Here is a 132,803-nt window from a genome sequence, read left to right as displayed (position 1 = left end):
GCCGCGTTGGGTCCGGACGCTTGGTGTGCGAGAGGTGCGATTTGAAACTCGGTGGCGAGAGGGGAGGAGGCGCTGAACGCTCCCGGCGGTGTTGATTTACTGCGCACGGCCCCTCGTTCAATTTCCGTGAGAGAAGTGGTGGTGGTAGCGGCAACACCCATTCGGTGGTTTCACTTTTTGTTGTCATTCTCCATTGCATGCGAAAGCATTTCGCCATTGACCCGCCGTGTCGGAGAACAAACCCCAGGGAAGAGGATATCGCAGAACTACCGCTAAGACACCTTCTCGAAGTGACCTCCGGTCCACACGCAGTGGGCTGCGGCGCTCTCCCCGCTCGCTCTGCGTTCAAGAGTAGCAGTGGTCGCAGCCGATATTTAAATTCTCAGACCTGGAATTTAGCCAAATAAAAGTGCAGACGCCGATGACCGAGACTGACGCCGCCGACTCCGCTGTACTTGAGGACCCGGTCTAATCACAGGCAGCGCCTTGAAACCCGGATTCGAACCCAGGAACCTCAGCGGTGCCGGCTCAGCGCTCTGACCTCTAAGCCACCGGCCACCTCGCTCCCTATCGGTAACGATTGTTGTATGCATGTGTGTGGCGTGTGTGAGGCTTGCTGGATGTGTGTGTGATGCGTGTGGAGCCGTAGTGTAGTGGTCGTTGCACTGCACGGCGACCGGAGTTGGATTCCCGTTCACGACCAATAGCAGTGACGACTCTCTGACCCAGTCCTGGGCCTCCCCGAGGTCGACTGCTCCTCAAAATGAGTACCTGGTGCCGTGGTGTGTAGTAAACATCAGAACTCGGGAGACAAAGGCAGCCGGGCGTGTGCTGGTCACTCACCCCCTTGTGTGCCATGCTGGCTTTCATCGGTGTACTACTCGCTAACAGCATAACCTTGGTTATTTTGGTAAAGTCACGTAGATAGAAAATAAAATTAAAATAATAGCGAAAACCCCACGACGTTTCGATCGCAACACAAACGTCGTGGGTTTTTAGCTTTTATTTTTAATTTTTTCTTATTTTATTTTCTATGTGACTTTACCGAAAGAACGAAGAATATGAATTCCTGCAATCACGAAAGTTTTAAGTCGCTAACAGCACTTTGCCCAACAGTCTGATAAAGGCTACACGGCGGATCTGTGTACACAAGTGAGAGTGTGTCTACACATGTGAGTGTGTGTCTACACATGTGAGTGTGTGTCTACACATGTGAGTGTACGTGATATTCCAATGATATAGCAGGACCCTCCTGAAAAGCACTCTACAGACTGTCCCGCGTGGCTCTCTTGGATGGACGATGGCTGCTCGATCGCAGGAGTGGAAATTCTGTTGATGTTGATGCTCGTGTGAATCTGTTAGTGCTGGCCCAAGGACTCTCTCGGGTTCCCTGGACCAAGAGAGGCCAGGAGGAGGGGTAGTGGGGGGCTGTGACGCACGGGGCCCCACCTGTTCCCTGTCGGCCACGCGCCTTTCCTAATTCAGCCCGAGCCTCGTGGCCCAATCACAGCCCCCCTCGAGCATCCCAGCCCCAACCCCCTTCTTGTCCTGCTCATGTTGCCCCAGCACCAGCCCGGGGAGCTGGCTGACCCCTGAAATCTCCCCCCTCTCTCCCTGCGTCAATCACCTCTCTCGCTACACCCATCACTACCCATCGCCTCTCTCGCTACACCCATCACTACCCAGCACCATCACCTCTCTCGCTACACCCATCACTCCCCAGCACCATCACCTCTCTCGCTACACCCATCACTACCCATCGCCTCTCTCGCTACACCCATCACTACCCAGCACCATCACCTCTCGCTACACCCATCACTCCCCAGCACCATCACCTCTCTCGCTACACCCATCACTCCCCAGTACCATCACCTCTCTCGCTACACCATCACTACCCATCGCCTCTCTCGCTACACCCATCACTACCCAGCACCATCACCTCTCTCGCTACACCCATCACTCCCCAGCACCATCACCTCTCTCGCTACACCCATCACTCCCCAGCACCATCACCTCTCTCGCTACACCCATCACTACCCAGCACCATCACCTCTCTCGCTACACCCATCACTCCCCAGCACCATCACCTCTCTCGCTACACCCATCACTCCCCAGCACCATCACCTCTCTCGCTACACCCATCACTACCCATCGCCTCTCTCGCTACACCCATCACTACCCAGCACCATCACCTCTCGCTACACCCATCACTCCCCAGCACCATCACCTCTCTCGCTACACCCATCACTCCCCAGCACCATCACCTCTCTCGCTACACCCATCACTACCCAGCACCATCACCTCTCTCGCTACACCCATCACTACCCAGCACCATCACCTCTCTCGCTACACCCATCACTACCCATCGCCTCTCTCGCTACACCCATCACTCCCCAGCACCATCACCTCTCTCGCTACACCCATCACTACCCAGCACCATCATCTCTCTCGCTACATCCATCACTACCCATCGCCTCTCTCGCTACACCCATCACTCCCCAGCACCATCATCCGCATAGCTACAGGCTGCGCGATTCGTCTTCCGCAACAGCCACACACCACACAGAAAACTTACACACTCACACCACCAACACGCGTAACCCAATCATCCCGCATCTCCTCCACTTGGAGTTGATTCCAGGCGTAGCCATTACGCAATCATCGCCATCACCATCGTCAACAGTGACGACCACCATCACGTGGATAGCCAACATCACGACCAGCACCATCACCACCGTTTATTAACATCACTACACTTACCACCATCACTACTGTTACTGTTGTAACTTATTACCATCCAGTCATCGCAACCACTCTCCCACTTATCAATCACGACTATTATCACCCCATCCACTATTTGACCATCATCGTTAACATCATCATCAGCACCCCTGCCTCCCAATTCACCCGCCTGTCAAGTCCACCACCATCCACGACGTTTAAACTGACCATCACCACCATCACCGAACCCGACTATCACCATCTCCTACAACCCATCATCCACGACCCCAAGTCTACGACCACCACCCAAACCACATCGCCGCCACTGCACCACCTAGCACCACTCACCACTATCACCCAGCACCACCAAACACCACCACCCAGTTCCCAGCACCACTCTACACCACCATTACCTCCCACTACCACCCACCGCCACCTGCTGGCACCACCACCCACGACCACCGCCGCTGCCCGCGTCGCCTCGGCGCGCACAGAGGCCGCGCTGCTGTCGCCGGGCGGGGCTCCTCGCGATGCCGCAGCTCGAGCCGCTGGGAGCAGCAGCAGCAGCAGGAGGATGGTGGTGGTGGTGGTTGTTGGCAGCTGGCGGTGTCGTGGCGCTGGGGGCCGCCCGCTGGCGCTGGGGGCAACAGCGCGGTCTGCGGGGGGGTCGGGAACCCGGGACTCGGCGTTCCGCGGGGGGCCGCGGACACGGGGCCACCGCGCACGCGTGCGTCGAGGTGAGTCGGGGATGGGGGTGGGTGTGGAGCGTGCGTCGAGGTGAGTCGGGGATGGGGGTGGGTGTGGAGCGTGCGTCGAGGTGAGTCGGGGATGGGGGTGGGTGTGGAGCGTGCGTCGAGGGGAGTCGGGGATGGGGGTGGGTGTGGAGCGTGCGTCGAGGTGAGTCGGGGATGGGGGTGGGTGTGGAGCGTGCGTCGAGGTGAGTCGGGGATGGGGGTGGGTGTGGAGCGTGCGTCGAGGTGAGTCGGGGATGGGGGTGGGGGTGGGTGGGGCCGTGGCCGTGCGATGACGACAGTCGCCTAGGGCAGGCCCAGTGCTGACAATTGACGCGAGTCGTGAGCGAGAGGATTGATTGCTGCACGAGCTTGAGAGCGAGAGACGATTGCAACGTGGAGCACAACGAGACGTGTCGAGTGACCTGCAGTATCCTGAGGGAGGGAGTGGGTGAGTGCATGGGTGAGTGGGTGAGTGAGAATTTCAGCTGTTTGTGTTTTACACAAAAACGCAACTTTACCCCTTCCTGGCCAGACTCCCCCCCCCATCTCAACGTGAGCGCTGGCGAGGCACCGTCACAGCCCCCCCCCCCCCGCGGGCTCGAGTTGCGAAGTTGTAAAACGCACGGAAAGACGACGGCTGTTGCCAAGGCGTGTGTAAATGTGTCCGGAATGCGCAAATGAAAAGTTTCACCTCTCCAATTTCGCCAGCGCCGGTGAAAATGTGCCGACGGAATCTCCCGAGGTACACGGAGTGACCGCGTGAGGCTGGGCCCCTGTAAGGGGACCCCGTGAAAACAAACCCCCGGGGAGCAAGAGGGGACTGAGAGCGCCGTGCGACTCCACGCGCTCGCGAAGCGCCAGAGGCGGCGCTCTGCAACCTCCTCCCGCTATCGTCGCCCGTGAGACCCTCTGCGGTTTGGTTTCGGAACCCGCGAATTGAAGTCCACGAGGGACCTGTGGCACCGCACCGCCGGAAGGCAGAACCCAAAAGATACCGCCCGTTGCAGAGAGATGGGTGTGGGAAGAAGGCGAATCGATTATTCGTATTGTCACGTGGGCAGAATAACCATCAGCAGCAGCAGTAGGATCATCTTCATCAGCAGCAGCCATGGTCTATCCACGTCTGGATGAGCGTCTCCCACGCCGTCGTCTTGTAGAGAAGTGACAGCCGCGTCAATGCCACGCGTTGCCGTGCGTGCCAGCTAAGGCGCTTCTCCTGTAAACAACTCCACGATGCCTTCCTTGGGAGTCGGAGGACCCGCGCGAGTTTGAAACTTCTTACGAACCGCTGCGGGCTTGGGCAGCACGCGTGGCTACTGGGCGCCGGATGTCATGGCTTCGCCAGGCGAGAGCTCGAGAGGCCACTGTGGCACACCAGTGGCAGGCAAAGGTGGCACGAGAGGGAGGGCAGTGGCACACCGGTGGCAGGGAAAGGTGGCACGAAGTCGAGAGGGCGACTACCGCAGGGAGGGAGCGGTGGGATGAGGCGGATTGGTATCACCACGTGACGGTGAGCCGTGGCGGCGACTTGGGAAGGACTTCATCGAGCAGTAGATCGTCTACGACTGACGTGTGGCACCACCAGCTCAGTGCACACTTTCACCTGCGTCACCACCGCCGTCTAGACGAAGAGTCTATGCCGAGCTACGCCAGCGGTTCGTTCCTCCCATCGTCTCGCTTGTCACTGTGGCACGACAGCATGGCAGGGGGGGGGTTATGGTGGCGGTTGTCATCATATATTTTAATGGTTACTGATGATGCTTCGTGACGGCGCATATGAGTTTTCATGCATTGTAGCATACCAAAAAGATAGGTGAGTATGGTGGGTGGGTGAGCAGATGGGTGGATAGGTGAGTTGGTGGGTTTGTGGATGGGTGAGCAGGTGGGTCGGTCAGTGGGGTGAATATCGCACCTCCAATTACCACGGTTGGCAACGTACGGTGCGAAAGAAGTTCAACATACATGCATACGAATAGGTGCGTTGGTAGGCAGGTAGGTGGATGGGTGAGCGAGCGAGTGAGTGAATGGGTGAGCGCAGTGAATGGACGAGCGAGTGGGTGATCGGGCGAATGTGTGGGTGGATGGATGAGTGGGCGAGCGGGTGGATGGGTGGGGAGGAGAGTGGGCGGGGTGGGCGAGGGGGGGGGGCTCGTAGTGCCGCGGCGCGGCTAAGTGCGGCGTGACGTTGAGTGCCTGCTGGCACAAACATTCTCGCATTGTTCCGATGCCACTTCCCGTGACGCGGCTCTCGGGGACGCGGGCACGGCGGCATTAAGATGCCTCCCGGCGTCTAAATTTGTCCACTGGCCAAGGACGGCGGCACCGGACTCCCTCTGCCTCCCCCCCTCCTCTCCGCGGTGTCACGACCGCTCGTGGCGCCCGACGTCCTGAGAGGAGCGGAGACGCTCGCGGCTCCGCTGGGCTCCGAGCCGCGCGACTTTCCGCAGCTCCGCTCAGCCGCCTCGCGCCTCGCCCGGCTGCCGGGAGTTGGCGCGGTGCAATTCGCGCGGCAAGGCTAGCCCCAGCGTCTCGAGGGGTTCCATCAGCGGTATCCGTTTAATAACTGCAAGGTAATAATTATAACAATCAAAGTTATTTTAATGTAGAACTGCCTATTTGCGTTGAGTTTTATTGACCTCCACCCACCACCCGAACCTCCGACTATCACTTTTGGCTGCGTACCGTGCGAAAGAAGTCCAACCGGCAGGCGGCATGGCGCGCAGGGACAGCCTGGTGAACTCCCTGGCGCGGGTGTTCGAGGTGAACGCGCAACTCGCGCGGCCGACGCCCGTTGGGAACGGCCCTCGCAAGGTCTTCTCCATGAGCCGCCAGAACTCTGTGGAGAACATCGACACGGTGAACGTGAAGCTGGAGGGCCTCTGTCGCCGCGTGGACAAGCTCGTGAGCGGCCAGGACAGGGTGCTGCTCAAGCTGGAGGAGGTCGCCCGCGACCTGAGCGACCTCGAGCGGGAGGTGGAGGGGCTCAAGGTGGACAAGGAGGAAATTAAATTGCCCACGCCCGACGTCGCCCAGGACGCCGCTAGGGAGACGAAGAAGTTTCAAGAGCAGATGATCAGCGCGGTGGAGAAACTCGTCTCGAGCGCCGAGTCTCAGAGCAAGAAGATCGAGGCCCTCGACAGAGCCATGGTGGGCTTCCAGCAGATCATTGGCTTCTTGGGCGACACCTTCAAGAACTCAAAGGTGGTGGAGTTCATCACGCAGGGTTTCCTTCCCGGCGGAGGGGACGCGGATGGGGGCGGCGCTTTTAATCGGGTAAAAGCGACGTCGCGATTTTTCTTTATGTTAAGATGAAAAGTGTACATGGTGAGGTGCGTGCCGAAAGGAGGAGTGGGTGCACACTCGTCCATGCTATAAGGGGGCTGGCTGAGTGTAGACGTGTATTGTTTTGACCGAGGAGTCAATTTGGCGGACCGAGTCTTTAGCATGATGGGTGTGAGAAATAACGAGTGAAGTTCACGGGAACAGCAACCACGGGCAGCGGTAGTGATAGAGAGCTATAAGGTGGCGACTGACCGCTGGGTCACCAGTCACCCTCACTGACCGCTGGGTCACCAGTCACCCTCACTGACCGCTGGGTCACCAGTCACCCTCACTGACCACTGGGTTAACGGTCACCCTCACTGACCACTGGGTCACCAGTCACCCTCACTGACCGCTGGGTCACCAGTCACCCTCACTGACCGCTGGGTCACCGGTCACCCTCACTGACCGCTGGGTCACCGGTCACCCTCACTGACCGCTGGGTCACCAGTCACCCTCACTGACCGCTGGGTTAACGGTCACCCTCACTGACCACTGGGTTAACGGTCACCCTCACTGACCACTGGGTCACCAGTCACCCTCACTGACCGCTGGGTCACCAGTCACCCTCACTGACCGCTGGGTCACTGGTCACCCTCACTGACCACTGGGTTAATGGTCACCCTCACTGACCACTGGGTTAATGGTCACCCTCACTGACCACTGGGTCACCGGTCACCCTCACTGACCACTGGGTTAACGGTCACCCTCACTGACCACTGGGTTAACGGTCACCCTCACTGACCACTGGGTTAATGGTCACCCTCACTGACCACTGGGTTAACGGTCACCCTCACTGACCACTGGGTCACCGGTCACCCTCACTGACCGCTGGGCTAATGGTCACCCTCACTGACCGCTGGGTCACTGGTCACCCTCACTGACCACTGGGTTAACGGTCACCCTCACTGACCACTGGGTCACCGGTCACCCTCACTGACCACTGGGTCACCGGTCACCCTCACTGACCGCTGGGTTAATGGTCACCCTCACTGACCGCTGGGTCACTGGTCACCCTCACTGACCACTGGGTTAACGGTCACCCTCACTGACCACTGGGTCACCGGTCACCCTCACTGACCACTGGGTTAACGGTCACCCTCACTGACCACTGGGTCACCGGTCACCCTCACTGACCGCTGGGTTAACGGTCACCCTCACTGACCACTGGGTCACCGGTCACCCTCACTGACCACTGGGTTAATGGTCACCCTCACTGACCACTGGGTTAATGGTCACCCTCACTGACCACTGGGTTAATGGTCACCCTCACTGACCACTGGGTCACCGGTCACCCTCACTGACCACTGGGTTAATGGTCACCCTCACTGACCACTGGGTTAACGGTCACCCTCACTGACCACTGAGTCACCAGTCACCTGCTATCTTCAATTCGTGCTTTGCGGTAAGACGTTGGTGGTGGCCCCGCCCACTCGTCCGCTTGCCCCGCCCACCCCGCTTCGAGCGCGGCGCGGTGGAAGTTGACGGCTGGCAATTTCTTTCAAAAGGTTGAAAGAGAAAAGAAGAACGTTGGCAAGATGGCCCTTTCCCTTTCCTTGTACGGTGGCAACGATTCAGAATCAGAATCTTCATCTACACTGGAGGAATCCGATGAGCTATAAAGCTCTTTTTCACAGATGTACGGTATGGGCGGGTCAACAGAGCCCCACTGAGTCTCCAGGCTCGGTTTCACGAGGGCCCTGCTACGTTGGGATGTTTGGTGATGAATGCTGTCCGGAGAAAACCCAGCACCGCGCTGTATATGAGCAGGTGACACTCAAAGCTCTGTACAGATGGATTCAGTGATCAATTTGTGATCTGCCATCTCGTGGCCATCTCGCAGCCCAAGCCTGTGGCGCCTGATATTCGCAGGAGGCCTCCCATATGAGTACTAACCTGGCTTTATCTGCTTAGCTTCGGATATTTAATTCCATGTTTTTCATGCACAGTGATTCGGTCATCGTGTGGTGATGACCATGGTGCTGGTGATAGTCGAACACGTGAGTGGCTCGAATGGTAAGTGACCAAGATGAACGGGGGTTGTTAGATCACACAAAGAGGGCGCTCACGTGCTTGTAGAATGGTACACCAAGTAGGACTCCATATATGGGCAAGTAGGTTGCTGACCTGTATGTACGATTTTGTTGGAGTTATTTCACGATGTGCGCGGGTGTTCTCCTGCAAATCCAGTCTCCTGTTACAGCCCTGAGCCACTGGGTGAGAGTTCCACATTCCTATGACAGGGGGCGAGTCTATCCACAGAACAACCACTGTTAACTTCCTCACAAAGTGGTGCTCATTTTATCGAACCCAGAGAGATGATGGGCTGAGTCAATCTCTCCCCGACCACGATGTGAACTCGTAACCTTTCCATTGCGAGCCGCTCGCCTTGCCGACAAGCCGCCTGACCAGTGTCAGAGGGCAGCGATAAATCATCACCGTGGTCGTCGTCAAATCATCGCGACCATCATCAACGACTCATGATCGTCATGGTCCTCAACGATTCACCACCACGACGACCGTCGTGCAGACGAGATTCCGCGACACCGGCGAGCGCGTCCCTGCCTGCCTCGTGTTCGCGACTCTGTTCGACAACCCTCCCGCCACGCCAAGGTCCCGCGAAGGGCGGAGGAGACGGCGCTCAGAGGAGCCGCGGGGGGTTCCGGCCCCTGGAGCTCCGTTTGGACATTGCGTGCCGTGATCCCAGGGAGACACCGGACACGCGTCGCTGTCTGTCACACTCGCGCACACACATACACAGACAAAGATCCCCCACGTCGCTTGGAATAGACTGTTGGGGCAAGTGCTGTTAGCGAGTACGAAGGCCGGCAGGGCACACGAGGGGAGGGTTACCAGCATCGCACCAGGTACTCAACTGAGGCGGAGTCTATATAGGGGAGGCCCAGGACCGGTTCAGATAATCGTCACGAATGGTGATGGAGTCGGTAAACGGGAATTAAGTTTGGCCTGCCAGGTTCGTAGCGCAGCGCGCGAACCGTCACCACACTACCGCTCCCCACCGGGCGCACACACACACACACATATACACACACACATACACACACATATACACAACAACCGCCATTCGCCACTAAGTGGCGGTGACGTCACCACGACGCTTGTGCCAGGCCATGTGCACCTTGAGGCCACTTGAAGTGTCGAACGCCCGCTGGCAGGAGGTCACGGGGCAGACCCAGGAGCCACGGGTCGACTAACTGAGATGACTGAGATGACTGGCTGATGCACCACCCGTGCTAACTTGCTGTGCTTTAGCCACCCGGCGCTCCGCTCGTTGTTGTGAGCGTCGCTCCTCCGCCCTCTGTTGTTGTTGGAGGGCGACTGCCTCCAACTGCTCAGCAGCGTCCTTCACGAGCCTCCTCCACAGAGGCCGATCTTGACACCGCTGGTACCAGTCATCGGCAAGTCCACTCAGCTCCACATCCTCCTGTACCACATCACTCCATCTCCTCTCTGGCCCGTGCCACGCCCGCTTAGCCCCCTCGATCCGGCGAACAGAAGCTGCTTGGGCATGCGGTGGCTGGGCTTGCGGGCTACATGACCCAGCCAACGCAGCTCACTGATAACGGGACTGTGTCCGCATCTTTTCAAGGATCTGTGAGCTCCTCGCACTGTAATCCAGTCTGGTTAAACCCAGGATGAAGCGTCACGCATACCAAGATTGAAATCACAATGCTATCGAGATCCCAATGATCTCGTCAAATCTATTTTCTTGCCGCTAATTCTAGAGGGCAGACACGGATCAAACGCTCAAGTCGATCCAGTGGCAGGAAACTGCAACGGCTTCGTCGAAATCGACTGAACTTCGCAGCCAAGGAGCAGCACCCCCCACGCATAGCGCAGCCAGCCCAGCCCCTGGTGGCCACCGGCGATGCAGCCGAGTTCTCGGGACTCCGCTGCACTCCGCCCCGCACAGAGAGGAGCAGCAGGAGGAGGAGGACGGTGTGGGGTGGCCTCGCAACTCGAGCCGCACAGCTCGCACGCCAACTCCGCCACAGCGGGGGCCCTAACCTTGCCGCACACAGGACACCGGTGTGCAGTCCCAGACAAGGTGGTAAGTTCCGTGTTTTTGTTTTCGAAGCAATCGAGTTGAACCGACCCTCGCATCGAGTCCGTGAGACGCAAGCAGACCCTGTGCCCCATGGCTTATTGGCAAGCGGATGATGACGGATTGTCCACGATGAGACTGCGGAGATTGGCAACCAAACGATGTTGCAGTGTCGTCATCGTCTCTGTATCGATGGCACCAGCACCCCAAGCAGCCATGTGACTCAAAATCCATCCGGACGCGAGCAGAAGGAGAAGGAGACTGCTCCATCGTGGACTCCCTCCCATCGTCTCATTCCCCAAGTTCTTAGAATAATAGCCACGCTCTCTTTAGGAAACGTGTTGACACTTATCTCTTACAACTTTTTAGATTGCTGAATTGTTGCGGACCGCTTGACGTTTTGGGCTAGTGCTCAGAAACTCTTTACGAACATGGAATCATTATTGGTGGTGGTCTGAGACCATCAACTCTCCAGGCTTGAACCCGGTTCACTCACGGGCACGAGCATGTGGGTGTGAGTGGTGGATGGTTGGGTGCGTTGTTGTGGCCTATAGTGTGGTGGTTGAACACCGCATGATGGATGAAACGACTCGGTCAACGTCCGTACGGACCGAGTCCTCAACACGGGAGGAGGAACCAGCGGAGTGAAGTTCACGTGAACGGTGACCACGGCAGTAGTAGCGATAGAAGAGTGACAGGGAGGCGACTGAGTAGCGGTGAGGCTGGGTGAGCATTCACCCCGCCTGCTGCTGCTCCACTTGGAGTGCAGCAGCAGCGGTGAGTGGTGGTGGTTGTTGTTGTTGCTGGGAGTTGGAGAACGCGGCTCTGGCGCGGTCGTGGTGGCTGCTCTCAGAGTTTGCAGGAAAAAAAAACTTTAAATCCTTTAATTCTAGATATGAAGCTTTCGTGATTGCAATCCTTTGACCTCAATTCCGCGTCGCGTTTCCAACGGAGGAATGTTCCCCACTGCTCCCCTCGTGTATCCGTCTTGTATATCTCCCCTCGTCTCTCTGCCTTCGTGTCTCCTCGCGTCTCTCTCCTTTACACATCGCCACCCGTCTCTCCCCTCACGTCTCTCTCCTCACGTCTCTCCCCTCACGTCTCTCCCCTCACGTCTCTCCCCTCACGTCTCTCCCCTCACGTCTCTCCCCTCACGTCTCTCCCCTCACGTCTCTCCCCTCACGTCTCTCTCTTCACGTCTCTGCCCTCACGTCTCTCCCCTCACGTCTCTCCCCTCACGTCTCTCCCCTCACGTCTCTCTCCTCACGTCTCTCTCCTCACGTCTCTCCCCTCACGTCTCTCCCCTCACGTCTCTCCCCTCACGTCTCTCCCCTCACGTCTCTCTCCTCACGTCTCTCCCCTCACGTCTCTCCCCTCACGTCTCTCCCCCCACGTCTCTCCCCTCACGTCTCTCTCCTCACGTCTCTCCCCTCACGTCTCTCCCCTCACGTCTCTCCCCTCACGTCTCTCTCCTCACGTCTCTCTCCTCACGTCTCTCCCCTCACGTCTCTCCCCTCACGTCTCTCCCCTCACGTCTCTCCCCTCACGTCTCTCCCCCCACGTCTCTCCCCTCACGTCTCTCCCCTCACGTCTCTCCCCTCACGTCTCTCCCCTCACGTCTCTCCCCTCACGTCTCTCCCCTCACGTCTCTCTCCTCACGTCTCTCCCCCCACGTCTCTCCCCTCACGTCTCTCCCCTCACGTCTCTCCCCTCACGTCTCTCCCCTCACGTCTCTCCCCTCACGTCTCTCTCCTCACGTCTCTCCCCCCACGTCTCTCCCCTCACGTCTCTCTCCTCACGTCTCTCCCCTCACGTCTCTCCCCTCACGTCTCTCTCCTCGCCGTTTGACCAGAGCTGCATTTGTATCTGCGCGATTAATGATTCGGCTCGTGGATCAGTCTTGGATCCGTTCAGCAAGTCTTGTTGTGTATTTGTGTTGTTGTGTGGTGTCGTCTCTTTTGTAATTGCTCTCTCGTTTGTGTCGTCCGTTCTGCCTGTCTTGTTGATATTCTTTTTCTGGTTTGTCCCATTGCACTCAATGTACTATTATTATTTGATGGTCGTGGTGATTGTGATGGCGGTGGTGGCGCTACTGCTAGCGATGTTGATCACCATCACCACCATTATCACCGCGCCGCAAGTCATTTGCGCCCCCCCCCCCCCACCTATTGCAAACCCCACGCGGCACTCGCCCCCCCCCGCCACGAGGTGCTGGCAGCCAGTCCACGGCAGGATCTCTGTTTCTCGTCTCAGGACACCTCGGGAATATCGCGGTGGGAGGGAGGGGGTGGGGGATGTTTCACATTCTGTGGGTGACCCTCCACCCAGACTCCACCGCTCAGTGTTCAGGGCCTCGTCCTGCCACCTGAGCAGGCCCCTCCGCGGGGCTTCGTGAGATCCAAGGCGTCCTTTACGAGTCTCCAGCGCGAAGCAAATATCACGAACGAAGCGATGTCCACGGGGTTCCGTGAGGCGTCGATCCACAAGCTGGCCTGGCTCTGTTGAAGAGACCGGGAGAACAACGTCTGCTTAGATTGAGCCATTGCCACTCCCAGATGGCCAGCGTGTCCCATGATGGGATGGGTAAAACATGTTTTGACTTTGTATGTGGACGGACGGACGTAGGAAGGAGGCGAATCGCCTTCTTGTTGCATAGACATTGGGGGAGTTGTTATTCGGTAACGCTTTTCAGAATCGATTTATTGGACCCGAAAAATCACGAACCGCCCAATCGACTCCGATGGAATGTGAGTGCGGATGTCATGCTTGGCCTCGCACGAACGAACGTAAGTACAAACGGCACGGCGGCAGGCCGAAGGGTAAATGATGTAGGGAAGATGGCATCGATCAGGCGATCTCTGGATTGCAGGTCCGTGCCACGTCTCTTGCTCGGGATATTTGTGCACGTGCGGCAAAGCGGTGAACGACATCTCACGCTGGTCACGCTGGTCTAGACATGCGGGTGGCATGGGGTCCGTGGTGGCGGTGTTGTAGCGGTTCGCGCGCTGCACTACGAACCCAGCGACCGCAGTTTGATACCCCTCACGGCCAACACCGATGACGATTATCTGTACCAGTCATGGGCCTCCGCTAGGTCGACTCAGCCTCAAATGAGTACCTGGTGCGGTGTGTAAATATCGCCACTGGGGAGACAAAGGCGGCCGGGCGTGATGTTGGCCACCCACTTTGTGCCGGCCGTGACAGGTGCTACTCGCTAACAACACATGCCACAACAGTCTGTTAAGGCTACACGGGAGAGCTTTGCCTTTGTGGTGGCCTCCACTGTGACCTCTGCCCATCTGTTTATGGCTTCAGACTTCACGTTTTCTTGATTGAATCGCCGGGCAGGTCGCAGCCTGCGGGGCCTCGCGGTGCGGGCAGCGGCCACCGTCCACACGTGCCGCGCCGCTCGATCGCTCGGCCGTCTCCCGTGGCGGCGGCGGCGGCACACGGAGCGGGCACCCGAGAAGGTCGGGTTGGGTGGCAGCCTCCTGCCACGGCTGCCGTCGTCCGTGCCAGCCGCGTCTGTGCCCTCGGGGCTCGGGGAGAAGCGAGAGACACGCGGGGGCTGCCCGCCGCTTGGCCTCGCATTGCGTCACCAAAATCCCGCGGCGCTTTCGTCGCCGCCACGCGTCAGGGAGAGTGGCTGGCTTCAAACTAAACCTGGACAATTTTTTTTTGAGAAGCGACTCGGCCACCACAAATGAAAGCTCAACGAAGTAGCTTCTTGCGTGGACATTTATAGCAGCCACATAGCTCTAAACTCGTGATGTTCATTCTAAACGTGGAGGGAAAACCCGGTGGACCCTGGGGAAAATCCGCGCGACCACGGGGAGAGAGAGAAACACAAAGTCCAATTATACAGCAGCAGGCGTCAGTGTCGGGATCGAACCCACGACCTCCTGTATATCAGGCGAGATCGTTAACATCTAGCCACCGTGGAAAAATAGGTTGCGAGGTCGACTCCTGGGTGGGGGTTGTGTTCCGGATATACTCATCCGTGTCATAGCAATGTGGAATTTCCACCATTGGCTTGGGGCTGTAAACAGGAGATGAGCACTCCCACTACCTCGGGCTTAATTTGAGCTGTCAGCCGGGCACAATACAAACAAGTAAATAATACAAAGAAGATTTCGTATTTGCTGAGGTAAATTATATTTAAAAGGAACATGGTAATTAATTAATTAAAGTGTGTGTGTACGTGTAGTGACATCCCAGATGTCACTGTGTGGTGCCGGCCCTAGAAAGGCACGGAGTGCGATGTACTCACATCGCTGACATCACCTATGTAGCAGGGACGTGCGGTCAGGTGAGGCAGGGGAGGCAGAGCCTCACCTGTCATACTCCAATGAAAATAGCTGTTATGTAAAGTAAAAAAAAGAATAATCATATAAAATAAATATTAAGATTTTCCACTGATCTGTGTTATAAATGTCATTTCTGTACGATTCCAATTATTTTTATAGTCAAAATCGCCAAATTTGTGGAGCTCCGCTGCAAATACATGAAGAGACTAGAGGTGAAGCAGCTACGAGCTCAGCCTCCCCTCTGATTGCGCAACCCCTCAGTAACTGGATGGAGCACGGGCAATAAGCGCGTGCCTGTTACTATATCAGTATGTTTCCAAAGTAATATTTGTAGACCCCTTCATTTCATGTCCTCGCCTTCCATATTCCAGGTAACTTATTTCACGTATGTGCATAAAATATTTGGGCTCGCTGGTCTCGTCATGAAACTGCAATAAAAAAGCACCAGGGGAGGCAGCTATCACATCTGCCTCACTGAGGGGGATGTGTCTAACACGCCCCCCTCAGTGAGGCCACGCCCCTTTAGTGTGTGAATCTGGCTCTGACACTAGCCAGTGCCTCCCCAGCCATTGACCTCACCGCACGTCACTGGCATGTATGAATGTCGCTGAATAATGCCGGCTCTAGCGAGGCACGGCGTGCGATGCATTGTCATCGCAGACACCCCGTAGGTGGGTGCAGTACCAGCCCTAGAGGGGGCTCGGTGTGCGCTGGGATAGCACTCAGTGGCACCACACGTGGCGTGCAGTGCTGACTCCTACAGGAGGGAGTGTGAGAGTGTCAGCCATGGGATGAGGTTACCCTGGGCCATGGCACTGGTTGACCCTGGAAGGCACGTGACAAGTAAGATCTACACAAGGGCCCCCGGCGGGGGCTAGGGGGTGGTCACGTGTCAGGGTGAGATCCTACGGGAAGGGTCGAGAAACTCCATGAGGTTTCTCGAAGGTGGTTGTGGCCAAGGGCGGGGCCAGCCATGTCCCAGGAGCGTATACACCGGGTCCCCACAGGGACTGGGGCACTGCGTTGCTGTTGTCATCTGAAGATCTATCTACATTCTATGTCCAAGAGAAGAGAAGAAGTCACCAACACGTGGACAAGGACCCAATCCAGGGTCCTGTCCGTTGTAGCTACTCCCTGTAACTAGCGTAGTTAGCCTGGTAGTCCACCACCCTAGGTTATCTGGTAAAGGGGCAGTAACCCCTTTGTGTTAATGTGTTGGTGTAAATAAATGTGTTGCCTCCAAGAAGTACGTCTGCGACTCAGTTGAATCCATACCAAAGAATATGGATCCACTACACTTGTATACGGGTGAGCAGTGTACACGCGTATTTGCTCTGTATGTGAGTGTCTTTGTACACGTGTCGGTACGTTACAACGAATAATACAACTTTATTTTTATTGACCAGGTAAAGGCCCACTGAGCTACGATACAACTCTTATTCAGAAGCGACCTGGCTATCACAAATGATAGCTCAACGAAGTGGCCTATCACCACATAGACATTTATAGCAGCCAAACACTCTACGTGTAAGAATAGGTTTGACCCTTTCTGGTAATAAAAGAGGCGTTAAGAGGTTAAAACACCAAACAGAAATACTCGACGTGTTTGCTACGTTTGTCACTTGACACCTGGAACACCCTGCACACGAGACGCCTCTACCTCAGGGATCTTCCAGCAGAGACATTCTACTAAGATGCGTCTTTCAGGTGGTGCAGTAAAGACGAGCGCAACGCATCTGGGGTGCCCACCACCGCCACATGCGTCCCGCTGATCCGGCCTTAAGGCGGCGCTCGCTTAACGCCCCGTACCCTCGTCTGCGCTCCCTTGCAGACGAACCGCACTGGAGACATCGGGAACGACGCGTACCGACCGGGTGACGGGACCGACCTTAAGAGACGCAGCACCCTCAGCCCCGATGGTGAGCCCCCCCCCCCCCACCGCTCTGACCCCCCGCCGGCATGACAGAGCGACGCTCGGCCGGCACGAACCACAATCGCGCCGCCGCCGCGTCTCAAACTCGGCCACATAATTTCAACCTGAACCCCCCCCCCTCGACACCCCCCCCCCTCCACCTGTGGTGCCGTGCAGGCTGCAGGAAACCCCCAGAGAGGTTTTCCCTCGCCAGGCAAGCCCCGGAGAGATGCAGCGAGGCCGCTCACCCGGCCACCGCGGGCCACATCGCGGGGCCTAGACGCGACGCTGGACCACTGACTGCCGTGGTCTCAACAGCCGGCACCGGTGGCATTAACGGTGGTAGTGCTGCCAGTAGCATCAGCAAAGTTCCCAGTAGCACTACCAGTAGCACCAACATCACTAGCAAAGTTCCTGGTAGCGCTTCCAGTAGCACCAGCAGCACCGGCAAAGTTCCCAATAGCGCTACCAGTAGCACCAGCAGCACCAGCAGCACCAGCAAAGTTCCCGGTAGCGCTTCCAGTAGCACCAGCAGCACCAGTAGCACCAGCAACGTTCCCAGTAGCGATGCCAGCAGCACCAGCAGCACCACCAAAGTTCCCAGTAGCGCTTCTAGTAGCACCAGCAACACCAGCAAAGTTCCCAATAGTACTGCCATTACTACTAATAGCACCAGCAGCACCAGCAAGGTTCCCAATAGCGCTGCCAGTAGCGCCAGCAGCACCAGCAAGGTTCTCAGTAGTGCTGCCAGTACTACTACCAGTACTACTGCCAGCACCAGCAAAGTTCCTAATAGCGCTGCCAGTAGTGCCAGCAGCACCAGCAAAGTTCCTAATAGCGCTGCCAGTAGTGCCAGCAGCACCAGCAAGATTCTCAGTAGCGCTGCCAGTACTACTGCCAGCACCAGCAAAGTTCCTAATAGCGCTGCCAGTAGTGCCAGTAGCACCAGCAAAGTTCCCAATAGTACTGCCATTACTACTAACAGCACCAGCAAAATTCCTAACAGCGCTGCAAGTAGCGCCAGCAGCACCAGCAAGATTCTCAGTAGCGCTACCAGTACTACTACCAGTACTACTGCCAGCACCAGCAAAGTTCCCAATAGCGCTGCAAGTAGCACCAACGGCACCAGCAAAGTTCCCAATAGCACTGCCATTAGCGCCAGCAGCACCAGAAAAGTTCCCAGTAGCGCTACCAGTAGCACCAGCAGCACCAGCAATGGTCTCACTAGTGCTGCCAGTACTACTACCAGCACCAGCAGCACCAGCAAAGTTCCCAGTAGCGCTGGCAGTAGCACCAGCAGCACCAGCAAAGTTCTTAGTAGCACTGCCAGCAGTACCAGAAAAGTTATCAGTAGTGCTGCCAATAGTTCTACCAGCATCAGCAGTAGTAGCAGGGTCAGCAGCGGCAGGATTGAGGAGGTGGTGTTGGCAGAAGGCAGCTTTAATGTATCCGAGGCTTCTTTGTGGAAGCCTGCTCCTGCACAAGGCATGGGGAGGAAAACGACGGACAAGAGTGTCACCATGGAGCGAGGGCAGGTGAGTGGTCGACACACTGCCAATATAACCACTCGGCCTGCCAATAACCCTGTAGGGGCTGCATGCGGCAATGCACCACCACATGTACCTTTCTCACGAGCCCTCTTCTGAATATTCTCTCGAATTAGTCTTTTCTTTGAGGCCTTCGCTCGTCTTGCACTGCAAGAGGACCCCTTGACTAGACTGAGATGGGTGAGCCGAGATACAGGATGCTCAGAGTCGCTGCAGTGGGGTGCTCGTGTGACTTTATTCTGCAGGATGAAGAGTCGACAGCAGGGGAGGAAGAGACCGGGAGGAAAGGAAGCAGTGATGAGGAGGAGAAGAAGGAGGAGGCGGGACAGAGAAGACAAGCAAAGAGCGTGTCTGGTGAGGCAGTGTCAGAAGACATGGGGAAGAGAGGCAGCAATGGTGACGACGATGGTGGTGGTGGTGACCATAGTGGTTGGGTAAAGCATGACCAGGAGATGGGAGTGACCATTGCCAGCTCGGAGAGTGAGGAGCAAGAGGAGGGGGAAGAAGAGGAGGCGGATGAAGATGTAGTGACAGAAGAGGAGGACGATGGTGAAGAGGCGGTGACAGAAGAAGATGATGAGGAAGAGGCAGTGACTGAAGAGGAGGATGAGGAGGGAGAAGGGTCTGTGGATGATGAGTCTGGGACAGAGAAAGGCGACGACTCTGACGATGAGCGTGAGAATTCCTCCAGTGACAGCGCCAGGGTGGATGCCTCATCTGACAGCGCCAGGCCGGAGGGGGTAACCGTGACAGATGTGGTTGCTCGGAAGGGTAATGTCGCCAAGGCAAGCGAGGCATGTGGCGTAACTTTGGAAACAAAGGTCATCAAGGTGATAGAGGTAACTGAGGCAACTGAGGTTATCGTGAAAACTGAGGCGAAGGATAATGCAGCTCTGGTCTCCAAGGTAACTAAGCAAATAGCCGTCAATGTGGCAGTGAAGGTAACTAAAGTGAAAAAAGGCGAGGTGACCCATGTTATAGAAGTAAATAAGGTAACCAAGGCACCGGGCATAACCATGGCTAAGCTGGTGACCAAGGTTACCGAGGTTACTGAAGCAAAGATAATGCCAGAAGTAACCGAGGAAACGGAGGTGACCGAGGCGACAGAGGTAACCAAGGTAACTAGGTCATCGGAGGATGGCAAGACGGCCGAGGAGAGCAATGCGGAGATGGATGTAAACACGGAAACTGAGGAAACAGAAGATATTGGGGTTGCCGTGGCAGCTGAAGATGAAGAGGGTGCTGGAGGAGAGAGCGCTTTGAACGAAGAGGACATGGAGGAGGAGGAGAGTGGAGGAGAGATCCAGGGATCTGCCAGCAAGAAACACGGTGCCGTGGGGGGGAGGGAGGTGGAGGCGAAGAAAGCGAGGGTGGAGAAGGAGGAGGAGGGAGCAGAGGGACCGGCGGGGGGTGAAGAGGAGGATGAGGAGGAGGTTCCAGCAGAGCCGCCTGTACCAGCCATCATCGGTAAGTTTGTGATGTCCTCTTTGCGGTGAGTGGTTACGGTAATTGATGTGAACATTATTCGCAATAGATGTTTGGGTTTGGCTACTTAATGATTTGCTAAAATTGGTGTCATGAGACAGTCCACCACCTGACACAACCAAGATAATTAAATAGCCAAGCGGTGTACAGGTGTTTAACAAGGTGCCAATCGATGTTGTTTACCTCACAGTTAGGATTCTCACAGCGAGATTCAGCAGCGGTCATATTGGCGACGTTTTGCTTGAAACTGCACCAAGCATCATCAGGACGAGATGCAGGAAGTCGGAATCACAATCCACGAAGTTAGTTTGGCTGTGTCGGGGGGTGGAGGAGGGTCTTATGACACAAACGTGGCCAGGTCGACGTGTGGCCGAACCTGAGATTCAATGACGAATAATATTACCCCCGAGTTCCTGCGCGTGAAATCGAATAGCAGTGGTGAAAATGGCCATGTGAATCGGGCAGCTCGTAAAATGGCCGTGTCAGCAATGCCCATGGAACCAGCGTCGATGAGTTTCCCAGGTTCTGCATCCAGGCTATAGATGCCCGGAATCAAACCGGGTTCTCCACTGGTAGCGAGTTGGTCTCGTTCCGGTCACTGGTGACTTCACGACGCTCAGTGCGGGGTATTGGGGTTCAATCTGAAGGGATTTCAAAACTAGTTCCGGAGCATCATACTGTGGGCCCATTCCTTGACACCTGCTGTTGCGCTGTTTGCTGTGAGAGTTTTGAATAAAAAATGTCCATTTGGACAGTCTTGGAACGAGTATCTGTGTTCACGTGACAGGGATGGATTTGTGCCGATATCTGATACCTATTCTGCATTACACTGTGCAGGCTTTACAGACCTAGGCTGACTGACAATATGACCAGGTTTGCTCTGTGGGAAAGGTGAAGACCATTGATTGAAAGATAATTGCTAAATATTCTAAGGTTCATATCATTGGCTGATTTGCCAACATGTTGTGACTTCCACAGAAGACTCTCCACCCCCCCCTGCTCCCTTCCATCACCGCATCGTGTCTCCCCGTTCCATCACCGTGGGAACCTACTTCTCCCTCAGCCACTCGGACGTCCTGGGAGGGTGAGTTGGCTTCTTTATTTGACGAGATAACATTATCTAGCTTATTCCTAACTCCATTCCTCACAATGCACCAAAGCAGTTTCCTGCACAAATGAGCATTGTAATGGCGCTGATCTCTCATTTACAGCTCTGAGCCAGTGGTGGAAATCCACATTCCTATGGCGAGGGCGGGTCTATCCATAGAACTACTGCCGTGTGTGTGCGCAGAGGCCGCTTTGGCCGGGTGATGAGGTGCCAGGAGAAGTCGTCGGGACTGACGCTGGCAGCCAAGGTCATCCGCGTGAAAAGCCCCAAGGAGAAGGTACCACTCGCAGCCTCGCGGGGAACGTGAATTACGCCCATCCTCGTGCTCGCCGCCCGACCGTTGGGGCGAGTGCTGTTAGCGAGAACCCGTTATCGCACCGCGCACGCTCACACGTGGATTTGATGTTGCACCTCCAATCAGTACAGCCGTCTGCTTGCGGAGCAAAATAAGTTCAACATACATACACGTTGTCTCCGCGTGTTTCCGCAGGAGGAGGTAAAGAATGAGATTAACATCATGAACCAACTGAACCACGTCAACCTCGTGCAGCTCTTCGATGCCTACGAGTCTCGCTCGGACATCACCCTCATCATGGAGTAGTGAGTACCAGGAGTGAGCGGAACTCCCGAGCCATTGTGGGCGACACTGTCGGCGTGTAGCTACATGAGACTGCAAGAGGGTAGAGTTACAACAGGGTATACAGTATATATGAAATGTGTGTGTGTGCATGTTATTACGTGTTTGTGATGTATGGAGAGCGGTAGTGTAGTGGTTAGTGCACTGTGCTACAAACCCGGCGACCCGAATTCGATTCGCGCTCACGGCCACCACCAGTGACGATTATCTAAACCGGTTCTGTGTCCTCCCCGAGGTCGACTCAGCCTAAAATGAATACCTGGTATGGTGTGTAAATATCGCCATTGTGGAGACAAAGGCAGCCCGGCGTGGTGACGGCCACCAACCCCCTCGTGTGCCTTGCCGGCCTTCATAGGTGCTCGCGAGCAGCACTTGCCCCAATCGTATGTTCACCTTATACGGGGGGATCTTTGTCTTTGTTTTCCTGTGTGTCATTCAAACTCTGCACTCCTTGGTCCCATCTCAAGGGATCGTCCAGGTGAAATACTCTGATGAAATAAAAGGTCAGGCGTCCATTGCGCGACGTCTGCGGATTCTGGCAAAGGGAAGGAGGTGATGGGCAGGATCGGTGACATCATTGGCAGTGGCCAAGATGGCTACCTACTAACTCTAACTGAATTGAGCACCCGGTGCAGTGTGTTCAACGTTAGCACTGGGGAAACAAAGGTGGCCAGGCGTGCATGGTGCTGGGGTCGGAAACCAAAATAGCAAGATAATATTTTTTCAAGTTCGGTAAAAAAAAACTAAATATTTCAAGAGCTGCAATGCATGTGAATACCAGATAGCGGTCCTTAAAAAATAACGTCACGAAGCAGTCCTTAAAGAGCTACACGTGGCTCCGGAGCCACAGGTTGCCGACCCTTGCTATAAGGGGGATCTTTGTCTTTGTTACGCCTTATCAGAAAATGTCGATTGATGTTAAAACGTAAGCAGTCGACCATAACCACACAGCTACCGCCGAGCCAGGGTATCGCTGACCAGTCGTACTCATGACGGCGCTCGCTCTCGTGCAGTGTGGAGGGCGGAGAGCTCTTCAACCGCATCATCGACCAGAGCGGGCTCTCCGAGCTCGACACCGTGCTGTTCGTGCGGCAGATCTGCGAGGGAGTGCACTACATGCACCAGCAGTATATCCTGCACCTCGACCTCAAGGTGCCGGGCCTCCCGTGGCCTCCTCTGGACGACACTCACCTTGTTTGGTTTTTGTTTTCGTGTCGCATTTGACCTGGACGGTCCTGCGAAGTGGCATGATCTGTGTCCGGGTGGCAGAAGATGTTTTTGTATCGAAATTTGGCACAGTACGGTCTTGAATTATTTGACCTACACTGTACTTTCCTTGCATTCCCTGACCTTTTTGTTGTCTCGCAGGCCATCTTGAGGTCTGTTTTAACCTTCCATGAGTTTTCCTGGTTCTTCCCTGGCATTCATGGGCATCTTTTAGGCCTCTCTGTGACTTCCTGACCTTTTGCAATTTCCCTGACCTTCCCTTGCCAACTGTAAACTTACTTGCGATTTTTGTATGTATCTAGCTTCTAAGATCATCTTGGGGCATGTTCCCTGCCATTCCCTGCACCTTGTTTGCAATTCTTAAACATCTCTCACCTCTTTTTGGCTTTCCCAGGCCTTCACTGATGTTCATTGAATCTTGCCAGACATGTTTGTCCAACTCCAAAATACTGGTATTTTCTGTGGCTTTCCTGGGTTTTTCTGGCTTTCCCAAGGCTTTTTTTGACATCCCTGGCCATCCCTAATCTTTCAGGCCTTCCTGAGGCTCATATGACTTACCTTGCCTCTCCATTACCTTCCCAGCACGTTCAGAGTGCTTAAGTAGCCCCCTCATACAAGTGATACCCCCTCATTCCCACGCGTTTATCCTGAATGCTTCAAGTGCGTAGGAACAAAGGCAAGGTAGCCAAGGTTGGAACTGTGGCTGGAGTAACCAAGGGGACCTTGAGAGCTTTGGAGCCCAGGAGAGACATTGTGTGGGGGGGGGGGGGCAGTAGGGTGTGCAGCTTCCCCCCTTGCCACCCCACACACTCTCACACCCATTACCCATCTTCTCTGTCTTTTGCAGCCAGAAAACATCTTGTGCTTGAGTAGATGGGGCTACCAGATTAAGATAATTGACTTTGGACTTGCACGCAGGTACGTCAGCCCATCCCCCCCCCCACCCTTGATTGCTTGCTGACAATCGCTTGTGATCACTAAATCACGATTACTTATCCACGATTATGTGAAACCTCTTGACACGTGAACCCTCTTGGTCGCTAACTCGCATTCTCTCGCTCACAGTGGCTTCGAAGTTGTGTTGCATGCGTATATGTGCAGTGCCAGTGTTTGCCCCATCAGACTGTAAGACTACGTGTGTGCGTACATTTGCGTACATGCGCGTGTGTAAAGGTACAAGCCACGGGAGAAGCTGAAGGTCAGCTTTGGGACGTCTGAATTCCTGGCACCTGAAGTCGTCAACTATGAGTTTGTGTCTTTCCCGACCGACATGTGGAGCGTGGGAGTCATCACCTACATGCTGTGAGCACACACGAGCATCGCGTGGGGCGCTTTGAAGAATGATTGCCATGTCATGCAGAGCTCGAGGAACAAAGGTGGCACAAGCGAGAGCGTGAGAGCAGAAATTGGCATTAAAACCCCTGGCAGTGCAGGTCCTTGGCCACCACTGCCCCATTATTATTCAGTGTCGGCCATAATACCTTGTAGCCCATGGCGTGTTCCGCCCAAGCCGGCTCACTTTTCTCGGACGTTTCGATGACGTCATGAGCCTACGTGTGTTCTATAATCCGTGTGCTCCTCTTGCTAGCTCGCGATGTCGTTCTGAGCACACACACATCCCTCCCCCAATTGTGCACTCTTCAGTTTTTATGAATTCTTTCTTGTCAACGATCGTGTTTCTAAACAGTGATGTTAAAGCCGTTTTCTTGACAATTTGCTTCCTGCTAAGCGTCCGACCCTCAGCGAGGGTAACATCGCCAAAGGCAAGCCATTCTATATGCATCTCTTCTGGGAAGGCATCATTTCAGCAGCATTGGCTCAACACAAACAAACAGTGGATTGGTTTATGATTTATGATGATTTGTGCTTGTCTGTGGAAGTCTTTTATCTGCTTAGAGAGACTGTGGAATCCCCTTCTTTGGTCCATTCGGGATTTAGTGTCGTTACATTTTTACGTACAGCACTTTGAGGTACTTTTATCAAATAGAGGCTATTATTATATTATACTTTATACAAGTGTAGTGGGTCCAAGAAGACTGGAGACGGATCAGTTGAGGCAACACGTGTATTTAATACAACTGTGTGAGACACGGGTCCCTGACACAGAGGGGTAGTGGCCCCTCTACCCGATACCTGGGGAGGTAGAGCCTCCGGGCTAGCGTGTCCTATCACTGGGGCTAGTACTCTCAACCCTCAGGGCCAGCGTGTCCTATCACTGGGGCTAGTACTCTCAACCCTCAGGGCCAGCGTGTCCTATCACTGGGGCTAGTACTGTCAACCATCAGGGCTAGTGTGTCCTATCACTGGGGCTAGTACTCTCAACCATCAGGGCTAGTGTGTCCTATCACTGGGGCTAGTACTCTCAACCCTCAGGGCCAGCGTGTCCTACCACTGGGGCTAGTACTCTCAACCCTCAGGGCCAGTGTGTCCTACCACTGAGGCTAGTACTCTCAACCCTCAGGGCCAGCGTGTCCTACCACTGGGGCTAGTACTCTCAACCCTCAGGGCCAGCGTGTCCTATCACTGGGGCTAGTACTCTCAACCCTCAGGGCCAGCGTGTCCTATCACTGGGGCTAGTACTCTCAACCCTCAGGGCCAGCGTGTCCTACCACTGGGGCTAGTACTCTCAACCCTCAGGGCTAGCGTGTCCTATCACTGGGGCTAGTACTCTCAACCCTCAGGGCTAGCGTGTCCTATCACTGGGGCTAGTACTGTCAACCATCAGGGCTAGCGTGTCCTATCACTGGGGCTAGTACTGTCAACCCTTAGGGCCAGCGTGTCCTATCACTGGGGCTAGTACTCTCAACCCTCAGGGCTAGCGTGTCCTATCACTGGGGCTAGTACTGTCAACCATCAGGGCCAGCGTGTCCTATCACTGGGGCTAGTACTCTCAACCCTCAGGGCTAGCGTGTCCTATCACTGGGGCTAGTACTCTCAACCCTCAGGGCTAGCGTGTCCTATCACTGGGGCTAGTACTGTCAACCATCAGGGCCAGCGTGTCCTATCACTGGGGCTAGTACTCTCAACCCTCAGGGCCAGCGTGTCCTATCACTGGGGCTAGTACTCTCAACCCTCAGGGCTAGCGTGTCCTATCACTGGGGCTAGTACTCTCAACCCTCAGGGCCAGCGTGTCCTATCACTGGGGCTAGTACTGTCAACCATCAGGGCTAGTGTGTCCTATCACTGGGGCTAGTACTCTCAACCCTCAGGGCTAGCGTGTCCTATCACTGGGGCTAGTACTCTCAACCCTCAGGGCCAGCGTGTCCTATCACTGGGGCTAGTACTGTCAACCCTCCGGCTAAGGGGACCTAAGGGGAGGCTATCTGACCCGACCCAGCCAAGGTCCATGGGTCCCGACCACTGGTCCACTACAGCCCCGGCCCTTAGAAGGACGTCGGGTCTGGGGGTTTCCAGGGTCCTAGCCTAGCTGGTCTTCTTTCTTCAGCTTGACGAAGACTGCCGGACTCGTCCAGAGGTCCGGCTTTTATACTTGTGTAGTGGTGATACGCGCTGGGGTAGGGATCGTGTGCCAGCGCGTAGTGATTGGCTGTGTGTGTTGGTGACGCGCGCTGACGGTGAAGGATCAGGGGTCAGCGCGGGGTCGGGGGTTATGAGGCAGTGATTGGTTGGGTATGAGTGACGCGCGCTGACAGCGATGGGATCCTGGGGCAAGCGCGCGGGGATTGGTCAACTAAGGGGGATGCTCACGTCGAGGTCCGTATACGCTCCGTCTCCCGTGAGCGGGGGCTATATAAGGTGGTGCGCACAGGCGCACGGGGAGCGAGTGACCAGCGAAGACTGAAGACGGAGGAGGAAGAGATAGGGCCCTGGGGTACCTAGTCCCGCTGTCCTGTAGGGGCCGGGGCTCTGTGTGACCCAGAGGCGGAACCCTGGGACCCGGGGCCGAGCGTCCGTGAGAGGGCCGGCCCTTGGGACTCAGAGGTTGTGGGCCACGCCCAAGCTGGGGTGGGCCTGTAGGCTCCACGGACGTTACGGGGCGGAATGCAGTGTGAGCCATAGTAACTACACGTGTCAAGTGAAGTGTGTGTAGTCAGCAGAGGTGTGGACTCGAGTCATGTGACTTGGACTCGAGTCAGACTCGAGTCATGAATTTGATGACTTGCGACTCGACTTGGACTTGCATAACAATGACTTTGTCCCACCTATGAGATGTGGACTCGAGTCATGTGACTTGGACTCGAGTCAGACTCGAGTCATGAATTTGATGACTTGCGACTCGACTTGGACTTGCATAACAATGACTTTGTCCCACCTCTGGTAGTCAGAGGCATAGTAACTACACGTGTCAAGTGAAGTGTGTGTAGTCAGAGGCATAGTAACTACACGTGTCAAGTGAAGTGTGTGTAGTCAGAGGAATAGTGACCACACGTGTCAAGTGAAGTGTGTGTAGTCAGAGGAATAGTGACCACACGTTGTATCGTGACAAGTCAAGGTTTAATAAAAAGTGTGCTACCCGTCAAGTGGTTTCCTGCCGTCATTCCAATACTTCAACTGGCGTCAGAAGTGAAACAGTCTTCCAGGCATGGATACAAGGAAGACCCGTCGGACTCACGGGATTGACCGCGAGGATAACCTTGACGACTCGGGCCAGCTGGCATCCGGGGGAGAGGACGAAGAAATGCCGACGCCGCAGGATCCGCCGAGGGCGCCGGACGAGCGCCTGGGGACCGATGCCGTACTCCGCGAGGCGCACTCCCGTCTGGCAGAGCTGCTGCTCGCCGCCGCGTCCATCCTGGCGGAAATCAGCACGTCGGGAGGAGCGGGGACGTCGGCGGACATTCAACAGGGTCGCCCCGCAGATTCCCGCCAAAATGACTGCGCGATTCCCGCCATTTCAACTGCGCGGACATATTTTGGCGGGAACGGCGAGCACCACGTGGCGGCGGTTCTCCAAGCGCGCCCGCTTACGTCATCAATGCGCGCTGCGGACCGCCATCAGCCACCCGCCATTGGGGCCGCCATCTCGCACACCGACAGGGCGGCGGAGAGGAACCACGAGGCAGAGGACGACTTCATCTTTCAACAGCGCCTTCCCACATTGTCAGCCTTCAAGGCGGAAGGCGGGGACTGGGGCGCATTCCAGCGCAGGTTTCTGGCGCATCAGGAAATGTCCGCCTGGTCCGACGCTACGGCGCTGCGGGCACTGCCTGCCATGTTGGACGACAACGCGCTCGCGGCCTTCACGTCCGCACAGAGGTCGGACCGCTCCACGCTTAAGGCTGCGCTGGGTCTCATGGCCAAGGTCTACGGACCTCCCTCGGCGTGTCGCCATCACTTTTACGCCCGGCGGAAGGCGGACACGGAGACCGCGCTCGCCTACCGCACGGCGTTGTTGGCTCTCGCCGACGCCGCGTTCCCTCGTATGGACGAGGAGGGCCAGGACGCGATGGTCTTGGAGCAACTGCTCAAGTTGGCGCAGGACCTGGGGGTCTCCATCAACACGGCCGACGAGGTCGATATTTCTTCTTTGCGGGTCGCAACAAGTATACAGGCGCACGAGGTCCTCCAGCGTAAACAGGGGGTCGTCTGCAATGCTGCCGTGGCCTCAGCTCCGGGCACGGTGGTCACCGAGCCCCAAGTCGTCAGCCCACGAGAGGAGGCGTTCACCGCGGAACGACCGGGGGACTGGAGGTCGGGGGGTCGTTCGCCTCTGCGATCGGCCCGCAAGCTGGAGCAACCGAGATCTCCGACGACCCTCATCACATGTTACAACTGCGGCCTCCGGGGCTACGTGGCGTCCGGTTGCCGCGCTCCACGTCAGCGCGCCATGGGACCTCGGCTGGACGACGACCAAGGCCCCAAGTCATCCCTACTAACCCCGGCAAGTCGCGGCGCTTCACATGCTCGGCCTACATACACGACACACATGGGCCGTCGCGTTGCAGCGGAGGAGAGCCGGTTAGGGATCGGGGATTCGGTTCGGCGAGGGGGGTTCGTGCGGGACCGAGGGGGCATTAAATGGTCGGAGTTGGGGCACAGGATAGTGGCTGCGTCGGCGGGATCATCGGTCGTTACGGGATTCATTGACGGGGTCGAGGTCAGGGTGTTAGTGGACACGGGGGCGTCGGCGACTATTATATTGGACCTCATTTACAACATTCTCCCCGTCCAATGTCGACCTCTGCTCCCGGTGGACGTGCCATTTTACGCGGCTAATGGGGGCTCGTTGGGCATTGTCGGTCAGATTAGGGCGTCCATTTGCATTGGAGATATCAAATTGTCGGGACCCGTTTTCGTTTCTTCTTCCTTGGCGGTTCCTTGTCTGTTGGGCACAGATTTTTTGGCTAAAATGCCCATTAAAATTCTCATCGATCAGCGTTGCATTGAACTACCATCGGGTCGCCGTATTTCATTTTTGACGAACCCTACCGAAATTCGGATGGCGTGCGCTACGATACAAGCGCTGGCGACACAGACCGTGCACGTGCCCCCGGGTTCACAGATGTTAATTCCCCTCCGGTTGAGGAAACCATGGGTGGGGGAGACCTCGGAACAGAGCATGCTTTTGGGTCCTTCAAATAGGGCTGTCGGAGGTCTCGATTTGTCGGTGGCTCACACTTTGGTTCGGGCTGACAAGGACCCGTTCGTGATGGTTTTAAATGCTGGGTCACGGCCGGCCGTTATTCAGCAGGGCACTGTCCTAGCTCACGCGGCACGGGTCCCTGCGGAAGAGCGGCTGGTTGCGCATGTTGATCCAAGCCCGACGCAGAACAATCCAGTGAGGGAGGACCTTGAATGGGTCGATTCGCTGTGCGCGGACTCGAACGATTTGTCAACGGTACAGTTGGGTGCGCTGCGTGCGTTGCTGATAGAATTTTCTGATGTGTTCAGTAAGCATAAATATGACATTGGGTGCACGGACCTGTTGTGCCACCATATTGAAACAGGCGATGCGGCACCGGTCAGGCTAAATCCCTTCCGGCTGAGTCCTGCTGAGAAGGAACACGTTCAGTCGGCCGTCAACGATATGCTGGCGGCCGACATTATTTCGCCTTCTTCCAGTCCTTGGGGAGCACCTATTGTGCTGGTTAAAAAGCAAGATGGGTCTTTGCGATTTTGCGTAGATTTCCGTCGCCTGAATAAAATCTCCGTGGCTGACGCGTATCCGCTCCCCAGAATGGACGAGTCCCTCGATGCATTGTCTGGTGCGCGATATTTTTCTACTCTTGATTTATTATCGGGATTCTGGCAGCTGCCACTCGACGACGAGTCTAAACCTAAGACAGCATTTCGGACTCCAGGGGGCCTATTCCAGTTTAACCGGTTACCCATGGGACTTCACTCCGCTCCCGCGACGTTTCAGCGCCTTATGGAATTGGTTTTGTCGGGCTTGCAATGGGATACTTGCTTGATTTACCTTGACGATGTCATTGTTTTCAGTAAAACGTTTGAGGAACACCTCCAGCGATTGAGAGGGGTGTTCTTGCGAATGCGATCGGCTAAATTAAAGTTTAAACCGGCCAAATGCCACCTTCTTCGTAAGTCCATGAGATACTTGGGCCACATTGTCGATTCTTCGGGGATCTCTACCGATCCCGCGAAGACGGACTGTGTCAGTTCATGGCCAACGCCCACGTCGGTTTCGGACGTGCGCAGTTTCATCGGTTTTGCTTCTTACTACCGCCGATTCGTTGAGCATTTCGCCACCATTGCAAAACCCTTGCACGCTCTAATGGCAAAAGGAGTCAAGTTCCGATGGGGACCAGAGGAGGAGGCCGCGTTCTGCTCCCTCCGGGACGCCTTGGTGGGTGCCCGCCCTTGCGTTATCCTGACTTTACAAGTCCCTTCTTGCTAGACACGGATGCTAGCAACACGGGCATTGGGGGGGTGCTCTCACAGGTCGTTGGGGGAGTCGAAAGGGTGGTCGCTTATGGTAGCAGGGTCTTGTCGCCGGCGGAGCAGCGCTATTGCGTCACCCGTCGCGAGTTGCTTGCTATTGTTTTTTTTGTACAGCAATTTAGACCGTATCTCTATGGCCGTCACTTTATGGTCCGGACGGACCACGCGGCGCTTCAGTATTCATTGAGGGTCGCCCAACCCTCGGGCCAATTGTCACGGTGGTTGGAAGTCCTCCAGGACTATCAGTTCACGACCACATACCGTAAGGGGTTGCGCCACACTAACGCCGATGCCCTGTCGCGATTGTCGCCTTGTCACAAATGTGCGTGCTTAATGAGATCGGCGCGCTGTAAACCGCCAGCTGCGGAAAGTATGGGGGCGTTGGCTGCGACCGCGGATGCACCAATCGGGGATGTTCCCGCTACCCCTGAGGGAGAGGACTCGCTGCTCTCACTGTCGCTGATTGAGTGGGGCCGTCTCCAAATGGCTGACAGTTCCCTGCTAGCGTTGCGCCGCAGGGTGGGGGGTCCCGAGGAGGGCCGGGAGCGAACTGGCTCCTGGGTACTTAAGCAGGGCCTGTTAATGAGATGGGACAATTTGTCCCGGCGGCACGCACTCGTGGTGCCTTCCGCTGTGCGGGGGAAAGTTGTCCTGGCCGCACATGAACGCCTCTTGCATTTGGGAGTAAACAAAACGCTTGCTCTGCTTCAGCGTGACTATTATTGGCCGGGGATGGGGAGTGATGTGGTGAATATTCTAAAGGGGTGTGTTGATTGCGCCAGACGGAAACCGCCGCCCATGGCATCAAATCCACCGCTGCAATCTATTCAGGTCTCGCGCACTAACGAGCTCGTTGCGCTCGATATTTTGGGGCCTTTTCCAGTCACGCCTAGGGGTAATAAGTACCTGTTGGTTGGTGTCGAATACTTTACCCGGTGGCCTATGGCGTGGCCACTCGCCAACCAGTCGGCGGCGGCTGTGACGGATGCCTTTGTCCAGGGCTACGTTCTGGACAAGGGGGCTCCCGAACGCTTGCTGACCGACCAAGGGAAAAAATTTTCAAGTAAATTGCTGCAAGAGGTGTGCGACCTATTGGGTACTAAGAAGGTGCGTACCTCCTCGTACCACCCACAGACAGACGGGATGGTGGAGCGACTCCACAGGACTTTGACTTTTATGCTGTGCCAGCAGGTGTGTGAGGCACATGTTGATTGGGACCTGCAGGTCCCGGGGGTCCTCACCGCGTATAGAATGGCCCCCCATGCAGCAACGGGATTTTCCCCATTCTATCTGATGTATGGTCGGGAAGCCGACCCGCCCATGGAAACGCAGCTGGGACTGTCCGCACCACGAACAAATTCGAAATTGGCAGAACATATTAAATTTAACATTCATAAGCTGACCGAGGCACGGGAGGCCGCACGGCTTAATTCGCGGGCTCGCCAAATTGCCAACGAGCGGTTGCGTGCACGGAAGGTGTCCGTGCACGACTGTAAACCAGGCGATAGGGCCTGGCTGCACTGCCCTCAGGCACCTTTGGCTACGTCGCCTAAATTGTTGAAGCCATGGCGGGGACCCGTGGAGGTCGTGCGGGTTGCACGCCCCCAGTGTGTTCAAATAAAATGGGGAAAGCGCCGTTGGTACGTCCACCCCTCCCGACTGAAACCGTTCTCGCCTCCATATGGCCTCCCTTTGTGTCGTGAGGGCCGAGCATGTGACGTGACCGACAACCCAAGGGGGGAAATGTCTCCGCCTGATCCTCACATGTCTCCGCCTGATCCGCTCCCAGGTGTCTCGGAACTGACAGCTGCCGACCACCGGCGGTCGGATCCTCGCGGCGCGGCCGGCCCTTCCAGGCCCGATCCGCGCCGTCCAGGGCTGCCGGAGCCACCGGACGGTCGTCAGCGTCCCGTCCCATACGATGGACCGGCCAGGCGGACTCGCGCTAAGTCGCGCTACTTTTCATGACCAACCGAATGAGGAGCCGATGCGGCCGGAGCGCCTCGTCACTGCGTTCCTCATCCGCTCGACCGCTCTATCACCCTGGTGGAGGAGCGAGCGGAGGGGGGAGGGATCAATAGTCACAGAGACACTGGACACGTTCATTTTCTGGGATTTGCTTTTAGTGTGTTGTTCGTCGGGCTGTACATAGCTTGTTGTCTAGGTGTTGTGTGTTGTTGTTGACTTTTATTGTGTTGGTTGTCGGTTTGTACATAGGTTGTTGTCAGGTGTTGTGTCGTTGTGTTGTTGTTGTTGCATTACGGGGCACACTGGGGGGTGGGGTTTTTGTTGTGTTGACGTTGTGTTGTGTTGTTTAGCAGCCGGGCCGGCTGCGAGCTATGTGGGAGGGGGTGATGTAGTGGTGATACGCGCTGGGGTAGGGATCGTGTGCCAGCGCGTAGTGATTGGCTGTGTGTGTTGGTGACGCGCGCTGATGGTGAAGGATCAGGGGTCAGCGCGGGGTCGGGGGTTATGAGGCAGTGATTGGTTGGGTATGAGTGACGCGCGCTGACAGCGATGGGATCCTGGGGCAAGCGCGCGGGGATTGGTCAACTAAGGGGGATGCTCACGTCGAGGTCCGCATACGCTCCGTCTCCCGTGAGCGGGGGCTATATAAGGTGGTGCGCACAGGCGCACGGGGAGCGAGTGACCAGCGAAGACTGAAGACGGAGGAGGAAGAGATAGGGCCCTGGGGTACCTAGTCCCGCTGTCCTGTAGGGGCCGGGGCTCTGTGTGACCCAGAGGCGGAACCCTGGGACCCGGGGCCGAGCGTCCGTGAGAGGGCCGGCCCTTGGAACTCAGAGGTTGTGGCCCACGCCCAAGCTGGGGTGGGCCTGTAGGCTCCACGGACGTTACGGGGCGGAATGCAGTGTGAGCCATAGTAACTACACGTGTCAAGTGAAGTGTGTGTAGTCAGAGGCATAGTAACTACACGTGTCAAGTGAAGTGTGTGTAGTCAGAGGCATAGTAACTACACGTGTCAAGTGAAGTGTGTGTAGTCAGAGGAATAGTGACCACACGTGTCAAGTGAAGTGTGTGTAGTCAGAGGAATAGTGACCACACGTTGTATCGTGACAAGTCAAGGTTTAATAAAAAGTGTGCTACCCGTCAAGTGGTTTCCTGCCGTCATTCCAATACTTAACTTGTGCCAGGGTCTCTCCGCCCCTGGCCATGCCCTCCTTCTGGAACTCTTTAGGGGGCTCTGGAATATCCCCCAACTCCTCTCTTGGGGCTGGGAGAACCTAGTGTCCCAACGGCCCGACTCATCCTACCCATCCTGAGTTACCACCCCCTATGGACGCATGTCTGCTACTACAGGTGAGTATATACAATGCCTAACGATGACGCTATATATAATGCTTGTCAATGACGCTACACAAGCATTCGCTTCAAACTAGAAAAAACATCTCCGTTTGTCGAAATAACCAAGCGCAAGTGGCCAGCAAGCACACAGCACTATCGGAGCTGTAATGGATAAGTGAATGCGTTTCCTGGGTTGAGCAAGGTTATTGAAGCATAAGAGCTCATTCTTGTGTGCGACCACTGTGCGGCGTTTCCACAATGTTCCCACAACGTTCTCGAGCACGCTCTCATCTCACCCCCGGTGCTGGATCCACTGCATTCCCACCAGCCCATCTTGTGGTTCTTGGCTGTGGCCATTCCTTCCACGGTGGCTTTCTTGAGGTAGTTTGCTCATCTCTCACATTAACATAGCCACCTATGTGCCGTCTTGGACGGCGTCCTCCGATCTTACATGAACATGCTAATCTCTCACATTAACATCACTAGCCCTGCCCACTTTGTTTATGACCCTTGAGCTACACCCATTCTAAGCCTCTAAAATAGTCTGCCTCAGCAGCTTTACTCTTTTTTCCTCCTGATGATGATCGCTTGTGTTGTGATCGAACGTCATAGTTTTTTCTTTCAACCTATCTACGTGACTTTACCGAAAGAGCCAAAGAATATGAATTCCTGCAGTCACAAAAGCTCTTCCCGCTCTCTCGTTTGCCAATGGCTTTGCTCATTTCAAGAAACCTCTTCCACCACTCTTTATCCATTACAACTTTGTGAGTCTCTTTGATGCTGGCCGCTTAACGTTTTACTCCTTAAGGCCCATTTTGCTCCGGCGACTGTGTAACAAAACTCGAGCAGGACGCTTTTTAAACGTGCAGTGGTGACACCACGGCCCTGGTTGATGCAGCACGAGCAGTCACCCCGCTCACTGCTCGTTACAGAGGGTTGCACTTTAAACCTGGCCGGCCACCACGGTCAATACCGGGGTGCATATCAGCCGCAAAATGCTCCTCGATGTCCACTTCACAGTGGACGTTAAACATCCCGTAACCTCATTTGAAGACCGTTCAATAACCTAGGCCATTGTTTGCCGGAATCACCGTCAGAATTTAAAGATTATTATTCTTTGGGTCTTTCGATACAGTCACGTAGATGGTTCAAAGAAAAAACTAAACTAGAACATTTCGATCACAACACAGGTGATTATCATCAGAGGAAGGAAAGCTCCTGACTGTTTTATAGGGTGTAGTCCTCGGGTCATAAACAAAGTGGGCGGGGCTAGTGATGTTAATGTGAGAAATGGCATGTAAATGTAAGATCGGAGAGCGGCGTCCGCGACGAGAGCGCGGGTAGCGATGTTAATGTGAGAGATTAGCATGTTAATGTGAGAGATTAGCATGTTAATGTGAGATCGCAGAGCCACCACGACATAGAGGTCAGCGTCCGTAGGTGGCCACGTTGGCGCAAGAAATTCAACCTGTTAATGTGAAATTGGAGAGCCGAAGCCACGGGGAATATCACAGCCAGTTATGACTTAGACTGGCTGATAACGTCCTTCCAATTATTGCCACGTTTGAACCCACCTTCTAAGTTTCAATTGTGTCTGTGTCTGTATTTATGTGTAATGGGCCCAACTGAGTCGCAGACGTACGTCTTAGAGTCAACACATTTATTACACCAACACGAATACACAAAGGGGTAGCTGCCCCTTTACCAGATAACAGCCTAGGGTGGTGGACCACCTGGCTAACTACACTAACACACTGGGAGTTAGCTACAACGGACCGGACCCCGGCTCGGGTTCCGGGCCAAGTGTTAGAGACTCTTCTGGATGTGGAACGTAGATCTTCAGATGACGGCAGCAGCAACCAACCCCGCTCCCTGCGGGGACCCGGCTTACATGCTCCCGGGTCAGGGCCGGCTCCGCCCTTGGCCCCGCCCACCTTCGAGAGAGCTCTGGCTCTCTCTCGACTCTTCTCGAGACAACTTTCCCCGGACACGTGACCACCCCTTAGTCCCCACTTGGGGGCCCGCTGTAGACTTTACCGGTCACGTGCCTTTGGGGTCAACCAGATTGCCATGGCCCAGTGTAACCCTGTCCCTGGGCTGACACTCTCCCACTCCCTCCGGTGGGAGACGGCACTGCACGCCATGCGTGGTGTTGTATGTGTCGGGTTATGAAATTTTGATGAAAATAATAAAAATTAATAATTTTCCGAAAAATGCACAAATCGCATTAATTATGTTAATGTGTGTATTGACATGCATAAATTATGATAATGTGTGTAATTATATGCATAAATTATGATAATCGCGGAGATAATCGTAGTAATTTATGCGGATGCTTGCGATTATGTTACTGTGAGCAGTTATGATAATTAGGCTTAGCTTCGTTTATCCATTGTTATATCAATCAGGATAATACGATTATCATCGATTAAACGTTTACCGATTATCTTAGTGTGTGTTATGATATTTTAGGTCTCCATTTTCATATCTCATCGCAGGATACAGTTATCAAGAATAAGATAGTTTTGCATGGACTTGGAAAGAAGCACTCGAACAGTTGGTGTTAAGCAATTTTATTCTAACAAGCATGTGACATTCTATCATGCAGGTCAAACATGCGTCAATAATTCATGAATAACCAAACTCTTATGCATTTGCGATACTATGCATTCGATTAATATTAATAACTAAAATCCTTATGCAATTACGAGGTTATGCAATTACCTAATATGAATGACTAAAACATTTCTTATTCATGTAACTCGACGGCAGCAACTGCTTTGCACGATCAGTTGATATTGAACGCACCACCTCGAAATGGCAACCCTTTCTGAAACGCAAAGATAATTTTTCTTATTAAGTCTTATTCGTGTGCGTGCTGTGTGTGCGTTGTCCCCTCGTAATATTAATTGTGTCGTTAGCTTGTGTGGTGTAGGAGGATACAAACAGCGGCCAGAAGTTTTCTCTGGGTTGGGCGTGGCCACCGCGAGCCCCTGCGTGTCTCTGCTTGTGCGCTCTCTCTCCCTCCACTGCTGGATGACGAGTTGGCACGACGCTCGGTGACGCCCGGTGACGTCCGAGTCGTGCTGCTCTTGCGCTCTCTCTCCCTCTACTGCTAGATGACGAGTTGGCACGACGCTCGGTGACGCCCGGTGACGTCCGAGTCGTGCTGCTCTTGCGCTCTCTCTCCCTCTACTGCTAGATGACGAGTTGGCACGACGCTCGGTGACGCCCGGTGACGTCCGAGTCGTGCTGCTCTTGCGCTCTCTCTCTCTCCACTGCTGGATGACGAGTTGGCACGACGCTCGGTGACGCCCGGTGACGTCCGAGTCGTGCTGCTCTTGCGCTCTCTCTCTCTCCACTGCTGGATGACGAGTTGGCACGATGCTGTCCTTGAAGATGCTCGGCGCTCGGTGGCGCTCGGTGGCGCTCGGTGGTGCTCGGTGGCGCAGCTCTGCTGACGCTCGGTGGCGCTCGGTGGCGCTCGGTGGCGCTCGGTGGCACTCGGTGGTGCTCGGTGGCGCAGCTCTGCTGACGCTCGGCGGCGCTCGGTGGCGCTCGGTGGCGCTCGGTGGCGCAGCTCTGCTGGCGCTCTCCTTCTCTTTCTCCCGGCTGATTGTTCGTTAGCGCAACTCCAGTTGCAGCTGTTGGCATTCGCTCTCAAAATTTATAATTGTATTTGCACCTCTTAGCCGACTGTGAAAACTTAGTACAATCAACTTATCGCAATCCTTGACTTTGCGAGCAACTCAACACATCAGGATAACTGTAGAAGAGAACTTTCAGCGATACTCTCTCGGCTCGTGCCGACACCTCGTCCCTCCTCTCTGCGAGACAAGACACCCATGGTTGGTGTCGGTGCCTGCTGGCAAGCTTCTGCCCCAACTCCCTCACGAGCCTCCCTCGCAAAACTGCGTCGCAAGCCGAGTCCCAAGACTGAGCACGACTCGACCCAGACTGCTCTCAGACTGTCACTTTAACGACGTCTCGTCGTCCCATCTCTCCTTGAGGCACGACTGCCACACCTCTCTTGCGAGCCCCGTCGCAACACCGCGTCGCAAGCCGAGTTGCGAGACTGAACACGACTCAACCCAGACTGCCTGTTCGCTGTGTGCGCCCGTGCCTAACTCAAAACGTGACTCCCTTCTGTGCATTCCTTGCGAGCGGGCAACAAAACACAAACAGAGCGAGAAAAAGCAGACATCCCCGCGTCTCTTGCGAGAGAAAACAAACCATGTCAGCACAAACCCCCCCCCGCCCCTTGTGACCTTTTTACTCCCTCTTTGCTTGTCAGGCCCTGCTGGAAGACAAAGGTGGCTGAGGAGATGTTTGCAATACATTTATGTGGTGCTGTGTGTTACATTTATTCTTGAATTATATTTTATGAGTTCCTTCGGTCTTGGTATCGGGGTTATCATTCGTCTATGTTTAATGAATATTCGTCATGATCCTCGTCACATTATTATTGTGGGCTTCGCCAAGTTTAGTTCTCCAGAGATTGGTGTTTTTATTCTGAGTTAATTTTTTTTATGTCCTGAGGTTAAGTGTACTATGCACTTAAGCTTTCTGGAATTCGTACTCTTTAGTTTTTCGGAAGGTCGTGTAGATAGGAAACATATACTTCTAAATAATATGTATGCGGTGAATATAAGGGAATTACTAATAATAAAATTATTGTTTGTTGGTTAATTATCTATGTTAAGTTTCTACTTTTCGGTAAGGAAAACGTTAAGAAAACGCGAGTTTCAACCGTTGTTTGCTCTGCACCTTATCTGTACATCTCCAGATGTCTTTGGGAGGTTAGTCCATACATCTTTTGTCCATCTGGATGTCTATGACCTCTCTGTCACCGACTTCTTACCAGTTTAATGGCCGTTTCACAGATTCCTGGTGTGTTTGTAGTGGGTTGTTTTCATTATTTAATTAAAAGGTATATATAGATATAATAAAAAGAGAAATAGTTTTTTTTTTCTTAATTATTCTTAATATTAATAACGGAAAACAGGGCATAGATCCAACAGTGGTGCCACCAAGCCCTCACTAGGGCTGGTACTACACCCACCTATGGGGTGTCCGCGATGACGGTGCATCCACGCCGTGCCTTGCTAGAGCTGGCATTACTTGGTGACATGCGCGATGCTGCTACATATGTGGTATCTGCGATGTGAGTACATAGCACGGCCTGCACCATAGTGACATCCGCGATGTCACTACATATGGATGGCTTCATGAACGAATCTTTGTTGATAGCCAGTGGGTTTGCAAAGTACCTTCGTCTTAGAGAAATCAATTTTGTGTGAGCCCACCGCATTAAAACAATGATCAGCCACGGCTAAGGTATTGGTCCTACAGTGTTTCAGATCTGCCTTATGTTCACGAACACGGTCTGATACATGTCGCTTAGTTTCCCCAATGTAACTACTGCCACAGACACAGCTTATTTGTAGACGCCGGGGTATTGCATATCAGGGATCACATCCTTCACAGATGGGATCAGATCACGAATTTTACGTGCTGTGTTAAATTGAACCTGGATCTTGTGTTTGTTCATGATATTGGAAATCTTTTTGGTGACCCCTGATATGTATGGCAAGGTGATGGTTTTGATGTGGTCCTCAGATGGTTATTTCCCAATAAGTTGGGGTGATAGCTTTACGGATTGTGTAGTCTGAATATCCATTCATCTTGAGAGCTTGGTGTCCGTGTTCCAGCTCACTGGCTAGGACCGCTAGGTGATGATGGTCGGACATGCATCGAGCTCTATGGTGTAGAGATTTCATGAGGGATCTTCTGAGATGGATGGTGGTGGGAGTGCGGTTTTATGTAGGCATCCATATGGGTGGCTTTCCTGTCGACAGAGTGTCCCATTGAGCCATCTGGTCTCTTTTCGATTAAAACATCCAAGAATGGTAGCTTGCCATCCTTTTCCACTTCCATGGTGAATTTGATGTCTGGGTGTATGGAATTGATGTGGTTGAGGAATTGGTTCAGAGCTGGTCGGCCATGTGGCTAGATGACGAACGTGTCATCTATGTACCTCTTCCACAACGACGGACGTAGAGTGGATGCCTGGATGGCATCTGTCTCAAACTTTTCCATGAAAACATTGGCTACAACTGGATATAAGGGAGAACCCATTGGGGTACCTTCAACTTGTTTGTAGAATGTTACATTCCAGGTGAAGTAAGTGTTGGTGAGGCAGTGTCTCACCCGGGTCGGTACATCAGCATTCAGTCCTTGTTGGACCACATCTTCAATGATTGCAATGGTGTCAGGCACATGAACTTTGGTAAACAAAGAGACCACATCGAAACTCACGAGCAAATTACCTGGAGATAGTGATATGTCCTTAATTAACGATACCAAGTGAGCTGAGGTAAGTACAGCTGAGGTGGTCTTACCAGTGAATGGTTGTAAGGTTTCAGACAGAAATCAGGCCAGTTTGTAGGTGGGGTGAGTCAATGGTGAAGACGATAGGACGAAGGGGTGTACCTTCTTTATGGATTTTTGGTAAGCCATACAATCTGGGTGGTCTAGCAGCAGAAGCTTTTAAGAAAAACCGCGTGGTTGGTTCGATTAAATGTCGAATCGGTGATGATATTGTTGGTATTCGTAACGAGGCTATTGGTGGGATATCTTTTAATTTTTGTATAGCTACCATCATTAAGTAGGTCCTGAATGCTGTTATATTGTATGTGGTTTTGTCCATGATAACTGTGGCATTGCTCTTTTCGGCTGAGAGGATGACGATGTCATCTCTCTTTTTTTAATTGAGACAGCTCAAAGCGTTCTTCGTTACTGATGTTGCTGATAGGTGTCTTAGCGTTGTTGAGGATTGCTGCGATTTCCGATCTGGCCACGTCTGCAGTAATGTGTCCCAAACCCTTAAGGGCTACATCGACCTGGGCAATGATATCAACCACTGGGATGACTGCGAAATTCAACCCTTTAGATAGAACCGATTTTAGGCTGCCAGAAATTAGACTGTTACTCTGATTGATATCAATCTTGTCAATGTCTATTTTCTTTACGTGTGAATCTGGTTGAACTTGGAAATCAGGTTATCTTTGCATTTAGCTGACATTGAGGCATGTTCCCATTCAGATGTAGACATTTTTTCTGTCAATGTTAAGTGTGATTTCAAGAGAGTCTTGTCTAAAATATCTAGTTCAAATCGGAGCAATCTTATTCTCTCTGAGATCAGGGCTAAGCCGGCCCTGAACAAGATCCGTTTAGCATTAGGAGATGTGATAGCAGCAGATGTGAGTGTAAAGGCGATCGGTATTACCTTTGTGTCGCGGCATCTCTTCAGAAATGTGAGCGACTCGATCAGATAAGCCTTCTTGTCTCGAAGTTTGTTAAAAGGTCTAATAGTTTTGTGAAAATCCTCTACGTTGAGGCGGTTAAATCTTTAGTTAAATATTCATATTCTTATGTTTTTTCGGTAAAGTCGCGTAGGTAAAAAAATGTAATTAATAAAAGTAAAATAAAACAAATTAAAAAATTCACGACGTTTCGGAAGCAACACAAGTCTCCGTCTTCAGGTGGAACCGTCACAGCCACGACAGCTGTATCAAGTAAATGAGAGATCACAAGAAATACTACCCCGTATATATAATGGTTGAGGGGGGAAGGGCCAGGAACGGCACACTTTTTTTTATTAATATGGTAAGGTGAGGCTTAAGACCAAGAGTAGACTGCATAACAAAGGACTGAGCCTTTGTTATGGAGAGGTGCGGTTTGTAACTAACACCTAGCATACATAACAAAAGTGTGAAAAAAGAAAGCAAGTAAAAACTAAAACTGGTAAAACAACAAACTGGCTGTCTATCAATAACCTGTAATAGTTGTCTGTCAAACTAATTTTTTAATTTGTTTTATTTTACTTTTATTCATTTAATATTTTTACCTACGTGACTTTACCGAAAAAACCTAAGAATATGAATCTTTAGTTAAAGCTGTCGTGACTGCAGGAATTGATATTCTTTAGGTCTTTCGGTAGAGTCACATAGATGGTTCAAAGAAAATAACAAAAAGCTACGACGTTTCGATCACAACAGAACCGAAAGACCCAAAGAGTATGAATTCCTGCAGTCACGAAAGCTTTAAGTCAAGATTTAATTTAAAGATTATTTGAAAATTACATATCACTGTTTCTGTGTCGCCACGTCCCCGTGTTGCCCATGACTCCCATGTCCTGCGTTGCTGTCTCCACTTCCCCCTTGTCTCCATGTGTCCCAGCCTCAGTGGCCTCTCTCCATTCCTGGGCGAAGATGAGAGTGAGACACTGAACAACATCGTTACCTCCAACTGGGAGTTTGATGGGGAGGTGTTTAGCGAGGTGTCTGAAGACGCAAAGGACTTCATTACGAACCTCCTCGTCAAGGGGAAGGGGTGAGTGTGCACGTGCTCGTGTGCACGTGTGTGCGTGCATGTGCGCGTTTGAGTGTGTGCATGTATGCGTGTCCTTGTGTGTGTCCATGTGTCCGTGTGTGCGCGTGCAGGCGTGTGGGCGTATGCGTGCATGCATGTGTGCGTTTCAGTGTGTCTGTGCACGTGTAATAATCCTTCCAGAGACGGCTTCGGAATCGGTCCTTTTATTTCCACTCCACAATACACTTTGCTCACTCACTCTCCGTTGCTGGCAGACAACGGAGAGAGGACAGACCACGCACTAAGTCCCCACCGTGCACGTGGCAACCCCAGCCCCCGTCCGCGCGTGACCCTGCTCTCGTCAGTTCCAGTCTGCTCACGATCGTTCCCCTCCACTCACTCTTAATCCCTTCGTCACGTGGTTCCCCCAGCCAATCGTACATGGACAGCTCCGACCATTCTCGATGGTTCCCTGTCAATCTTGGGACCACGCCCCTCATCCGGCTCCCCATTGGCTGGGGCCCCGAATGGCTAGGCCAATCACTCCTGATGACCTGTCGTGATGACGCATGGGCCATGGTCCCTATCTCAACCCTTATTGGCTACAAGCAGGACCGGCAAGCCAATCCCCACGTGAACCCTCTATGGCTGTTATTACACACGTATTCGCGTGCATATGTGCGTTTTGATGGTGTGCGTGTATGCATGTCCGTGCGTTTACGCGTGTCCGTATGTGCACATTGTATGCGTGTCCATGTGTGCGTATGCACGCTTGTGCGCTTATATGCGCATGAGCGTGTGCAATCGAGTGTGCCTGTGCACGTGTGCGTGGGTGTGCGTGCTCGTCTGCATGGTCGTGGGCATGTGTGTGTGCGTGTGTTTGAGTTGAGGCAGTGTTGTCCGGCCGGGTGGCTCAGTGCTTGAGCGAGGGGGTTGACTCAGGCCATTATACTTTGGGGTCAATACTCTAAATGGGGAACCGCTTTGTGGATAAGTCACCAGTGATTGTTCTATGGATAGACTCGTGCCTGCCATAGGAATTCAAGAGGTGAACGCTGACAGCTGGTGTGTGGTGCAATACATGCCCATATAACCTCGTGGTTTAACCCACCACATTACATGTGTAGTGAGTTCAACTGAGTCGCAGACGTAGACTTGGAGGCAACACATTTATTTAACTCCAACACACAGGGTAACTTCCCCTTAACAAAATAACAACCTATGGTGGTGACCACCAGGCTAACTACACTAATTACAACATCACTAGCTACTACGGACCGAGACCGCAGCTCGGGTCCGGGTCCACGTGTTGGAGACTCGTTGAGCGGAGAACGTAGACGAAGGTTTTTTCAGGATGAACAACAATGCCTGTCCCTCTGGGGACCCGACATCTATTCTCTGCGGTGTGTCTGGCTCCGCCCTTTGCCACGACCACCTTCCAGAATCCTCGGGAAGGATCTGGGTCCCAACCACGTGACCACCCCTAGCCCCCACTTGGGCTCCTTTGTAGACTTAACTGGTCACGTGTCCTCTCGGGTCAACCAGAGTGCCATGGCCTTTAGTAACCTCATTCTTACGGCCGGCACTCCCACACCCTGTCCTGTAGGGCTGGCACTGCATGCCAAGCGTGGTGCCATCCAGCGCTATCAATCAGCGCTCACCAGGTTCCTCTAGGGCTGGTACTAAACCCACACCCTTGTGGTGTCCACGATGTCCTTACACCGCACGCCGTGCCTCTCCAGGGCCGGCACTGCACAGTGACATCCCGCGATGTCACTACACATGTATCTGGATTTTTCATAAATTCACAAAACCATGCCAGCTCTCAGCTTAAAAATCGAGAGAGGTAGGAAGAGTTTAGACATCCTAATCACCATAAGATAACAATCGGCACTGATGATGGAAGTGATGAGGAATTGAACTATTTGCGCTAACTGCTGCACTACCACTCTCTTTATTAGGTGGCGGCTGAGTGCCAAGGGGGCCTTGCAACACCAATGGCTTCTGAAGAGCAACCTGCACAGCCGCCTCACCAAACAGGTGTGCCTGCTCAGAGACACCCGGGTAACACCCGGACACACCCGGGTAATGCCCGGACACACCTGAGTAACACCCGGGTACACATGGGTATACCTGGGCACACCCAGGTTATGCCTGGGCACACCCGGACACACTTGGGTACATCTGAGCACACGTGGACACACCTAGATACACTTTGGTAACACCCTGACACACCTGTATAACACCAAGAGACACCCAGGTAACACCTGGATCCACTTGGGTAATGCCTGGAGACAACTGGGTACACCTGGGTACACCTGGGTACACCTGGGTACACTTGGGTAACACCTGGGTACACCTGGGTACACCTGGGTACACCTTGGTACACCTGGGTACACTTGGGTACACTTGGGTACACTTGGGTAACACCTGGGTACACCTGGGTACACTTGGGTAACACCTGGGTACACCTGGGTACACCTGGGTACACCTGGGTACACCTGGGTACACTTGGGTACACTTGGGTACACCTTGGTACACCTGGGTACACTTGGGTACACTTGGGTACACCTGGGTACACCTGGGTACACTTGGGTACACCTGGGTACACCTGAGTACACCTGGGTACACTTGGGTAACACCTGGGTACACCTGAGTACACTTGGGTACACTTGGGTACACCTGGGTACACCTTGGTACACCTTGGTACACCTGGGTACACTTGGGTACACCTGGGTACACTTGGGTACACTTGGGTACACCTGGGTAAACCTGGGTACACTTGGGTACACCTGGGTACACTTGGGTACACTTGGGTAACACCTGGGTACACCTGAGTACACTTGGGTACACCTTGGTACACCTGGGTACACTTGGGTACACTTGGGTAACACCTGGGTACACCTGAGTACACTTGGGTACACCTGGGTACACCTGGGTACACTTGGGTACACTTGGGTAACACCTGGGTACACCTGAGTACACTTGGGTACACTTGGGTAACACCTGAGTACACTTGGGTACACTTGGGTACACCTGGGTACACCTGGGTACACTTGGGTACACTTGGGTAACACCTGGGTACACCTGAGTACACTTGGGTACACCTGGGTACACCTGGGTACACTTGGGTACACCTTGGTACACCTGGGTACACTTGGGTACACTTGGGTACACCTGGGTACACTTGGGTACACCTTGGTACACCTGGGTACACCTGGGTACACTTGGGTACACCTGGGTACACTTGGGTACACCTGGGTACACGTGGGTACACTTGGGTACACCTGGGTACACCTGGGTACACTTTGGTACACCTGGGTACACCTGGGTACACCTGGGTACACCTGGGTACACTTGGGTACACCTGGGTACACCTGGGTACACTTGGGTACACCTGGGTACACCTGGGTACACTTGGGTACACCTGGGTACACCTGGGTACACCTGGGTACACTTGGGTACACCTGGGTACACTTGGGTACACCTGGGTAACACCTGGGTACACCTGGGTACACTTGGGTACACCTGGGTACACTTGGGTAACACCTGGGTACACCTGGGTACACCTGGGTACACTTGGGTACACTTGGGTACACCTGAGTGTACCCGGATACACCTGGGTACACCAGAATACACTCGGACACACCCAGAAATTACCTCAGCCATGGTCAATCCACTGTTGGATGAAGTCCTCCCCTAACCGCTACAAACCTTTCACGACACTTCGATGTAACGACCCATTCCAACACCGGCACATGAACTGATTTCATAGCACCATCTCCTCGGCAAGTGTCCTCTCGGGCGCGCTCAGCTCCTGGCGGCCCCTATGTTACTATTCCGGATTGTTCGGCCATCGTACCTTCTAGCCATGACCGGTCTCCTAGGTGGGATGATGTCTCTAACCTGCCTGCGTTCTCTAATCCACGTGCTCCTCTTTCTATCTCTCGGTGTAATTTCCAAGCATGAATCTCCCCATTTTGATTCTTTGCACACTTTTACATTTTCGTTCGATGTTTTTTGTTGTTTTTTATTTTTTAAACTTAAAAGTACGTTGATGCTCTCCTATACACTGTCTTCGTTCACGTTTGTCATTTCAGCTGCAAGGGAAGAGGGGGTCTCTGACTCAAGCCACATTGCCGGTGTTTCCCAGAAGCCTGACCCCTTAACACAACCATCTGCTCAGGTCCTTGCTCTCATCAGCAACACAAGCACATCTTCTTGGTTCTTTCGGTAAAGTCACGTAGAAGAGAAATAATAAAATAATAAAAATAAAACTAAATAAAATCATTCTCACGACGTTTTGGCCACAACGCAAGCAGCCGTCCTCAGGTGAAGAACAGGTCTGTCGGAAAGACAGCGTTTGAATGGGCACCACCAGGCTTGGCAGCGTATATTTAAGCTGGGTTGGAGGGGGGAAGGGGCGCTTTGACATAGGAATTTGCATATCAAGAGGAATTTAGCATATTTATGGGAAATGCAGATATGGGATTAGTCACTACTTGTGGAATGTGTAGGAGGTGGGTGGGGGGGGGTTTCAAAGTCATATTATGATCGTGCATTATGCAGTATGCAGGATTACAATTCAGTGGGCTCACATGACATTGACTTCTCCAAGACAGAGGTTCTCTGAAAGAACCAAGAATATGAATCCCTTGCAGTCACGAAAGCTTTAAATCGAAACAAGCACATCTTTCGCGTGGATCTTGCAATTTCCCTCTAGACTATATAATTAACAGTGAACGGGAGGGGTCTGTCTCTCCGGAGCCGAGGTGCGTACGTGTCCATGTGGCTCTCTCATGCGGCTTCTCCGTTCCTTGTGCCTTCCAGCCAAAGAGTCGTGTGGAGGACGGCCTGTGTGGCATCACGCAAGCCTCGGATTCACCGAGACCCGAGGACTTGCATCGCGACCCGGAAACTTGCATAAATTTACACGGACCCATAGATTGGAATATAGACCCATAGATTTATATAGAGACCCATAAAACTTACATAGATAACCATAGATGGATTGGTGGCAGAGTGATTAGCTCACTGCACTATGGACTTAGCAAATTCAGTTCGATTTACAACTATGACTAACATCAGCGGTAACATAATATAAACACATTATTGATTAATTCAAATTACAATACATGAGAGGGATGAAAATCTGATATTACCGATATTAAAAAGACAGACATACAGAGATACCGATAGACTTCATAGATATCCACAGACTCAGAAGAAACCTGTAGACTGGCGAGACCTCATAGACTTACACAGAGACCCATGGGCCTGCCTTCACGTCTCTTCAGCATCCAATGTCTGGGTCAGAATGTGTTTTGTAATGTAAAACAAATGCAATATAATTCCATGTGAGAGGAGCAAGGTGGTACAGCCAGTAGGCTGTCGATGATTTGCGTGTGTTTGAATGTTGTACACCGGTGGCAGCAAAGCGCTGTATGGGTCAGGATCCCCGTACGTCACCATTGTCGTTACATCCCTGGACAGCCTTGGTCAAAGTGGCCTTCAAGCCCTCTCCACTCAAACCACTTGCGGTGTGCGGTGACCGCGTGCGCGACGCGGTGTTGGTGACTGCACACTCCCCTGTTCACGAGAACACGTCCGCAAGTGTTGCCGTGTTCGAGGCGAATCGTAAGATGTGTGGGTTGCGGCTGCTGGCTCGTTCAGACCGGTTTCGTGTTATTTTCTGTATCTGCACCATCGTACCGTAGTTCGTCGTCGTGTAACAATGGCAGCTCAGCGGTCGACCGAGCGGCTCGGGTCAGAAGGTTGCGAGTTGAAAATGTTTGGGCTGTGACCATCTAGTCCAGTGTTTTTGACTAGTTTTCAGAGGGGGGGCCACTTTTGCCAATAAGACATCATCAGTGAGAGGGCCGCCACATTTGAAACCATTGGGGGTTTGCCAGCAGCACGATGACGGGGGGTATTGTCACGTGTTGTGTCTTGTTGGGGGCCGCACTAAACGCCACCAGGGATCGCCAGTGGCCCACGGGCCTTGCAATGGAATGTGTAGGAGGTGTTTGTCAATAATAATACTGATAATACTGATGACTTGTATTGTACTTGAATAGGCTCCATGGCTGACACCATGGGGAGGGCTTCATGCAGCAGTGGATTGAAATAGCAGTAGACAGTACTGTTATTCAAGTGGTCTTGACTCAAACGAACAAATAGGAGAGCTAGGTAATATAAACCCTGTTCCGAAGCATCTCAAGATCAGGTCATGATGTGTTCATAATAAGCCCACTCATGCAGCACTCGTGTCAGTAGACTACAGCTGCAGCCCTTTTGCCAGTCCACCGCTGGATGAAGGCTCCCCACTCTGTGTTGCTCATAGGGGTGGTTTGACCATACATCACCACAGTGGTCAGTGCAGATTGAAAATAGGAGTCCAGGGCAGCTTCAATATCACTCATCACATGTTAGCCGTGGCTGGCAGTCAAACCGAGGTAGCCACCTCTCCATGAATCATAAGGATACAATGTTATTGACAAAATTGAATTAATTTATCTTCCAATTGTGAACCAACTGGCTTTCCTGGGTAACATATCATGATTGTTGTATAAAGAAATCCCCCCTGGTGAAGGATTTGCTTGTGTTGGTGAGATCGTTCACTGGATCACGAGTGTGTCTGTGCACGGAACTTGGTACCCTGTAGAACGTGGAATGGACGTGGCTCTAGGCACCAACATCGTGGCCACTCGAGGCAACGCTTCATGCGTGTCCTGTAGAGGCGCATCTTTAACAGAAACAGTGTTCTCATGTTCCTGTTCTCTCATTTACCGAGTTTCACAACTCGTGCGAGGCCGCGTGTCCACAAGCGTCCTGCTTGTGTTTTTTTGAGTTGTGTCTTATTTAAGCATAGTTATACAGATGTTCACGTCAACATTGTCAAGGGGAGTTATTTATCACAATAACGCTGGAGTAGTGTGGGGTCCCTCTTGTGGGCCAGTGTGCGAGTTTCCCTGTTGGTGTCGTGCCGTGTGGCTGTGTCGATTTGCATGCCCCGATTTCTATAGATGTTTATATTTTGCGTGCTATTTTATTGAATTTGGTTGATTTTTGTTTCAAGTTTTCCTTCTGTGAAGGTTTTTAATCAAACAATTCTGAATGCTATTTACAAACCGTACACATGAACGCATACATATGTGCATCAACATGTCCACCTTATGCACACGCATCGCATACGTACATGCACTTGTATCGGTGGTCATGAGTGGTAACTGATGCTAATGTAATACATGACACAAAATCATAATGCTGGAGAGTTTATAAGTAACAAAATACAAAAAATGTACACATCCCATCAGCCACACGATCCAATGGAAGTCCATCATTTGAGCAGCATTGGTTCAACACAAGCAAAATTTAGACCGATTTTTCATATTCAGTTCATGGGCAAGGGTCCTCTGTAAGTTCTGGTCTTTGTGAGTTTTTGGATATTCGTTTGAACAATGTGATGTATACTGGTCAGGGGTCGGTAAAAAAAGCTCAATATTTAAAGAGCCGCAATGCATGTGAATACAAAGAGGGTCCTGAATGAATCACGTCAAACCATGTATTTTTTATTAATCACTATTTTAATAACAGCACACGCACAATAACTTGTCGCATTTCAAATAATTGTTGGGCTTTTAGACGTTCACCATTTATCGAAAATAATTAGGAGGGTGTTTTTACTTTGCAATTATTGTGTCGGGAGCCACGAAGTAGTCCTCAAAGAGCCGCCGCACGCGGCTCCGGAGCCGCAGGTTCCCCACCCCGGATGCAGGCGAATAGAAAGTTGGCAAATGTCTCAAGCAACTACTGTTTCACACATGCTAACACGCTTACACACGGACAACAGGTGATTTTGCTCACACACATACACAGATACATATACATTTACACCAGCCTGTAGCTGTACTTGTTGATGATATGGACAGGAGTATTAGCAAAAGTGCAATCTTTACGTTGTTGATTTGCACCATTACATATTTTCACGTTAATTTATTTCTAATATCTGTGATTATATGGATCCCCGTCAAACAAATGTGCAATTTCCATCAGCTGATGGCTCGGATGACTGCATTTGTTTCAAATGAAACGCGTTCATTTTTCATAACCTAAAGAAGTTTCACAAAGTGGCTTATGGAATTCATTTGTACAAAATGGTGAATTTTTTTTAATACACAAAGGTTATATGCCGTATTTGGAATGTTTAAACCACTTATCTCCCCAGGAGATACGCATGGGTCAACAACAGTAGAGAATAGGCATGCATAAATGCGGACAGCTCCGTCTCCCCACTTTGGCAAAGTTGTTTTGGAGATCTCACTCTTGCCGCTTGGCCGTTTCCAAAGCTCCAGGAGAACGGAGAGAGGGTGACCCCTGCCGAGTGGCTCAGCGGCAGGGCAAGCAGCTCTCAGCCAGAAAGTCGCGAATTAAACATCTGGTTGGTTGGGGGGGGCGGGGGTTGACTCAGCCCACAATCCTTCCAGGGTCGAGAAAATGAGATGCCACACTTTGTGTGGAAGGAAGTTAAGAATGATTGTCCTACGAGAGACTCTGAATGTGGATTTCCACCACGGCTCAGGACGTGAGCAGCAGGACACCACTTTGACTTTTTTTTTGCGAAAGTCCATTTCCAAAAACTTCAGAATCATCGCGACTCACTCAGCCCCATTGCTGGAAGAATGTCAGTCCACGACGACGAGGGCGTGGAGTCTCGCCGTGAGCCAGCCGAGACTGCGTGTGGTGGGAACACATTGGCAGCCCAAGCCTGCGCACGGTGCCTTAGATGCGGGTGGGACCGTTTGCTGGGAAATGATGTAGCCAGCAAATGGTGGCTTCTGTTGAATTGTAAATTAAAAGCGACCTGGATTGCTTGTCCCGCGAGTCTGTGTCGTGTGCTGTGAGGGTCGGGATCATCGCCCCCCAAAGGCGACATTGCAGAAACTCGTGATTTTGCCAAAAACTCGAACCTCCTCTGAAGAATGTCCGTGACCCCGGAGAGGCACACAGCTGCCGCTGAACACGAGCCACGAGTCCGCTCCAGCTTGGGGTTCTCCACATTTAGTCGCCTCAACCTCTCCTCCTGAATTGGTCACGGTCTAATATAAAGCACAAGTAAATAAGAGTAGCACAGTCCTCTACCTACGAACATAATTCGTTCCCGCGACGCGCTCATAAGTAGAACTGTTCGTAAGTCGAAACGGGCTCATGCACTGAATTTAAACGCCCACATTCACTCCCAGCGCGAGGCCGACTCGTTACATCTCGGGGAGAATCGCTCAGCTGAACAAAATAGTGCCGCGGTTTAATACGCGAACTAGAGTTCGCGTTTTAATGGAAGTTGTGTGGTGGTCATGCTGGGACACGCGAGCGCCAAGCCACAGTACTTACTGGTGCGGGGTGGTTGTGTTACCCCCCGTCCGGAACCCGCCAAGGGGAGGGGGCTGTGGGGTGTGTGTGTGATCCCACAGAACCCCGCCTCTCGGTGGGGAGCGGTATAAACCGGTGCGGACCGGTTGGGTTGCCCATGGCCAGAACCCCTTCGAGGGGAGGGGGCTGGGGGATGCGTATGTAGAGAGGAGCCGACACGAGATTGCAGGGGTCTCGTCCTTTATTCCTTTCCTCCCATTCACACCTGTCGCCAGCCGTCCCAATCCCGTTCCCGCCAAAGGCCCCTCTTTCCCGCCCGTTCTCTCCTTATATCACCTCGATCACCCCTCCCCCTAACCCATCTATTGGTGGGAATCCTTCCCCTGACACCCCTACATCACCCCCCCCCCCGGAGAAAAAAATAACCGTCCTCGGTTCTGCCTCCCCCATGGACCATTTAAGTCTCCCCATGCCTCCCACCACTGACAGTGACGACAGCCCTTACCCCCCCCCCACAACCATACAATGCAATATAACACAACAAATCAATTGCGCGGCCTGCCCAGGTCTCCAGCCAGCATCCCGTAACAGCCCGGACATCCACAGGCAGCAGATGACCGTGGCGGCCCCCTCCTTCGAAGGCCCTCTCGTCGCGGTCCCTGGTTCGGTGGTGCCGGTGTCGCCTTGCCTGGCGCCGCTGTCTCTCCGGCCCCCGCTCGTGCCGCCGCTCCGTCAGGCCTCACATGGGGTGCTGTAGGTGACAAGGGAACCCAGGGCACCGAACCCCCTGCCGGTCGGCGCGTGGTGGTCGGCGACCTTGGCCTGGGTAGGGATGATGATGATGTTGGCAGTGATGTTGGTGGTGATGTTGGTGAAGATGACGGTGGAGAGATGTATGGCTTAAGGCGGGTGGGGTGTACAAACCATCGTCGCTTACCCAGTTGGACCTGGACGCACTGCGGTCGGAGTGCTTTGATGACCTCGACCGGCCCTTTCCAGGGTCGGTGCAGCTTTGGTGAGAGGCCAACCGGCACCTGAGGACAGTGTAGCCATGCCTGGTCCCCGACTTTAAAGGGCTTGGCTGTCACTGTCCTCTCCCGTATCCGTACATTACTCTCTTGGCTCGCGGCCGATGCGGCCTCGGCTGCTTGGCGGGCCTCTCTCAAATAAATGAGGGAGGTCTTTAGTGCCTTCGGCCATGCGTCGGCTCTTGCAGGAATGTCCGTCAGCTGCACCTCAATAGGCGGAACGGGATCCCGTCCGTACATCAGGAAAAACGGCGAGAACCCCGTCGCCGCGTGTGGGGCCACCCTGTACGCCGCTAAGACCGATGGAATGTGGAGGTCCCAGTCGGAATGGTTTTCGTCCACCACTTGGGACAGCATGGCCGCTATGGTGCGGTTAAGCCGCTCTACCATCCCATCGGTCTGGGGATGATATGGAGATGTTCGGACCTTTTTAGTGCCCAGGATAGAGCAGACGTCCTTCAATAGCTGTGAGGAGAAATTCCTGCCCTGATCCGTGAGCAACCGCTCCGGTGCCCCCTTATCAAGGACATAGCCTCCCACGAAGGCATCGGCGATGGTCTGTGCCGTTTGGTCCGGGAGGGCCCACGCCATCGGCCACCTCGTGCAGTACTCGACTCCGACCAACAGGTATTTATTTCCCCGTGGCGTGACCGGCAGCGGTCCCAAGATGTCCAACGCAACCAATTCGTTGACCCTGGTCACCGTGATGGGCTGTAGGGGCGCCCGGCTTACCCGGGGTGGCGGCTTTCGCCGCGCACATTCGACGCAGGTAGCGACCCATCGATGCACGTCAGCGGTCATACCTGGCCAAAAGTACCGACCCTGTAATGTGTGCAGTGTCTTCCGCCCTGCCAGGTGCAGCAGCTGGCGGCCGTGTACGTCCATAACCAATTGTTGACGCAGCGACTCCGGAACTACCAGGCATCGCCGGCGCCCTGTCGGGTCCCATCGCATGAGGAGATCCTCCCATACGATGTACTCCTCCCCCCCTGCCTCTGCTGAGGCGCGTAGTGTTCGCAGTGGGGCTTCCTCCAGCTGTAGCCGTCTCCAATCGTCCAAGGTCAGCCCCAGGTCGTGGTCGGTCAGCTGGACCTCACCCTGTGCGCCCTCCGCCGTGCGTACGGGAGCGATGACCGTCCCCTCCGGCCTCGCCTCCTTGCAGCGTGCCCCGCCTGTGGTGCATGCACAAGGGCCCTGGGGCACCAGTCGGGACAATGCGTCTGCGTTGGCATGTCTGGTCCCTTTGCGATGCACTACTTGGTACCTGTACTCCTGCAGGCGTTCTATCCATCTGGCCAGCTGGCCCGAAGGCTGGTCGATGCGGAGCGAATACTGCAAGGCCGCGTGGTCAGTGCGGACCGTAAATTTGCGACCATACAGGTAGGGTCGGAATTGCTGCACAAAGTGAACGACTGCCAGGAGTTCCCTACGTGTGACGCAGTAGCGCTGCTCCGCTGATGAAAGCACGCGACTACCATAGGCGATAACCACCTCGCGACCCTGCTGGACTTGCGACAAAACACTGCCGATGCCCACATCGCTGGCGTCCGTGTCCAGGATAAAGGGGAGGCCAAAATCCGGAAAGGCCAATGGTGGTGCATCTGTCAGACGTGAGCGCAGCTGCTGGAATGCCTCTTCCTCCAGAGGGCCCCAATAAAACCTCTGGTTCTTCGCCGTCAACACGTGCAAGGGCTTGGCAATGGTTGCGAAGTTGGGCACAAACCGGCGGTAGTAAGAAACGAAACCCACAAACCGGCGTACCTCCGGAACCGTTGTGGGAACAGCCCAGGCCCTCACGCAGGCCGTCTTTTCCGGGTCTGTAGCCACTCCCGACTCACTGACGACGTGGCCCAAGTAGCGTACCGACGACTGCATAAGGTGGCACTTCGACGGCTTGAGCTTCAAGTTCGCGTTCCGGAACCGCAGGAACACCTGACGCAATCGGTCAATGTGTTCCTCGAATGATCGGCTGAAAACAATGACGTCGTCCAGGTAGATGAGGCACGTTTCCCATTGGAGGCCTGCCAAGGCCAACTCCATTATGCGTTGGAACGTTGCCGGCGCCGTCTGGAGGCCCATAGGCAGGCAGTTGAACTCGAACAGGCCCTGTGGTGTCCGGAATGCTGTTTTAGGCCGGGAGTCCGCGTCTAGTGGGACCTGCCAGAACCCGGACAACAAATCCAGCGTACTGAAAAATTTTGCTCCCGCCAGTGCATCCAATGAGTCGTCGATACGTGGTAGGGGATATGCGTCGGCCAGCGTGACGGCATTGAGGCGTCGGAAGTCCACACAGAATCTCAGTGACCCATCTGACTTCTTGACTAGGACCACCGGTGCCCCCCAGGGACTCGAGGATGGAGAAATTATGTCGGCCCGCAGCATCTCCTGCACCGCTTGTTGAATGTGCCCTTTTTCCATTGGGCTCATTCTATATGTGTTTTGGCGCAGGGGTGCGGCATCTCCCGTGTTGATGTGGTGCTGTGACAGATTTGTGCGCCCTAGGTCGAACGGTCCCCGGCTGAACACGTCCGAGAACTCCTGCAATAACGAGTGCAGCTGCTGTTTCTGGTCGGGCGGCAATCCCGGCTCAGGCCCCGCCAGCTGGTCCATCCACGATTTGGCCCCTCTGTCCTCGGACTGGCTGATGCTGCCTACAAGCTCGGGCTCTGTCCCTGGGGCTCCTAGTGACAAGGGACTAACGTGGGCCAGAACTGTTCCCTCCTGCACCGTCGCTGTTCTATCGGAGGTGTTCAGCACCTGAATGAACAGATGCTGGTTCCTCTGTACAATAGTTTCGGCCCCCACCAGCGCATGACGATCCATGGCCGCTGACGCCGGAGACACCAGGATGGGTGAGTCTGGTCGGGCTGTCACGAGGGGGGACCGATATTGCAGCGGAACCAGCATCTGGGCTGCCGGGGGAATGGAGACAGACTTACTGACCAGAGCCTGCACGTAGGGTACACCCCGGCTGGCCCCCTCCGCCTTTAGGAAATGGAGATGCGTTCCCTGGACTTCCACCCGCCCATTGGCCAGATCGATTTTCATTGGCATCCGCCTCAGAAAGTCCGTCCCCAACAGGCAGGGTACGGGCAACGTTGCGGAGACAAGGATGGGTCCTGCTACCGAAAGCTGCCCAATCTGTATCGGGGCTTCAACCTGGCCCAGGAAGCCCATGCTGCCTCCATTTGCTGCAATGAACGTTGTCTTGACGGGGACTAAAGGTCGGATTTTATCCGGCAGCATCTCATGCATGGTGCTCGAGATGATCGTGGCTGATGCCCCCGTATCGACCAAGATACGTGCCGACACTCCCGCGATTTCACCGACCAGGACCGAGGTTCCTGACGTGGCCGCTACCACCCGCCTTGCCAGCTTCCTCCATTGTGTGGCTGAGTCCGGCCACTGACCAGGCGGCGTCTCGTTATCCTGTGGTGCATGGTGAAATGATGGGGGATGGGTGTGGATGGACTGAAGATGGGGTTCCTCCCTTTGGAGTGCGTCACAGCAGGGTGAACGCGCCCTTGTTACATAGTGTGGGCTTACCCCTGGGTTGCGGGCTGGGCTCTCTATGTAGTGCAAATTGCCCCCCCTAGGTGACGTAGGATGGGCCCCCCTTGTGGTGTGGGGGGGCCCCCCCATTGTAGGGGGCGGTGGGGACTGGGGGGTGGGCCTTCCCGTGAGCCCCTCCCTTTCCTTTGTCACGGGGGCGTGGTCCCCCTGGTTCCGTCTCGCTCTGTCGCAAAGCGGTGGTGAGGCGGGTCGTGGAATTGCTCCAGGGCGCAATGTCAATCGTGTGGGCTGCCTCCGCCCCCGGGCCGTTGCCCCTGGCAACTCGCCGGCGTTGCAGGTAACTGGTGACGTCACGCCCGCCGGCGACGTCACGCCCGCCGGTGACGTCACGCCCGCCCGCGAACCCACGCCCGCCCGCGACGTCACGCCCGCCCGCGAAACCCCGCCCACCCGCGACGTCACGCCCGCCCGCGAAACCCCGCCCGCCCGCGACGTCACGCCCGCCCGCGAAACCCCGCCCGCCCGCGACGTCACGCCCGGCATCGACGTCGCTGCCGGCCGCGACGTCACTTCCGCCCGCGACGTCACCTCCGCCCGCGACGTCACCTCCGTCCGCGACGTCCCTCCCGGCGTCGGCGCGACTCCCGGCGCGGTCCCCGGCCTCAGCACGATCCCCGACGCGGTCCCTGGCCCCGGCGCGATTCCCGGCGCGGTCCACGGCCCCGGCGCAATTCCCGGCGCGATCCGCGACACCACTTCCGGCCGCGACGTCACTTCCGGACGCAACGTCACGTCCGTTCGCGACGCCACTCCGGGTCGCGATGCGACCACAGGCCCCGGCGCTATCCCCTTCCCCCGACCAGAACAGCGGGGACCGGGAAACGACACCACCGGCGCCCACCCCGAGGAGACTCCCGGTGAGTTCGCGGCGTCGGAATTGTAATTACCCGGCCCGACCGAGAGGCCGGGTGGGACGGCGTCACTCGCCTGGCTCCTGTCGGCGTTCGGCCCCGGCAGGTTCCAGGTGACGTTGGCGGCCTCCGGCTCCGTGCGGCACCCCCTCGCCACATGCCCCTCTCGACCACAACGGTGGCAGACCCACGGGGCGTTGCGTCGGGGGGGCTCGGCGCGATGTTGTAGAGGCGGCTGCCAGCGACGCGGCGGCTGGTCCCTCTGCTCCACCAGTCCCCGGATCGCCGCGTACACCTCCCGCAGCGATGGCTCCGTCTCAGACGTCGGCGGTCCGTCCCCAGATGCCCCACCGGCAGCCTGTGGTGACGGTGCAGGTTCGGCGGTTAGTGTCGCTGGACCAAGTAGCGCCGCGGCAACGGCTCGGCTGTTCCCCCCCGCCGCGCCAGCCACCGGGCCCACGGGTGGCGCCTGGCCCATGACCTGCTCGTGGGCTTGGATGGTCCGGGCAGCCCACAGCGAGGTGCGTTCTTCCGGCGTCACTACGGGCATTACAACGCCGGCGCGGCAAGCGTAGGCGATGAGGTGCTCGACCACGAGGTCCTCGAGCGCTTCTTCAGCCAGGCGAGGGAAAGCTCTCCTCGCCAACACGAGCAGCGCCCCCCTGTAGGCTAAAGGGGATTCTTTAGCCCCTCGCTGGCGATCCTGGAACCGTTTAAAGGCTCCTTCCGCCGGGCAATAGATCTCCCCCAAAGCCTCGTAGGCCGCCTGTAGCGTGGACTTGCTGTGCGAGGGAAGGGAGGTGTAAGAGGAGAGTGCTTCTTTGCCCAGAACAGATGGCAGCGCTCGTAGGGCCTCTTCGTCTGTCCACTCGAGAGCGTGGAAGGCAGCCTCGAATCGGCGGACAAACTCCTCCCAATCTTCTTCCTCAGCCACAAACTTGTCGACGGGCCCCAGCCGACGCGGCCGTCCGGCCACCTGCTCTCCGTGTTGGGTGTTTAGCCCTGGGGGTTTTGGCGGGAGCGGCGGCGGCTGGCGTGACGAGGTTGGTTGCGGCTCCTGCCCGGCCGGCTGGTCGGCGTCCGGTTCCCGTGGCCTCTCCTCCCGTAGTACGCGTGGGGGTGGGGGTCCCGGCGCCGGCGGGCCCCCCATAGGGAGCCTCTGCAAGAGCTCCTGGAGCGCCCTCTCCACGCGGGCCATGCGGTCCTCCATGCGATCCTCCAGGCGATCCGGGCCCCCTTCTGCTGCTTCTGACAGCAGGCCCCCTTGTTGCCCAGGATGTGAAGGATCCCCGGCCCCTGCTTCCTCCTCCCTCGGCTCCCTCCCGCGAGGATTCTTCTTTGTAGCCATTAGGATCCCACCGCTGCCACCAAATGTAGAGATGAGCCGACACGAGATTGCAGGGGTCTCGTCCTTTATTCCTTTCCTCCCATTCACACCTGTCGCCAGCCGTCCCAATCCCGTTCCCGCCAAAGGCCCCCCTTTCCCGCCCGTTCTCTCCTTATATCACCTCGATCACCCCTCCCCCTAACCCATCTATTGGTGGGAATCCTTCCCCTGACACCCCTACACGTACGATCCCACAGAACCCCGCCCCTCGGTGGGGAATGGTATAAAAGGCAGGATCTTGAGAGCAGAGGGCAGTTCGCCTCAAGTCAAAGCAAAGAAGCCGCCTGAAGACAAGACCCTGGACCCCAAGCACCGGCGGCCTTCTCAGTGCTGTGCCAGTGGTCAGGAGGCTAGGACCCTGAGGATCCCTCAGCCCGACGTCATTTTAAGGGCCGGGTCTGGATGGGCCAGTGGTCGGGGACCCACCGAGCCAGTGGTGGGTCAGCCTCCCCGAGGTCCAGCTAGCCGGAGGGCCATAGGAGCCATTAGCCCGGTGGCTAGGATACATTAGCCCAGAGGCTGTACCTCCCTAGGTCGTGGGTGGAAGGGGCCGTTACCCCTTCGTGTTAGTGATCTAGTTGTGTTACTGTGATAGTTATAAATAAAACGTGTTGCCTCCTACGACTACTCTGTCTCCATACAAGACTGCTACAGTTTTTATCGCGAGTGCGGGTATTCATAAGTCGGGAACTATGTACAACTTACGCAAAAGTCTAGGTTGCTTTTGTTTCAAACAATGGACCTCAAAAAACAAATTCCAGAGTAAGGATCAAGGGCAAGAGAAAACAAGAAACTGTTTGCTTGCAAAGAGCGATGCTCGAGAATAAGGAAGGATTTCCAAGGGGCCACAGAGCAAGTCACACGAACAGGACGAATGGTAATGGTGGTAAGAGTAGACTTGCTCGGTTAATGTTGTGGCGACTTGAAGTTAAACGACTTCAAGCGAAACCAGGTTCCAGGGAGATATTTTATTCACCAGCTGAAAACCATTACAAATACAGTACCATTTAAAAAGATATTAAACAGACAATTTGATAGAAGAGTGAGTTTTAATACATTTCATGAAAAAAATAGTTTTCTGTACTCGCTAACGATGATACGGAATCTTGACTTAAAGCTTTCGTGACTGCAGATATCTCCGTGGCTTTACTGAAAGACCCAAAGAAGATGATGCAGAAGCTTGGTGGAATGCAATGCATGAGTGAACGGTGGAGTGAGAGAGTGAAAGTGGTGGATCGTCCGGCCGCTGCTCTCCTTGCTGTTGCTGAGCTCTCCCCCCACATGTAGTGCCCGCTCGGTCGGTGCGGTGCTCTTAATCTCACTGTCGTTGGCGTGAGGCTTCGAGCGATGCCAAATAATCTATTGCGCATTCCCCTTCATCAAAACGACTTAACCCGCCTAATTTAGTTTCCAACGTTATCCTATTAGTTTTCTTATTTTGCATGAGCTGCACTAACACTGTATGGGCGTTCTTGAATCACGGTGATGAGAGATAAATGTTAATAAATATATCAAGGGATTTAAACAAGAGAACGCAACACGACCTAAACACTTTTGAAACTGCGGAGGGGTTTCGCTTTGGGCCCGCTGTGCGTCGCTCTGTCATCCGGGGGCGTTGCCGAGCCACTCACTGTGCCGCACAGCCGCCTCGCTCTCCGCAGTGGAAAGTACAGTAGCTGCCCGTTCGTAGCGACGTTATAGATCGGATACCGCGCGACGTTAAGTGCAGAGATGGGTCGTGGTTCATCACCGACTTTGTAGAAAAACAACGTTCAACGGGCCGACGATAAAAAAGGAGTGACTGCTTAGTCTGGTTACATTTTTATCAACGCAGTGGAAGTCCGTGTCCACAAGAGGGCAGGCATCACGTCACCGCGCCCTGTATCGCAGACATACATTAAAGCGGGAGCGTCTCGTCATTTTTTTTACCCCCAAAAATCACCAACATCCTTGAAAATTGTCTATCGATGAAATAATTTCAAGTCGAATGCGGAACCCTAACAATAACTCGGTGCTGTATTACCACGTAAACATGCAGTCCTCGACTTATATGATAGATTTTTTACATTTATTTAATTTAACTCGCACTTGGAAACTCAACCGCGTAACTATTTTGTTCAGTGGAGCAATCATCCGTGAGATGTAATCAGTCAGCCTTGCGCTGAGAGTGAGTATTTGTGTGTGCAGCTGCGTGCGTGTGAAAGTAGTGAAGCCAGAGACCCACAGACTCGCAGTCCCCCAGACACACACAAACACAGAGACTCACAGTCTTATAGACTCACACGCAGAAGCACGAGTAACCACAGACAAGTGGGAAGGCAAATTCCGGGTCTTGAGTCGGGGCAAACAATTGCCTAATATCCGTGGTCCTCCAAGTTTCCAGCCAATGATTAAGTGTTCATACATGTGTAGGGGTGTCAGGGGAAGGATTCCCACCAATAGGAGGGTTAGTGGGAGGGGTGATCGAGGAGATATAAGGGGAGAACGGGCGGGAAGAGGGGGCCTTTGGCGGGAACGAGATTGGGACGGCGGGGGACAGGTGTGGATGGGAGAAAAGGATTAAAAGACGAAACCCCTGCAATCTTGTGTCGGCTCTCCTTTACACATGTGGGTCCAAACTGGAGCACCAAGAGAAAACGCAAAGGTACGAGGCGGGCAACACTCCATCCCCGTACAGTTAAAACGGATGATGATGAATACACACGCCGACTGCCTTCTCCTGGCAAGCCAGGGCATGGAGACCTTGAGGAAGAGGGGAATGGAGTTTGCCGACATCGAAGTGATCCACTAACCCTCGCTGCCTCCACAGTACTGGGTTATAGGTCACGTGTGCCATCACCACCGGGCATACTGAGTCTCGCTCTGCTCTCTCCGTGAATGTGAACGCAGTACTTTTGGTAGTCACACATTCTTAGGCTATTCGAAGTTGAGGGCTAGGCTTAGGTTTGGCTCTGGCACAAGTGAGCCGGCTCAAAGCCATGCTTAACTTGAGCCGGCTCTGAGCACGGTCCCACAGCCATGCTCAGAATTTTAATAGAGCTGAGCCTGAGCCAAGCCATGGCTGAGCCACTCATGCATTTGTAAAAGCAACTGAGTGCTACAGTCCAAGCCAGAGCTGAACTGTGACAAAAAAATACAGCTCTGCGCAAGACTATCATCACCAAGTAAGGGGTTATGTGTCACAGACAGTCTGCAGTAGTTTGGCAGCAGGGACGATGTTGCTATGTGTAACCCCAAATTGAGTGTCAGCTTGAGGATGCATAGCCAATGTTAGTACAATAAATCTTGATTTGAAGCTTTCGTGACTGCAGGAATCCATACTCTTTGGTTCTTTCAGTAAAGTCACGTAGGTATAAAATAAATCACGACGTTTCGGGCGCAACTCAAGCGTCCATCATCAGGTGGGAAAGCCTGATCTGCTGCTGAGGCAGAATGTTTTAAATGGTTTGAAATCGGTGTAGCCCAAGGGTCATAAAGAAGTGGGCGGGGCTAGTTATGTTAATGTGAGAAATAGCATGTAAATGTAAGATCGGAGAGCAGCCTCCTCGACGAGGGCACGGAAGTGGCTATGTTAATGTGAGAGATTAGCATGTTCATGGAAAATCGAAGAGTGGTACAATCCAAAGGCATGAGAGTGCAATCCTTTGGATTGCACCCTCCACTGCCACACGAGTGGCCATCTTGTGGCCCCGGGCACTGGATGACCTGGCCTTGACCTCCAGCTCCAATTGCTGTAGTGGTGAGATGTTAACTACCTCGCCTGATATACAGGAGGTCGTGGGTTCGATCCTGACCCTGACGCCTGCTGTATATTTGGAGTCGGCATGTTCACCCCGCGGTCGCTTGGATTTTTCTCCGGGTCCTCCGGTTTTTCCCTCCACATTGAATCAACATCGTGCGTTTAGATTAATTATATATCTGCTACCAATTTCCACATGATGACTAGCCACTTCGTTGAACTATAATTTGTGATAGCCAGGTCGCTTCTGAAAAGAGCTATATAGGTCAGTGGACTTTACCTGATAAAATAAACATGTTATTATGCTGGCCGACAATAATAATATGAATAACGTGCGGCGTGTGCTATTGTAGAGACTCGCCAGCATTAATCTTCTGCCACCTGCACTGCCACACAAGTGATCGTCTTGTGGCCCCGGGCACTGGACAACCTGGCCTTGACCTCCAGATCTAATCCCCTTCAGCACCTCGTGTCTGAGTCGGGGTGCTCGTGTTCGACCCCCACAACAATCACAGAGCAATTATAGCGCCGACTAAATCACCGCCGATAACACTATGTAACACAATTTTTTTTCCCGGGTAGAAAGTGTTATTTCGTAATTGCTTACGCCTAAAAAGTATAGAAAATGGATATTATTACAAGAGTTCATGAACTCTTGGAAGTGCTTGCACAAAGGATAGTAACATCTCATCCTGTGTTCTTGGAATCCCACAAACTTTGCTTTGGTGACCAGGACAGTGATATTTTGAAATTTACCTATTTTCAATGAGAAAACGGGCGAATTTTTTTTTTCGTTCACAAGTCAGCAAAAAACCATATGAATCAAAATGTATATGTATTTCTACTAAAGTAATTCAAAAATGACTACACAAGATTTATAAGTGAATAGTTTCTCGAGATTTACGATCATACTGTAAATCCACCCCCAAATGTAGTCTCCCATCATGTTCTTGTTATACTGTCCTTGGTAGCAGCGTTCAAAGTCCAGTATATCCTGGTGGATGCGCTCGCCTTGCTCCTCCGAGTAGACTCCCATGTTCTCCTTGAATATATCAAGATGAGCATCAAGGATATGGACTTTGAGGGGCATCCTACAGCCCATTGTGCCGTAGTTCTTCACCAGTTTCAACCAGCTCCACGTAGTTTTCGACCTTGTGGATGCCCAGGAAGCCACGAATCACTGCGACAAAGCTGTTCCAAGCTGCTTTCTCCTTACTTGTGAGCTTCTTGGGGAATTCATTGCACTCCACGATCTTTTTAGTATCTGTGGTCCGACGAAGACACCGGCTTTGACCTTTGCCTCAGACAGCTTAGGGAAGAAGTCTTGAAGGTACTTGAATGCTGCTGACTCCTTATCTACAGATCTGACAAATTGTTTCATAAGGCCCAATTTGATGTGTAGTGGGGGCATCAGCACCTTCCGGAGGTCCCCCAGTGGTTCCCACTTGACTTGTTCCTCCCCACAGAAAACTCGGTCCGCTGTGGCCAGTCCCGCCTGTGGTAGGTGCGCCTTGGTGTCCCTGCTGTCCCAAAGGCAAAGATAGCAGGGAAACGTGGTAAAACCACCTTGGAGACTGTTGTATATGTCGGGTCTTGAAAAATTAATTTAAAAAATAGAAATTATATGAAGATTGGAAAAATGCGTAATTTTTCGGAGATTATGCAAATGTATGTAATTATGTACTTAAATTATGCTAATTATGGATATACTCGTTTTAATGTATGCTAATGTATGTGATTGTGCAAATGTGGGCAGTTATGATAATTAGGCTTGGCTTCGTTGTCTAGGTTTGTATCACACTGGTCGACACACTTTTTCTGGCTTTAAGGTAATTTCGGGGTGCTAATTCCAAATCTGGCATCAGTTTTTGTCTATCACATCAGGTTTTTGAGATATCAAATATTGCATTTTCAATAAAAACTGCAGAAGAAAAATATTCAATAAATGTGGATATCTACATAAAATTATATTATAAACACACTATCCTAAAAATACAGCACCATATTTTAACACTAAAGCAGTCACTGACTCGCAACAACTTGCAATCATAAGTGACAGAGTTAATTTCGGGTAAAATCAATGAAAATGGGGTATGCCGATAGCATAAAAATGAGATGTGATAAAGCAAATCTGAGATCAGATTTGGAATCAGCACCCTGAAATTAGTCTAAAACAGCTGCAAAAGTCCAGGCCAGAAAAAAATGTGTTTTTTGTTGTTGACCAGTGTTATCAGTCGGGATAATACAATTATTCTCACTTTAACATTTACTGATTATGTCTTAGTGTGTTTATGTCAGGTCTCCGAATTCAACTCTCAACGCAGGATACAGTTCTTATAAATAATATTATTATGCATGAACTCAGGAAAAAACCACTCAGACTCTTTAAGCAATTTTTATTCAAAAACATAACACTCTAATATGCGAACTCTCATGCTTGGAATTATCCACAGTCCCACTGGGGAAGTTCCCCTCATTGATCCGTACCTTTAACCATCAATGATTACATTGTTACATTTTTACAAATTTAATAACATAAAATTCCGAGCAACAATTGGCCATCTTACCTTCCAGAGTTTTTTTGCATTGCTCGCAGATGAAATGAGGTGTGCAAGGTTTGTCTTGATCCCTAACAGGCATGCCGAAATATGCCTTGTAGGCCTCACACATCTTAGCAGATGCTTCCACAGAGTGCTTTTTCGCTCTTGTCTTGATAAATTGGCTGCAGACATCGCAAAATGCGTCTGCCGGATGCTTGCAGCCTCTTGATGCCCTCTCAGAAAAATGCAGATATGTATCCACTTAGGCAGCTGGAACTAAACTGATGGACTTAATATTAATATTTACACTACAATGTATATTACTGCAACGTTCTATAGTGTTCTAGAAGTTACTCCAAGTTTACTCAGCACTGAATCTATCTGGAATGTTCTGGAAAATAGTTACATTTAAAAATATCACTGTCCTGGTCACAAAAGCAAAGTTTGTGGGAATTAATAGCCATTTTCTGTACTTTTGAGGCATAAGCAATTAGGAAATAACACTTACTACCCAGGAACAAAAAAAAGAATAATTGTTACACATTATAATTCAATGCAAATGGGACAAAAGTAACAGCGACCGAATTAGTGCTGTGACCAGAGCGCCAGTGACAGAATAAGCCGCGCTTCGTCGAGTCTGATCAACAATGACAATGAGACTCCACGCTTCTCTTTGTTTTAAGTGTCAGATGTAATTTGGGTGGCCGCGTAGCACTGTGGTTCCACTTGTACCTCACAACGCGAAAGGACCTGGGTTCGATTGCCAACCCAGGTGCCCTTTTTACGTGAAATGTCTATATTCTCCCCCTGTTGTACTGCAGGCTGTGGATAATCGTGTGTGTGAGGCATACAAACACGGTGACCCGAGTTTTCCCGCTCATGGACAACACAAAGTGACGATTATTTCAACCGGTTCTGGGCCTCCCCTAGGTCGACTCAGCCTCAAATGAGAACCTGGTGCGATGTGTAAACATCGCCACGAGGGAGACAAAGGCGACCGGGCGTGGTGTTGGCCACCCGCCTAATGAGCTGCGCAGGCCTTCATAGGTCCTCGCTAACAGCACTTGTCCCAAAATTATAAGGCTATAAGGGGATCTTTGTGTTGTGGTAATACAATATCGCAAGACGAACCAGGTTGGCTGCCGATCTCCAACACCGCAGTGTTATTAACCAGGGCAGCCGTGGGATTGAACCGCGGACCTCTGCAACACTTAGGCGACGACGTTTTAGAAATTGCCTTTTGTCAGAGCACATGATTTGAGAAGGGTCATTTCCCGAAACGTCGGAATCGCGTTGACATTTTTTTTGTGCACCACTGCCAACGTAGCGGCAACAATTAACTTTAAATGTGAACTCGAAAATCGATTGAATTTGCTTTATTGACTTCGTGTGACGTTCTCACAAGCGACCAGCGGATCGCGCCGCCATCTTGGTACGGGCTGTTCCTTGTAGGCGTGAAGTCTCAAGCACGAGACCGCAACAACCGCGCCGCCATCTTGGCAAGGGGTGGTGGGAGGGGGAAGTCGGCGCAGTCCCATGGCGAGCCTGGAGCGAGCCGACAGTGAAGGTGGGCGAGGGTGGCAGCTGCCGTGAGTGAGTCTATGAGTGAGCGGGTGGGCTAGCGGTGAGCGTAGTCGGTTAGCACGTCGCGATGCGAACCTGGACGTATCGAGTTCGCGGCCACCACCAACAGCGGTGATGGGGAGTGCTGTATCTGAACCGGTACTGGGGGTTGCCTAGGTCGACTCAGCCTCATGTGGGCACCTTGTGGGCTGTGTGTAAAGCAGCAGCAGCACTGGAGAGACAAAGGTGGCCGGGCGCGGGGCTGGTCACCCACCCCCTCGCGTGCCGTGCCGGCCTTCATAGGTGCTGCTTCTCGCTAACAGCACTTGCCCCAACAGTGTTAGACGCTATACGGATGAACTTTGTTTTGTGTTTCCAGGTGTTGCATCTGTCAGTCATCCCGGTCAACCCAGAGCTCCTGGCATTGTTCTGTCTTCCTGCCCCGAGCCTGCCACCATCAGTTCGCTGTGTTAATCACCGGGGCTCATAGAGCCACACTCATGTTCCCATATGATGCAATGTTAATCACTGGGGCTCACAGAGCCAGATGAAGGCTCCCATAGGGGCCAGTGTTAATCACTGGGGCTCACAGAGCCAGACGAAGGCTCCCTCCCATAAAGGCCGATGTTAATCACTGGGGCTCACAGAGCCAGACTAAGGCTCCCATAGGGGCCGGTGTTAATCACTGGGGCTCACAGAGCCAGAATAACGGCGAGGGTGGGTGACTGGGCGTCACTGCTGGTTTATAAGTAAAGGGAACCGTAGACTTTTGCTACCAATCACTTCCATAAACAGCTCACCACACCCAGACACTCCACTTCAACCAGACACAGATAATGACCCCCAAGTCGCCTCTAACCGGCTGTTGGGGCAAGTGCTGTTAGCGAGTGGCGCCTATCAAGGTCGGCAAGGCACACGAAGGTGTGGTGTTGCCAGAGCCAGCGCTGTGGCATGGCCACCTCTCACAGCCACACGGTCGTCGTGTGTCAGTGCGGAGCTCTGCCACGTGGCCAGGCAGGAGCTCCCCACCCGGGTGCCAAGTCGACCTGGAGCGCTCCGTGTGTTGCCTGCCCCGCGCTCGCTCGCTCGCTCGCACCCGCCGCCACGTCTCGCGCCGCGCCCTCACGACCACACGGGGTGCCGGCTAGCGCCGCCCGTGGGGAGGGTGTCCGGTGTCTCCAGTCTCTCCTCCAGACTCGCACACGGCTGCTGCTCTCCGCATGTCTGGTGGCGCTGTTCCTGCAAGGACATTCCAGCTGTTGACATTTAGACCTTTTATGGCGGGACCCCGGGGTCCCATAAGCCCCCGGCTCTCGCATAAACATATAATGTAAACAAAAACTTTGCTCTTTTCACCAATGGATTTGAAGGATGGTGGCAAGTGTTGTCTTGTTAAACTATGCCTTTAAAACTGAAAACTGCTTACCTGCAGTACCTCTATTTAAATTCACTAAAAAATGTATACCCCTCTTTCAATCATCGGGGTTCTCAGTGTGAATTTGTGAACACACTCTGTAAACAGTACATAAAATAGTACACGTTTTCAATGCGCTGTTCATATTGTAACAAGCGTTTATACCAATGTCCTCTTATTCACATTGATACGAGCGTTGGGGACTATGGCTTAACCGCAAAAAAAACTATCTGCACAGATGCATATATACGTTCAAGAGAAGTATTATCAAACAGGAGGAATTTACGGTGCAACGCATCTCATCTGTTAAATATCTGCAGGTAATAGGATTGTCATCGATTGATCCTGGCTGCAAACATTGGTAGGTCACAAATACTAATGAAGATAAGAGAGCAGTTTCACTGTATTATGCAAACCGTTATGACAAAGTACTTAAGTCGTGTAGGCAGTTTGAGCAGCTTTGGATAAGACTTATGATCCTGCCCGTACCCGAGCATGGAGCGCATTTAGCTTGTTCAGCTCTTCTGCGCATTCGTCCTCGCCGCTGCTGCGCTTGGACACGACACGACGACGGAACGATCCGCGCCAGGCGGGTCGCGGCGTTTATGTGCGCGGTGGGACGGAGTCGGCAAAAATAAATGAATAAATTACGATTTTGACTTCCGTTTAATCGGGACCCCTGGGTCCTGACATAAGGTTCATTTGTGGGTTTGGGGCAACTTGTGATGATGCGGGAGGTGTCATTGGTGGTAGTCGTGGTGATGGGAGCGGTAGTGCAATGTGCTTCGAACCCGGCGACCCGAGTTCAATTCCCATTCACGGCCAACACCAGTGATTGCGATTATCTTAATCGGTCCTGGGGCTCCCCTAGGTCTACTCAGCTTCAAATAAGTACCTGGTGCGGTGTGCAACTTGGCCCAACAGTCTTTGGTGGTGGCGGTGGTGCCTGGTTAATAAAGGACTTCACAAGAAATGGTAAACATCAATGGGACTCTCACCTCGTCAAATAAAGGACGTCAGTCACTTGAGACGGTGAATTTCAATGGGGGCTCTCGCCTGGCTAAGTAAAGGACATCGTTAGTCCGTGAGTGTAGTGGTGGTGTGGATGGCGGGTGGGCTGGGAGCCAGCCTGCAGGTTGCACTGCGGCGTCGCTGGCGCCGGCGGCGGTGCTGATGCGGTACTCGCCGCGGGTATTAATAGTGCCGCGCACGGAGCTCACGCGCCGTGCGCTCACGTCCCCACAGGAGTCAGGAGCTGCGCTCTCCACATCCCGGGACCTGGTTTGTCTCTTTGGTGGTCTGAGTGAACTATGGACTCTAGAACTTGGTCTAACTATAGGCTCTATAACTTGGTCTAACTATCGGCTCTAGAACTTGATCTGACTATCGGCTCTAGAACTCGGTCTAACTATAGACTCTAGAACTTGGTCTAACTATAGGCTCTAGAACTTGGTCTAACTATAGACTCTAGAACATGGTATAACTATAGGCTCTAGAACTTGGTCTAACTATAGACTCTAGAACTTGGTCTAACTATCGGCTCTAGAACTTGATCTGACTATCGGCTCTAGAACTCGGTCTAACTATAGACTCTAGAACTTGGTCTAACTATAGGCTCTAGAACTTGGTCTAACTATAGGCTCTAGAACTTGGTCTAACTATAGGCTCTATAACTTGGTCTAACTATAGACTCTAGAACATGGTATAACTATAGACTCTAAAACTCGGTCTAACTATAGGCTCTAGAACTTGGTCTAACTATAAACTCTAGAACTCGGTCTGACTATAGACTCTAGAGCCTGGTCTGACTATCGACTCTAGAGCTTGGTCTAACTATAGACTCTAGAACTCGGTCTAACTATAGTCTCTAGAAGTTGGTCTAACTATAGGCTCTAGAACTTGATCTGACTATAGGCTCTAGAACTCGGTCTAACTATAGTCTCTAGAACTTGGTCTAACTATAGTCTCTAGAGCTTGGTCTAACTATAGACTTTAGAGCATGTTCTGACTATAGGCTCTAGAACTTGGTCTAACTATAGGCTCTAGAACTTGGTCTACCTATAGACTCTAGAACTCGGTCTGACTATAGTCTCTAGAACTTGGTCTGACTATAGACTCTAGAACTCGGTCTAACTATAGACTCTAGAACTCGGTATAACTATAGGCTCTAGAACTTGGTCTGACTATAGGCTCTAGAACTTGGTCTGACTATAGACTCTAGAACTCGGTCTAACTGTAGACTCTAGAGCTTGGTCTAACTATAGACTCTAGAACTCGGTCTAACTGTAGACTCTAGAGCTTGGTCTGACTATCGACTCTAGAGCTTGGTCTAACTATAGACTCTAGAACTCGGTCTAACTATAGTCTCTAGAAGTTGGTCTAACTATAGGCTCTAGAACTTGATCTGACTATAGGCTCTAGAACTCGGTCTAACTATAGTCTCTAGAACTTGGTCTAACTATAGTCTCTAGAGCTTGGTCTAACTATAGACTTTAGAGCATGTTCTGACTATAGGCTCTAGAACTTGGTCTAACTATAGGCTCTAGAACTTGGTCTACCTATAGACTCTAGAACTCGGTCTGACTATAGTCTCTAGAACTTGGTCTGACTATAGACTCTAGAACTCGGTCTAACTATAGACTCTAGAACTCGGTATAACTATAGGCTCTAGAACTTGGTCTGACTATAGGCTCTAGAACTTGGTCTGACTATAGACTCTAGAACTCGGTCTAACTGTAGACTCTAGAGCTTGGTCTAACTATAGACTCTAGAACTCGGTCTAACTGTAGACTCTAGAGCTTGGTCTAACTATAGACTCTAGAACTCGGTCTAACTATAGACTCTAGAACTTGGTCTAACTATAGACTCTAGAACTCGGTCTAACTATAGACTCTAGAACTGGGTCTAACTATAGACTCTAGAGCTTGGTCTAACTATAGACTCTAGAACTCGGTCTAACTATAGACTCTAGAACTCGGTCTAACTATGGACTCTAGAACTTGGTCTAACTATAGACTTTAGAACTCGGTCTAACTATAGACTCTAGAACTCGGTCTAACTATAGACTCTAGAACTTAGTCTAAGTATAGACTCTAGAACTCGGTCTAACTATAGACTCTAGAACTTGATCTGACTATAGACTCTAGAACTCGGTCTAACTATAGACTCTAGAGCTTGGTCTAACTATGGACTCTAGAACTCGGTCTAACTATAGACTCTAGAACTCGATCTAACTACAGACTCTAGAACTCGATCTGACTATAGGCTCTAGAACTTGGTTTAACTATAGGCTCTAGAGCCTGCTATGACTTTCCACTTGATAACCTGGTCTGTCTATAGACTTCAGAAACTAGTATATCTCTAGACTCTGGAATATGGTCTGACCATAGATTCTGGAAACTGATCCATATATCGACTCAAACACCTAGTTTCGTCTATATTCTAATATCTCTAAACACAGTCTGTAGATTATCACATCTTTATATCCTAGTCTATAGAATATCATATCTCAAGACATGAGGCACTATAGATTCAGATTTTCCTTCTCTCTGGAACCAACCCATACATTCTTCTCTCTTGCTCTCTCTAGAACTTTCTCTCGACTGGAAATCCACGTCTATGTTGATTCTCCAAGACCTTGTCCATGTAGAATCTCACCTTCCTAAATATTGCATGACATGGACTCTAGAACTTTAAACCTGTCACCCGATGGAACTTGCCCTCTGTCCTATCCCCAACCCAGGCTCGCAATGTTGCAACCTCGACTCAGTCTCGTCTCTCTCATGTCTACCTCTGTCTCTCTCCTGTCTCCCTCTGCCTCTTTCCTCTGTCTCTTTCCTGTCTCCCTCTCTCTCCTGTTTCCCTGTGCCTCTCTCCTCTGTCTCCTCTTTCTCTCCTCTGTCTCTCTCTTCTATCTATTTCCTGTATCTTTCCTCTGTCTTCTCTGCTACTCTCTGTCTCATCTGTCTCTCCTCTATCTCTGGTCACTTTCTATCTCCCCTGTCCCTCTCTCCTCCTCTGTCTCTCTAGACCGTGGTCCAGACTTGAGGTTCTAGAAAATCCCTGGTTACGAGGTTTTAGTTGAGTTGTTCCAAGGGCTTTGCGGGAATGGAGGAGCAGCACGGAGAGGGGACTGTGATGTGGTATCTGCACCAAGGTGGGTTTCACATCTAAACCTCTCTGTCTCTCTTAGGGCTTCATTATGGCCGTGTGGGAAATACCGAGAGCCTGGGTTCAATCCCTTAGTCTGGGTCTCTCTCAGTTACAGTTCAGTGCAGATGCTGGTTTGAAAGCAGGGGTGATGATGGTGGCAGTGTAGCGGCTAGCGCACTGTGCTACGAATTCGGAAACCTGGGTTCGATTCCCGCTCATGGTCAACACCATTGACGATTATCTGAACCGGTCCTGGTCATCCCCTAGGTCGACTCAGCCTTAAATGAGTATCTGGTGCAGTGTATAAACATCGCCACTAGGTAGATAAAGGCGACCAGGCATGGTGCTGGCTACCTACCTACCCCGTGCCGGCCTTCATAGGTGCTATTCATTAACACCATTTGCCCCAACAATGTGTTAAGAGGCGACAGGGGGAGATCTTTGTCTTTGATTGGTAGTGATGGTGGTGAGATTGCTATGGCTTTTGAATGCAGTGGTGATGGTGGTGAAGGTGGTGATGGTGATGGTAGGAGTAATTGTTTTGATGGTGATGATGTTGATAGCAATGTTGTTTTGAAGGTGGTGCTGGTGGTGCGATTTTATTTTGAAGGTGTTGATGGCAGTGCGATGTTGTTTTGAAGGTGGCGATGGCGGTGGTGGCAGTAGTGGCGATGTGGGGACAACATCCGCCACTGACCTTAACGACCTCAAGCAGAGGGCGAGGGATGGATCTGCTGATGCCCAGGTGGAGGTGAGTGGTGGTGATGGTGGAGGTGGTGGTTATGGTGATGGTGTAGGTGGTGATTGACAGTGGTGGTAGTGGACGTGATGCTGGTGGAGGTGATGGAGATGATGGTGATGGTAGCTCTAGAACTTGGTCTAACTATAGACTCTCGAGGCTGCTCTGACTTGCTTGCCTGACCGCATTACAGCACTGGTTTCAAGATCATGACCTCTCCCTAAACCCGACCAAATCCAAGACCATCTTAATTGGCACTCGGCAAAGACTGGTTTCACTCCCACTCCCCTCGGGAATCTCAATTGCTGGTACCTTTGTTCCACTCTCCGACCATCTGACATTTCTCGCGTCAATCTGGGTCCCACTCTCTCCTTCGACACCCTTGTCAATCTCGTTCTCAAGTCCTGCAACTACCATCTCAGGGCCCTCTGCCATCTACATCCGCTCATCACCTCTGACATCGCAAATACTCTTGCCTGCAGCATCGTTGAGTCGTAGCTCGACTATTGTAACTCAGTCCTCGTTTAGTCCTCTCCAGACAACCAAAATAAGCTACAACGCCTCCAAAACCACATTGCCCGAGTTGTCCATGGCCCCTGCAATCCTGGCCCTGACTCCCTGTCCATCCTTCGGGCCCTTTATTGGCTGCTTATTTCGACCAGAATATACCTTCAAGATCGCTTGCCTCTGCTACCGTGCCCTAAAATCCGGTTACCTACGTACCTAAGTTCTCTGCTGATGCCTTACACTTCAATTAATCGTAGAAACCTTCGTAGTGCATCACAGAACCTTATTGAAACTCCCAGGACAAGGACTGTTGTTTCTCCATCGCAGCCCCCGTCATCTGGAATGCCATCCTTATTAACATCCATAACGATCCATCATTTTCTTAATAAAAAAAAAAATCTTAAGGTACATCTCTTCAGCTCGACATCTCCCTGGAACCACGCGACGCGATCTGACACTGCTCGGCTCCGCACCTTAGAATTGCGTCTTCGGTCCGCAACATTGCGCGCGATATAAATTTTATTATTATTAGAGGTGATGGGGTGGTGATGGAGGTGACAGTGTTGGAGATGATGGTGATGGTGGTGAAGATGATGGTGGTGGTAGAGGTGATGGGGGCGAGTGCGTTTGCGTGGTGGCACCTGCAAGGAGGGTGCTGCCGGGCTGTTTTGAGGTTCCTGTTGAGGAGTTCACTGCTGCAAGGGTTCAGCATTGGGGGGCGGGAGGGGGGGTGTTGGGTCGATGTTAGTTCCACTGTGGGTGTGGGTTTAGCTATGGGAGGAGGAAACTAGAGAACCCGGAGGAAACTCGTTCAAACTTCACTCTCGCTCACTGTCATTCAAAAAAGACAAAGATTATCCATATAGCCTTAACAGACTGTAGGGGCAAGTGCCTTTAGCGAGCACCTATGAAGGCCAGAACGGTACACGAGGGGGTGGGTGGCCAGCACCACGCCCGACCGCCTTTGTCTCCCCAGTGGCAATGTTTACACACCGCACCAAGTACTAATTTGAGGCTAAGTCGACCTAGGGGAGGCCCAGGACCAGTTCTGGTGTTGGCCTTCATAGGACTTTATGTCCTAGGAAAGACACAAATGCACACGTTTTCTCATTGAAAATAGGTAAATTTCTAAATATCATTGTCCTGGTCACAAAAGGACAGTTTGGGGGGAATAATAGCCATTTTCTGTACTTTTGAGGCATAAGCAATTATGAAATAACACTTACTACCCAGGAACAAAAAAAAAGTGTTTTGTTACACAGTTAATTATGAAGTACACGCTGAGTGGCACCTGAGTCGGGAGTCGAACCCAGGCCACGTCTCGCTGTGCGGTGCAGCCAGCGGCACCACCGCCCATGGCCCCAAACCAACCCAGGGCCCCCCCCCCCCCCCCGTGCCCCACTCCCCCCCAACTCCTCTGTGCCCACCCCCGTGCCCCCCACACCCCCTGCGTCACCCCCCCCTCTTCTCCCCTACCCCCCTCCCCCTCTCCCCCCCCTGGGTCCCCACCCACCCCCCTCCGTGGCCCCCTCCACCCCTCCCATGCCCCGTGGTGGAGCAGCTGGCAAGGCACTACTTTGCGCAAGCAGAAGAGGGGGAGGAGGGGGAGGAGGAGTTGCACAGCACGGAGGGGGTGGGCTGGCTGCTGCGCGCTGCCGCCCAGGGCCACGCGCTGGCCGTGCGCCTCCTGCGCAGGTGCCAGCGCGAGGGGCGAGGTGCGGCCCACACCACCTCCACCACCACAGCCACCACGGCCACCAACAACAACCACCAACATGACCACAACTACCACCAATACCACCACCATCTCAACCACAACAACCACCATCACAACCACCACGGCCAACACAGCCACCACCAACACAACCACCGCCACCACCAACACAAACCCCGCAACCAAAATTACCACCGCAATCACCACCATCTCAACCACAACAACCACCACCGCCAACATGATCACCACAACAACCACCATCATTATAGTTTCTCAATCCAACATCTCCACTGAAGAATAGCTGAGTGAGACCCAGACCCAGGGCTTGAACCCAGGATTTCAGTGTCTCCTACCTGGCCATTATGAACCTTCTAAGAGAGAGAGAGAGAGAGACTCAGACCCAGGGTTGGAACCCATGATCCCAGTGTCTCGACAGGACCACTATTTTTTCATTTATTTGATGGGCTCCCCACTCTCTTTACCCCGCCCCTCAGGGCTGACGGAGGAGAACCGTGAGCGCGTGCGGGAGCTGGCGCAGGAGTCTGCGTTTGAGCGCTCGGTGCGCAGGGCTTCACTGCTGCTCTACTGGCGCCTCAATCCTCAGCGCAAGGCCCGCGTGGCGCCCAGCGAGCTGCTGGAGAACGTCCCCTCCATCAACGCCCACGGTGCCACCACCCCTACCGCCGCCACCGTGGGCCATGCGTGTCCCCGGAGGCCGTCACACAGGGCCTCCGGGAGCCTCCAGGGGACCTCCAGGGCCTCGAGGGGCCTCCAGGTGGCTTCCAGGAGCCTCTGAGGTCTCTTGGGGCCTCCAGCAGGCCTCGGGGGCAGGCGCTCGGCAACATTGATCAAAACTTACAACGATGCACGCAGTCAGCGGCTGCATGGCTGTGAGGACGAGAAAGTGAACACATGACTTGGGGTGACTATCCCGTTGCTTCCCACCCCCACCCTTAGAGGCTGCAAGCCGGACTCCACTGCCCAAGCTGTTGCGCCAGCAGAGCGAGGTGGTCACGCGGCTGCTCAATTCCAATGGTGGGGGGCACAGGGGTGGGACACGGGGGTGGGCGGGTCTGAACAGGCAGGGACAGAGGGGGCAAGTGGGGTGGCATGGCCAGCTACAGACACCCATAGACTCACACAGAGACCAATAGTCTAACACAGAGACCCACAGAATCACATAGAGATCCATAGACTCACATAGAGACCCATAGACTCACATAGAGACCCATAGACTCACATAGATACCCATAGACTAACACAAAGAGCCATAGACTAACACAGATATCCATATACTCACACAGAGACCCATAGACTCACGCAGAGACCCAGACTCACATACAAACTCATAGACTCACGTAAAGATCCGCAGACTCACATAGAGATCTATACTCACGCAGAGACCCATAGACTCACATAGAGACCCACAGACTCACATAGAGACCCATAGACTCGCATAGAGACCCACAGACTTGCATAGAGACCCTTAGACTAACACAGTGGTCCATATATTTTTATAGAGACCCATAGATTCACATAGAGACAAGTTGATTCTGTCTGCTTGTAGGGTGGCCCGCTGGGTTTAAGCTGCATGTGTTCTCTCCCTCCTGGGCAGCAGACTCGCGCTGCCTCTCGGAGGCCGACTTCCTGCAGCTCACGGGGGGCTACGCTCGCGGCCTGCCCCCCGCAGGCCGCGCCGCCATGGCCGCCACCTCCACTGTCCTCCCGGACGGCAATCACGGTAGAGGACGCTCGGCGCCATCCGGCATGGCCCTGCGCGACAAGGTGCACCACTCTCCATCGGTTCCATCTCCCTTCCCCATGGGTGGGCGTCGAGGAAGAGCCCTAACCCTCTTTGCCTCGAATCACTGCACCAGATTGAATTAAATGATGACGTCGCCCTACTGCTGCTCTATTTAAGACCGGGAGCAACAGGAGAGCTTCACCATTCTTGCCCGATGAAGCTGATTGTAATTACCAGCGAAACATCGTACTCAAATTTTAAAATGCTGTTGATTCTCTCTTCAACACACCGGTGGGCTAAAGATGTAAATTATTTTGTCCTTTGAAAAAGGTGACACATTTTTTACTGTTTGGCCGTGTCGGGTGGTGGAGGGTTACGACACATTTATAAATAACGCAATCTGACCCAAAAAACTTATATTATGAATAGTATTGGTCGCGAAAGCCTACGTGTTAAACTGGCCATTACTGACTAACTATTTTTTATTTTACCAGTTAAGGCCCACTGAGCTACATAGTTTTTTTTCAGAAGTGACCTGGCCACAAGTGAGAGCTCAACGAAGTGGCTTATCGTGTGGACACTTATAGGAGTCAAAGACTCTAAACACATGTTTCTAAATGTGGAGGGAAAAACCGTAGGGCACGGAGAAAAATCCACACAACCACGGGGAGAACATGCAAACTCCCAATATACAGATGTCAGGGTCGGGATCTAACCCACGCCCTCCTGTATACGAGGCGAGGTAGTTAACGCCATCGCCCGGCATTGGCGCGTGTGCAGCTGCTGCGCTACCCGCTGGGCGCGCTGCTGGACGCCAAGGAGCAAGCACTGGAGGCGGCATCGCGTGCGGGGCTGCACTGGCTGCAAGCGGCGCTGCCCACGCAGCAGCTCAATGCGTTGCTCGTGTTCCTCGTCGTCAGCCGCCTCACCCTGGACTTCTTCGCACTCGCTGTGCCGCTCGCCGTCTTTGCACTCGCGTTCGCCACAATGGTCGTGTGCACGCTCAAGGTGGCTATCGCGCGGAGAGACTCGCATAGGGGGACGGACTCACGCCGAGACACGGAGAGGCAAAGAGACTTGCACAGAGACGTGGAGAGACTTGCCTAGACACACGGAGACTCAGAGAGACTCGTACAGAGATGCAGAGAGACTCGCCTAGAGACACGTAGACGCAGAGACTTACGCAGAGAGAAAGAGTTAGACCCGGGCCCTCCTCGCCGTTACGCCGCATCCCCCACCATGACCTCGTGATGATCCCGTGAAACCAACCATGACCCCGTGATGTCCCCGTGACAACCCCCAGGTGTTTCAGAGCGGCCGAGCGTGGGACGACTTCCGCACGTGGACGGAGCTGCTGCGGCGCTTCGAGCCGGCCCTGAGCATAGAGGAGGCAGAGAGCGAGTTCGGCTGGACCCACCTGGAGCCATACCTCCACTTCATCCTCGCCGTCTTCTTCGTCATCTTCTCCCTGCCGCTCACTGACAGGTACCTCCATCTCCCTGTCCGTCCGCCTCTTTCTCCATCTGTCTGTCTCTCTCCATCTCTCTGTCCCTTCATATCTCTCTGTCCATCCGTCCAACCATATGTCTGTCCATCTATCTGTCTGCCTGTCCCTCTGTCCATATGTTCACATTATCCTAACCGCCTTTGTCTCTCCAGTGCAACTCAAGTCACTGGGTTCATTGGCAGTGTGCTAATCTACAGTAACTGACATGGCCATTGTGAATTGGCCACAGCCATTGTGAAACCACATAGAGAGACCCACACACAGACCCAAACCCATGGCTTGAATCCCAAACCAAAATTTCTTAATGTTTCGGAACTGGCCATTGTGAACCCGCCACCCCGTGCCTTTCATTATGTGGTTTGTGTATTTGTTTGACTTTAGCCTTTCTGGTGACAACCCAAGTCTCTATTGAAGATGAGGCTCCTATTGTGGCCTCTTGAGTCACACAGAATAAACCTCAATCTCTGCCCTTGACCTTCACCTTGTTTGTGTTTCAGGTCATGGCTGCCAACCTCCGAGCTGGCCCTGATCTCCACCTTCTTCTCCACCTCCATCTTCCTCAGCCTGAGGCAGCGGTGTGGGCCATTCACCACCCGCACATTCCTCACACAGGTGGCTGCTTCGGCCATCGAGGGTAATGGGCCCACAGACATCCCAATCAGTACACCTGGCCCACTTGGTCCGTAGCTATGGATTCACTAGGCCATAACCATGGATACACACGGCCATAGACACAGATACACTAGGCTGTAGACACAGATACACTAGGCCATAGCCACAGATACACTAGGCCATAGACACAGATACACTAGGCCATAGCCACAGATACACTAGGCCATAGACACAGATACACAAGGCCATAAACACAGATACACTAGGCCATAGCCACAGATACACTAGGCCATAGACACAGATACACGAGGCCATAGACACAGATACACTAGGCCATAGACACAGATACACTAGGCCATGACCATGGATACACTAGGCCATAGACACAGATACACAAGGCCATAAACACAGATACACTAGGCCATAGCCACAGATACACTAGGCCATAACCATGGATACACTAGGCCATAGACACAGATAGACTAGGCCATAGACACATACACTAGGTCATAGCCACAGATACACTAGGCCATAGACACAGATACACTAGGCCATAGACACAGATACACGAGGCCATAGACACAGATACACTAGGCCATAGACACAGATACACTAGGCCATAACCATGGATACACTAGGCCATAGACACAGATACACAAGGCCATAAACACAGATACACTAGGCCATAGCCACAGATACACTAGGCCATAACCATGGATACACTAGGCCATAGACACAGATAGACTAGGCCATAGACACATACACTAGGTCATAGCCACAGATACACTAGGCCATAGACACAGATACACTAGGCCATAGACACAGATACACTAGGCCATAGCCACAGATACACTAGGCCATAACCATGGATACACAAGGCCATAGACACAGATACACTAGGCCATAGCCACAGATACACTAGGCCGTAGCCACAGATACACTAGGCCGTAGACACAGATAGACTAGGCCATAGCCACAGATACACTAGGCCATAGCCACAGATACACTAGGCCATAGCCACAGATACACTAGGCCGTAGACACAGATACACTAGGCCGTAGACACAGATACACTAGGCCGTAGCCACAGATACACTAGGCCATAGACACAGATACACTAGGCCGTAGCCACAGATACACTAGGCCATAGACACAGATACACTAGGCCATAGACACAGATACACTAGGCCGTAGACACAGATAAACTAGGCCATAGACACAGATACACTAGGCCGTAGACACAGATACACTAGGCCGTAGACACAAATACACTAGGCCGTAGCCACAGATACACTAGGCCATAGACACAGATACACTAGGCCATAGCCACAGATACACTAGGCCATAGCCACAGATACACTAGGCCATAGACACAGATACACTAGGCCGTAGCCACAGATACACTAGGCCATAGACACAGATACACTAGGCCATAGCCACAGATACACTAGGCCGTAGACACAGATACACTAGGCCGTAGACACAGATACACTAGGCCGTAGCCACAGATACACTAGGCCATAGACACAGATACACTAGGCCATAGACACAGATACACTAGGCCATAGACACAGATGCACTAGGCCGTAGACACAGATGCACTAGGCCATAGACACAGATGCACTAGGCCATAGCCACAGATACACTAGGCCATAGACACAGATACACTAGGTCGTAGACACAGATACACTAGGTCGTAGACACAGATACACTAGGCCGTAGACACAGATACACTAGGCCGTAGACACAGATACACTAGGTCGTAGACACAGATACACTAGGCCGTAGACACAGATACACTAGGCCGTAGACACAGATACACTAGGTCATAGACACAGATACACTAGGCCATAGACACAGATAGACTAGGCCGTAGACACAGATACACTAGGTCATAGACACAGATACACTAGGCCATAGACACAGATAGACTAGGCCGTAGACACAGATACACTAGGCCATAGACACAGATAGACTAGGCCATAGACACAGATACACTAGGCCATAGACACAGATACACTAGGCCATAGACACAGATAGACTAGGCCGTAGACACGGATACACTAGGCCATAGACACAGATACACTAGGCCATAGACACAGATACACTAGGCCATAGACACAGATACACTAGGCCATAGACACAGATACACTAGGCCGTAGACACAGATACACTAAGCCGTAGACACAGATACACTAGGCCATAGACACAGATAGACTAGGCCGTATACACAGATACACTAGGCCATAGACACAGATAGACTAGGCCGTAGACACAGATACACTAGGCCATAGACACAGATACACTAGGACGTAGACACAGATAGACTAGGCCATAGACACAGATACACTAGGTCATAGCCACAGATACACTAGGCCATAGACACAGATACACTAGGCCATAGACACAGATACACTAGGCCATAGACACAGATACACTAGGCCGTAGACACAGATACACTAGGCCGTAGACACAGATACACTAGGCCATAGCCACAGATACACTAGGCCATAGACACAGATACACGAGGCCATAGACACAGATACACTAGGCCATAGACACAGATACACTAGGCCATAACCATGGATACACTAGGCCATAGACACAGATACACAAGGCCATAAACACAGATACACTAGGCCATAAACACAGATACACTAGGCCATAGCCACAGATACACTAGGCCATAAACACAGATACACTAGGCCATAGCCACAGATACACTAGGCCATAGACACAGATACACTAGGTCATAGACACAGATACACTAGGCCATAGATACAGATACACTAGGCCATAGACACAGATACACTAGGCCATAACCATGGATACACTAGGCCATAGACACAGATAGACTAGGCCATAGACACATACACTAGGTCATAGCCACAGATACACTAGGCCATAGACACAGATACACTAGGCCATAGACACAGATACACGAGGCCATAGACACAGATACACTAGGCCATAACCATGGATACACAAGGCCATAGACACAGATACACTAGGCCATAACCATGGATACACAAGGCCATAGACACAGATACACTAGGCCATAGCCACAGATACACTAGGCCATAACCATGGATACACAAGGCCATAGACACAGATACACTAGGCCATAGCCACAGATACACTAGGCCATAGCCACAGATACACTAGGCCATAGACACAGATACACTAGGCCGTAGCCACAGATACACTAGGCCATAGACACAGATACACTAGGCCATAGACACAGATACACTAGGCCGTAGCCACAGATACACTAGGCCATAGACACAGATACACTAGGCCATAGACACAGATAGACTAGGCCGTAGACACAGATACACTAGGCCATAGACACAGATACACTAGGCCATAGACACAGATAGACTAGGCCGTAGACACGGATACACTAGGCCATAGACACAGATACACTAGGCCATAGACACAGATACACTAGGCCATAGACACAGATACACTAGGCCATAGACACAGATAGACTAGGCCGTAGACACGGATACACTAGGCCATAGACACAGATACACTAGGCCATAGACACAGATACACTAGGCCATAGACACAGATACACTAGGCCATAGACACAGATACACTAGGCCGTAGACACAGATACACTAAGCCGTAGACACAGATACACTAGGCCATAGACACAGATAGACTAGGCCGTATACACAGATACACTAGGCCATAGACACAGATAGACTAGGCCGTAGACACAGATACACTAGGCCATAGACACAGATACACTAGGACGTAGACACAGATAGACAAGGCCATAGACACAGATACACTAGGTCATAGCCACAGATACACTAGGCCATAGACACAGATACACTAGGCCATAGACACAGATACACTAGGCCATAGACACAGATACACTAGGCCGTAGACACAGATACACTAGGCCATAGACACAGATACACTAGGCCATAGCCACAGATACACTAGGCCGTAGACACAGATACACTAGGCCGTAGACACAGATAGACTAGGCCGTAGACACAGATACACTAGGCCAGGGGTCTGCAACCTTTAAGACATAAAGAGCCACTTGGACCCGTTTCCGAAGGAAAAAATAAACTGGGAGCCGCAAAACCATTGCAACATTTAAAACAAATATAACACTGCATATATTGTTTCTTACCTTATTGCTATATACAGGATCGTGCAGTCAGCTGTCAATCTGAATAAAAAAAGGACTTTTTCACTTAACAATGTAAAATATATTTTTGCAAATTAATAGCTAAATTACCTGGTTAATGGGATTTTTGCTCCTGAACCTCAGTGCACAGTGTCTGCACATCAGGGCTGTAAGACGTCACCTTCATTTTCACACAGGCTTGCAAGCTGTCATCTGTGAGGCGTGATCGATGTTTGTTTTTAATATAGTTCATGTTGGAGAAGACCTGCTCACATACATATGTGGAGCCGAAGATCGACAGGACTCCAAATGCATACTTTTTCATGTTTATATAAGTGTTGGGGATGGCATTCCATGTTTCGAATACAAGTTTGTCCTGTTTGGGAAGGTTTTCAATATCACTCCATTTATGATTCTGAGCCAGAATGGCCTTCTGACGGGCAACATCCTCAAGAGTAGCGGTCAAGCATTTGAACTTGGACACCCATATATCTTTGTCGGCTATATCGGCCAGTTCCATCTCAAGATCAGGTTGACTTACACCTGCAAATGCAGTCATATTCAATAGGGATGGATCGATCGCCAGGGGAGTGACAGGGAAGGATAATGTCGTTTTTTCCTCTCTGAACTCACAGAATCGTTTCCCAAACGAACTTTGCATTGTGGTGATTGCAGACTTGAAATATTCCAAATTTATCGTATCATGACTTTGTTTGAACTCTCTCAAAGAGGGAAAGTGAGACAGTGTACCTCTCTGTAAATCTTTGACAAACACTGTCAACTTGCGCTCGAATGCCAAAACCTCCTCCAGCATGTGCAGGGATGTGCCTCCTTTCCCCTGAAGGGTTGTATTTAGCGTGTTTAGATGTGCTGTCATGTCTACCATAAAATGTAATTTTTCCAGCCACTCTGGCTGTTCCAGCTCAGCAAAGGTGAGCTCTTTGCTGCCCAGGAAGGTTTTTACTTCTTCCAAACATGTGACAAAGCAACGGCAACGTTATTGCCTGTCACCGGGCGGGCAGTGTGGAGCGGAGCGGCGACCTGTCAGCAGCGGCAACGCCAGAGCAGGTGTCACAGTGCGCCTCCTCCCCTCGCTAGCATCCGCCCCGGAGCCGCGGTCAAGGTTCAAAAGAGCCGCATGCGGCTCCGGAGCCGCAGGTTGCCGACCCCTGCACTAGGCCATAGACACAGATACACTAGGCCATAGACACAGATACACTAGGCCATAGACACAGATAGACTAGGCCGTAGACACAGATACACTAGGTCGTAGACACAGATACACTAGGCCGTAGACACAGATACACTAGGCCATAGACACAGATAGACTAGGCCGTAGACACAGATACACTAGGTCATAGACACAGATACACTAGGCCATAGACACAGATAGACTAGGCCGTAGACACAGATAAACTAGGCCATAGACACAGATAGACTAGGCCATAGACACAGATACACTAGGCCATAGACACAGATACACTAGGCCATAGACACAGATAGACTAGGCCGTAGACACGGATACACTAGGCCATAGACACAGATACACTAGGCCATAGACACAGATACACTAGGCCATAGACACAGATACACTAGGCCATAGCCACAGATACACTAGGCCATAGCCACAGATACACTAGGCCATAGCCACAGATACACTAGGCCGTAGCCACAGATACACTAGGTCATAGACACAGATACACTAGGCCATAGACACAGATACACTAGGCCATAGCCACAGATACACTAGGCCATAGACACAGATACACTAGGTCATAGACACAGATACACTAGGCCGTAGACACAGATGCACTAGGCCATAGACACAGATACACTAGGCCATAAACACAGATACACTAGGCCGTAGACACATATACACTAGGCCATAGCCACGGATACACTAGGCTGTAGCCACGGATACACTAGGCCATAGACACAGATACACTAGGCCATAAACACAGATACACTAGGCCATAGACACATATACACTAGGCCATAGCCACAGATACACTAGGCCATAAACACAGATACACTAGGCCATAAACACAGATACACTAGGCCATAGACACAGATACACTAGGCCAGGGGTCGGCAACCAAAATAACAAGAAGAGCCATTTCTTTCCAATTCGGTACAAAATTCAGCATTTCAAGAGCCGCAATGCATCCGAGTACATACTATACATACGTACATATCGTCAAGAAGCAGCCCATAAAGAGCCGCATGCGGCTCCGGAGCCGTAGGTTGCCGACCCCTGCACTAGGCCATAGCCACAGATACACTAGGCCATAGACACAGATACAATAGGTCATAAACACAGATACACTAGGCCATAGACACAGATACACTAGGCCGTAGACACAGATACACTAGGCCATAGACACAGATACACTAGGCCATAGACACAGATACACTAGGCGGTAGACACAGATACACTAGGTCATAGACACAGATGCACTAGGCCATAGACACAGATACACTAGGCCATGAACACAGATACACTAGGCCGTCGACACATATACACTAGGCCATAGCCACAGATACACTAGGCCATAAACACAGATACACTAGGCCATAGACACATATACACTAGGCCATAGCCACAGATACACTAGGCCATAGACACATATACACTAGGCCATAGACACAGATACACTAGGCCATAGACACAGATACACTAGGCTATAGCCACATATACACTAGGCCATAGACACAGATACACTAGGCCATAGACACAGATACACTAGGCCATAGACACATATACACTAGGCCATAGACACAGATACACTAGGCCATAGACACAGATACACTAGGTCATAGACACAGATACACTAGGCCATAGCCACAGATACACTAGGCCATAGACACAGATACACTAGGCCATATACACAGATACACTAGGCCATAGACACAGATACACTAGGCCGTAGACACAGATACACTAGGCCATAGACACAGATACACTAGGCCATAGACACAGATACACTAGGCCATAGACACAGATACACTAGGTCATAGCCACAGATACACTAGGACGTAGACACATACACTAGGCCATAGACACAGATACACTAGGCCGTAGACACAGATACACTCGGCCATAGACACAGATACACTAGGCCATAGACACAGATAGACTAGGCCATAGACACAGATACACTAGGCCATAGACACAGATAGACTAGGCCATAGACACAGATACACTAGGCCATAGCCACAGATAGACTAGGCCGTAGACACAGATACACTCGGCCATAGACACAGATACACTAGGCCATAGACACAGATAGACTAGGCCATAGCCACAGATACACTAGGCCGTAGCCACAGATACACTAGGTCATAGACACAGATACACTAGGCCGTAGCCACAGATACACTAGGCCATAGCCACAGATACACTAGGTCATAGACACAGATAGACTAGGCCATAGCCACAGATACACTAGGCCGTAGCCACAGATACACTAGGCCATAGCCACAGATACACTAGGTCATAGACACAGATAGACTAGGCCATAGCCACAGATACACTAGGCCATAGCCACAGATACACTAGGTCATAGACACAGATACACTAGGCCATAGACACAGATACACTAGGCCATAGCCACAGATACACTAGGCCGTAGCCACAGATACACTAGGTCATAGACACAGATACACTAGGCCATAGACACAGATACACTAGGCCATAGACACAGATACACTAGGCCATAGGCACAGATACACTAGGCCATAGACACAGATACACTAGGCCGTAGACACAGATACACTAGGCCATAGACACAGATAGACTAGGCCGTAGACACAGATACACTAGGCCATAGCCACAGATACACTAGGCCATAGGCACAGATACACTAGGCCATAGACACAGATACACTAGGCCGTAGACACAGATACACTAGGCCATAGACACAGATAGACTAGGCCGTAGACACAGATACACTAGGCCGTAGACACAGATACACTAGGCCATAGACACAGATAGACTAGGCCGTAGACACAGATACACTAGGCCATAGCCACAGATACACTAGGCCGTAGCTACGGATATACTAGGCCATAGACACAGATACACTAGGCCATCTTGGTACTCAGGACCAATGTGTAACCAGAAGCCAGTCAGGTACCTTTTGTGTGAAGACCAACTTTTGTTGTCATGGTGAAAATACTTTCTCTTTCAATGTCCTGTTTCGTTCCTTTCATCTACCACTCTATTTAAGGAACTAAACAGTATTTCTCCACAAATCTAGCTGTCACCTGATGAAGCTAGTTGTAATTTTCTGGCAAAATGTCGTACTAGTAACGAATTGGCATGTTCTGTTTACGTGACAAACCTTACTAATTGTCTCTGTCGGGTGGTGACGGGTTTTAATGACACATTTATATATTTACGCGATCTAACCCAAAAAAACCTGGATTATGCATGATATTGGTCGCGAAATCCTACGTGTTAAGAAGACATGATGTAAACAAAGACAGTCGAGATCTAGAAACTCATAGATAGGCGTCACTAATTGGCCGAGCGCATGGCTCAGCCTCACTTACGAGCGCTCGGATTGGCTAAAATTGGCACCCCCGTGCATAACGTAAACATAGCGTTAATCAAAATGTTAAAACGTCAATCGAAACCATAGAGTCCCCTGGGAGGCGAAACGTTCACCGAACAACCGTAAACTGATGTCAAGTTAAGCAACATTTTTTTTTTTGGAATTAATTGTCATTTGCGCCGACGCCCCCTGTAGTAGCCTCGCAGACCACCATGGGTCCGCGGACCGCAGATTGGGAACCAATGCACTGGGCCAGTGGTTCTCAACCGGAGGTACGAGGCAGACCCCTGAGAGTACGTGAAGTTATTTATAAATGTGTGAAATTATAGCGTACGTCATAGTCATTGGTGAATAATCATGTATGAATCTGCCAATATAAAATAACTACGATAAAATTGAAGTCCATATGGTAATCTAGAACGATATAAAATATCTTCCCAAACTCATTGGCCGTATAAAATGTGGTTTCCAAGAGTAACCAGCATACGCGAACAAATTATGTCATGCATGCAGAGCATACATTCAATATTTTTGTATTCACTTGCAGTTACTAGCTCGTTGATGTTCATTATTCATTATATTGATGTTCATTATTCACACATTTATTTCTCAGAAATAGGTTGGGTCAGGGGGAGTACAGTAGCCAAAAAAGGTTGAGAACCGCTGCACTAGGCCATAGCCACGGATACACTCGGCCATAGTCAGACACTACTTATGCTCACAAGCCAGCACTGACAGCACTTGCCCCTACAGTTTGTTAAAGGCAGTGCGGGGGACCTTTGTGTGTGTGTGTGCACGTAGGGTTGACCCTGCTGCCAGGCGAGGACCTCGTGTCGCGGGCGCTGTGCATGCTGGGCACCTGTGTGCGCTCCGTCTCCCTGGGAGGAGTGGTGCACCTAAACCTCGGGCTGCCCACGCTGCTCTACGCCCACCTCATCTACCTGCTCTACTGCAAGGCGCGCGAGCGCCGATACCGCGGTGAGCGGCCACAGCAGCGCAATCATCATCATCATCACCAGCAGCAGGTGGAGAATCATCATCATCACCATCATCACCAGCAGCAGCAGGAGGATCATCACCATCATTACCAGCAGCAGTAGCAACAGGAGGAGACTCATCACCATCACCAGCAGCAGTGTCATATAAACCTAACCTGGCCATTATCTAATCTAATTCGTATTTATAGACTGCCTTCACTCGAGGCATTTGACAAAGCGTATGATGTAATTATGTAGATGGGAGGTGCGTACATGGGCTGAGGAATGAGCGACAGTAATAGAGGGGTACTTAGGGATCACATTATAATCCTGACCCGGCCATTATGAACCTGACCTGGCCATTATGATGCTGACCCAGCCATGATGATCCTGACCCAGTCTTTAAGAACCTGACCCGTCCATTATGACCGTGACGTGGGTACCGTGACCCTGGCACGGGTGCAGGCATCTACTGCTACCTGGTGCCCTACCTGGTGTGCTTCCTGTGGTGGGAGCTGGCCGTGGTCCTGCTCTGGGACTCCACCACCCTGGGCCTCCTCAGGGCCTCCATCGGCTACTTCCTCTTTGTGTTCGCGCTGCCCGTGCTCGCCGTGGGCGCTGCTGTCGGGCTCGCCGTGCAGTCCGTGCGCTGGTTCCTCACCCTCGGCCTCACCAAGGTGGGGAACCATGGCAGTAGTGGTGATGGTGGTAATTGTGGTGGTGGAGATGGGGGTAGTGACGGTAATGGTGGTGGTCACGATGACAATATTGTTAATGTTGTTGATTTTGTTGTTGACATTGTTAACATTGACGATGATGTTGACGATGTTGTTGACGGTGATGTTGTTGACGTCGAGGTTGTTGTGATCGACGTTGCCGACGTTGGTGTTGTCGTTGTTGTCGTCGTTGTTATTGACTTATGTGACCCGCCGGGGCGGCGTGGGGAGCAGGTGGGCGCAACAGCACTGCTGGCTGCCGTGCCGTTGGCAGGGTGGCTGGCGTGGCGCCACCGCGCGGCGCCCGTGCAGCTGCTGCGCTCGCTGGGCCGCAGCTCGCTGGTGAAGCTGGCGCTCGTGTGGCTCACGGCCACGGCCGTCTTCTGCTGGCTCTACGTGTTCCGCAGCGAGGGCCTTAAGGTGAGGAGGGGAGGGAGTGAGTAAGTGAGGTAAGTGGTGAGAGTGAGTGGGTGGTGTGAGTGAGTGAGGAGTGTGAGTGAGTGGTGTGAGTGAGTGAGGAGTGTGAGTGAGTGGTGTGAGTGGGGAGCGTGAGTGAGTGAGGAGTGTGAGTGAGTGAGGAGGGTGAGTGAGGAGTGTGAGTGGTGAGGAGTGAGCGAGTGAATGGTGTGTGAGTGAGTGGTGTGAGTGAGCGAGGAGTGTGAGTGAGGAGTGTGAGTGAGTGAGGAGTGTGAGTGAATGAGGACTGTGAGTGAGTGAGTGAGGAGTGTGAGTGAGTGAGGACTGTGAGTGAGGAGCGTGACTGAGTGAGTGGTGTGAGTGAGTGAGGAGGGAGGAGTGTGACTGAGTGAGGAGTGTGACTGAGTGAGCAGTGTGAGTGAGTGAGGAGTGTGAGTGAGTGAGCAGTGTGAGTGAGTGAGGAGTGTGAGTGAGTGAGTGAGTGTGACTGAGTGAGGAGTGTGAGTGAGTGAGGAGTGTGACTGAGTGAGGAGTGAGGAGTGTGACTGAGTGAGTGGTGTGAGTGAGGAGTGTGAGTGAGTGAGGAGTGTGAGTGAGGAGTGTCAAGGAGTGAGGAGGGTGAGCGAGTGAGGAGTGTGAGTGAGTGAGTGAGGAGTGTGACTGAGTGAGGAGTGAGGAGTGTGACTGAGTGAGGAGTGTGAGTGAGTGAGTGGTGTGAGTGAGTGAGTGGTGTGAGTGAGTGAGGAGTGTGAGTGAGTGGTGTGAGTAAGGAGTGTGAGTGAGTGAGGAGTGTGAGTGAGTGAGGAGTGTGACTGAGTGAGGAGTGTGACTGAGTGAGGAGTGTGACTGAGTGAGTGGTGTGAGTGAGTGAGGAGTGTGAGTGAGTGAGGAGTGTGAAGGAGTGAGGAGTGTGAGCGAGTGAGGAGTGTGAGTGAGTGAGTGAGGAGTGTGACTGAGTTAGGAGTGTGACTGAGTGAGGAGTGAGGAGTGTGACTGAGTGAGGAGTTTGAGTGAGTGAGGAGTGTGACTGAGTGAGGAGTGTGACTGAGTGAGTGGTGTGAGTGAGTGAGGAGTGTGAGTGAGTGAGGAGTGTGAAGGAGTGAGGAGTGTGAAGGAGTGAGGAGTGTGAGCGAGTGAGGAGTGTGAGTGAGTGAGGAGTGTGACTGAGTGAGTGAGTGAGGAGTGTGACTGAGTTAGGAGTGTGACTGAGTGAGGAGTGAGGAGTGTGACTGAGTGAGGAGTGTGAGTGAGTGAGGAGTGTGAGTGAGTGGTGTGAGTGAGGAGTGTGAGTGAGTGAGTGAGTGTGACTGAGTGAGGAGTGTGAGTGAGGAGTGTGAGTGAGTGAGTGTGACTGAGTGAGGAGTGTGAGTGAGTGAGCAGTGTGAGTGAGTGAGGAGTGTGAGTGAGGAGTGTGAGTGAGTGAGTAGTGAGTGAGTGTGACTGAGTGAGGAGTGTGAGTGAGGAGTGTGAGTGAGTGAGGAGTGTGACTGAGTGAGGAGTGCGAGTGAGGAGTTTGAGTGAGTAAGGAGTGCGAGTGAGGAGTGTGAGTGAGTGAGGAGTGTGAGTGAGTGGTGTGAGTAAGGAGTGTGAGTGAGTGAGGAGTGTGAGTGAGTGAGGAGTGTGAGTGAGTGGTGTGAGTGATGAGTGTGAGTGAGTGAGGAGTGTGAGTGAGTGGTGTGAGTGATGAGTGTGAGTGAGTGTGGAGTGTGACTGAGTGAGGAGTGTGACTGTGTGAGGAGTGTGAGTGAGTGAGCATGGTGAGTGAGTGAGGAGTGTGAGTGAGTGAGGAGTGTGACTGAGTGAGGAGTGTGAGTGAGTGAGGAGTGTGAGTGGTGTGAGTGAGGAGTGTGGAGTGTGACTGAGTGAGGAGTGTGGCTGTGTGAGGAGTGTGAGTGTGTGAGCAGTGTGAGTGAGGAGTGTGAGTGAGTGAGGAGTGTGAGTGGTGTGAGTGAGTGAGGAGTGTGAGTGAGTGTGGAGTGTGACTGAGTGAGGAGTGTGACTGTGTGAGGAGTGTGAGTGTGTGAGCAGTGTGAGTGAGGAGTGTGAGTGAGTGAGGAGTGTGACTGAGTGAGGAGTGAGTGAGTGAGGAGTGTGAGTGAGTGGTGTGAGTGAGTGAGGAGTGTGAGTGAGTGAGGAGTGTGAGTGAGTGAGGAGTGTGACTGAGTGAGGAGTGAGGAGTGTGACTGAGTGAGTGGTGTGACTGAGTGAGGAGTGTGAGTGAGTGAGGAGTGTGAAGGAGTGAGGAGTGTGAGCGAGTGAGGAGTGTGACTGAGTTAGGAGTGTGACTGAGTGAGGAGTGAGGAGTGTGACTGAGTGAGGAGTGTGAGTGAGTGAGGAGTGTGCGTGAGTGAGGAGTGTGAGTGAGTGGTGTGAGTGAGGAGTGTGAGTGAGTGGTGTGAGTGAGGAGTGTGACTGAGTGAGGAGTGTGAGTGAGTGAGCAGTGTGAGTGAGTGAGGAGTGTGAGTGAGTGAGTGTGACTGAGTGAGCAGTGTGAGTGAGTGAGTGAGGAGTGTGAGTGAGGAGTGTGAGTGAGTGAGTGAGTGTGATTGAGTGAGGAGTGTGAGTGAGTGAGGAGTGTGACTGAGTGAGGAGTGGTGTGAGTGAGTGAGGAGTGTGAGTGAGGAGTGTGAAGGAGTGAGGAGTGTGACTGAGTGAGGAGTGTGAGTGAGTGGTGTGAGTAAGGAGTGTGAGTGAGTGAGGAGTGTGAGTGAGTGAGGAGTGTGAGTGAGTGGTGTGAGTGAGGAGTGTGAGTGAGTGTGGAGTGTGACTGAGTGAGGAGTGAGTGAGTGAGGAGTGTGAGTGAGTGGTGTGAGTGAGTGAGGAGTGTGAGTGAGTGAGGAGTGTGAGTGAGTGATGACTGTGAGTGAGTGAGGAGTGTGACTGAGTGAGGAGTGTGAGTGAGTAAGGAGTGCGAGTGAGGAGTGTGAGTGAGTGAGGAGTGTGAGTGAGTGGTGTGAGTAAGGAGTGTGACTGAGTGAGGAGTGTGACTGTGTGAGGAGTGTGAGTGAGTGAGGAGTGTGAGTGAGTGGTGTGAGTAAGGAGTGTGACTGAGTGAGCAGTGTGAGTGAGTGAGGAGTGTGAGTGAGTGTGGAGTGTGACTGAGTGAGGAGTGTGACTGTGTGAGGAGTGTAAGTGTGTGAGCAGTGTGAGTGAGGAGTGTGAGTGAGTGAGGAGTGTGACTGAGTGAGGAGTGAGTGAGTGAGGAGTGTTAGTGAGTGGTGTGAGTGAGTGAGGAGTGTGAGTGAGTGAGGAGTGTGACTGAGTGAGGAGTGAGGAGTGTGACTGAGTGCGTGGTGTGAGTGAGTGAGGAGTGTGAGTGAGTGAGGAGTGTGAAGGAGTGAGGAGTGTGAGCGAGTGAGGAGTGTGACTGAGTTCGGAGTGTGACTGAGTGAGGAGTGAGGAGTGTGACTGAGTGAGGAGTGTGAGTGAGTGAGGAGTGTGAGTGAGTGAGGAGTGTGAGTGAGTGGTGTGAGTGAGGAGTGTGAGTGAGTGAGTGAGTGTGACTGAGTGAGGAGTGTGAGTGAGTAAGCAGTGTGAGTGAGTGAGGAGTGTGAGTGAGTGAGTGTGACTGAGTGAGGAGTGTGAGTGAGTGAGCAGTGTGAGTGAGTGAGGAGTGTGAGTGAGGAGTGTGAGTGAGTGAGTGAGTGTGACTGAGTGAGGAGTGTGAGTGAGGAGTGTGAGTGAGTGAGGAGTGTGACTGAGTGAGGAGTGGTGTGAGTGAGTGAGGAGTGTGAGTGAGGAGTGTGAAGGAGTGAGGAGTGTGAGTGAGTGGTGTGAGTAAGGAGTGTGAGTGAGTGAGGAGTGTGAGTGAGTGAGGAGTGTGAGTGAGTGGTGTGAGTGAGGAGTGTGAGTGAGTGTGGAGTGTGACTGAGTGAGGAGTGAGTGAGTGAGGAGTGTGAGTGAGTGGTGTGAGTGAGTGAGGAGTGTGAGTGAGTGAGGAGTGTGAGTGAGTGACGACTGTGAGTGAGTGAGTATGACTGAGTGAGGAGTGTGAGTGAGTGGTGTGAGTGAGTGAGGAGTGTGAGTGAGGAGTGTGAGTGAGTGAGTAGTGAGTGAGTGAGTGTGACTGAGTGAGGAGTGTGAGTGAGGAGTGTGAGTGAGTGAGGAGTGTGACTGAGTGAGGAGTGTGAGTGAGGAGTTTGAGTGAGTAAGGAGTGCGAGTGAGGAGTGTGAGTGAGTGAGGAGTGTGAGTGAGTGGTGTGAGTAAGGAGTGTGAGTGAGTGAGGAGTGTGAGTGAGTGAGGAGTGTGAGTGAGTGGTGTGAGTGAGGAGTGTGAGTGAGTGTGGAGTGTGACTGAGTGAGGAGTGTGACTGTGTGAGGAGTGTGAGTGAGTGAGCATGGTGAGTGAGGAGTGTGAGTGAGTGAGGAGTGTGACTGAGTGAGGAGTGTGAGTGAGTGAGGAGTGTGCGTGGTGTGAGTGAGGAGTGTGGAGTGTGACTGTGTGAGGAGTGTGAGTGTGTGAGCAGTTTGAGTGAGGAGTGTGAGTGAGTGAGGAGTGTGAGTGGTGTGAGTGAGTGAGGAGTGTGAGTGAGTGTGGAGTGTGACTGAGTGAGGAGTGTGACTGTGTGAGGAGTGTGAGTGTGTGAGCAGTGTGAGTGAGGAGTGTGAGTGAGTGAGGAGTGTGACTGAGTGAGGAGTGAGTGAGTGAGGAGTGTGAGTGAGTGGTGTGAGTGAGGAGTGTGAGTGAGTGAGGAGTGTGAGTGAGTGACGACTGTGAGTGAGTGAGGAGTGTGTGTGAGTGAGGAGTGTGAGTGAGTAAGGAGTGCGAGTGAGGAATGTGAGTGAGGAGTGTGAGTGGACGAGGAGTGTGAGTGAGGGGTGTGACTGAGTGAGGAGTGTGACTGAGTGAGGAGTGTGACTGAGTGAGGAGTGCGAGTGAGGAGTGTGAGTGAGTGAGGACTGTGACTGAGGAGTGTGAGTGAGTGAGGAGTGTGAAGGAGTGAGGAGTGTGAGCGAGTGAGGAGTGTGAGTGAGTGAGTGAGTGAGTGAGTGAGGAGTGTGACTGAATGAGGAGTGTGAGTGAGTGAGTGGTGTGAGTGAGTGAGGAGTGTGAGTGAGTGAGGAGTGTGAGTGAGTGAGTGAGGAGTGTGAGTGAGTGGTGTGAGTAAGGAGTGTGAGTGAGTGAGTGGTGTGAGTGAGGAGTGTGAGTGAGTGTGGAGTGTGACTGAGTGAGGAGTGTGACTGTGTGAGGAGTGTGAGTGAGTGAGCAGTGTGAGTGAGGAGTGTGAGTGAGTGAGGAGTGTGACTGAGTGAGGAGTGTGAGTGAGTGAGGAGTGTGAGTGGTGTGAGTGAGTGAGGAGTGTGAGTGAGTGTGGAGTGTGACTGATTGAGGAGTGTGACTGTGTGAGGAGTGTGAGTGTGTGAGCAGTGTGAGTGAGGAGTGTCAGTGAGTGGTGTGAGTGAGTGAGGAGTGTGAGTGAGTGAGGAGTGTGAGTGAGGAGTGTGAGTGAGTAAGGAGTGCGAGTGAGGAGTGTGAGTGAGTGAGGAGTGTGAGTGAGGAGTGTGAGTAAGCGAGGAGTGCGAGTGAGGGGTGTGACTGAGTGAGGAGTGTGACTGAGTGAGGAGTGTGAGTGAGGAGTGCGAGTGAGGAGTGTGAGTGGTGTGAGTGAGTGGTGTGAGTAAGTGACTGAGTGGTGTGAGTGTGTGAGGAGTCTTAATGAAGATTGAAATAGGGGGACTGCACTGATTGCAACAACTACTGGAGCTTCTCCCCCATCAGTGTGAGAATGGGAAAGGTCCTTGCAAGGATTATTATTCAACATCACCTTGCCAGACACGCTGTGTGGCGCCCCAATGTGGTTTCAGGCCAGGGCGGGCCTGCAAGGACGCCATTGTCTTTGTCCATCGGCTACAGCAGAGGTGTAGAGAATTTCAGAAAAACTTACATCTCTGCTTTATTGATCTGGTCAAGGCCTATGATACCATCAGTAGGCCATGGCTCTGGTTTATTCTTTGCGATTTTGGAGTCCCAGACCTCTGATCACCATCATTAAGGACCTTCATTATGGTGGCCAGTCCTGGGTAAAGATGCGTGCCCAGGAGTCAGAACCATTTTCTGCTCTCTTTGGGCTGTGACAGAGATGTCCTCTGGCCCTACACTAATTAACATATTCTTCGACCACGTTCAAGAAGCTTTCCATGGATTTTCTGGTGAAATCTCCATCCTATGAGTGGAGGGAGTTATGGAGAAAGTGGAGTCGGTCGCCCTCCAACAAAAGTGGTGGGCAGAGGAGTGATGCTCACAATAACGAGCGGAGTGCCAGTCAACTGAAGCACACACTAGGGGGCACGAGCCACAGCACCTGAGTCTGTCCCTTGACCTCCTGTCAGCGAGCCTTCGACACTTCATGTGGCCTCCTCAATGTGCACCTGGCCTGGCACAGGCACCATGGTAACATCACCGTAACTTAGTGGTGAATGCCGGGTATTGGTATATATCAGCACTGGGGAGACAAAGGCGGCCGGGCTGATGTGGTCCTGGCCACCCCTCCCCTTTCATAGGTGCTACTCACTAACAGCACTTGTCCCAGCAGCCTGGTGAAGGCTACACGGAAGGTCTTTGTCTTTGTGCCCAGGTTTACAACTCGACGCTGACGTGGAGCCAATATGGCTCCCTGTGTGGGCCGCGCGCGTGGAGAGAGACAAATATGGCGCGTGTGCAGATGCTGTGTGGCCACCTGCAGGGTCACAGGGTCACGTGGAGCGGTCGCTTCAAGGTCAGAGGGAGGGAAGAGGGGTGAGATTGTGTCTGTGTGTGAGAGTGGATGTGAGTGGGTTTGCGAGGGATTGCATATGAATGTATGTGAATGAGTGTGTGAGTGTGCGTTTGTGTGAGGGAGTGCGTGTGTGAAGTCTTCGGTGGGGAGCAGTAGTGTGGCGGTTAGCGAGCTGCGCTATGAACCCAGCGACCCGAGTTTGATTGCAGCTCACGGCCAACACTAGTGATGATTATCTGAACCGGTCCTGGGCACCCCCTAGGTCGACTTAGCCTCAAATGGGTACCTGGTGCAGTGTGTAAACATCACCACTCGTGTGCCGAGGCGGCCTTCATAGGTACTTGCTGACAGCACTTGCCCCAACAGTCTGTTCAGACTATACAGGGATCTTTATCTTTGTTTTTTTGTGAGTGTGCGGCTGTGTGATGGAGTGCTTGTGTGAAGTTTTGGGGGAGGGGAAACCCCATGGCTGAAACAACATCATCTTTGGGCAAGGTGGGGTTGACCCTGCTGGTGCTGTCATGCCTCAAATATTGAAGGAAATAGCTGCTCCCTGTGAGTGGTTGGCTGACGTGTCATCTATTGAGGAAGTGCGATAGGTGGTCCGGAGCTTGAGACCATGTAAAACGCCAGGTAGAGATGACCTCTCAAGTGAACATCATTACAGCTGTTTCATCCACAGGAAGGGGTCCGCAGGATTGGAAGCATGCACTTGTGGCCTCTTGCCAGACTAGGATAATTATTCAACATCACCTTGCCAGACATGCTGAGGAAGAGGCTTAAGGATCCCCAATATGGTTTCAGACTGTGGAGGTCCTGCACAGATGCCATTGTCTCTCTCCGTCTGCTACAGCAGAGGTGTAGGTAATTCCAACAGGTTGAAAAAAGAAGAGGCTTTACCCTTTCTGGAAATAATACAGGACGTGTGAAGATGTTCAAATGCCATATAGACACCTATTGCAAGGCATCAAGTCTGCATTAATGGAATTCTTTTGGTAAAACATGTGTAATGGTTCGATAGAGGCACACACACGCATGTGGAGGCAACACTATTTATTTAACACACAACTGTTACACACACTATACATAGTGTGGTGACCACCGTCCTAGTCTCACTAACACTCGGGTACTATTTTTCGGGTACTATTTGGCATGGCCAAGCCAGGAGGGCTTCTGCTTGGCCATGACGATGTGGGGCTTCAGTCTCCATGAGGCGTCTTCATCCCAGGCATGAACAGCCCCGCTCCCTCAGCGGTACCCGCTTATGAGCTCCCCCAGCGTGGCCGGCCGAACCCCGGCCACGCCCCCCTTCTCGAACCTTCGAGAAGGCTCCGACCCCAACCACGTGACCCCAAGGTCCCCCCTGGGCCCGTGGCCCCCACCTTGATCCGGTCACGTGTCCAGCCGGGGTCACGCAAGAGTGCCACGGCCTGCCACAACCCTTGTGGCACTCGTCAACGACCTCCGCACCGCCCGACCCAGCAGTGACGTCATCCGAACCAACCCGACATGGTAGTGACGTCATGTGTGTACAGACCCGACATGGTAGTGACATCATGTGTGTACAAACCCGACATGGTAGTGACGTCATATGTCACTACACATGCAAACAAATATGCTCTGACAATATGTGCATTGTGTTTGAAACTGTTTGGCCTACACCAGAGACAGTCTTTCTTATGGCCTTGGTCTCACCAGTGTTAGACCAGAGAATGCCAAAAGGCGAAAAACACAAAGGCAATGCAAATTTAAAAACTATATAAACTCGTTTAAAAAAGTTTTTGAAAAACAACAGTTTTATTAACAACTTCGTTTAACTCACGGTTTTGTCCGAGCCGAATCCACAGTTTAGGGACTGCGGCGTTTTTGACCTACACAAATATATAAATAATAAGTCGTCCATACAAAATGTTAATTGCTTTAAAGTAGCGAATTAATTGTTTAATTGATGCCGATTTTGATACAGGCATGCATTGTCACCAGATCTGAGTACGTGTGCAAAGTGTGGCATTGATTGGACAATGGGAAGTGGGCACAATTTGTATTATAAGATTTGACCCGGACAAACAGAGGAATAGATGGGCTGATGTGATATAGAAGGATATGGAGCTGATTGGACTTGTTGATGACTGGTACCAGTGGTGTCAAGATTGGCCTTTGTGGAGAAGGTTTGTGAAGAATGCTGCTGGGGAGTTGGAGGCAGTCACCCTCCAGCAATAACGGAGGGCAGAGGAGTGAAGCTTACAACAACGAGCGGAGCGCTGGGTGGCTAAAACGTACAAAGTTGGCACAGTGGGGAGCACAGTTGATGCATCTTGCCAGTCATCTCAATCAACCCAATGCACCTGGGTCTGTTCCATGACCTCCTGGCAGCAAGCCTTCAACACTTCACGCGGCCTCAAAGTGCACCGACCATGGTGACACCGCCATCACATAATGGCGAAGGCCAGTTTTTGGTGTTGTTGAGTGAGTTGGTGTGTGTGCGTGTATGTATATATGGGGAGCGGTAGTGTAGCAGGTTAGCGCGCTGTGCTATGAACCTGGAGACCCGGGTTCGATTCCCGCTCACGGCCAACACCAGTGACGATTATCTGAACCGGTCCTGGGCCTCCCCTAGGTCGACTCAGCCTGAAATGAGTGCGTGGTGCGGTGTGTAAACATCGCCACTGGGGAGACAAAGGCGGTCGGGCGTGGTGCTGGCCACCCACCCCCTCGTGTACCTTTCCGGCCTTCATAGGTGCTCGCTAACAGCACTTGCCCCTACAGGCTGTTAAGGCTATATGGGGAATCTTTGTCTTTGTATATATGTGGGGTCCGGCAAAACAACCCCCTACCTCCTCGTGGAACATCTTCGCCGGTGAGAAACATTTAGGCTGGCCTGCCTATGATCCATCCTGGGTTTAACCAGGCTGGATTGTGTGAGGAGCTCACAAATCCTTGAAAGATCTGGACAAAGTCCCATCAGTGAGCTCCTCCGGCAGGCAAGGCGGCATTGGCTGGGCCATGTAGCCCACATGCTCGGCCACCGCATGCCTAAACAGCTTTTGTTCGGCCGGATCGAGGGGGCGAAACGGGCGCGGCACGCGCCGGAGGAGAGATGGAGTAATGTGGTACAGGAGGATGTGGAGGGACTTGCCGATGACTGGTACCAGCGGTGTCAAGATCGGCCTCTGTGGAGAAGGCTCGTGAAGGACGCGACTGGGCAGTTGGAGGCAGTCGCCCTCCAACAACAACGGAGGGCGGAGGAGCGGCGCTCACAACAACGAGCGGAGCGCCGGGTGGCTAAAGCACAGCAAGTTGGCATAGTAGGGGGCACAGGTGGTGCATCTGCCAGTCGTCTCAGTCAGTCAACCCATGTCACCTGGGTCTGTCCCGTGACCTCCTGCCAGCGGGCGTTCGACACTTCACGTGGCCTCAAGGTGCACATAGCCTGGCACAAGCTTCGTGGTGACGTCACCGCCAGTTAGTGGCGAATGGCGGTTGTTGTTTTCATGTGGGGAGCTGTAGTGTAGCAGTTAGCATGCTGAGCTACAAGCCCGGTGACCAGCGTTCAATCCCCACTTACGGCCAACACCAGTGACGATTATCTTAACCGGTCCTGGGCCTGCCCTAGGTCGATTTAGCCACAAATGAGTACTTGGTGCAGCGTGTATAAACCATCAGCACTGGGGAGACAAAGGCGGCAGGGCGTGGTTCTGGCCACCACCCCCACACGGGCACTGCCGGCTTTCATAGGTGCCGCTACTCGCTCACAGCGCTTGCTCCTACAAACTCCGTATCCCTTCGCCCTTATCTCTACCTGTCCACCAGTACGTACGTGTGACCGAGGTCGACAACACTGCCGAGACCTCGGTGGACATGCTGCCCACCTTCCTGGGTGACTGGCTCCGATGCGTGTATGGGGAGCACTACCCGGCGTGCAACTCCACCTCCTCCACCACCGGCAACAACAACGGCAACAACAACGGCGACAACAGCGACAGCAACCTCGGAGTGATCACCACGCAGGAGCTGTGCCAACTCAAGTCGCTCACCAGACACGACTGCCACATGAAGGTCTCTGATTGCCGGGTCACAGACACTGAGAGTTCTGCCGGGAAGCGGGGTCTGTGGCCCGCTTCTGAAACCCCCCCCCCACACCTCTGCAACCCCCATTGCAGGGGGCTGTGGGGGTGCAGGGGGCTGTGAGGGGTGCAGGGGGCTGTGGGGGGTGCAGGGGGCTGTGAGGGGTGCAGGGGGCTGTGAGGGGTGCAGGGGGCTGGGGGGGGGTGCAGGAGGCTGTGGGGGGTGCAGGGGGCTGTGAGGGGTGCAGGGGGCTGGGGGGGGGTGCAGGGGGCTGTGGGGGGTGCAGGGGGCTGTGAGGGGTGCAGGGGGCTGTGGGGGGTGCAGGAGGCTGTGAGGGGTGCAGGGGGCTGTGGGGGGTGCAGGGGGCTGTGGGGGGTGCAGGGGGCTGTGAGGGGTGCAGGGGGCTGTGGGGGGTGCAGGGGGCTGTGGGGGGTGCAGGGGGCTGTGAGGGGTGCAGGGGGCTGTGAGGGGTGCAGGGGGCTGTGAGGGGTGCAGGGGGCTGTGGGGGGTGCAGGGGGCTGTGAGGGGTGCAGGGGGCTGTGAGGGGTGCAGGGGGCTGGGGGGGGGTGCAGGAGGCTGTGGGGGGTGCAGGGGGCTGGGGGGGGGTGCAGGGGGCTGTGGGGGGTGCAGGGGGCTGTGAGGGGTGCAGGGGGCTGTGGGGGGTGCAGGAGGCTGTGAGGGGTGCAGGGGGCTGTGGGGGGTGCAGGAGGCTGTGAGGGGTGCAGGGGGCTGGGGGGGGTGCAGGGGGCTGTGGGGGGTGCAGGGGGCTGTGAGGGGTGCAGGGGGTGCAGGGGGGTGCAGGGGGCTGTGGGGGGTGCAGGGGGCTGGGGGGGGGGGGTGCAGGGGGCTGGGGGGGTGCAGGGGGCTGTGGGGGGTGCAGGGGGCTGTGAGGGGTGCAGGGGGCTGTGGGGGGTGCAGGGGGCTGGGGGGGGTGCAGGGGGCTGTGGGGGGTGCAGGGGGCTGTGGGGGGTGCAGGGGGCTGTGGGGGGTGCAGGGGGCTGGGGGGGTGCAGGGGGCTGTGGGGGGTGCAGGGGGGTGCAGGGGGCTGTGGGGGGTGCAGGGGGCTGTGGGGGGTGCAGGGGGCTGTGAGGGGTGCAGGGGGCTGTGAGGGGTGCAGGGGGCTGGGGGGGGTGCAGGGGGCTGTGGGGGGTGCAGGGGGCTGTGAGGGGTGCAGGGGGCTGGGGGGGGTGCAGAGGGCTGGGGGGGTGCAGAGGGCTGTGGGGGGTGCAGGGGGCTGGGGGGGTGCAGAGGGCTGGGGGGGTGTAGGGGGCTGGGGGGGTGCAGGGGGCTGGGTGCAGGGGGCTGTGAGGGGTGCAGGGGGCTGGGGGGGGTGCAGAGGGCTGGGGGGGTGTAGGGGGCTGGGGGGGGTGCAGGGGGCTGGGTGCAGGGGGCTGGGGGGGTGCATGGGGCTGGGGGGGTGTAGGGGGCTGGGGGGGTGCAGGGGGCTGGGTGCAGGGGGCTGGGGGGGTGCAGGGGGCTGTGAGGGGTGCAGGGGGTGCAGGGGGTGCAGGGGGGTGCAGGGGGCTGTGGGGGGTGCAGGGGGCTGTGGGGGGTGCAGGGGGCTGTGGGGGGTGCACGGGGCTGTGGGGGGTGCAGGGGGGTGCAGGGGGCTGTGAGGGGTGCAGGGGGCTGTGAGGGGTGCAGGAGGTTGTGAGGGGTGCAGGGGGCTGTGGGGGGTGCAGGGGGCTGTGAGGGGTGCAGGGGGTGCAGGGGGGTGCAGGGGGCTGTGGGGGGTGCAGGAAGCTGTGAGGGGTGCAGGGGGCTGTGGGGGGTGCAGGGGGCTGTGGGGGGTGCAGGGGGCTGTGAGGGGTGCAGGGGGCTGTGGGGGGTGCAGGGGGCTGTGGGGGGTGCAGGGGGCTGTGAGGGGTGCAGGGGGCTGTGAGGGGTGCAGGGGGTTGTGAGGGGTGCAGGGGGCTGTGGGGGGTACAGGGGGCTGGGGGGTGCTGGGGGCTGTGGGGGGTGCAGGGGGCTGGGGGGTGCTAGGGGCTGTGAGGTGTGCAGGAGGCTGTGAGGGGTGTAGGGGGCTGGGGGGGTGCAGGAGGCTGTGAGGGGTGCAGGGGACTGGGGGGGTGCAGCAGGCTGTGAGGGGTGCAGGGGGCTGGGGGAGGTGCAGGAGGCTGTGAGGGGTGCAGGGGGCTGGGGGAGGTGCAGGAGGCTGTGATGGGTGCAGGGGGCTGGGGGAGTGCAGGGGGCTGGGGGGGGTGCAGGGCAATCCCCTGAGCTAGTGGTTCTCAACTGGGGATACGCGTACCCCTGGGGATACGTGGGGTGATTTATAAACGTGTGAAATTATACCATATATGAGCACCATTGGTAAATAATCACGTATGAAGCTGCCAATATAAAATAACTACGATAAAATGTTTATCCATATGTAATATGAGCCTATGTCCGGCTCACTTGGTGATCGGCTCTGCCGGTCCTGCTTTACAGCCAATGGGGGGGAAGCCTGGGAGCATGACCCTGGCGTGATCGAGAGGTGCCAGCTAGGGAGATTGGTTCTGCTGGCTTTGGCCTCAGCCAATGGGAAAATAAGTCAGGGGCGTGGGCCCGGGAGTTGATGGGGAATCTAGAAGATTCGGCACAGGCTACCAAGGATTGGCTGGAGCGTACCACGTGACCCAGGCATTAAATAAGGGGAGAGATGAACGACACGTGGTCAGACGAGGAACGAAGGAAGGAAGGGGCCACGCGCGAGCGGGGCTCCGAGTGCCACGTGGCCGTGCGTCTCGCGTGGTCTGTCTGTCCACTTTCCGTTGCCTACCAGCAGCGGGGAGTAAATGTGAACTTGAGTCAATAAAAGGACCGATTCCAAAAGTCGTCTCCAAGACAATTATTACATTGGTGTCAGAAGTTCTTCTGGGACCGTTTGGACGATCTTCAAGATGTCCAAGCACCTCATAAAGAAGAACCCACCGGACCCTCCATCGGAGGAAGTAGTGGAGACGGACGAGGACGATCTGCTGGGAGCTACGGCTCCTCTGCCTCCGGCTGCTGCTCTCCTCGACGCCGCTCATCGCCGACAGGAGGAAGAAACGACCACCTCAAGGGCGAACGAAGGATGGCGGCTGATGGCGGAGCAGATCGAGTCGCTCCGCGCGATTTTGCTGAGTCTGGTGACGGCGGTCGCATCCTCAACGGCCCTGGGACGGCCGCCAGCGGTTCAGCTTAATGCCGAGGACCAAGATCTTCGGTGGGAATCGACGTCCGCCATTGCTCCTGCCACACGGGGGGAGGCCTCCATATTGGGCGGGGCGGCTGCGACGGAGCCGTTGGACGCCATCTTGTACGAGGCTGCCACCACGCGGCCACCGGACGCCATTTTGACGGAGACGCGCAGAACGCGGGAAGCGGAAATTGAGACGCTCGAGGCGTCTGCCTGCCACCGCGGACATCGTCTTCCACAGATTAAAGAATTTATCGCCGGGGGCGATTGGGGTGCTTTCACGTGGCGCTTCGAGTCGGCCTTTAGATCCGTTCGATGGACGGAGGCGGAGGCGCTGGAAGCGCTGCCCACGCTGCTGGATGATGTCTCCCTGGCGGTCTTCCGATCCATCCCGGCGACCAAGAAGAAGACGCTTCGTGATGCTTTCACAGAGATGGCGGAGTTTTACGACCCGCCGACGGCGGCCACGAGAAAATGTATGTCACGTCGTCGAGGATCAGAGGAATCGCCTTTGGCTTACCGGGGGGTGCTGTTGGCGTTGGCCATGGCCGCCTACCCCGACTCGATGGCTGATCACCTCGATCCTCTCATTCTTTCCCGAATGCTGGAGCTGTCCCAAGAACTCAACATCTCGCTGCCGGTATGCGGCCATGAACCGCTTACATCGCGATGGGTGGCGCGCTGCTTGGACGCTAAATTCAACCTCAAGCGCTGGGATCAGATGGCGGCATGGACGAGCAAACCAGAAATAGACGGCCCACCCTTGGGGTGGTCTCCACGGCGGGTCGTCCACTGCTCCGATGACTCCGGCGACGAAGAGGTGGTGGCTGCTGTTCCGCACTGGATCCCGAGACGACGGCTGCGCGACCAGCGTGGTGACTACGCAGGTCGACCACGTGCAGGGGCCAGGACGACCGACCGCCGGCCGACGATGGCCACGTGTTTTAAGTGTGGCCGACGGGGCCATTTTGCCCGCGACTGCCGCTGCCGACCTCTGCCTTCGCCGCTTCCGCCGAGTGGACCTCCATCTCCTCCACCGGGTGCGGATCCACGACACCCTCGGGCGAGTCGGCACAAATCGGACACCCGGCAGGTCTTGTCACATCATTCATCCACTCGCACACATAGTTGCGCTTCAAATGATAAATGTTGTACATCTGTGTCATTGCCACGCTCTACTACACAATGGAAAAAATTGGCTCGTAGGGTTGTGGCCGCTGCGTCGGGCTCATCGACGGTACGGGGGTAGCATCGTTGGGATCGACGTCCGTATTTTGGTGGACACTGGCGCGTCTGCCACCATCATTTCCGATGTCATTTTTCATCTCTTGTCTATTCCCACGTCACGAATCCGCCGGGTTACTGACGCGTGCGTAGCTGCAAATGGGGGTAGCATGGGTATTTTCGGGCAAATCGATGTGCGCATTGCTATCGGTAATATTACCGCGAAAGGACCAGTATTAATTTCTCGCTCACTGGCCGTCCCATGCCTTTTAGGCACCGATTTCTTGCGCCGCATGCCACTTAAGATACTTGTCGACCAAGATTGTTTAGAAATGCCAGGAGGTCATAGGATGTCGTTCCTGCCTTCCCTGCTGGCCCGTTCGCCCCCGGGTAACGCAGTTAACGCCATGGTCGCTGCCACGGTAGAGGTTCCGTCAGGCTCGCAGATGCTTATTCCGCTGCGTTACCGAAAACCTTTTCATGCTAAGGATGGTGCGACGGGTGTGCTGTTATCCCCGTCGAATTCGGTGGCTAAATCTTTTTCCCTGGTAGCGGCTCAAACGATCGTTCGGCAGGGTCAGGCCCCGTTCATACAGGTGTTGAATGGTGGCCCGGACCGGGTCGTTGTTCCGGCTGGATCGGTATTGGCTCACGCCACTACCGATTTCACCAGCTTTGACGGTAAACCACCAACTAAAACACCCACCGATGGACCGCCACGCGATCGTTCACAGGAAAGGTGGATCGCGGATTTGTGCGGGGAAAATTTATCTTTGTCGAACACGCAAAAGACTGCTTTGCATTCATTGTTGTTACAGTATGCTGACATTTTCAGTAAAAATGATTTGGATCTCGGACATACCTCGCTTTTGTCGCACCATATTGACACCGGTGCGACGCCTACGATTTGTATGCACCCGCATCGCATAAGCCCTGCTGAAAGGGAATACGTGCGCGGCGCGGTAGACGAAATGTTGGCGGCGGATATTATTTCGCCGTCCAACAGTCCTTGGGGCGCGCCGGTGGTACTGGTTAAGAAAAAAGATGGTGGAACGAGATTTTGTGTAGATTTCCGGCAGTTGAATAAGATATCCGTGGCGGACGCATACCCCTTACCACGGATGGACGACTCATTGGACGCTTTATCAGGGGCAAATTTCTTCTCCACCCTCGATCTGTCGTCGGGCTTTTGGCAGCTTCCCCTCGATGACGCGTCGAAACCCAAAACGGTGTTCCGCACGCCACAAGGCCTCTTTGAGTTTAACCGCTTACCTATGGGCTTGAATGCGGCACCGGCGACGTTCCAACGCCTGATGGAACTGGTGCTGGCGGGATAGCAGTGGGAAACATGCCTCATATATTTGGACGATATCGTTTTCAGCCGCACGTTCGAGGAACACCTCCAACGCCTGGAGACTGTCTTTCAGAGGATGCGTTCGGCTGACCTAAAATTTAAACCAAAGAAATGCCACCTTTTGCAACGCTCCGTCCGATACTTGGGTCACATCGTCAGTTCGGACAGCGTGTCCACTGACCATCAGAAAACGAAATGTGTCCGAGAGTGGCCCACACCCACTTCGGTGGGCGACGTTCGGCGCTTTATTGGGTTTGCATCCTACTATCGCCGTTTTGTTAAGAAATTCGCGACACTGGCTAAACCACTGCATGTTCTGACGGGGAAAAATCAGAGGTTTAAATGGGGTCCGGAGGAGGAATGCTCTTTTCACTCTCTTCGGGATCACCTCGCCACGGCGCCTACGCTCGACTACCCAGACTTTTCCCAGCCGTTCATCCTTGACACGGATGCTAGCGATATCGGCATCGGGGCCGTTTTGTCGCAACGTAAAGACGGAGTCGAACGAGTGGTTGCATACGGCAGCAGGGTTCTATCCCCTGCCGAAACACGATACTGCGTGACGAGGCGGGAACTTTTGGTGATCGTACATTTTGTCCGGCAGTACCGGCCGTACCTGTATGGAAGGAAATTCCTCGTTCGCACTGATCACGCGGCTTTGCAATACTCGTTAAAATTGGACCAACCATCAGGCTAATTGGCTCGGTGGTTGGAATCGTTACAGGAATTTTCCTTCGATATCACGTACCACAAGGGTGCTCGCCATGGCAACGCGGACGCGCTCTCCAGGTTACCACCCATTCCTCCATGCGCCTGTCTGACGGGTATGCACCGCTGTGCAGCGCTGCCTACCTCGCCCTGTCCGGTTATGGGAGCGATGTCGAACGAGGACGGCCAGGATGTGCCAGTGGATACTGATGATACCCTGCGGCTGCCGCACTCGGTGTGGCTACGCGAGCAGGAGGCCGATACCTCTCTGGCTCCACTGCGGAAACTAATCGGGAAACCGGGGGCTCATCTGACGGGATGGAAATGGCAGATGTTCCGGGGCCGGGCGGGACTATTGATGTGTACCGATGGATTGTCTGACCGATCAGGCCTGGTCGTTACTACATCCCTTCGCCATGACCTGCTCCGCACTCTGCACGCTGACAAATTAATGCACCTCGGCGTGCAGAAGACTTTGGCCGCAATTCAGAAAGATTTATTTTGGCCCGGCATGACGGCAGACGTTAGCGACTTTGTCCGGTCATGCCATGATTGTGCAAAAAGGAAACCGCCTCGGCAACATTATGTGCCGCCACTACGTTCGATTGAGGTATCCCGTATCAATGAACTAGTTGCTCTGGACATCCTGGGGCCGTTCCCTCCATCGGCTAGGGGTAACAAATACCATTTGGTCGGGGTCGAATATTTTTCTCGATGGCCTATGGCCTGGCCTCTGCCTGACCAAACGGCCGCTTCCATCACTGATGCTTTCTTGAATGGTTATGTCATGGATAAAGGAGCACCCGAAAGGCTGCTCACAGATCAGGGACGTAACTTCTCCAAATTGCTCAAGGATGTTTGCGCTGCGCTGGGCACAAAGAAAATCCGCACTTTCTTCTCCACGGCAACCACCTCCTGCAGATCGGGCGGCAAGGCAACCATGCGCGGGAAGCGAAGAGGGTCCCGCGTCGCGTACGCGGTCGAAATCTCTTCCGTTTCGATAGCATTGATTGCCTTACAGTCCTTTCCCTGTTGTTACTGCGCTACAGGGGCGCCCTAATGTGTGTCTGTTATTCATGGGTGATTTATTTTTATTTTTTTCGGCGCATAGACGCCTGTTTCACCCCTTTCCTTGTTAATGCGTCTTAGACGCCCTAATAATCTACTTAATTGGATCGGCTTGTCACCCTTTTCCCAGCCGAGACGGCTGACTTTTACACCGGGGGGGGGGGGGGGGTAATGTAATATGAGCCTATGTCCGGCTCACGTGGTGATCGGCTCTGCCGGTCCTGCTTTACAGCCAATGGGGGGCAATGGGGGGGAAGCCTGGGAGCATGGCCTTGGCGTGATCGAGAGGTGCCAGCTAGGGAGATTGGTTCTGCTGGCTTTGGCCTCAGCCAATGGGAAGATAAGTCAGGGGCGTGGTCCCGGGAGTTGATGGGGAATCTAGAAGATTCGGCACAGGCTACCAAGGATTGGCTGGAGCGTACCACGTGACCCAGGCATTAAATAAGGGGAGAGATGAACGACACGTGGTCAGACGAGAAACGAAGGAAGGAAGGGGCCACGCGCAAGCGGGGCTCCGAGTGCCACGTGGCCGTGCGTGTCTCGTGGTCTGTCTGTCCACTTTCCGTTGCCTACCAGCAGTGGGGAGTAAATGTGAACTTGAGTCAATAAAAGGACCGATTCCAAAAGTCATCTCTAAGACAAGTATTACACATATGTAATGCGAGCAAGGACAGGGTTGTTGCCGGCCTCCACGCCGCTCACACGCGCCGGTGTATTGAGAGCGTGTGGGAGGGGCCACTGCTCACCTCGCTCCAATGGGAGCGGGGTGAACGGGGGGGCGGAGGCAGAGGCAGGATGGAAGGTTGAGTTGGGTCACGTGGGAGAGGGGGATATAAGAGGAGGGCCGGAAGGAGAAGGGGAAGAGAGAGTGAGAACCAAAGAGGGATCCACGCAGGAGGGTGGAAGGAGCCGTGGCGCCATTGCCACGTGGTCGAGAAGGGATAGGCGCCCACGGGAAGGCAGCGTGCTTGGGGAGCGGCCAGACAGGGGAGCGTGCGGGATCGCACGGAGAGAGAGGCAGGGGAGCATGTGGGATCGCACGGAGAGAGACACAGAAGGGAGCGTGTGCGGAGTACCCGAAGGGCGGTGTGGCCGGGCCGGGTAAGGGAGAGCACACGGAAGGGAGCCAGGTGACGGCGTGGGCGAGAGCCACAGGGGAGCATGCGCGGGGCGCACGGACGTGCGGAAGGCGAGGCCGGAACGAGGAACAGCGGGTGCGTGGAAGAACCCAATAAAGGACACGGAGAACAACGAAGTGTGAAGGAGTCCTTTATTACACATATGGTAACCTCGAACGATATAAAACACATTCCTGCGGAGGGAGCTGGTAGGAACGTTGGGTTGCTCGGTCAATGGCCAGGGTGAACGGCGGGTTGGTGTATTCTGCAAATATGCCCGACTCTGAGGGCGGGCACAAGCCGGCGTGAGTAGGTTAAACGTTGACCTTTATCAGGACACCACGGGGTGACCAGCAGAGGTCGCAATCGGGTACCCGATACCCGTACCCTACCCGATACCCAGCTACCCGTACCCGGCCGGGTTGCTAAATTAGAAGTTAAGTGTGAAATTTGAAAAAACACAGACACGAAGACCGATACACACTTAACTTTGGAAGAACGTAATCAACCAGGCTATGCGTTAATTGTGTGTTGACTGACCCTCTGTGTTGCATTGCATTACATTTCGAAATTTTTGCTAGGTTAGTTAATTTAGTGTGTCTCTCTCCCTGCCTCCTAATTTTTTCAAGCTTTCGTACCGTACCACTCATCGTGCTACTCATTGACATGCTAATTTCTCTAACCCCTCTCTCTCCGCCCCTGCCCCCCTCTCTCAAGCTGTTTACACCTTGCAACTCACCGTTTCCACTCATGGACATGCTAATTTCTCTAACCCCTCCCTCTCTCCCCGCCCCCGCCCCCCTTTCTCTATTTAAGGCCTCGACACAGAGGCGTAGTTTCTCTTTGTGCCTATGTTTGCTCTCTCTCTATGTATCTCTGTTATATCTGTCTGCTTATATGTCTGTCTATGTTTCTGGTTCTGTGTTTAATCTCTCTCTCAAATTTAGCATTCTCAGGAAGAACGTAATCAACCAGATAGGGTGTTGACTGTTATGTTATCCGACTCTCTGTTGTATTACATTACATTTCTAAGTATACTAGATTTGTGTTTCTATTTAATTTATACCTGATGATGATTGCTTGTGTTGCAATCGAAACGTCGTATGCTAGTATTTAATTTAATTTATTATTTTATCTTTATACGTGACTTTACCGAAAGAACCAAAGAATGAATCAAAACCCGTTTGCGACCTCTGGTGACCAGCCCCTCCCCACCCAGCCCCACCCCTCCCACCCCCCACCCAGCCCCACCCTCCCCACCCAGCCCCATCCCACCCAGCCCCACCCTCCCCACCCAGTCCTTCCCCACCATCCCCACCCAGCCCCTCCCTCCCCACCCAGCCCCTCCCTGCACGACGGACGGACACAATAATCCCCTGTGGGCTGGTGGAACTAGTGAGTTCCTACCAGTAATGCTTTTCTGGACTTATTGATCGTGAACAATGTGGGCTACAAGAGGAACCAGCGAGGGTGAACAAATTACGTAATTTCTTGAGGATAGATTGAAATATTGATGTTCATTATTCATAAATGTATTTCTCAGAACCATGTTGGGTCAGGCAAGGGGGTGGTACTCGGTTGAATAAAATTAAACAATGGGGGGTACTTTAGCCAACAAAAGTTGAGAACCACTGCCTTAGGCATCTCTGCATGAGACCTCACAGCAGTTGAATACAGGGAGAGTGGTGGCTTTAGCGATGTCCACTCTGCGACAGGGGGATATGATGCGCGCTCTGTCTCCCCCTCCTCCTCACCACTCTTTTCTCTACCTCTCTCTCCCACCACCCCCGGTAGAAATTTGACCGCTACAAGTTTGAGATCACGGTGGGAATGCCGATACCGCCTAAAAACGGCGCCACCACCGCCAGCAACAACAACCAGCCCAACCTGGCGGAGGAGGACCCCACCAAGGATGTGGTGCTGCGCGCCAGCGGTGAGTTCCGTGCGGCGCTGCTGCCCCTGAAGCAGGGCAGCGTAATCGAGTTCAGCACGGTGCTGGAGGGGCGGCTGGGCAGCAAGTGGCCGGCGTTCGAGCTGCGCGCCCTGCGCTGCCTCAGCTGCATACGGAGGCTGGAGCCGGCGGCTACGTCGGCGCGCCAAGAGAAGGTGGAGCGGGATTGGCGTGCCGCCCTGCGCAGCGCCCTACGGTTCGCCTTCGACTTCTTCTGCTCGCCCGTGCTCTCTGCTGCGTGACACTAAGGTCACCACCATGACTGTGGTGATGATGTCGGTGGTCGAGTGGGTTAGCGAGTGGGTTGGTGGGTGAGTGGTTGAGCGAGTCGGTGGGTGGGCGAGTGGGTGGGCAAGTGTGTTAGTGAGCGAGTTTGTGGGCAGGTGGGTGAGTAGGCGTGTGAGTGAACGGGCGGGGGGGAGGGGGTGAATGGTTGGGTGGGTGTGTGAGTGAGAGTGATTAGGTGAGTGAGCAAGTGGGTTAGTGAGTAAGTGCGTGGGTGAGTGTATGGGTGAGTGAATGGATGAGTGGGTTGTTGAATGAGTGGGCGGGGCACTGCGGTGGTGAGATATTATCTCCCTCTTGGTGTACAGGATGTCGTGGGTTGGATTCCAACCCTGACGCCTGTATTTGTGGAGTTTGCATGTTCTCCCCATTGTAGCTTGCGTTTTTCTCGGGGTCCTCCGGTTTTTCCCGCCACAATTAGAAATATGCGTTTAGAGTATTTGGCTGCAATCCATTTCCACGTAATAAACCACTTGGTTGAGCTATAATTTGTGAAAAAGAGCTAATGGCTCTAGGCTTTACTTGGTAAAATATAAATACTTTTAGTTTTAATAGTTTTAGTGTGTGGGTGAGTGCATGAGTGAGTGAGCGATGCGGTGAGTGGGTTTGTAAGTGTGTGGGTGAAAGAGTGAGTAGGTGGTTGAGTTAGTTGGTGAGTGAGTCAATATTTGGCCGTGTTTGTGAGTGTGGAGTGCCAGCCTTAATAAATTCTCACAAACAGCACTTAACCATCATGGGATCTCCTTTGCCAGTACCAAAATATACTAATAAGGTTTTTCCCCTTTTTTCTGGCAACAAAACTGACACCTTTTGAAAGGAATCATGCTTACATTAACAATACCTGCAGTCAAATGCAATATCAGAGTATTGTTTTTTGTTTGCATTTGACTGCAGGTATTGTGGTTAATGTAAGCATGATTCCTTTCAAAAGGTGTCAGTTTTGTTGCCAGAAAAAAGGGGAAAAACCTTATTAGCACTTAACCAGTCTGTAAGCCTACAAGGTTGAATGCAGATGCGAATTACATCAACCCATGGCCCGAATGATCATATTGTAGCTGCTGGTGATGTTGCAGCTCATGATGATGTTGCAAATGCTGACTTGATGTGATGCGCACAACCGCAATAAAGCTGCCCGTTGCACAATCGGCACGACCTTCAAGGATCGCTCTTACAGTCTCACCATCACCAGCAGCGTGTGGCTCTTGCCTAAGCGGAGATCATGGGCCTCTGCGCGCGCCCCACGATGCAACCACCCGGCACCTCAGCCCAGCGCCGAGATCAACGACTCCGACGGCTCCCCAGCTGAGCCGCCTCGCCAGAGACTCAAACCTCTTTCTGCATGGGGCTCCTGTCTCCCATCTGCTTCGCAGCAGGGCATGGTGGAGATGGTGGCAATGATGTTGGTGATTGTGGTGATAACAGTGGTGTTGGCGATGATTGTGGTGGTTATGGTGGTGGTAATGCTGGTGATGGTAATGATGGAGGTAGTGTGCACGTGATGGGACCGTAGGCATCCATCGTCTCAAGTTTGCCGAAGCTAAGTTCTTTAATATTTGAAGCATTTCCACATCACATTAAATTTTTTCCTGTGATAATGTGAATGTGCGTGTCTTCGTGGTTGCATCTGCCAGTCATCTCAGTCAACCCATGGCACCTGGGTCTGTTCTGCCAGCAGGCCTGAGACACTTTACGTGGCCTCAAAGTGCATCTAGCGTGGCACAAGTGCCATGATGACGTCACCGCCACTTAGTGGTGAAGGGGATTGTGAATTTTTTGTTATTAACATTATTTCATGTTTTTTTAAGTTTGTCGGTTTTAACGGGGTTTTTGGTGCGTTTTGTGACCGTTAGGATATTAATTTTAACATTCTTGTTTGTGAATTTGTATTTGCGTCAATATTTGTGTTTTGTATTTGTGTGTGCGTGTTTATGTGTGCATGTTATATTTAATAAGGGGAGCGTGAGTGTAGCAGTTAGGGCGCTGCGTTACGAACCTGACGGCTTGAGTTTGATTCCCGCTCACGGCCAACAGCATTGACGATTATCTGAATGGGCCCTGGACCTTACCCTGGCCGCCTCAAATGATTATTTCGTGTGGTGTGTAAAATATCGCCACTGGGGAGACAAAGGCGGTCGTGCGTAGTGCTGGCCACCCACCCCCATGCGTACCGTACTTCATCGGTACTCGCTAACAACATTTGCCCCAACAGTCTGTTAAGGCTATTCAGGGGATCTTTGTCTTTGTTGCATTAAATGTGGAGTACACTGTACACTAGTATTATAGTGGGATGTTAAGTGGGTATAGTGTAGTGTACAGTGTGGTGTATGTATGTTAAACTTATTTCGCACCGTGCGTAGCCAACCGTGGTAATCGGTGGTGCAGGGGAAAGACAACAAACTAAACGCAATAAGCAGTTCTAAAGAAATGAGTTTGCAGTCTAGATTTAAAAGTGCATCGCTCCTGTTGCTTCCGAATATCGGAAGGAAAGAGCGTTCCAGACGGCCGCAGAAGCCCATCTCAAAGCACTGCTGGATGCAGTGATCATCTTCGTTCGATGACTAGCTGGTTTATGCTCCTTGACGAGATCAGTAAGGTATTGTGATTCATTTGTGGCAAGCACTTTATGTGTAATGAGTACAACCTTATAATGTATTCGCAGCTCTGTGAGCACTGGATGGACGTCGTCAGACCTTGCATTTCCCGTCGCGACATGTCCAAAAACATTTTTTTACACACTGCAGCTTGGTAATGTTTTTGCCAGACATCAATACTATGCTACACGCCACCGTGTTGGCTATGTCATGACTCAACAGTGATCGAATGTGTCGTAGAGCCCTGATATGAAAATTACAGGACCAGACTCCATTTTTAATGTGATGCTCACACGACAGATGAGTAGAAAACGGATACACAATTTTATTTGCCTGAGTGCCATCCAACAAAACCACCGATTTTCATGGATTAAGCAGCGTCTTGTTTCGTTAAAACCACGTGCACCGTTATGAAATCTCGTGGAGGATCGCTCCACGAAACAAAATTGTTTCGCTGTTCGGTTCGCAAGTACGAGCGAACGTTCACAAATCGGATGGTTAAAACACAACATCTTATGGCCATTCATAAGTGTGTATGTTTGTAATTCGGATGTTGGTAAGTCGGGGAGTGCCTGTGTTTCACCTCTTGAATCTATTATCCCATCTGTGTTTCTCAGAATTTCTTGACTGATACCCAAATATTCTCCTTTCCTTCATTTGCCCCTGGACCGTTCCTCTCGTATCTCCTCCTGTCTGGCTGCTATCCAGCCTAGATGGTGTGGCACTCTCTCTATCTACATCCTTTCAAAACATCAATCATTTTACATCTGTAATAATCCTTCAAGAGACGGCTTCGGAATCGGTCCTTTTATTTCCACTCCACAGTACACTTTGCTCACTCACTCTCCGTTGCTGGCAGACAACGGAGAGAGGACAGACCACGCACTAAGTCCCCACCGCGCACGTGGCAACCCCAGCCCCCGTCCGCGCGTGACCCTGCTCTTGTCAGTTTCAGTCTGCTCTCGATCGTTCTCCTCCACTCGCTCTTAATACCTTCGTCACGTGGTTCCCCCAGCCAATCGTTCATGGACAGCTTCGACCATTCTCGATGGTTCCCTGTCAATCCCGGGACCACGCCCCTCATCCGGCTCCCCATTAGCTGGGGCCCCGAATGGCTAGGCCAATCACTCCTGATGACCTGTCGTGATGACGCATGGGCCATGGTCCCTATCTCAACCCTTATTGGCTACAAGCAGGACCGGCAAGCCAATCCCCACGTGAACCCTCTATGGCTGTTATTACACATCCTTTCATTCTCCCATCCAAACCATCTTCCCTCCTCTCTCTCCTGTTTTCTCTATCCTCAACTTTGATGTCACCTTTGACTCTTCTCTCACTTTTTCAATCCACAGCTCCACTACTACTTGCATCTGTTGCTTTCATTTATTAAACAGGAAAATCAGGGGAGGAGGGGGGAAGGCGGGGAGAGGCAAGAATACTGCACCGAAGGGGTTTTTACCTGCCACCATGAGGGGTGGACAGTCCTCTACTCGGGGCAGGAGACTGCCAAACAACAGGGCGTGGCTCTTCTTTTGAACAAAAGAATGAAGGGGGCGTGGGAGCGTGGCGGTGAGGTGTGGGAAGCTGTAAGCCCCAGTATACTTTAGCTCGCCTTCCCATAAACCGGAGGCGAGGAGTGGTGGTCGTGGTTACTTATGCCCCCACCGAAGACGAACATCCGTGGAGGGATGCAGGCAAAGCCGATGAGTCAGATGCCTTCCATGACCTCCTGTCACAGGTACTGGCTAAAGTGGCCACTCGGGACAGAGTCATCTTGTTGGGTGACTTCAATGCCCGAGTTGGTCATGATGCTGGCACCTGGTCTGGAGTGATTGGAAGGCATGGGCCAGATCAGCTCAATAACAACGGTAGGAGGCTGCTAGATTTTTGTGCAGCCCATGCGCTTGTAATTACCAACACGCTCTTCCGACATCGGCACATCCACACAATATCATGGATACATGCCGTGTCCAAGCAAGAACATCTGCTGGACTACATAGTGACGGACCAGCGGATGCGAGCCCATGTCCTTGACACCAGGACCTACCGTGAAGCTGATCTGCCCTCTGACCATCGACTAGTCATCTGTAAGATGCACCTGCCATTCTTCCACTCCTTTGGTGGGTGTACACCCAGGACCCCATTCCAACCTAAAGTGGCCTGGTCTCATATTCTTAGGTTTTTTCGGTAAAGTCACGTAGGTAAAAAAATTTAAATTAATTAAAATAAAAATCACGACGTTTCGGAGGAAACACAAGCTTCCGTCTTCAGGCGGAACCGTCACAGCACGCTTGCTGTGTCGTCCCCCACGCTTGCTGTATTGATACAGCGAGCGTGCTGTGACGGTTCCACCTGAAGACGGAAGCTTGTGTTGCCTCCGAAACGTCGTGATTTTTTATTTTATTTTTATAAATTTTTATTTTTTACCTAAGTGACTTTACCGAAAAAAACCTAAGAATATGAATCCTTGCAGTCACGAAAGCTTCAAATCTAAAATGGCCTGGTCTCATCTGATGAAAGTTGCAAGCGAGAATTTCATCATCGCTTGCAGCTGTGGTTGGCATCATCCCCCACTCCTGATGTCGAGGGTAAATGGGCGAGCTTTAGGACTGTGACTCATGCAGCTTCAATGGCTGCTTTGGGTACGCGGTCCAGACCTCCCCAGAAACCCTGGCTGACAGAGGAGGTGTTCAGGATAGTTGAGAAAAAGTGACAGGCGCACTCTCATCGGCTACAGCATCCCACGTCAGAGAATGAGGAGGTTTACCGCAGCCTTCGCTCGGAGGTTCGGAGAGTCGTAAGGCGCTGCAAGGATGGGTGGTGGTCGCGGGTTGCTGAGGAGATGGAGTCTGCCTCAGTGGTCCGCGATCACAAATCACTATTTAACTCCATCAAAAAAGTAACCTGCAGCGCCACACCTATTACCATCATTATGGGGAAAAACGGTGAACCAATCTCCGACCCCCAGGAACAGGTTTGCAGATTTGCTGAGCATTTCTGTGAGGTCCTGGGGGAGGGGAAATCCCTCAGCCAGGAAAACATGGCACAAAGTGGGGATAACCCTGCTGAGGCTGCGGTGCCTCTATTGGAAGTCACCCCCTGTGAGTGGCTGGCTGAGGTGCCATCTGTTGAGGAAGTACTGAAGGCGATCCGGAGTCTGAGACCAGGAAAGGCACCGGGCAGAGAAGATCTCCCAAGTGAAATGCTGAGGGAGGGTGGCGTTTGTGCACATACTGCCCTATATGACATCATAACAACAGTCTGAACCACTGGATGGGTTCCGCAGGATTGGAAGGATGCCCTTCTTAAAGAGAGGGACCGCATAGACTGTAACAACTACAGGGGAATCTCACTCAGTGTGCCGGGAAAGGTCCTGGCAAGGATTATTCAACATCGCCTTGCTAGGCACGCTGAGGAGAGGCTTGCGGAGCCCCAATGCGGTTTCAGGAAAGGGCGGTCCTGCACAGATGCCATATTTTGTCCGTTTGCTACAGCAAAGGTGTAGGGAATTCCAACAAGACCTACATCTCTGCTTTATTGACCTGGTCAAGGCCTATGATACCATCAGTAAGCCTGGGCTCTGGGTTGTTATTCGTGCTTTCGGAGTCCCTGACCCTCTGCTCACGATCATTAAGGACCTTCATAATGGTGAGCGGGCACGGGTAAAACTACGTGGCCGGGAGTCAGAGCCTTTCCCTGTACACCTTGGGGTGCGACAGGGATGTCCTCTGGCTCCGACATTATTTAACATCTATTTTGACCACGTAGTTCGTGAAGCCTTCAATAGCTGTACCGGGGGAATTCCCATTTGGTACAGATATAATGGGAGGCTGATCGATGCCCGGGTGCGATCAAGGGATGGCTCCCTATTGGTCAACCACGTTATGTATGCTCATGATTTGATAATAGCTGCTCATTCAGAAGACGAGTTGGAGACGCTGCTGCTGAGACTGGAGCGTGCCACTAAGAGGTGGGGCCTTACCATCAGCCCCACCAAAACTAAGCACCTGCCTGGGTATTTTGTACCATCGGACACTCCACCCCCACAACTCCCAATCGGTGATGGGGCAGTAGTGGAGAGAGTGGAGAGTTTCCCATACCTGGGCAGTGTGCTTATGACCTACAGTTTAACAGCAGAGGTCTCACTCCGAATCAGTCGACCGGCAATGTATTTTCATCGGCTGCGTAACGCTGTGTGGAAGCTACCTGGTCTGTCGCTCCGCATGAAGCATCAGGTCTTCTCGGCCACATCAGGTCTTCTCTACGCTTGCGAAACGTGGACCCCCCTAATGGAGCATCTTCGCCGGTTGGAAACATTTAGGCTGGCCTGCCTACGATCCATCCTGGGTTTAACCTGGCTGGATTGTGTGAGGAGCTCACAATTCCTTGAAATATCTGGGCAAAGTCCCATCGGTGAGCTCCTCCGGCAGGCAAGGCTGCGTTGGCTGGGTCATGTAGCCCGCATGCCCAGCCATCGCATGCCTAAACAGCTTTTGTTCGGCCGGATCGAGGGGGCTAAACGGGCGCGGCATGGGCTAGAGAAGAGATGGAGTGATGTGGTACAGGAGGACGTGGAGCTGAGTGGACTTGCCGATGACTGGTACCAGCGGTGTCAAGATCGGCCTCTGTGTAGGAGGCTCGTGAAGGGCACTACTGGGCAGTTGGAGGCAGTCGCCCTCCAACAACAACGGAGGGCGGAGGAGCAACGCTCACAACAACGAGCACAGCAAGTTGGCACAGTCGGGGGCAAAGGTGGTGCATCAGCCAGTCATCTCGGTCATCTCAGTCAGTCGACCCGTGGTACCTGGGTCTGCCCCGTGACCTCCTGCCAGCGGGCGTTCGACACTTAACGTAGCCTCAAGGTGCACATGGCCTGGCACAAGCGTCGTGGTGATGTCACTGCCACTTATTGGCGAATGGCGGTTGTTGTTGCAGGGTTGTGGGGACCGGTAGCATAGTGGTTAGCGGACTACGCTATCAGCCTGGCGACCCGAGTTTGAATCCCGCTCACGGCCAACACCAGTGATGACTATCTGAACCGGTCCTGGGCATCCCCTAGGTCGACTCAGCCTCAAATGAGTACTTGGTATGGTTTGTAAAAATCGCCACGAGGGAGACAAACGCGACCGGGATTGGTTTTGCTCCCCACCCATTAATTCCGTGTCGGCCTTCATAGGTGCTCGCTAACGGCACTTGCCCCAAAAGTCGCTTGAGGCTATACAGGGGATCTTTGTCTTGTATACAAAGTAAAGCCCATCATCTGCGTAGCGAGGTGACTGGTGCACCACACCCACATCCCACACCACCAATTGTTCCGGCGGGTTACATAAGGATTCAGCAACAGTGAGTTTCTCGGAACAGCGTGTGTTTTCACAAGTGTGCCGGGAGAGGGGAGGGATTTAAATTAGGGATGGCCACACATAAGTCACGTGATTTAACGGAGACTTCAGCTGGTTAATTAGTTTATAAATAATGTTTAATGTACAAAAATCTTGCTTCATGTACAAATAATATTTACACAGTAATAAATAACATAATATGTGCACAGTTTAACACGTAAGATTTCACAACCAATATTCATAATATAGGTGTTTTGGGTTCGATCACGTAAATATAAATGTGTCGTAAATGTAATCGGTAGAAATTGTTTTTATTTTTTATTTCAATAGATTTTGTGATTAGTATTGGCTAGTATTAAGACTAAAATTACACGAAAACATATTAAAGACCCGTTTGCGACCCTGGTGCGTTTATAAATAATGTTTAATGTACAAAAATCTTACTTCATGTACAAATAATATTTACACAGTAATAAATATATGTGCACAGTTTAACACGTAGGATTTCACGACCAATATTCATAATATAGTTGTTTTGGGTTCGATCACGTAAACATAAATGTGTCTAATAGGGTTTTTCCCCCTTTTTTCTGGCAACAAAACTGACACCTTTTGCAAGGAATCATGCTTATATTAACGACAATACTTGCAGTCAAATGCAAACAAAAAACAATACTCTGATAATTTATGCATTGTCTTTGAAACTGATTGGTCCACACCAGAGACAGCTTTCTTTAGAGCCTATTAGTATATTTTGGTACTGGCAAAGGAGGTCCCATGATGTAGCTGCTCACCCCGAGCTCTCATTACTCTGGTAGTGCGTTGTCTTTGAACTGTGCGCCTTTTTGTGTCATCTGGTCGAACACCATATGAGACTAGGCTCTAAAGAAAGCTGTCTCTGGTGTGGACCAATCAGTTTCAAAGACAATGCGAAGAGCGTCTTGACAAAATAATTTGCATATCAAGAGGAATTTAGCATATTTATGGGAAATGCAGATATGCGATTAGCACTACTTGTGAAATGCGTAGGAGGTTTGGCGAGGGGTTTAAAGTCATTATGTCCATGCATTATGCAGGATTAGCAGCATCAAAGGGAGGGAGTAAGGTCAGAATTAATAAAGGGAAGGAATGTTAATAATATGGCGCCGCAGCAACTAATATGCTTATTGACTATACCTTGTCATATTACACTATGTTTTATTCTACCGACTCAACTGTATAGCACACTGCTATATATTCACTATAAAATTACGATACTATATATTACTTTATACATTGTATTAAACATTACACTTTAATGCTATTTATTATTATATAATATGCTATACACTATACCATAAACCGTCGCGTGAAAGGTACTAAGAGAAAGCAACGAAATATGTCAATGGGAGAATGGTGGTAGAAAGCTTGCAGCGGAGCAAAGAATCCATTCTCTGCGGAGTGCATATCAAGAGGAATTTAGCATATTTATGGGAAATGCAGATATGCGATTAGGAGGATTGGCGAGGGGTTTAAAGTCATTATGCCCATGCATTATGCAGGATTAGCAGTATCAAAGGGACCGCGCGCAACTCCGAGGGTCGGGACAGGAGTGCACCGTGGCGAGCCTGATCCCGGACGAGGAGGAGGAGGATGAGGAGGAGCCCGCCAGCCCAATAAGGAGACGGGCAAGAGAGCCCAAGAGACCCCGCGAGACAACCCCGGGGTGGGTTGCCGGGTTACAGGCCAGCATGGGAGATATGATAACCCAAGTAGGTGAGAGGGTAACCAAAGTAGGTGAGAGGGTAACCCAAGTAGACGACAAAATGAGCCGATGTATGACCAAGCTGCAGTCCTCCTTTGAGACCATCCAATCCGAGGTGGGGGAGCTAACTGGAAGGGTAGCCAGACTAGAAGCAGGGTCTGGGCAGCGACATACTGGGGGGAGAGGAAGCGGGCAAGGGGCCCACTACAGAGCCGCATGTTATATGTGCGACCGTCGAAGGCACCTCATAAGAGATTGCCCTGAGCTCGCCCGTTCTAGGCAGGCGCGGGGGTTAAACTCCAACGCCCCCTAGAACGCGGACCAACTAGGGGTGCAACCGACGGGAACTGGTGGCGGGAATCACGGGGGCTACATCGCTGGTGGAGGGGCAGGTCAACAGACGGCGTACCCAGATCCTACTGGACACGGGGGCGGTAGCCTCACTCGTGAGTGCGGTGCACTGCAGCATGATCGGGGTCGATGTGAGCCGCCTGCAGGCCCCGGACCGCGCGCTGTACACAGCGAGCGGAGCCGGAATGGGGCTACTGGGGAGGGCCACCCTAGAGGTCCGCATAGGCAGCCAGGTGTGCACCCAGGAGTTCTACGTCTCGAGTGTATTGTGCCACGAGTGCATTGCAGGTACCGATCTCCTGGAAAAGCTGGGACTCAACGTGCAACCCCGCCAGCGGTGTGCCACCATGGAGAGCAGCGGGGAGCGGATACCCTTCCTGGGTCGAGAGCCGAATCGACCCCTCTTCGCACCCGTGGTCGCTACCCTGGTGACGGCCGTCACCATCGGGCCGCTCGCCGAGATGCTGGTACCAGTGACAACACCCTCCACCGACCCCGCGCACCGACCATCGGGTGAGGTAATGCTAACCCCCCACCCGGAGTTGGCGAAACGGTATGGGGTGGTGGGCTCAGCCACGTTGGTAAACGCAGATGGGGGCCAATTGTTTATGCGGATGTTTAACCCTCACAGTACCCCGGCGGTACTGCGACGGCGCACCCCGATAGCCACCGTACACCCCCTGCACGCACGCCACTCTGACGACTCGGTGTTTGCACTCTGGGCTGAGGTTCCCGGTCGCCCCGAGGGCGACCAGGACCTGGCCTGGCGAGTCGGCCAGACTCCCCGAGCCGAGGTCGTTCCCCTGCTCGACGCGTTACACGAACCTTCGGCAGATTTACCTAAGGGGGAAGCCGATCAGCTGCGCGAGTTACTGCGGGAGTATGCTGACGTGTTCAGCGAACACGACTCGGACGTGGGTCGGACAAACCTTGTTAAGCACCAAATTGACACCGGCGCAGCCCCACCCATCAAACTCCCCGCGTACCGAGTGGGCGCACACGAACGGGCCCAGATCAAGGAGGCGGTCGGGGACATGCTCCGTGATAACATAATCCAGCCCTTGGCGAGCCCCTGGTCAGCCCCGGTGGTACTCGTAACGAAAAAGGATGGGTCAACCCGGTTTTGCGTCGATTACCGCAAACTGAACGTGGTCACCCTCGGCGACGCCTTCCCCATACCCCGCATCGACGACACCTTTGACAGCCTCGCCGGAGCGCGGTATTTTTCCACCCTCGATCTCGCGTCCGGGTACTGGCAGATAGAGATGGCGGCAGAGGATCGACCAAAGACCGCCTTCACCATCCCGATGGGACTATTCGAGTTTCGAGTACTCCCGTTCGGACTCACCAACACGCCCGCGACGTTCCAGCGGCTGATGGAGCTGGTGATGCGGGGCTTGCAGTGGGAACAGTGCCTGATTTACCTGGATGACGTGATAGTGTTCAGTAGATCTCTGTCTGAGCACTGGTCCAGGTTACGGGAGGTGTTCCAGCGACTGCGAGCGGCCCATCTCAAACTCAAGACGCGTAAGTGTTACCTTGCACAGCACGAGGTGGGGTACCTCGGGCACCGCGTCAGCGAGGCAGGGGTGCGCACCGATCCGGAGAAGGTACGCGCCATAGTGGATTGGCCACGGCCAAGGAACCTGACGAAGATCAGATCATTCTTGGGGCTCGCCACCTATCATTGTCGATGTGTAAAGGGATTCAGCGAGATTGCACGCCCCCTCACCCAACTCACTTCCCCTAAGAACTCCAATCAGTGGACGGGGGCCTGCCAGACGGCCTTCACCACCCTCAAAGACCACCTCACCCACACCCCCACACTGGCTTTCCCCGATTTCACCACCGATTTTATTTTGGACACCGACGCCTGCAGCAGCGGGCTGGGCGCGGTGTTGTCGCAGGTACAGGATGGAATGGAGCGGGTCATCGCGTACGCCAGCCGGACCCTGAGCGGGGCCGAGCTGAACTATTGCGTGCCGTATTTGTACGGCAGGAAATGTCACGTACGCACTGACCATTATGCTCTGCAGTTCCTTCTTACATTCAAGGAGCCGCGGGGCCAGATGGCCCGGTGGCTGGCGCAGTTGCAGGAGTACAACCTACAAATCGAGTATCGAGCTGGTCGGACGCACGCAAATGCGGACACCTTATCGAGGCGGCCCGTGGTGTGTGCCGAGACAAGGGCGGAGGAGACCTGCCCGTGTTTCACGGGGGGATGCTGCCGGCGGGCAACGGACCCCCGGGAGGCCGCGGCAACTGACCCCCCCCCCAGTGAGAGAGAGTGCAGTATGCGCCACAGAGACCCCCACGGAGGAAGCCGGGAGCCCAACAGACCGCCCAGCGATCGCGGAGCGCACGACTCAGGACCCGACGAACCACCCCGCCCCGATCGGGCAGATCCAAGAGGACGTCGGCTGCGCCTTCCCGTGCCTGAATGACGAGCAGCTGAGACGAACCCAGCAGCGGGACCCGGATCTTGCGGATGTGTGGAAGCGGCCCTACGAGAGAAGAAGGACGCCCTGCCAGGACCCTGGAGTGGTTGGTACGGCCGGTTGTGTGTGCATAACGAGGTGGTACGAGAACTAACAGAAACCGGCCAGCCGGGGTGCATCTGTGTTCCCACCCAGGTGCGACCCCAGCTGCTACGGCTGGTGCACGACCACCCGCTCGGGGGCCATGACGGGGAACGGCGCACACGGGAGGCCCTGCGTCGCCAGTATCTTTGGCCCAAATTGACGCAAGACGTGGCCACCTGGGTACAGGGCTGCCGCGCTTGTCAACAGTGCGGGCCTGAACCGACCCACTATCAGGTACCCCTAAGGCCGTTCCGTGTCAGCCGCACGAACCAGCTGGTCGGGATCAACCTACAGGGGCCATTTCCGCGGTCCCATCGAGGCAACCGGTATATCCTAGTAGCAGTGGAGAATTTCACCCGCTACCCCATGGCAGTGGCCATCCCTGATAAAACGGCCCTGGTGGTGGCCCAGGCATTCTAGGAGGATTACGTACTTAAGCATGGGATCCCAGAACGAGTCCTCACCGACCAGGGTAGCGAGTTCCAGGCCGAGCTGTTCCAGGCACTGTGCTGAGAGTTCGGAATCCAGAAGGACCGAACCACAGCGTACCACCCCCAAGCGAACGGTATGGTAGAGCGCATGAATCAGACCTTAGCGGGGAAGCTCAAACGTATAGCGGATGTAAATCAACGGGATTGGGACGAACACCTCCCCTACGCCCTATTCGCCTACGCCACCACCATACACACGTCGACGGAACAAACCCCGTTCTTAATGATGTTTGGCCGTGAGTCCCGTTTACCCGCAGACCTGCTGTTCAGCGTTCCTTCCCCCGAACCGGAGGGGAGCCGCCCCGTGGAACACCTGATGGAGACCCTACAGGAGGCCCGAGGCCGAGCATACCCGCAAGGGGAAGCCGCGCATCGGCGGCAAGAACAGGGCACCCGACCCCGCATGGAGCCCCCCTTATTCCTGACAGGCGCTAAGGTGTGGCTACACACCCCTCGCGTCGGGGCCAGGCAGGTGGGGAAACTGACGACCTACTGGCGAGGACCCTAGACCGTGGTGCGGCAGATCTCCCCCTTGACGGTACTAATCCAGGGCGGGGAGAGGGGTCGAGAGACGGTGGTCAACGTCCGCCGCTTAAAACCATGGAAAGCGGCCCCGGCGAGAGAGAACCCCGCCGCCCGAAGGCCCCGAAATCCCGGGGTACCCGCACCCCCCGTGCTCAGGGGCCCCGCACACTACATGGGGCCCGCTGGGCCCCCGACCCCGAGACGCCTCGATCCAGTCAGGAGACGGCGCAGGCGACGGCCCCTAAACCCTTCTGCTGCTGAGTTTGTGCCCCAGCCCGCAGGTGTCGGGGAACGGGGAGAGCCATTGGAGTGGAGGAGGCCGCCGCAGGAACTCCAGAGGACGGAACCACCCGCCCCGAGACCAGCCACGAGGTCCGGACGGATCCCCCAGACCCCGCAGCATTTCCTCGTGGGTGCGGCCCAAGCAAGGTGCTCCAGTCAACCCGGGACGGGGACTGGCACCTCGGGGGGCTATGTGATGCCGCCGCCGCGAAGCCACTCGGTGGGCACCCCATCTACAACCTCGCCACCACCAAGCGACGGGGCCGACCCCGCTTCTCCCTCACCGCTCCCCACATAAACACACCCTCACACAATTCCCCTCCCATAGAGCTCCGTGGGGAGGTCCCCTGGCTGGAAGGTTTTCACCCGAAAGCCCTCGTAGGGATAATCTTCACGGTTTCCTGCGGCCAGGGAATTAGACGACCTCCCCCGATGCTAATTCGCACCGTGGCGCTTGACCGGCGTTAAGATTGCATGTTCACGGCGGGGGGCTGCCCAGCCACCACGGTTGAAACGCACCCCCCACACACACGTATCGGCGAGGCAGGCAGAGGTCCACAACCACGAACTAAGGGGAAGCCAGAGGGGGGGGGGCGGCTGATTGGCATGGGGGTGTGCTCGGGAACTGCTGGCGCGCCGCAGCACGCGGCGAGCCTTGTTACGACAAGCCGCAGCTGATTGACATAACAAAGGCACCCGGGGGCCGCCGCCGGCACCACGGCCGGCGTGCGCCCATTGTTAAGGAAACCAGGAATGTGGCTTGACGGGTGCGATGACCTGATTGGCCGAGAGGGCTCTCGGGTTGGGGGCCTTTGATGTGGAGTACCGATAAAAGGGGAACACAAACAGCGAGAGGGCCTCTTGCTCCAAAGTCAGCCCACGGGACGGTCTCCAGCCCGGCCACTCGAACGTCCGTGTGACGCGTCGAGGTGCGCAGTGAGGACGAGATCAACGGAATGCCGTGGGCATCTAACCGTGAGTAAGCGGAAAGGGAGTATTGGGATAGAGGCTAGAGGAACCAGAACCGCTTAGAACCTATCAAATCGGATAAATCGGGTACAGACCCTGGGACGATAGCGTAGACCTGCCTCGCCGATCAATATGGACCCAACTGTAAATCGCAGTCGCCGATAATAAATCATTAATAACCCAGCGCAGCCTCGTGTGGTTTTACGAGTGGGTGAAAGCGCGTGGTGCTGTGTGTAGGTGTGTGCGCTCGTAGCGTGGGTGGTCGGTGCGTCCACAGGTACCCGCTCCATCTGTCGCCGCGGAGACTTGTGCGGTGTGAGGGCTCACACCCACCGTAAACGCCTGTTCCATGGTCCCTTTAAACGAGCGTTCTCGCCCGCTCACGGAGGCCGCGTGGGTGCGAGCAACGTCATTCGCCCTCCGACCCCTGACCCCTGTTCAGAGCGTGTGATTGGCGGAGAGGCAACGCAGTGTTTACAGGCAAACGGGAGCGGGCGACGAGCCATGCCTCTCACGCGAGCTAGCGGAGGGGCGGACCAGGGAGGGGAGCCGTCGGGCGATAAGCCCAGCGGCGGCAACAGCTGGTCATAGACCAGCGAGGGGTCGGCAAACGGCGGGACCCCTGCCGTCGGCACGCAGCAGGGAGAGACCCCAACAGGCTGTAGACGGAGAGCTGGGCTGTTCTGCTGGTTCTACTCTGGGATGAAGACAACATCTACGATCCTCAATCCCCCGTCTCCGCTAGTGGACCAGGCAGCGTGTCCTGGTCCGGTAATGTAGTATCCCCGTGTGTTAGCTAAGTTAGGAGCGGTGGTCACCACCTTATGTATAGTGTTCTTGTTGGTTATAATTGTTAATAAATAGTGTTGCCTCCAGCTTAGTGTGCGCCTCAATTTAACCCACTACACAAGTGTAGGGGTTGTTACGGGGAGAAAGGTGGACAGAAACACAAGGGTGTCTGCACCCACACACGGGTGTCTACATCCACGTCCGCATCGGTTAACCCTGGGGGGCCATGGGGGCGCTGTGATCCCCCATATCTCCACCCCTCGGAGAGGATTCCTATAAAAGGCGGGGAGCCAGAGAGCTCGGGGCCAGTGTGTTAGAAGCTTACCAGTGAAGACTGAAGACCGGCAGAATAGGCCCTGGGACTCCCCTGGCTCGCTGTCCTTGTCAGGGCGAGCAGGGCAAGCCAGTGGCGCGGCCCCAAGAGCTTCAGGACCTCTGCTCTTGTAAGAGTACGGCCTGGTTAGCTGGCTGCCGGGATCCGTGCTTGAACAGGGCCGGATCAGATAGCCTCCCATAGCACTCTTAGCGGAGGACTGGGAATAGGACCGTCAGGGAATAGTACTAGGGGTGGTTCCCATTGAGGAAGGGGCCGTTACCCCTTCAAGTATTGTTACTGCCCTTTGGTTAAATAAAAGAGTGTGCCTCGACTATGTCGTCTGTTTCCCTGGGAACTTACTACATCTGGCGTTAGAAGTGGTAAAAAGAATGGATACAAGACGGACAACTCGTACCCAAGACCCTGGAAGGGACGACAGCTTGGGAGAGGCGGTGCAATCGTGGCCGACGTACATGCCCAACTGCTGCCGGGTCCACCACCAGCAGGGCACCCAGAGAGAGTCGAGACGTCTGCTGACTAGCTGTGGGTGGCTCACTCCCGATTGGCGGAGCTCCTATATGCAGCGGCCGCCACGCTGGAGCAGATAACCCGCCTGGGGCTGGAAGGAGCGGCGCGGCGCGAATACGGACAGCGCCCGGCCGAAACTCCCGCCATTACGACAGGCCTATGGCTCGAATTTCCCACTACGAGTACAGTAGGAGCCGAGGGAGGGGCCCCAGCACGTCACGCGGGCGACAGGGGCCAACCATGGTAAGCACCGCACCACCTCCATCACCCCAACTGTGCGGTCGACCGGCCGCAACAAAACAGCATCATGCTGCGGAGGAGCGCACGGATCGCGTTCGCCACACGAGCCAGGTCCTTTCGTTCCTGCACTACCACCTCCTCCTGCGTGTAGGTGTGAGTAAGGGTATAGAGGTGTGTGTAGGTGTTTAGGTGTATAGAGGTGTGTGTGTAGGTGTGTGTAAGTGTATAGAGGTGTGTGTGTAGGTGTGTGTACGTGTATAGAGGTGTGTGTAGGTGTTTAGGTGTATAGAGGTGTGTGTAGGTGTGTGTAAGTGTATAGAGGTGTGTGTGTAGGTGTATAGAGGTGTGTGTGTGTAGGTGTGTGTAAGTATATAGAGGTGGGTGTATAGGTGTGTGTAGGTGTGTAGAGGTGTGTGTCAGTGTGTGTGAGTGTATAGAGGTGTGTGTAGGTGTGTGTGAGTGTATAGAGGTGTGTGTCGGTGTGTGTGTAGATGTATAGAGGTGTGTGTGTAGGTGTATAGAGGTACTTGTGTGTAGGTGTGTATAAGTATATAGAGGTGTGTGTGTAGGTGTGTGTAAGTGTGTAGAGGTGTGTAAGTGTGTAGATGTGTGTGTAGATGTGTGTGTAGGTGTGTGTAAGTGTATAGAGGTGTGTGTGTAGGTGTGTAAGTGTGTAGAAGTGTGTGTGTAGGTGTGTGTAAGTGTATAGAGGTGCGTGTGTAGGTGTGTGTAAGTGTGTAGAGGTGTGTGTAGGTGTGTGTAAGTGTGTAGAGGTGTGTAAGTGTGTAGAGGTGTGTGTAGGTGTGTGTAAGTGTATAGAGGTGTGTGTGTAGGTGTGTAAGTGTGTAGAGGTGTGTGTGTAGGTGTGTGTAAGTGTATATAGGTGTGTGTGTAGGTGTGTGTAAGTGTGTAGAGGTGTGTGTACGTGTATAGAGGTGTGTGTGTAGGTGTGTAAGTGTGTAGAGGTGTGTTTGTAGGTATGTGTAAGTGTATAGAGGTGTGTATGTAGGTGTGCAGAGGTGTGTGTGTGTGTGTGTAGGTGTGTAGAGGTGTGTGTGTGTAGGTGTGTAGAGGTGTGTGTGTAGGTGTGTGTAAGTGTATAGAGGTGCGTATGTAAGTGTATAGAGGTGTGTATGTAGGTGTGTGTAGGTGTGTAGAGGTGTGTGTGTAGGTGTGTGTAAGTGTATAGAGGTGTGCGTGTGTAGGTGTTTAGGTGTATTGAGGTGTGTGTGTAGGTGTGTGTAAGTGTATAGAGGTGTGTGTGTAAGTGTATAGAGGTGTGTGTGTAGGTGTGTGTACGTGTATAGAGGTGTGTGTGTAGGTGTTTAGGTGTATAGCGGTGTGTGTGTAGGTGTTTAGGTGTATAGAGGTGTGTGTGTAGGTGTTTAGGTATATAGAGGTGTGTGTAGGTGTGTGTAAGTGTATAGAGGTGTGTGTGTGTAGGTGTTTAGGTGTATAGAGGTGTGTGTGTAGGTGTGTGTAATTGTATAAAGGTGTGTGCGTAAGTGTATAGAGGTGTGTGTGTAAGTGTATAGAGGTGTGTGTGTAGGTGTGTGTACGTGTATAGAGGTGTGTGTGTAGGTGTTTAGGTGTATAGCGGTGTGTGTGTAGGTGTATAGAGGTGTGTGTGTAGGTGTTTAGGTATATAGAGGTGTGTGTAGGTGTGTGTAAGTGTATAGAGGTGTGTGTGTGTGTAGGTGTTTAGGTGTATAGAGGTGTGTGTGTAGGTGTGTGTAAGTGTATAAAGGTGTGTGTGTAAGTGTATAGAGGTGTGTGTGTAAGTGTATAGAGGTGTGTGTGTGTAGGTGTGTGTAAGTATATAGAGGTGGGTGTATAGGTGTGTGTAGGTGTGTAGAGGTGTGTGTCAGTGTGTGTGAGTGTATAGAGGTGTGTGTAGGTGTGTGTGAGTGTATAGAGGTGTGTGTCGGTGTGTGTGTAGATGTATAGAGGTGTGTGTGTAGGTGTATAGAGGTACTTGTGTGTAGGTGTGTATAAGTATATAGAGGTGTGTGTGTAGGTGTGTGTAAGTGTGTAGAGGTGTGTAAGTGTGTAGAGGTGTGTAAGTGTGTAGAGGTGTGTGTAGGTGTGTGTAAGTGTATAGAGGTGTGTGTGTAGGTGTGTAAGTGTGTAGAGGTGTGTGTGAAGGTGTGTGTAAGTGTATAGAGGTGCGTGTGTAGGTGTGTGTAAGTGTGTAGAGGTGTGTGTAGGTGTGTGTAAGTGTGTAGAGGTGTGTAAGTGTGTAGAGGTGTGTGTAGGTGTGTGTAAGTGTATAGAGGTGTGTGTGTAGGTGTGTAAGTGTGTAGAGGTGTGTGTGTAGGTGTGTGTAAGTGTATATAAGTGTGTGTGTAGGTGTGTGTAAGTGTGTAGAGGTGTGTGTACGTGTATAGAGGTGTGTGTGTAGGTGTGTAAGTGTGTAGAGGTGTGTTTGTAGGTATGTGTAAGTGTATAGAGGTGTGTATGTAGGTGTGCAGAGGTGTGTGTGTGTAGGTGTGTAGAGGTGTGTGTGTGTAGGTGTGTAGAGGTGTGTGTGTAGGTGTGTGTAAGTGTATAGAGGTGTGTATGTAAGTGTATAGAGGTGTGTATGTAGGTGTGTGTAGGTGTGTAGAGGTGTGTGTGTAGGTGTGTGTAAGTGTATAGAGGTGTGCGTGTGTAGGTGTTTAGGTGTATTCAGGTGTGTGTGTAGGTGTGTGTAAGTGTATAGAGGTGTGTGTGTAAGTGTATAGAGGTGTGTGTGTAGGTGTGTGTACGTGTATAGAGGTGTGTGTGTAGGTGTTTAGGTGTATAGCGGTGTGTGTGTAGGTGTTTAGGTGTATAGAGGTGTGTGTGTAGGTGTTTAGGTATATAGAGGTGTGTGTAGGTGTGTGTAAGTGTATAGAGGTGTGTGTGTGTGTAGGTGTTTAGGTGTATAGAGGTGTGTGTGTAGGTGTGTGTAAGTGTATAAAGGTGTGTGTGTAAGTGTATAGAGGTGTGTGTGTAAGTGTATAGAGGTGTGTGTGTGTAGGTGTGTGTAAGTATATAGAGGTGTGTGTATAGGTGTGTAGGTGTGTAGAGGTGTGTGTGTAGGTGTCTGTAAGTGTATAGAGGTGTGTGTCAGTGTGTGTGAGTGTATAGAGGTGTGTGTAGGTGTGTGTGAGTGTATAGAGGTGTGTGTCGGTGTGTGTGTGTGTATAGAGGTGTGTGTAGGTGTGTGTGAGTGTATCTAGGTGTGTGTGTAGGTGTGTGTGTATAGAGGTGTGTGTGTAGGTGTGTGTAAGTGTCTAGATGTGTGTGTGTAGGTGTGTGTGAGTGTATAGAAGTGTGTGTGTGTAGGTGTGTGTGAGTGTATAGAGGTGTGTGTGTGTAGGTGTATAGAGGTACTTGTGTGTAGGTGTGTGTAAGTATTTAGAGGTGTGTGTGTAGGTGTGTGTAAGTGTGTAGAGGTGTGTGTGTAGGTGTGTAAGTATGTAGAGGTGTGTGTAGGTGTGTGTAAGTGTATAGGTGTGTGCAGGTGTGTGTAAGTGTGTAGAGGTGTGTGTAAGTGTATAGAGGTGCGTGTGTAGGTGTGTGTAAGTGTGTAGAGGTGTGTGTAGGTGTGTGTACGTGTATAGAGGTGTGTGTGTAGGTGTGTAAGTGTGTAGAGGTGTGTGTGCAGGTGTGTGTAAGTGTATAGAGGTGTGTGTGTAGGTGTGTAGAGGTGTGTGTGTATGTGTGTGTAGGTGTGTGTAGAGGTGTGTAGAGGTGTGTAGAGGTGTGTAGAGGTGTGTATGTAGGTGTGTGTAAGTGTATAGAGGTGTGTGTGTAAGTGTATAGAGGTGTGTGTGTAAGTATATAGAGGTGTGTGTGTAAGTGTATAGAGGTGTGTGTAGGTGTGTGTAGGTGTGTGTAGGTGTGTGTGAGTGTATAGAGGTGTGTGTGTAGGTGTGTGTAAGTGTGTAAAGGTGTGTGTGTAGGTGTGTGTGAGTGTATGGAAGTGTGTGTGTGTAGGTGTGTGTGAGTGTATAGAGGTGTATGTGTAGGTGTATCGAGGTACTTGTGTGTAGGTGTGTGTAAGTATATAGAGGTGTGTGTGTAGGTGTGTGTAAGTGTGCAGAGGTGTGTGTGTAGGTGTGTAAGTGTGTAGAGGTGTGTGTAGGTGTGTGTAAGTGTATAGGTGTGTGTAGGTGTGTGTAAGTGTGTAGAGGTGTGTGTAAGTGTATAGAGGTGCGTATGTAGGTGTGTGTAAGTGTTTAGAGGTGTGTGTAGGTGTGTGTACGTGTATAGAGGTGTGTGTGTAGGTGTGTAAGTGTGTAGAGGTGTGTGTGCAGGTGTGTGTAAGTGTATAGAGGTGTGTGTGTAGGTGTGTAGAGGTGTGTGTGTATGTAGGTGTAGGTGTGTGTAGGTGTGTAGGTGTGTAGAGGTGTGTATGTAGGTGTGTGTAAGTGTATAGAGGTGTGTGTGTAAGTGTATAGAGGTGTTTGTGTAAGTGTATAGAGGTGTGTGTGTAAGTGTATAGAGGTGTGTGTAGGTGTGTGTAGTTGTGTGTAGGTGTGTGTGAGTGTATAGAGGTGTGTGTGTAGGTGTGTGTAAG

The 132,803-nt window shown here is 53.0% G+C and overlaps 2 protein-coding genes across 3 annotated transcripts; one reads left to right on the top strand and one right to left on the bottom strand.

Moving 5' to 3' along the window:
* Nucleotides 1-52,420: 52,420 nt before the first annotated feature.
* On the bottom strand, nt 52,421-58,835 carry LOC144735140 (uncharacterized). The gene is made up of 2 exons (XM_078617571.1): nt 57,499-58,835; nt 52,421-52,721 (listed from the first exon to the last, which is right to left on the bottom strand). The coding sequence occupies exons 1-2, from the start codon at nt 58,768-58,770 to the stop codon at nt 52,710-52,712; spliced, it is 1,284 nt and encodes a 427-aa protein (XP_078473697.1). The 5' UTR covers nt 58,771-58,835; the 3' UTR covers nt 52,421-52,709.
* Nucleotides 58,836-66,551: 7,716 nt separating this feature from the next.
* On the top strand, nt 66,552-112,655 carry WFS1 (wolframin ER transmembrane glycoprotein). Of its 2 annotated transcripts, none has more exons than XM_078617725.1 (15): nt 66,552-66,655; nt 72,859-72,968; nt 75,025-75,178; nt 75,672-75,842; nt 76,135-76,212; nt 76,796-76,962; nt 77,702-77,929; nt 78,225-78,406; nt 78,926-79,062; nt 88,547-88,723; nt 89,188-89,399; nt 89,673-89,858; nt 96,431-96,571; nt 100,382-100,627; nt 111,069-112,655. In XM_078617725.1, exons 1-15 carry the CDS (start codon nt 66,625-66,627, stop codon nt 111,465-111,467), a joined length of 2,619 nt encoding a protein of 872 aa, XP_078473851.1. In that variant the 5' UTR covers nt 66,552-66,624; the 3' UTR covers nt 111,468-112,655. The 2 variants fall into 2 exon arrangements, with proteins under 2 accessions (XP_078473851.1, XP_078473849.1); XM_078617723.1 differs by having other exon boundaries at nt 76,793-76,962.
* The last annotated feature ends 20,148 nt before the right edge of the window (nt 112,656-132,803 follow it).

Source organism: Lampetra planeri, chromosome 54 (assembly GCF_965212315.1).
Source record: "Lampetra planeri chromosome 54, kcLamPlan1.2.h2, whole genome shotgun sequence".
In the NCBI taxonomy this organism is placed as follows: domain Eukaryota; kingdom Metazoa; phylum Chordata; class Hyperoartia; order Petromyzontiformes; family Petromyzontidae; genus Lampetra; species Lampetra planeri.
The sequence above is the reverse complement of the archived record's forward strand: the minus strand, read 5'-3'. Positions and strand labels throughout refer to the sequence as shown.

Bases quoted from the DNA above. Each gene is read 5' to 3' on its own strand.
- WFS1 (XM_078617723.1), top strand. From the start codon at position 66,625: ATGGCGAGCCTGGAGCGAGCCGACAGTGAAG. The intron at 75,179-75,671 runs GTGCGGCCCACA...CCCGCCCCTCAG, and splicing joins GTGCCAGCGCGAGGGGCGAG to GGCTGACGGAGGAGAACCGT. The intron at 88,724-89,187 runs GTGAGCGGCCAC...GCACGGGTGCAG, and splicing joins GCGCGAGCGCCGATACCGCG to GCATCTACTGCTACCTGGTG.
- LOC144735140 (XM_078617571.1), bottom strand. From the start codon at position 58,770: ATGGCTACAAAGAAGAATCCTCGCGGGAGGGAGCCGAGGGAGGAGGAA.